Consider the following 144,179-nt stretch of genomic DNA (forward strand, 5'->3'; position numbering starts at 1 on the left):
ATGGCATCATTGAGGTGCTCAAGCTCCAGCACAACGACAAGGTAACGATCCTTTGCTGAAGATGGAACACCATACTTTGTGTAATCTGAAGCATAAAGCATACTATTTCCTTATCCTAAAGTACTTACGATTTATCATCAAGCATGCAAATCCTGAGGGTTCTTCCCACGGCTCAGTCAAAGTGCTATCCTCCATCCTCCATCTCTCTGAGACAGCAAAAACCTAAACCATGTAGATTTTGTTGTCCTTATTGCCAATGCCATTTGTCTCTATCTGCAACTGGACAATGTCTTCATTTTCCATGCACAGAAACCTCCCCTCTGTGCGTCTGCTGAACTTCCCCAGCCAATGGCTTTGATGAATGGGTAGACCTGTAGAACTTTGTCATAAGTTGACCCCACTTCACCTGCCAGCTCTCTCAGCCTGGGCATCAGCTGCAAGGGCTGGGAGAGGTGGCAGGGCTTGAAGAATGTTCACAGTCACCTGAACCAACAATGGCAGAGTTCTGGCTTATGTGCTAGATCCAGCGTAAAATGAATTAAAAAGTCAAGAAAAAAAGTAATAAAATGACCCAGAAACAACATATATGAACCCTCTTACAGTATGAATGCTAAGACACACTCCCCCATGTAAAAATATTGGTTTACTCTCAATTGGATTCAGCCTTCCTGGTCCTTTTCTCTTTCTGTTCACTGATTCTTCTTCCTCCATATTGGGTCATCAGAATGTTAAAGTTCCCCATGGTACCTGAACATTGCTAAGGATCATTTGTTCAGGCTGAATGAATAAGAAGAAAAGCAATTAAAATTTCCCTAATTTTCCCTCCCTTGATCAGTTATACAGAACATCCGTTATAGTTAGAAGACATGTTGCTACCAATAAACAATTTTGTGGTTTTGGCAGAATGAAAAAAAAAGGGGGATGGGGGGTAGAGAATAGCTTCTGAACAGGATGCAGAAGAAATTATAGAACATCCATACAATCTTTTTTTTCCTTTCCTCAAGTGATTCTATTGAAATATCTCACATGATCATAAGTTCAAATGAATAAATATGTTGTTTTTAAATCCCAATACTGTTGCCTAGTTAAAAATAGAAGGCCTCCATATAACCATAGTCTGAGCATATCAAACCATAGTCTGTATATAAATATAAATATATAAAAATACATAGCTGCAAAGTATAATGTTTCTATTTTAAACCTTTAGCTAATTCTAAAGGTTTAGTTCATACCCACAACCTTCTCTATATGCAATAGCACAATCACAAATCAATTATTTTGCTGAGGATTGATATGGGAAAATAAGATTTTTTTACACTGTCCTTACACAGGACTGACAATTCTAGTCTGTAAGGAAGATAATAGGAACATTTAGGGGAAAGTAAAGGTAAAGGTAAAGGTTTCCCTTGACATAAAGTCCAGTCGAGTCCGACTCTAGGGGGCGGTGCTCATCTCCGTTTCTAAGCCTTAGAGCCGGCGTTGTCCCTAGGGACACTTCCGGGTCATGTGGCCAGCATGACTCACGGAACGCCGTTACCTTCTCGCCGAAGCGGTACCTATTGATCTACTCACATTTGCATGTTTTCGAACTGCTAGGTGAGCAGGAGCTGGGATTAACAACGGGAGCTCACCCCGCCACGCGGTCTCGAACTGCCGACCCTCTGATCGACAGCTCAGCGGTTTAACCCGCAGGCGCCTATAAAAAAAAACAATGTCAAGAACACTCTAGAAAAACTTCTAGCTTTCTCAGTGGAATTTTTCCTCCAAGTTTACGAAAACATCAATAAAACAAATGGCAAATTTTGTTTAGATTTTTTTTCCCTGACTTGTCCACGGGCTAACCAAAAATTACATTTGCCTGCATTCTTATCTTAGCTTGATTTCACAAGCTTACTGTAAGATGATACGGTTAGTCACCCTCTATTGTTAACGGCTATAATCTAGTGACTGGAACCAAGGACTCATTCAACATACGTCACCTTTGTTTTCTTCAGAGAGATGTGTGGTGGGAGGAAAAGCCATAGGCTTTGACTATTGTGATGGATGTGGCGTATGGTGTTACAAATGAACGGTCTCCTATAAACAGAATAAATTTGATTGATAAGTGGACTCAGTTTAAGATACAGATTCAACCTAGAGTCCACTATTAAAGGCTTTGAGTCCTGGGGCATGAAGAAATAATAGGGGCTGGCTTGCATACGTGTGCATTGCTTCCTTTCTCAAGGCCTGGTCTAGAAATGCTGCAGGAGTACATAGCATAGTTAAAATAGATTGTACCATTATTGGAGGTGCAAGGACCAAGTTTTACAACTAGAAAACAAGTACAAGGAAACAAAACAGGCTGGGTTAGAATGGTTTCCTCTTGTACACTAGTTATGCTTATTTTTTCCTGCATTCAGTGATGATAAAGATGATAAAGAAAGAACACCAAGGCCATAAGCACAATCCAACGCATAAAGAATGACATTAATCTGTATCAGTGTTTCTCAACCTTGGCAGCTTGAAGATGTGTGGACTTCAACTGCTAGAATTCTGAGAATTGAAGTCCACACATCTTCAAGTTGCCACGGTTGAGAAACATTAATCTGTGTTAACCAGCAGAGGTCACCTAACTACAAAGCCCAAATGCCTGGGGAACAGTCAAGTTTTTAATGCCTCATGAAAGGCTAACAGGATTGGGTCTATCCTAATCTCCAGAGGGATGTTGTTCCATAGGGCAGGCACTGACACAGAGAAGGTACTATGGCAATGACATTATTGTATTTTTGTCCAGGCTCCATAAGCAGCTCTCTCGGTATTTTATTATTGACTTATGCCAAACTTTCCATTCTGTTTTCAAGGAAAGAATGACAACACCATACCTTAGTTATGGTCATCCTTAGAACCACAAAAATAAATGCTTATGCAGTTAGTATGAATATTGCTTTATTTAGTGTACAGAAATGGCCCAAAAATCAGGAATCAGTAATGCACAATCCCTTTGCTAGCATTACATAGAAAATGGAATAGGAAGCAGGTATAGTAATGGATCTATTCTGGATTTCTCAGCTTAAAAAAAGAATGAAAGGACAAAAGGAGATTTCTACAAAGATGCAAGCATTGCAACTTGGTTTCTTGGTTCATTAGAGAATCAAGAAACAATAGCATAATGTTTTTAAGGCAGTGTTTCTCAGCCTCAGCAACTATAAGGAGTGTGGACTTCAACTCCCAGAATTCCCCAGCCAGCATCCCGGCTGGGGTATTCTGGGAGTTGAAGTCCATACTTCTTAAATTTGCTGAGGCTGAGAAACACTGAATTAAACTATTAAATAGTTTTACATTAATAGTAAACAGTCATTTTAGTATATGTGCTTCAGGCTGGATATTAAAGAAGAGAAAAGAATGAGAAAAAACTGTTTCAAAACTAACGCCAAAAAATGGAAAGGGAAGAAAAAACTGAGAATATGATGAAGTGCAAGAAACGTTACAAAGCCTTCATGAAATTGCAGAAGGTATGTTCTAGATTAACTGAAAGAGATATGTTTTTCTGGCACACCAAGGGACTGGAGGAATTTGTGAATCCACAAAAACATGATGTGACTGAAGTTTTTGTCTCTCCCACGTGCCAATTTGTTTTATCATTCTGGTTTTTCTTTTTTTACCATATGGGTTTTTAACCCTCTTTGCAACTGGGCAGCCTTAGAAATTATTTAAATAAACAAACAAACAAATAAATAATCAAGCAAGCAAGCAAGCTAATTCATTTGCACTATAATGGTTGAGACCAAATCTCAGGTAGTACAAGCAATCTAACAATGGAGTATAACAATGAACTTTCAGTCATTTCCGATATGACTATTTCAGACAGATAGCAGCGATTTTGCTATGATGGGCTTGTGCTTCTACCAAGCCTATCACAGAGTAGATTAAAAGTTGAACATGAAGCAATCATTTTTGAACTGGGTGGCAGGTTTACATATTGTGAGGTGCCATATTCCAGAATGTATAGCTGTATGCTCAAAGAAAATATATTGATACATTGATATATACTGATAGACCAGTTGATATTGCAAACTATCATTTAGATTTGTGAAAAGGTACATTTTGGCAGTTACGATCATCTCTAAATGTTACCCTGGACAGCATTAGACCAATTTCACAAGAGGCTAGACTCATGATTTTGAATATTCAGAACTTCCACTTCTCCTTTCCATGGAATCCCTCCACACAAATGCAGTAGTTCAAAGTTTTGATGAAACTCAAAAGTTACGTAATTAACCAGATAGGTACTGCTACAAAAATGAATGAGGAATGAGAAGTTTTATTGTTGCAATTAAAAGGACAGACAAAATGTGTTTTATTGTGTTTTCCTGCAGGAAAAGCATTTCCTCAAAAGCATTTTGGTGGAGTTAGTCCCCACAGTTTCTTTTTGTTACTAAAAATAAAAGTTCTTGAACTTTAGAGTTGAAGAGATGGCTGCTGCTAACATTAATAATCTGGCAGTGGTGATGAAACCATTTGGGTGTGAGATAAAAATCTCCACCAGTTTCTGGGTGTGGAGGGGTCCACTTCATGAAAAAGTGGAATTTTTCCCCCACTCTGAAGATCTCTACGGAAATTTATCTTCTAGAACAGTGTTTCTCAACCTCAGCAAGTTTGAGATGTGTGGACTTCAACTCCCAGAATTCCCCATGCCAGGTGGGGAATTCTGGGAATTGAAGTCCACACATCTCAAAGTTGCCGAGGTTGAGAAGCACTGTTCTAGATTACAAAAAGGAGAATCACCTTTAAAGTGCCCTGAAGGGTTACAATAATGGGCCTGCAAAAACCAGAGACTATTTAGGATTTTTTCAACCCCCATCTGGGACCCCTGGCCAAAATCACTTGGTGAAAAACTCCCTGGGCTGGTCATTGAGGGCTTATCAAATTGGATCCACCTCCTGCTTCATCCCACACCCCTTCTCGCCTGTCACTTGTCAGCAAGGTTATTTCTGAGGCCAGGTTTAGCACACTTGCAGAGCACTGTATCCATGTTCAGAAAGGACGGGTTTTGAGGAGCATCATGAGAACTTCCTCCCGCCTCACCCCAAGCCTGTCCTCGGCTCCTGCTTCCTCTTACTTGCGCAAAGCGACAAGAGGGCTAACCCTGCCCTTCTAAGCGTCCACCAAAACTCACTCCTACGTTGGGGAGAGTGATTAATGGCTGCTGTCCTCCTTGAGGGGAGGGGAGTCCACCAATCCCTTTCCTTAATTTGGCCACCAGCCTCTGGTGGACAGCGCTTTAACTTGGCTGTGAGGATGAGCTCTAAACGCCCCTAACGGGGATACGTCTCTCTCTCAGTGTTTGAATTCAGGCAAAACACTAAAGTCGCAACGTGGTTGGCTTGTGCTTTGGCGTGTTGTGCAAATCCAGCCACCCATGATGCACAGCCCAGAACCTTGTGCACTCCCAAGCAGGGTGCTCGATCCTAGTTAAACAAATTACTGTTTAGCGGAGCACAGCATCAGAGAATCGCGGCTTGCGGCGCGCCTCTTTCCAGACAAATTCTCTCGCGCAAAAGTTCGCGGCGCAATGGGAAGAGCAGCTTGATTTTACAAGCTGGAGTCCTAATCAGGAAGCACCGTCGGGTTCCAGTAATCCCAGACTTCAGACGACGATCCTCTCCGCCTGGGAGCGGCAACCCGCGCCCTAAACTCCAAAATTCGGTTCCGGACGAAGAAATCCACAACTTGCGCGTCGGATCCTCCACTGCGGGCGCGGGGCCGCAACGGGCCTCGCGTCCCTCGTGAGGGCACAGCTGAAGGAACCGGCCGCTCCCGCAGGAGGACCCTGGCAGTTCCGGGGCGGGCGGGGAAAGCCCCGCCGCGCTCCGATGTGCCCGAGGTTTCAACGCAGCGCCTGCCACGCTCCGCCCCGCTTGACGGCAGCAGCGAGGAATGCGCTTCCGGAGGCGCAGAGGGAGCAGCAGCGGCGCTGGCAGGCCTGGCCGTCCCTTTCCCGGGCCTGCCACACGAGGGAAGGCGCGGTAGCGTGAAGGAAGCGCCGGACGTCGCCCCGGAGAGACCAGGCCCGGTTGACGAGAGCGAGGGAGGGGGTTCGCCGCGCCGCCAGCCAGCCATCCTCTTCTGAGGGCCAGACGCAGCAGAGGCGAGCCTGGCCATGGCACCGGTAGGGCCGTGAGTTCGTGCAGGGGAAGCGGCGAGCAAAGCAGTCCTGAATTTGGGCCTCTCCCTCCCCCCCTCCCTCTTTGTTCGTCCGGGTGGGCCGAGGGTGCGGGGGAAGAAGCTACGGGACCCGCCCTCTTTCTCCCCTTTTCCGAAGGAGCGCCCGGGGTCCCTTTTTGGAGCCCCCCCCCCGACTCAGGGTCGCGTCTTTGGTGTGGGCGGGTGGGGAGGGGGCTGCCGGGGAAGGAAGGGAGCGGACCCCGAGGTCCTGGAGCGAAATCCGAACCGGGCCGAGAAGTAATGAAAGCCCTTCGCCGCCTCCCGAAGCCTTTTGTTCTGGCGCGGGGGGCGTTGATTCCCCCCTCCCCGCCGGCCCCCGTGAATCGACCCCGAAGGCGACCTGCGCTGACCTAGTGGGGATGGAAATGCTCGTCGCTACACGTAAGGTTTCACACGCTTCTTCTGTGAGTTGCCGATCTATGATTTTGCCATGTCGTTTATGGATTTTGATCTCGTGGTGTAATGACCGAAGGGCTGCTTGCCTGGGAATAAGCTCGCGAACTAAGCTGAGTAAGCGTGCGTGGAAAGGGCTCGAGAGCTTGACCGTTTGCAACTTCCAGACCCTAAAGCCACCCCTAGTATTTTTATAAAATGTTACTTCAGAATAAATAGATTCGGCAGAGGTTACAACCAGTATAGTTTTCTTCCAGCTATATTTACCTACAGCTGAACTCACAGGATATCTTTGTACATTCTGTTTCCTGAAGATACTGCATTTCATTCCCCTAATATTTTTGGTAGTGATGTTTTTTCATTTGTTCTTACTTGCATGCTTTCAGTCTGAGACAATTACAGCACTTGCAGCTTTCAGCAATATATTTATATTTGTATATTAACATCCACTTATAAGAACTTCCTACTGTCTCCTCTTTCCTTTTCTTTCTGTCTCTGGGGATTGTTTAACATTGCATTTCCATACTTAATAATTTTCTGTGTGATTTCATATTTTTCTGACAAGTTAAACTACCTTGATTAAAGCACTAAGAGAATTTTTGAGCATAGAACCCTCCCCACCACCCCTTGAAGTAGGCATTGACTAAGCAAGATTTTTCTCTATCCAGACCCTTAAGTGCTGCACTGCTGTTTATTTTTGAAGTCATATTGGAAATGTCACTTTGGCATTGCTTGCCACTGTTGTTCTAATAACAGTGCAGTGGAAGGCACACTTGGTTGCCTAATTTGGCTTAAACTGGTTTTATCTTGGACACCAATTCAAATTATATTTGCCTCTGTTAATGCAAGAACTATCCAATTCCTTCTGTTGTACTTTGGTTTTCCATTTATTAAAGATCTATGTTTTACCTAAAGTCAGAGAATTCTAACAGCTCCTGGACTCTGTTTGTAAAAAACAGAAGATTCATCATTATTCACCTCAGCAAAAGAATGGCTTAAAAGTAGCTTATTAGAGTGGGGGTACACAGTGTTTTGGAGACTGAAGCTTCTCTTGACATGGTGTGGGCCCTAATTCAAGAAGTAGGTCATACCAATGTGAGAAAGGGTGGGCTAGTAAAAAAGGTAAATTTGATTTAATTTCAGTTTCAGCTTAATTAATTTGAATTAATTACATATTGTTAATGATTATTCCCACATGGTTAGTAATTTCTTTCCTCTGTCATATCAAATATTATAATTTGGTGGGGGCCCTAAGAGCCACAGGATATATCTTTCTCTGACAGAGCCCAGCGAGAATGTCCCCTGCATTTCATCAAAATGCCAATTTCATTTGTTATTCCTTCCTCCCCCTTTTTTGTTTTGCTCTGTTTACCATCTTGCCTGATGGGAAGTACTTGGAAGATTGTGTGCTATTTTGTGAACTTTAGTAGCACCAGGTTTTACATGAAAATCTACCCAGTCTGGATAGCGTTGCGATCCAGAACGATTGTCCCTTTCAGGTACAAAAGAATTGTTTTACTTGATTCATATCCTACTGTGACATGAAGCTCACTGTATTAATTTGGGCCTTTATCTTATATGGTTGGGTAGCTTTATTGATGCTTCTGTTGTTCTGCCTTGATAATATTGAAAGACAGGTGATAAACTTCTCTAAGACCCTGATCCTATAGTCCTTAGGAGGATGTGCTAGGGGCTAATGCATAGGATGGCTGACTGAAGGTGAGGGCAAAGTCAGCCCCCCGCCCCCCCTCAGGAAAAGATCCAGTCTTGCAAACATCTCAGGCCCTTGCTTCCCCTGCATTGGAAGTCTGAATCAGAAGCAAAATGGGGAGTACTTACATGTAGAGGGAAGCATTAATCTTTTTTTTTTCCAGTCTGTTCAATCGTGTCCGATTCTCGGATACTGCCTAGACAAGTCCCTGCAGTTTTCTTAGCAAGGTTTTTCAGAAGTGGTTTGCCATTGCCTCTTTCCTAGGGCTGAGAGAAAGTGACTGGCTCAAGGCCACCCAGCTGGCTTTGTGCCTAAGGCAGGACTGGAACTCACCGTCTCCTGGTTTCTAGCCTGATGCCTTTACCACCAAAATGGCTCTGGCATGGGCATGGGGGTGGGGATAGGGGGAGTCAGTCTTGCTTTCTGATATACGTCCACAAGGACCTTAGATTTGTCCTGCCTTTCTTTGTAACAGTTGGATTCATTATTGAATGTAAGTTCCTTTAATCAGGGGTAATTATTGGGGGGGGAAACTTCATTTTCCTATTGGGCAAATACAGTGTTTGTGATAGAACTGTTTGTCAAGTGACATTTAACTTGTTTTGTCTACCACTGTACTTTGATTTTTCTCAATACTGTAGAAGGCTTAAATGTTATACATCTTTTCAACTCCTGCTAAGCAGTTTTGTGAGCATATATAAGTGTAAGGCAAGACAGGGTTATTCAAATAGAGGGTTTTTTTGGCATTGACTTTCCTGAATGTGTCTTCTGCCGTCGGCCTTTAATCTATCCAGACATTGTAGTTGGTTAAATAAAGCTACCCAAGGCCTCTTTGTAAGTTGAAGAGTAACTTTGTGATGGGTCTCAGGCTTCCATTTGGCTTGTTAATTATTATGCTATAAATTGTATTGCACTCTTATAAAGGGACATCTTAGTCTTTTCAGTTTTTTTTAATGTTACAGCTGATATAAATCACATGAAATGTATAGTGATATACTGCATGTTGGATAACCTTACCTCAGTCCCTTCACTTCTTTGGACCATGATTAAAACTTGAAATCTAATTAACAGGACCAAATGGAAGAACTGTAGTTAACCAGGAAGATTTCCTGCCTTGGGCACCAAACTACAGTATAAAAATCAAATAATAATAAGGCAGATTACTCATTACGGTATCACAAAAAAAATTATCCTAAGGAAATGAGTAAGCAGACTTACGTATCATAAAAAATGAGTAGTCAGCTCTATAGACAATAGTTTCTTTGTAATTAGTACTGATGGGTCTTGGACTCATGCACTCCCATTCCCTACGTTTTACCCCACAGAATAAATTAAAAGCAAAAATATCTGAATAAATACAGTTTTTGTGACACCTGAACCTGTAACTGTGATTTGTTCTTCCATTTCTGAGAACATAGAAGGATTAAAATGTGGCTTCTGACTGGTTCATTAAAGTTTAAACAGAGTAAATTCTTCTTTGAACATACTTTATTTCTAAGTGGAAGTCCAGTGCTCACTGGTAAATCAGGGTACATTGACAGTAGGATCCCGTTGTTTAGAGGAGAGGACTTGTTTCAGTAATAAATGTGTATATTTTCCATTAAGGACATTCAATCTTAAATTTGTGTTATCTGCAGGTGGGACTGGAAAAATTCCTGCCTGAATGTGTCTTCTGCCATCAGCTTTTAAAATTAGTAGACCCTGTAGATGAATAACTAGAAGAGAGCTAAGTAATCCGTGTTCCAGTAGTGGGCTAGTTAGGTCAGAATTCTGACCCAAGGAAAGACAATTTCCTGTGCTTCCTTAGTATTCATTAGAAACACCAGCTCTAGGAGAATTCTGTCAAGAATAAATCTAACCCAGAATTTTTAAAAAACCAAAATATTTCTCAGACTTAATCAGCTTCAGCAATCGGGGGTGACAGGTCATTGTGACAGAGAACAGATCATGGCATTTATTTTTGCACCCTTTCAGGTATATAATTATCTTATATGCCCTTTAATCAATTCCTTCATTCTTTCCCAATGATACTTTCCAGTCACTGCCTTCTTTGCACCTGTTCCATTTTGCCTGAATCTGCCTTAAAATGTATTCACGAGTGGACGCTATGCATATTTTTACATGAGTTAAGTTTGAGGCCATTTTAGGTTTCAGTCGTATGTAAAAGGATATGTGCATTAGTCCATTGCACTGAAAACAGCATACAGTAGTTGTATATGCAGATTCTATGGCATTGTATGTTGCATGAAATGTTTGTCTCTTTCAAAACTCAGCCACTGATTTGATGCATTTTTGTGTCAGTCTTTTGACTGCAGGTAGGGAAGAGCTTTTGAGTTGTTTCTTCATGTGGTTATAGATGGATTTTTTATTCAGAGCTTCGATATAATAGCTATAGTAACTTTTGTTTTCAAAATAAAACTGCACTATTCTGCAGTTGAGAGCTGATCAGTAATTAAAGGTTGTCAAATGTTTTTAAATATTTTTATATCCAGTTTTTATCTGCAACTGTTTTCATTCTTAGGTGAACTATTTAAAAAGTCATAATGCTAAAGGAAATGACAAACTTCCTTCTCCTGAAGAGAGAGAAATTGCCCTATGTCTGTTCTGATAAACAGTGTGTTATTTTCATTTACTCACTTATTTTGTTTTCTGTTGATTTCTGTCATCCCCTCACTCCACAAGGACTCCAAAGACCTTACCTTGATTTTTAATGAATACAGGATGCTTCCGTTAGAACAGATGTTGTACCCTATAAAAAGTCAATCAATATTCCAGCTAAAGTGGCTTCTGTATGGCCCGGCTGATGTCAGTAACAGCTTATTATAGGATCCTTCTCTGCCACAAATGAAGGTGCATATTTTGAGTCCTTTTCTCTCTCTTCAGTTAGAATGTAACTTTCATTCTAGAGCAGTGGTCCTTAGCACATCCAAAAGGCACATCCAAGTTTTAAAAGCACTAAGGTACATTACAGAATCAGTGCTGTGTTTAAGACCTACAGTAGCATATAAGAACATGTTCTAAAATTTAGGTAGCTAAATATGAGGTTCTTCAGCAAAGGATCGTTACCTTGTCGTGGTGCTGGAGCTTGAGCACCTCAGTGATGCCATGAGCTAAACCGTGAAGGGACACCCAAGACGGGAAGGTCATGACAGAGAGGTCAGACTAAATGCGATCCATGGGGAAGGTAATGGCAACCCACCCCAGTATTCTTGCCATGAAAACTAAATGGATCAGTACAACCAGAGATATGTTGGTATACCATTGGAAGATGAGACCCCCAGGTCGGAAGATGGTCAAAATGCTACTGGGGAGGAACAGAGGATGAGTTCAACTAGCCCCAGACGAGATGACACAGCTAGCTCAAAGCCGAAAGGACGGCTAGCGGCCGACGGTGCTGGTGGTGAACGGCGAATCCGATGTTCTAAGGATCAACACACCATTGCAACCTGGAATGTAAGATCTATGAGCCAGGGCAACTTGGATGTGGTTATTGGTGAGATGTCAAGATTAAAAATAGACATTCTGGGCGTCAGTGAACTGAAATGGACTGGAATGGGCCACTTCACATCAAATGACCACCAGATCTACTACTGTGGACAAGAGGACCACAGAAGAAATGGAGTAGCCTTCATAATTAATAGTCAAGTGGCTAAAGCAGTGCTTGGATACAATCCAAAAAACGATAGAATGATCTCAATTCGAATTCAGGGCAAGCCATCTAACATCACAGTGATCCAAATATACGCCCCAACCACAGATGCTGAAGAAGCTGAAGTAGAGCAGTTCTATGAGGATCTGCAGCACCTACTGGACAACAAGCCTAAAAGAGATGTTATTTTCATCACGGGAGACTGGAATGGTAAGGTGGGCAGTCAAATGAGGAACTGAGGAGCCTTATGATGAAGGTGAAAGAAGAAAGTGCAAAAGCTGGCTTGCAGCTAAACCTCAAAAAAACCAAGATTATGGCAACCAGCTTGATTGATAACTGGCAAATAGAGGGAGAAAATGTAGAAGCAGTGAAAGACTTTGTATTTCTAGGTGCAAAGATTACTGCAGATGCTGACTGCAGTCAGGAAATCAGAAGACACTTCATCCTTGGGAGAAGAGCAATGACAAATCTCGATAAAATAGTTAAGAGCAGAGACATCACACTGACAACAAAGGTCCGCATAGTTAAAGCAATGGTGTTCCCCGTAGTAACATATGGCTGCGAGAGCTGGACCATAAGGAAGGCTGAGAGAAGGAAGATCGATGCTTTTGAACTGTGATGTTGGAGGAAAATTCTGAGAGTGCCTTGGACTGCAAGAAGATCAAACCAGTTCATCCTCCAGGAAATAAAGCCAGACTGTTCACTTGAGGGAATGATATTAAAGGCAAAACTGAAATACTTTGGCCACATAATGAGAAGACAGGACACCCTGGAGAAGATGCTGATGCTAGGGAGTGGAGGGCAAAAGGAAGAGGGGCCGACCAAGGGCAAGGTGGATGGATGATATTCTAGAGGTGACGGACTCGTCCCTGGGGGAGCTGGGGGTGGTGATGACCGACAGGAAGCTCTGGCGTGGGCTGGTCCATGAAGTCATGAGGAGTCGGAAGCGACTAAACAAATAAACAACAAGATATGAGGTTTAAAATTACATACATTTGAATATAGTTTTGGGGAATTGCTATAGGAAGAAAACATTTATGGTACGTGCTCAGGGTTTAAGACAATAAAGTATGCTTTTCACTAGAAATTGCAAAAATATTTTTTTCCTTACTGCTGTAACTTGTTTCCTGGAGTATGGGAGTGAGAATTCATTGGTGGAGGAGATAAGCTAACAAGTTTTTAAGCTAAATGATCCAAGATGGTGACAAAGTAATGTTGAAGAATATTAACATCTGCAGCTATATTAAAAATATTTTTTCTAGTCAACAGAGGAGCAGGGCATTCATACAACTAGAGGTTTCATCAGAATGAAAAACATGTGTCATGATGTTGTGTCACAAGCCCCACCCCTTATGTATTTGTGTGTGGTGTCACAGTGCAAGTACAAAAGGGGCAGAGTTTGTATCTCACGTCATCATCTCATTACCCCTTTGCAGATACCCATGCAGAAGAGTACGTAGAGTGTTAATCTTTTGCAGGAAAAATAACAGTCTGGTGGCAATTTAAATTTGTAATTGCATGAGTTTTTGTGAATCACAGTCCACTTCATCAAATGCGTGGAGCATGATCCTGAAAACATGTTGGTTAAATGTCTTGATTGGGGGGATTAATACTGCTAGTTGTTAGAAAAGAAGATTTGATCCATGTCACTGATGGATTATAAATTGATGGCTCAGCTTTTGTCTTGGTAAAAGGGAGAATCATGGAGGAGTTTTTGCAGTCCGTCCCCATTTCCAAGCATAATGCACTTTGGAGAGCCCACCTCTGCTTTCTCTTTACTTAGGAGTAGTCATAAAATCGTTTTCTTTGGTTGGAGGAGAAAGTCTATCCTTGAAGCCTCTTTTCTTGGAGGGAAATCTGTTACCTTCGTAATCTATAAATGGTTCTGAAGTTTTTCCTTTCCCTGACAGTTGCTTGGAATAGAGAAAATAATATGGCAGTTCTACTTCTTACAGTTTTAGAAACTAAAGAAAATGCAAAACAGTAATGAAACATGCACAGTTAAGAAAATAATAAGCATGTGTGTCCACACATTATACCATTCCTTGCTCCTGATGCCCATTTATGATATATAGATGTAACCTTTCAGAAAAGTCTTAGGAAAAAATGGTGATTTGGCTAATTAGTGCTCCATTAATCTAAGGTTTTTCTTTAAAAATATAGAAATATGTGATTTTTGCAGTGCAGTTGTCAAAATTGTGTGCTGTATGCATAATGCCTGAAACATATTTATAAAAGGTGTGGACTTAAACCAGCTAATTTAATTGTTTCCATTTTATCCAACAGACACATTTCAATTTTCTTCTGTCGGTTGGATTATTAAATTACCTCATAATTTATGGATTTGCCCAACAAGGTAAGTGGAATAATTTCAAAATCTTAATGTGTACAACTTTTAAGGATTACATCCATTCTGAATTCATCTAGAAAGCACTGCATTCTTTATTTAACAGCTGAAACTGTGGCTTTGTTGATATGGGAGAAAGAAATCAGCATTGATTTCTTTCCTGCAAAGGGACTGAGCTGTATCTTCTAAATAATGCTCTAGGCCATCTGGAGGATTTTAAATTCTTTAAGAAACCTTGGAACTGTTCTGTCACATGGGACTCATACAAAATTCTGTGCACCTTCCATACTTCCAGCAAGGTAAACTATTATACTTTTAACCTTCTGGACATATAATAAAACACAAGGAAGTGCAGTCATAAAACTTCCTATCTGGTTTGACTATTTACACATAAAAGATTAAACCTGAATTTATTCTGCTGCATGTTGAGTTCCACTGTGCATGAAGCTAAATAAATGTCATATTGCAGTCAGTTACACACACGAATATTTACATGATTTCTCTAGATGGAGCTGCCTTCCATAAAAGAAATATATGACTTTTGCAGTAGCATTAATAATGCTATATAATGAATAGTTTAAATTATCAACTGAATGTATAGAAAGACATGTACTAATTACAACTTAAATTAGCTCTTTGATTGCATTTTTTAAAAATCTGATCATACGTTTCTTATAGGTGGGAGCATTTGTATAAATGCTAATGCAAAATCATGTGCTGATTGTATACAAGCTGGGCCAAATTGTGGATGGTGCAAAAATATAGTACGTATTTTTAACTATTTCAAGACAGTATTTGTATTTATATTTTACATAAATTATAAATGTATAATTAATTCAAATTACATATTGTGAATTTACATGGTACATTTTTGATATACAGGTAGTCCTCAACTTACAGTCACAATTGGGACTGAAATTTCCATCATAAGTCATTGCAGTCCTAAGTCAAGTCACCATGTGACCGGACCCAATTTTATGACCATTTTTAAAGTGATTGTTAAGCGAATCCAGCTTCCCCAATGGGCATTTTTTGCTGGAAAATGGCAAAAAACATTGCAAAACATGACCACGGGATGCTGTAACCAGTTGTAAATGCAAGCTGGTTGCCAAGCGCCCAAAATGTGATCATGTGACCGCAGGGGTGTGTGACATTTTGCAACACTCAGGAGTGCTTTACAGGCCGTAAAGCACCCATTCCAAGGCCATCATAACTTCAGACCGTCTTTAAACAGTTGTAAGTCAAAGACTACCTGTGTTTGTATGTGTGTGTGTGTGTGTGTGTGTGTGTGTGTGTGTGTGTAAAAATAATTGATAACTAGATATAATCTAGGGTGGTTCTGGAGATCGCTTGGAGGAGCCCCTTGTTAAAATGGGTTATCAGGGCCCCTTGTTAATAAAAAGATAGCATGATAAAAGTTAAGATTGCAATCCTATAGGCTGCTGAGATAACATAGAGAGAAGAACCAAAGAAGGATCTGCTCACAGCAGCCTGCTAGCAAGAGGAGACAAGCAGGTGCCCCACGGACTGCAGTTCAATCCCATGTAAGGGATATCAGGTGGGAGAGTGCCTTGAGAAAGACCTGATTAATGTTTGGCAGCATTAATCACGCTTGTCTTTTTCAAGCAACCTAGTTCCAGATGAACAGCGGGGAAGTGGAAGCAAGAGGAACAGTATGCCTTTGTTTTTCTGGGCCATCAAGTAAAACATTTTCTGTCCCTTCCTGCAGTCATCTGTGACTGGAGTGCCCCTTGAGAATACTTTGACAGCCTACCCCTGGCTGTGGCTATCTGAAGATAACACTTACAGGGTTCTGAAGTCTAGGAAACAAGAAGCAGATAAGAACAATAATTTTCTGCTCAAAATCTTTGTGGAATTGTCCTAATCTGGCCATAGAGTAGGCTTGCGCTGGGCTGCCATAGGCTAAGAAGCAATGGCAGTTCTGGATGACTCCTTCCTTCCCAATATTAAATGAATAAACAGTCCTAACTTTCCAGACCACTTGACAGGCAAGGAGAGAAAGATTCACTTTTCACAGTGTCAGGGAATTTAAAGTTATAGTGTTAGAGAAGAGTCTTCTCCTGGCACCTTAGCATTTTGCTTCCTATGACCCAGCCATAATGGAAGAAAGATCAGTCTCTCCCCTCAAGCTGGAGAGCACATGGAAGGAGAAAGGACTTTTTTTCCCCTCAGACCTTTATGTCCCAGTCTTTTCCTTCCTTTCATTCACCAACTGCATGTCAGAGAATTTGAAGAGAGATGTGTCTGTCCTGGTTTGATAAGTGAGCTAAACCCTTGTCCATTCGAAGGCAGAGGAGTTTCTTGCCTTGGGCTTTGTGTATTCAGGTGGCAGGGAAGTGATTCCACTCGGTTTGGTTCAAGAGTGTGAAGCTGTTTAGCTTGTACAAATGGCGCATCCTGTAACTGTTGTAAAGAGATCCATTTTTAGCTACTCAGTTTTCTTGAATTTTCACAGACACACAGAGTAGTGGCGACCTAGGCAGGTTTTCAGAGGGAAAAACTTTCCTTTTTTTTTTAACCATCCATTAGTTACTGTTCATAACTGGAGAGAAGTCTATTTTTAAAAATCAGGACTTGAGTTGATACGGTGAAGAATATACTGTTTAAGCATTCTCCTTTGGCTTTGTCCTTTTCACTGGGCAATGGTACAGGCCTTCTCTGTCTCCCCTATGTCACAGTGCTGCCTCATGATTATTTAAAAACCACGCTTCTCTGGAGTCACACTGTCTGGATTTAATTATAGTCTCCTTGTCACATTAGAAGGGCAGCGGCTTTAGATACAGATAATGCAGGTGGACAAGGATACTGAGGTTTTACACTCATTTAAAATATAATTTGAATTCTGAAATGTCCTACATTCTGATTCTTCGCTTGTAGGCCTAATTTCCCAGTTTGGGTAAAGTTTTGCTTGCTGTATATCTCAGGCTGCATCTCAGGCTCCTTGCTTTTTGCTTTTAGTTTGGGCAAACAATCTGTCATGTGAACCCTGACTTATTATCTGAAATGGTACAGCCCAGCTTTGTATTTCTATACCTCAAGTGATAACTTGATGTAGAGTTTAATTTGATTGAATTGTTTTTCCACATGGAATTTTTTCCCCATAGCTCTGCAAATGTGTGTGGCTGGTTCATGCAGTACTTTTCGAATTAAAAATTTGTCTATTGGAGATTTTCCACTATTTTTTATATAAACCTAGAAGATAAGTATGTATGAGCTGGTCTATTTCACAGAATGGGGACAGAAACTGTCAGCTACAGTGTCAGCAATGATGTCTGCTTCTGTGGATAGACTTTGTCCAAAAGATTTTAAAGAATGACAGATGTGAAAGACAATACCTTGGAAGATCTACACAACAAAGAGCTGAAACAAACTTCATCAGATGCAGAAATAGAATATAAAAACATTGTTGAAGTACTGGGAAATAAAAAAAATGTGGATTATAAAACAGAGATGACAGTTAAAGTGGAAATAGAAATGACAAGCCAGGATAATGGACAAGACCTGGACAATGACTACTTACTGGATTTACAAAAGAGGTTTGCTAAAGCCTTGAAGAAGCCTTTGAGATGGGAAAAATAAAAACTGAAGAGAGATCAAATCCTACAACAACTTCAGAATGAATTAAAGATCCAGATTGCTAGAAACAAAAGGAAGGACTACAAAGTTGGTTTGTTTGACCAAAGTTAAACTAAGACATATTTCTATAAAATTCTAGGAATCCTTATGGACTCTTTGCTGATACCAGGACTGAAATGTTAATGATTTATGGATTTGGGTATGGATAAGGGATGGGTATGGGGAGAAGAGATACTTGTATGTAACCTTATGGGGGGGTGAAGAGTTACTAAATTTGTACTTTTGGTGGTGAAGATTAGAAATCACTTTTTAAAATATTTTTCTCTTTTTCTTATTTTTTCCTTTTTTTCCTTTTTTCTTACACTTTCTATCATCTTTCATTATTTCTCTTTTCCCTTCTGAGTTTAGTTTGTATTGGTTTTTTTTTAATTCAATAAAATTATGAGAGAATGAGTGAGAATGGTGGTATAGCGCCTCCTAAGGGTCAGTGGTGAACATAACCAGAAGCCAATTGCTGATTTTTGAGCTGAACTCTCTAAATCAAATATAAGGTGCTTTCCATTCTGCTCTTGGAAAAATACTTCATGTAGTTGTTTTCTGCTAGTTTGTGTGAAGAGGAGAGTAAGACCTGAAATGTTAGTAAAGAAGCACTCCTTGTTGGAAGAAGTTACGTTTTGTATGTAGAAGGTCTTAGCTCCCGTCTCTTGTCACCTCAGGCTGAAAAGGATCAGAAGCAGGTAATGAGAAACATCTCTGTACCTGGAACTCCAGAAGGAAGCTGTCTAGCCAAAATAGAGAACAGCTGGATTAGACTGTGGTTTCATTCTTAGTAAAACCTAATTTAACAGTGTGACTTGATTGCAAGATTTTAAAGTCATGAATTTCATTTTATTTCTTTCACAGGGAAAAGCAGCACACTTTTGTACTTGTAGAGCAGTGTTTCTCAGCCTTGACAACTTGAAGATGCGTGGACTTCAACTCCCAGAATTCCCCAACCAACCATGCTGGCTGGGGAATTCTGGGAGTTGAAATCCACACATCTTAAAGTTGTCAAGGTTGAGAAACACTGTTGTAGAGGCAGGGTACTACATCAAGAGATTCCATGTACTTTCCCATTCTCTTAGAAGAGATCACAGTTTCACATTATGGGATGCTAGACAAAACTACTTTTTATTGTTTATAGTTGCATACATTTGCTCTTGTATGATTCAGCTTCACGGCCAACACCTTGAGTATCGGGCCAAAAAGTTGTTCATGAACCGTCACATCTGGTCACTAGTAGCTGTGGTTTCTGCTTGTCTTGTCTATGTGGTCTAGTTCTGGCCACATTCTCTTAGTGCTGGAGGGAAATGTATTCCTGGCACAAGCCCAGCTGGCTTACACTTCAGTGTTTCTCCTCCGTGTGCCCTTCCCTTAGGAGCATGAAGTCATTCTTTGGCCTCCACTTCTTGTAGCCTGAAGTCTCTCCCTTTTGATAGTGTGGCTTCTTGCCTGAAGCCATAACTTTACAGCCATCATTAATTTATTGTGCCTTTTTTCAATTACATGTTGCATTTTTGTTACTTTGTTTCATACTATTTTTCAAGCAACTTTTCAAAGCACCTAAGACTATTAAACTGAAAATGTATGATATAGTCCAACAATTATCCACAGCTGAGGGAGATCTCATTAAATTAGCATTGACTGTATCAAAGTAACAATATGCATTTTAAAAGCTTAACTCACATTTGGCTTTTAAAAGCGAAAAATGTTATGGCATCTTGGGTTCTTGGAAACAAGATTGTGTTATAGCTAAATACAAACGTACCACAAGTAATTTTGTACTAATCTTGTTCATGTTTGTTAGACCTTTTTACAAGAGGGAGAATCTACTGCAGCACGATGTGATGTCTTGGAAACTTTAAAAAATAAAGGCTGCCCTCCAGAAGAAATTGAAAATCCCAGAGGCACCCATATATTGCTAAAAAACAAAGAAGTAACAAATCGTGTCAAAGGGACTGCTGAGAGCCTCAGGCCAGAAGATATTACCCAGATTCAACCACAGCAAGTGTTGTTAAAGCTGCGGAAAGGTAAAAATATTTGTGAACGTTTGTTTTCAAAGTGGGGAGATTGGGACCGATCCATAATATACATAATGAACCTATCTCACATATCTTTTAATACTCATTTATTCATGAACCTTTCGTTTATACTTACTCAAGAAATAACTTACTAATTTAAATAAGCACCCTTCATGAAACAAGGCATAATGTAATTTCTAGAGCATTTGCTTTTCATGAACGATTTTGAAATAAATGCAAAAAACTAAATATTAATTTGAGATTTGAAAGGTCTTAAAACGTTTAACTTTTTTTTTCCTAGACTCTGGAATTGCTTAAAGGAAACTTATATATGCCTCCAGTTAATAGACATTGTAGTAGTTTCTGAGTGCCAAGGGAATAGAAGGAAGAGGTGATCTAATGAAGTCTGAAACATAAATTATTTGCTTTCCACTGCTGCTACTGTAGCAAATTTAATGTTGGTCTGGCTTTAGAGCCAGAAAAGATTTTGCTAGCAGTGGGTTACAGCTGTGTTCCAGTACCTGCAGCTGTTGGCTCCTTCTCACAGGTCCATTCAGGATGTAATTCATGATCTGTAAGGACTAGTTGTTCCAGACTGCTATGCTTCTCCACCATTGTTCAGTCAAAATTTATACAAAAGTAAGAATTCTTTGTATCATTTCCATAAATTTATCATAGCCAGCATGAGCAGACCTCCCACAAATTGAATTTTACTTACAGAATAAAATAACATTTCAGTTATTTATTTATTTCAGGTTTTTATCCAAATCATAGAATGGTCTCCCTTGGAAATTGTATTTGACCTCCGTGTTTCATTACACTGATCTTTTTTTAAAAGGTTTAAAATCTGTTTAAAATTTTAAAAACCATTTTAATGATTTTGATATGTTTTATTCATGTTAACTCAGCATCATTCTGTGTTTTAATATTTTGTTTTATTTATTTTTTGTTAGCTGCCTTTAGCACCCTTTTAAGGGTAGAAAAGTGAGAGAAACATCCAAAAATAGTTTTAAAAAAACAGAGAGAGTTCTCAGTAGAATTTTGCAATATAGCTAATTGCTAAGGAAGCAAATGGGGCAGTAGATATTACTTGTTTATAATAAATCATATGTACATTATGATGTATAGGTGCATGCAGTAGTTACTGAGTGTTGATATCAATTCTGTTAATACCTCTTAATGTTGCTTTTCTAGCGAAAGCATTCTCAGTGATGCATTGCATACCTAAGTTAGCTTCACTTACTTGCAACTTCTAATATGAGGCTATGGGAATCCAAATTAGGGCCTCCAGTTTCATAATAAGCAGTTTTTATTTATGACTTCATGTCCGAATGGCTTTCTGAAATAAGTAACATTCAAACTGACCAAAGACTCTAATATTGAGAAACTGTAATAACTAGATAATATTTTTGCTTCAAGCTTATTGTTAGATACGTATCTTTCATAATGAAGGTATTTGTATTTTTGCTTTCTGCCATTTGGAATCTCAGCTTAACGTTGCTTTTCTGTGATTAGGGGAACCACAGACATTTTCATTAAAATTCAAGAGAGCTGAAGATTATCCAATTGACCTTTATTACCTTATGGATCTCTCCTACTCTATGAAAGATGACTTGGAAAATGTCAAAAGTCTTGGAACTTCTCTGATGAGTAAAATGAAGAATATAACTTCGGATTTTCGAATTGGTATGGAGTTTGCTTATGCATAGGATTATACTTTTCTTTTCTTTTTCAGTCTTGGTATAGCATATAATATAAATTGTCTGCAAATGTAAACATGATTTAGGAAGCCTGTTTCAGGGTACTATGAATTCTGCATCAGGAGGGGAGTGCATACTACATGTGACATAAATATTCCTAGAATGTCAAGCTAACAATAAATTTGGTCATCACAAAGGTGAGAATCTGGAGGTGGTTGTCCTAGCTGAACCCTTAAACAGGAGAAAAATAGATGCAAATTACAACACAGCATCTTCTGCTGGTTCCATTCTAATTACTGTGTAGATTCTCTATAAATGTGGAGTTTGGTTCTGAGCATTGAATTTAACCTCTTAAAAATTCCTGCAAAGGGAAATAGAAGTATATAAAATTAGCAGAAACTGTCTTTTAATAAAGAATTAAGGTTTATTTTGTTCAATAATACTGATTTCCTTAACCACAGATTTTACCCATTCCTGGTATGATGAAGTACGGTGTTCTTTCTAGTTAATAGTCTCTACTTTTTAGATAAAGCACGTAGACCAGAAACTTGTACAATATTAATTCTCGGGGTCTTTTAGAGAGCAACGACTAGAAGATGCTCCTATAGAATTGCCAATGACCGCAGCCTTGCAGGTCATGAACTGTCCAGCCGTTTGCCTGCTTTCACGTAGAGCTTTCAGTTGTATTGAAAAACGACAACACTAGAAGATACTTCCTTTTTTCTTTCAGGCTTTGGTTCTTTTGTTGAAAAAACAGTAATGCCTTATATCAGTACCACGCCTGCCAAACTCAGGAATCCCTGCACCGGTGACCTAAACTGTACAAGCCCCTTTAGCTACCGGAACGTACTCAACTTTACCAGCAATGGAAGCTGGTTCAATACACTTGTAGGTGAACAGCAAATCTCAGGCAATTTGGATTCTCCAGAAGGGGGATTTGATGCAATAATGCAGGTTGCTGTTTGTGGTGTAAGTGGCACTGCCTTTTCCTCTCATACTTTTATTATTACTGTAATAATTGACTTGTGTAAAAATGGTTGTCAACCAGGTTAAATGAATTGGCATTTGAAGGTGATTTCTTGGATACAGTTGTTGAGGGGGGAAAAACTTATATTTTATTTGTGTTTATCCCTTCATAACTCATAACACAATTTATGTTCTTGACAATTTCTAACTTACAGAGAAGGTATAATCCATAATATAAAAGAGTAGAAAAATGATTAAATAATTAAAACCAACTGACTTACTCATATGGTTTTATGGGCTTGTTGCAACTCTTGTGGCAGGAATATATATAAATGCAAGCATAATGTAACATAAATACAGATACAGTAAGGAGATAGAGAAGTACAAATGTATTTGGCATGGAAATAGGAAGCTGCTTATACGCATAGTGTGTAAGTTAGGTAGCATATCTTTTGCGTAGTGGCCCTCATAGTCTCACTCCCCCCAGATTTACAGCAGCAACCACAGGCTCTTACTGCTTTTATAAGAATAGCTGTAATCCTTTTTTTATAAATGCCACCCATAATAAACCTTGAGAATATTCAGCTTTGTTCCCGTGAAAGGACGAAGATTATCTCCTCCAGAAGATCTGCTGTATTTAAAATAAAAAGATATTTCTTTTCATATTTTACAACAATGACTTATTGCTAGTGAAGTTCATTTTCATATGAGTTTGAAATTCCCATTTCATTAGCATAGGTTTCCATGAACTATTTATATAAACTAATAAATCTACTCTTAAGCGCCTTCTTACTGTTTAAGCCTGCTTAGTTAAGTTGATTCAAACTAACTTCTGATATACTTCTGAGTAAACACACAAAGGATAAAGGTTTTTTTCTATCCAGTGTACGTAAAAGTGAACACAGCTTATTTATTCGTATTTATTTAGTTATGTATTCTCAGTAAATTAAAAAAGGACTAGAGATCAGGTTGTGACTTGTGTGCTTAGTATTGTGCAAGTCTTATTCCCATAAATATTGGCAACTGATTTTTCAAGTCCACAGCCTATTATTTCATGATATTTGCAATATATTACAAAATTGTAAAGTTTGAGTGTGATTTTGGATGATAAGTAACATAAAAATCTATGCTAGAATAAAATTGCTAGAAGAGCAATTTTTTATTTTGTTTTGTTCAGTAAAGTGAAATGTGGAAAGCACAAATTGTATTTTTGTTCAGAAGGTCCAGTTTTAATAGCCATTTCTCTTATCCCATGGCCTCTTTGAATCGTGCTGGCAACAGCTGCCTCAGAGGGCCAGCACATCCAGTAAAAAATTCAGAATACTTGCACAGTCGCTTCTTCTTAAATTATTGTTTAAAATAAGATACCGCCTTGTCTACAGATTGGATCATTAGGTTTCCTTATGTGTTGCAATACATGGATATGTGGATCCCTTCTTTCCTTTGTTTTCTTTGCTGCTGAATTTTTAATTGTATATGTTCTATCAAATTCCTTTTTCTCTCCCAGTCAAAAATTGGATGGAGAAGAAATGTCACTCGACTACTGGTTTTTTCCACGGATGCTGGCTTCCATTTTGCTGGAGACGGGAAACTTGGAGGAATTGTTTTACCAAATGATGGACGATGTCATTTAGAAAATAATATGTACACAATGAGCCATTACTATGTAAGTATGTTTGGTAGAATTCAAAAGAGACAATAAAAAAAGCTAAGAAGGAAACACAAAGACCAGAACACATCCTGTCCAGCAAGCAACACCCAGATAAGCAGGGATTAACACCAGGCAAACAGTCAAGCAGAAAATAATGCCCTAATCAAGGAACTACCAAGGAGAAAACCACACCCCACCAACTCTGGCAAGGCAAGCTACTGTATATAAACAGGGAGCAAACCCCACCCTCCCTCTCACTGATCATGTTACCTAGTTGGGTAATGAAACATCTGCAAGCAAACAACCAAGCTCAGAGAGCACCAAGGACTCCGCAGTTCAACCCTGAGCTGCATATACGCTCTTCTATCGTTTCTTCCCTGCATTTTTAAAAAAAAAGGAGTGGAGAGTGATGGTCACCACCATTATGACCCCTCCTCTTCCCTCCACTTTGGTTTATAGCAATGAGATTCTTTCTGTGAATTCATGAGAATTTGTGCTTATATTAGGAGGTGAAGTAATGTTGTTCTGCTTTGGTAAATTGCTTTGTAGATTTGACTGTTCATCAGAGTTGGTAGATAAATCCAGTTCAAAAAGCATCAGAAATATATTTTATTTTTGCAGACATTGTATAATCTGAATGTTACAAGATTTCTTTAAAATGCTGGGGTGATGGGAGAATAACTATAATTCTTACAGAAAAACACTTTTTATCTGCATATGTTTTTAAAAATAAAAGTATCATGTATAGAGAATGCATTGTCCGTTATACTCAAATATGTATTGAATACTTTGTCTCATGAACCTAAATTTCATTTTTCAGGATTATCCCTCCATTGCTCATCTTGTTCAGAAGCTAAGTGACAATAATATTCAGATAATATTTGCAGTTACAGAGGAATTTCAGCCAGTGTACAAGGTAATGATCAAATGATATATGTTTCTGTAGCTTAAAGAAACTCTTAGATCCCTGTTTAAACCCCTAGTAAAAAGCCCCAGGTAGTATAAAGCCCTAGGTAGGAAAGTGAAGGAGCTTGGGGTCAAGTAGTGTTTCCATCCATCTTTTCTATGATAGAATCTTTTGGAGGATTCTCAGGATGTGATAGAAACCTTTCCTGTTCTTCCCAGAGTTGTTCTAGTAATTTAAGAATCCCACTTCTAATACCAAGCATCTGCCATTCGTCTCTGCCTGATGAGAATGTTTCCTGTGAGAAACAAAACTATGCTTTGCACTGGCATGAAGCATTTCTCAGTGGATATACAAACAGCCAGTAGGAAGACATGGCTGAATTTAGGCTATTGCATTCCACGCTGATGGAAGGATGAGAAGGAAATGGAGTATCCTGGAAGTCACAACTGATTAAGATGATCCTGTCAAGAAAGATTTGGATTCCTAGACAATGGTTTGCATCACTTGTGTGAGGGACTGTTAGGCAAGGATGAACTGCACTTTGCAAAGAGAAGGGAAAGTGTCTTTGCAAAAAGTCATGTGATACTTCATACATTACTTGACACTAAAGTTTAGTAAGACTTTAAGCTAAATTGGGAGAGGGAGGGAGACTGAGGCACAGACGTAAGTAGAGGAATGCTGATTATTAGAAATGTGGCTGCACATGATAATGGAGAAAATAGAAGACAGGAAAGAGCAATTGGAAAACTTCATCACATAGTGGGGAGACCAGTAAATGGTGGTATCCCTAGCATCCGTGTATGTTGGTTAAAATGGTAACAAGTGTGGTAATTAAAATATTTTCATTCCTTGTCTGTAAAGGAGTTGAAGAATTTGATTCCTAAGTCTGCAGTGGGAATGCTGTCTTCAAACTCCAGTAATGTGATTCAGCTGATTATTGATGCTTATAATGTAAGTCCACCTAAATGGATAATTCTTGTTTTAATTCAGTATGATTTTTTAATGAAGAGGAAACCTGCATTTTCATTCCCATTGACTTCAGAATTGCCATCAGGTACAACAGACTACGTTAAATTAAATTGTATATTAAATCCACATATATTTTTAGTTTCCAGTTTGAAGGCAAAGTGCTTTATTTAACACTAAGTTGCTGCTGAATCCCATAATTATAATAAATTGGAACAGTTATTTTATAACACAGACAGTCATTTAAATTGAATGTACATATTTCTAGAAAATATCTGCTTGCTATCTGATTTCTGTGCTGTTGAATATTCTTTTGCTTTCAACAAACATTGCCTTCACTTTAGTTGCATTTCTATCCTTCCAATGCAAATTGTTATGCAAGTGTAATAGAACCATAAAATGTATGAGTTGGAAGGGGCCATGTATGTCATCTAATTCAGTTACCTGTTCAGCAAAGGAATCCTCTAAACTAGTGCTTCTCAATCTTGGCAACTTCAAGATGTGTGGACTTCAACTCCCAGAATTCCCCAGCCAGCCTTGCTTGGGAGTTGAAGTCCACACATCTTAAAGATGCCAAGGTTGAGAAACACTACTCTAAACTCTCCCAGCAGTCCCTGAATGAAAAGTCTAGGGAGGGCTCCACCCATTTAAGTCGGGACTGTTGCACTGTTTAACAGCTCGTATTGTCCTGCCAGTCAGCCAGAATTTCCTTTCTTTCAACCCATTGATCCTCAACTTCCCTGACTCTCAACAGAACAAGACTTGCCCCTTCATGCATGTGACAGCCTTTTAGGTATTTGTAGATCACTGTCTCAGCTGCTTTCTTTTGTCTTTTGATGTGCAGAAATAGAAATACATTTCTTTCAGTCCTTTTTTAAGCTAAACATGCCTAGTTCCCTTAACCATTCTTTGTAGGACTTAAGAAGTTGAGATCATAGCCTTTACACTGCTCTGCAGGAAACTATTTAAGAATGAAAGAAAATGGAGTTTTTTCCCTCCAGAATAGTTTTCATTTTATTTAAATTTTATTTATTTTTTATATAAAGGAAGTTGATATACATTTTATTTATATATGCATGTGTGTTTCTGGAGAGATGAAAGGGTTGTGAAGACTTAGCAGAAGTAATAAGTGATCCATCTCTGATTCAGGTTTCTAAAACATTGACTGTATGACTGTATTGTAGTATTAATTAAAAGGTTCCTTTATGGAAGCCAAGATCTATAGATAATAGTTCCCTTGAGAGAATCCAGTTTGGTGTAGTGGTTAAGGCACCATGCTAGAAACTGGGAAACTGAGTTCTAGTCCCATCTTAAGCACAAAGCCAGCTGGGTGACCTTGGGCCAGTCGCACACACACACACAGCCTGAGGAGGATGGAGGTAATGGCAAACCACTTCCGAAATCTTGCCAAGAAAAGGCAGTCACCAGGAGTCACTGACTTGAAGGTGTGCGTGCACACACACACACAAAATAGTTTCCTTGAAAGAGCTTTGTTAAAATGTCTTTTGCAGGAGTTGCACATTCATTTAGATTCTGTTGATATAACTAAATGTTCAACTTCTATTTTAGTCGTTGTCTTCAGAAGTTATTTTGGAAAACAACAAACTACCTAAGGAGATAGCAATAGAATATAAATCTTTCTGTAAGAATGGAGTGAATGGAACAGGAGATGAAGGAAGAAAATGCTCCAACATTTCAATTGGAGATGAGGTAAGGTTTGGTGTGCAGGAGTCATGAGGGACTTCTTATGTACCCATTGTCACATTATAGCATTGTCCTATATAAACTTAGTACTTGTTTCTTTTAATCAGTTTGAACAAATTGCCTTTTTATTGTTTACATCATCTATTGACAGGTTAGGTTTGAGATTAAAATAACAGCTAACCAGTGTCCAGAAAAAGGGCAAAATGAAACAATTAAAATCAAGCCGCTTGGTTTCACCGAAGAAGTAGAAATTAATCTGGAGTTCATTTGCGAATGTGATTGCCATAATGAAGGAATTGATGACAGCCCTCTGTGCCATTTTGGAAATGGAACATTTGAGTGTGGTGCTTGCAGGTATATAAATAGTACTTTATTGTGTTTTCATGAAAGAAATCTGTAACTTTAGTCTCTTACATAAGTTTATATCCCCAAGTTCTGAAAAGGCCAGCTTATTAGGCAGCCAGCTGAGGTGATCAGAAGGCTAAAAGAGATCCCTAAAAGAACAACTCTGTGCCTTTAAGCCTAGAATGAAGGGAGAGGAAGGCCAGCTATGATAGCTATGTAGAAAATGTGGGCAGAGATAATTTTTCTTATCTCACCTTGGGGTCATTTTTTGAAAGTAAATGTGAGATTCAAGACTAATTATAAATGAACATGTTTTTTAGACAACACATAGTTAATCTATGGAATTTGATATATTTGTGGTTGCCACCAATTTGTTGGCACCGGTCTTGATGGCAGCATATCATCTCTTGAATTCTAGACAGCTGTTGGGGAACCACAGTGGAAGGGGGCGATCGCCCTCCTGTCCAGCCTTGTCCAGCTCCCCAGTGCCACTCTTTGGCCGCGATAAAGTGCATCATGCTGGGCTAAATACATTTTTAGCCAGATCCAGCCAGTCTCTTGTCTTCCTTTTCTGTTTAAGAGAGCATAAAGGAAGGAAACCGGCTGCTTGATTTCTATTCCTAACAATGATCCATTTTCCCTTTTAGGTGCAAACCTGGGCGTATTGGAAAGCATTGCGAATGCAGCATGGAAGAAGTAAATAGTGAAGACATGTCAGGCACCTGTAGGCAGGCTAACAGCTCTGAAATATGTAGCAACAATGGTGACTGTATTTGCGGACAGTGCGTGTGCAGAAAGCGAGAGAATCCAAATGAAATCTATTCTGGCCCCTACTGCCAGTGCGATAACTTCAATTGTGATCGATCCGATGGTTTAATTTGTGGAGGTAATGAAGTCCTCTTCTGTCAAGGGAGCTTTAGAAGCAGGACAAGAGCTTGAAACTAGTATGATAAAGTAGAATTTAGTGAACGAGAGAAACAGGGATCAGATTAGGAATAACATCTCTGACACAGTTCCATTTCTTTAATTGATTGAAAATGTTCAGAAAATGGAATCAAAATAAAGCTCTTATATCTAGCCGTGGTACACAGAAGATGACTTAGGGATAAAGTGATCCCTTATAATAAGCCCAGAAATAAAAGGGTCTGTTAAAGAAGAAAACCTTTGCATGCTGTCCCATGTACATCTTGTTGAGGATAATTTCATGTGCAGTACAGTATGTACCTATGTTTTGTTGTACAGTACAGTATAGAGCAGTGTTTCTCAAGCTTGGCAACTTTAAGATGAGTGGGCTTCAACTCCCAGAATTCCCCAGCCAGCATAGAGCTGCCAAGGTTGAGAAACACTGGTATAGAGTGATATAATTTGGCAGAGAAAACTGAGCACCACTGACATGCAAATTTCAAATAATATCGAAGTAGCCAGATGTTGCATGCTTTGTTTATCAGAACCTTTTATCATCCATGTTTCTTGCTTTGGAATCTCTTTAATTAGTAAAAAGGAGAACTATTTCTCTAAAAATAAACAGGCTTAGTTGTGATCTTCCTGCATGCTTTCTTGAGACATCAGAACTGGGTTTTAGTTCTGTGCAAATGCAATGAGGCATTTTATTCACGAGAGAAATACCCTTCTGAATCTGCCATCAAAAGTAGCCCTGCGGCCTGAAGGCTCAGTGCAGTGCCCTTAATCCCACCCAAGGACTTCTAATCTTTTGCCCTCTGCAGACACAACCCAGATAATTTCAGGAGGGCCTCAAAACAGCCATGCAAAGTCTTCCAGCTGTGGCCACTTCGTGGCTTCAAGTAGCAGCTCCTCAGGATAGCTTTGATCATAAAGTATCTTACCAAATCCAGCCCCACTTGACAGAAATTGAAAAGAAAGTGTGAAGGTGTGGTGGATTTCAGCAGTGCCACTGGTTCTCAGGAAGGAGGGAGAACATTTCAAGAAGTGGGAAAAGATAAGAGGAAACATAGTCCAGGGGGCAGTTGTGGGAAAACCGAGAGGTTCAGAATAGCCCCGCGCTAGAGCTTTCCCAGGTTATTTCCCCTTAGGTTAAGTAGAGTAGCTTTAGTCTGGCAAGATTCGGTCTACGTGGTGTTAGCAAATAAAGAACTGAAGTTTGGCTGGACTGATTCTTTTTTGTTCTTGGGCTGGGCCCGACAGAAGTTTGTAATATGTATATTTTTTATGTTGAAACTAAGATAAAATATCCTTTTTTTTTCTGGTTTTAAATGTAGGACATGGTGAATGTAAATGTCGTGAATGTGAATGCTGGGCAAATTACTCTGGCTCTGCTTGTGAGTGCCCCCTGGATACAACTCAATGTGAAGCTGCAAATGGGCAGATCTGCAATGGCAGAGGAATATGTGAATGTGGGATATGCAACTGTACCGATTCCAAATTTCAGGGACCAACATGTGAGCTATGTCAGACTTGTCTTGGCGTCTGTGCAGAGCACAAGTAAGATTCTTGATTTTATAGTAAAAATAACTGGTTCCTATGAGATTGCAAACTGCTGCAGGAGGTATTTTTTCAGTGCCATTCTAGAATTCAGTTATCCAGAAATTAAATCTGAGAGTAATCCCCATAACAGAAATAAAGGTCTCCTGTTAGTGGAGGCTAGAACCTCACAGGTTCTACTAGAGGCACTTCCATGCAGAAGATAACCATCCTCCTGGTTATGGTCTGGGGAAGGGAGGGGTGAGCATATTTGTGTTAAAGTAGCATTAGATTGCCATCTCATCAGAAAGAAAATTTGCTGGAGTAGTACATCACCAGAATAAAAGTATTGCTCAGGCACTATATGAATGTCTTAGATTCAAAGCCGTTTGTTTTCCCCAAAGTGAAGTGGGGCCCGGTGCTGCAACAGTCATTCATTCATTCATTCATTTTCTATCCTGCCTTTGTTGGTTTGTTTTCTATCCTGCCATTTATTTATTTATTTATTTATTTTCTATCCCGCCTTTATTATTTTTATAAATAACTCAAGACAGCTAACATACCCAATACTCCCTTCTCCTATTTTCCCCCCAACCCTGTGAGGTAAGTCAGTTGGGCTGAGAGAGGGTGACTGGCCCAAGGAAAAGTTCCAAAATACAATCCTTGGGAACAATGGCAAATGGATCTGTGCCCCCTCCCTCCAAAAATCCTGTGCAGCATAAGCTGGTAGATTTTGAGGAGAACTCTCTACACGTCTCTCTCTCCCCACCCCCCTTTCCTTTCAAATGTTGCTTTAATTAGTAGTCTTACAGGCTAAAAATGTACTTAGGCTAATGTCTATTGAGTGCAGGATTGTATGGTAATATTGATACCAGTTTGTTTCAGAATCTTCTTTAAGAGATGATGTGGTCAAGGCCAAAAGGAAAAACGCATAATGTTTAAATAACCTGAGATTTAAGCCTTTATTTAACTTTATGGTTGCCCCTTTTGTCAAACCTTCCTAATGAAATGGGTATTATTCTAGTACTGTTATACTAACTTGTGGTTTGTCTGCTTTGCAAATAGAGATTGTGTCCAGTGCAAAGCCTTTAACAAAGGAGAAAAGAAAGAACGGTGTGAAAAGGAATGTTCACACTTTACTTTGGAGTTGGTAGACCGCAGAGAAAAGTTGCCACAGCCTGGACAATATGATGCACTGACTCACTGCAAGGAGAAGGATATTGATGACTGTTGGTTTTATTTTACATACTCTGTTGATTCAAACAACAAGGCCATTGTCCATGTGGTGAAGACACCCGGTATGTTTTGCTCTTCAGATACAGTTTTGATACAGGTTTTTTTAGGGATTTCTTGAGCACAATTCCATTTATCTATCCCCATTTTTAATCTAATAATATCCAGAATTTCACTTATCTGTGTTGTTACCATCCTCCCTAAAAATGACACATTTAAAATGAAACTCTTAGCAATTAATCTTTATTAAAAATCAAGAGAATATGTTTGCTCCTTATTTATAGAAGTTTTTGCCTTTTTGAGCACCCACAGAAGGCATAGATGTTGTGTTCAACCAAAGGACTTTTGGAGGTATTAGTGACAGTAGCCTATTTGTGGCTATTGTGGCTGCAAGATGGACAGGCCACTTCCTTCATTGGTTCCTTCAACCAACTATATTGATTATAGTAAACAAAGTTTTTTTTTTATGCCTGATTGTCCAGTTCTCACTCAACAGTTAATCCATGCAGGTACTTTTAAATTGGAAACAACCCAAAGTATTGGTGAACCTGATCAAAATCCCACCTTGGTCTTTACACATTCCTCAGATCAGATTAGATCAGATCACTCTGATATCCTCAGATACCAGATTTCATTCTATCAAGTGGTATTGCTATAGATTGTTATGGCACAGTTAACTTACTATACCAAAAGCTAAGCTTTGGTATGGTTTTATTCTTGTATCAAAACTGCACTTAGACAACCTGAAGCTGTGGTGCATCTATTTGTCCTGTGTGCATGCCACATCTCTAGAAAAGAATTTCTCTTGCTTTCATTTATGCAAATACCAGTTGGGCAGCATATATTGTAATTGAATGAATGAATGAATATCTAAGAACAGCAGAAATTATTCAGGTGTTTGAGTTGCTATTTCATGTTCCCACTGTGTTAATATTATGCTTCATTTATTTTGTTTGCTAGAATGTCCAACTGGTCCTGACATAATTCCAATTGTTGCTGGTGTGGTAGCTGGAATTGTTCTTATTGGTCTAGCTTTATTGCTGATTTGGAAGTTACTTATGATCATTCATGATAGAAGAGAGTTTGCAAAATTTGAGAAAGAAAAGATGAATGCAAAATGGGATACCGTGAGTCATTACATTAATTACCTTCATTGGGCATACATGTCTGGAGATAATTTGCATGCTTCGGAGATTTCAGGCATCAGTTTATAAAAATGTACAGCGTATGTTAGCCAGACTTGCTTTCTGTGTATTTCCAGCTCATTTCAAGTTGAAGTATTATCTCATGGATAGTTCTTTAATTCTCTTAAAAGTGTTAATTTTTTAAAATAATTAACACCTAGATTTCTAGTTGTAGGCCACAATATTTTGTTCTCTTTGAGGATATTAGTAGGATTCTATTCATTTGAAAGTCATTGAATACCACTATGAATCTTAAAGGAACTAACAGTTTTATGTCAATACAGCATGACTTTTCTTTAGAATGTTCTCTCTCGTATTCCACATTGATGATTTTTCTACCTTCAGCAAGAAAATCCAATATACAAGAGTCCTATTAATAATTTCAAGAATCCAAACTATGGACGTAAAGCTGGTCTCTAAGTTTCCGTTCGTATTTTCTATTTCTTTCTCTCTGCACGTGCTTTTCTTCAGACTCGCTGAATGCAACTTTAATTAACCATTGCTTGGTTCCTAACAGATTTTTATAACTGTTGTGTTATATTCTGAATTAAGTAATAGAATTTAGAGAGCCAGTTTAGTGTAGTTACACTTCTGGGCTGTGGCCCTTTTCCAGTCTTAGGGCTTGGCAAATGTTGAAATTGGATACTCTCCAAATCTGGTAAAATAAACTGGGCAAGATGTAGCTAAATTTAAAATAGTTTAAATTGTTAATGGAAGAATAACTTATTTAGTGCACTGTCACTGAAATTGCTTCTTTTAGCTGGCTAGTTAAGTTGCTTGAGAATGCTGGTAGTGTTTGCATGCACTGTCCCCAAATGGCTGTTGTGACAATGGCCACTAACTAAACACATGTTTTAGAGAGAAAAGCATCAATGCCAGGAGATGGAGTACAAGGCAGGTATCAGTCTTAGCCCCAACATAAAAAATAATTCCTTTTGAAGCCCGCTTTCTGTTCCAGCTGGACACAAAGGCAGTGTGATGAGGTAGAAAAAGTTAAGTTGAACTTCGTTGTTAATGTATATAAAACATGCATACTTAAATTGTTGCACGTTTGGCCTGCCCTCGTTGCTTTCTGTCCCTCCATCCCGACCCCTCATTCAGTGCCAGGATATGTGACCTTCTTTAACTACCCTCTCCTTCTCAGTTATATCAGGATGTGGGGCATAAAGCCCCTGCAGCCTTTGCATTGATGAGTGCACTTTTAAACAACCAGAATATTAGTAGTGTAGGTAAATATCCTGCATTCTTGACATAAATGTCCTCCTTTTCTTCTTTTTTATCCTTGCTTCTTTTAGAATATCACCATTACATCTCTTGTTATTTGACATTGTTTTTTTTTTTACTTTACAACTGAACAATCTGGTGCTATATGAATCTGCTTATATGACTGTAAGTGATAGTCCTGAAAAAAAGACAAACACTTTCCCTACTGCAGCCCATAATGGGAGTCCATAATTCTTGGATGCAATAACTTTTGAAGTCTGGTAACCACTTGAACATTATGCATTTCAAGATAGAGAATTTGTTCGTTGCAAATCATTTTGCCATTTCAACATCTGTGTAATCTGGAACACATTCATCCATGCTTAAACAACTTGATTATACAGGGTTTGTGTGTGAGTCGCAAGTCCTCTCTTCTGTTTGCTGTTTGTGAGCTTTGTTCCTCAATATTGAAGGATGGATTTGCTGTGTTCACATTGAGACTAATTTTGTGGCTGATCTTAGTTAGATCATTAAATATTTGTGAGTAATAAAGGAGCAATCGGTCTGTGAGTTTTCCTGATACAGAAATGTCAGTGTAAGTTTTGCACTGCCAAAAATGTATCCAGAGTTTCTGATTTAATGATGTATACACTGGAGGGAATATAGAATCAATAGAGGCATGTAAACACTTCAAATATTCGTTCCTAAAATTGTTTGTTTTAATATTTATTTATTTCAATTTATATGGCCACCCATCTCATCATCATGAATTAAAGTGTTGTAGTCAAAGTCCTATCAATAGAATATTTGCAGTTCCTTTCCTTTAGCCCCCTTGCATATTCTAAAGAATAATTTGTGATAGGCATGATGCTTAGTAAAAATTAAAAGCGCTAGATAACGTATAGTATTTCCACTACCACCCCCAAAAAAACATTTACTTGCTTGTTTTAATCCTGTGGTCCTTTGCAGGAGCTGTGGGGTCCTATGTGTACATGGATCTCTAGATTGGCTTGACAATATGTGAAAATACCTTTTCAGTAACTTGTCAGATTTTTATTCTATAATCTTTTTTTTTCTTTCTTCTAGGGTGAAAATCCTATATACAAGAGTGCAGTGACGACTGTAGTGAATCCTAAGTATGAGGGGAAATGAAAACTGCTTTATAACTTTACAGCACTGTGTGTAATGTACCAGTTTTGTACTCATAGTAACCTAGCTTTGGGCAATACTAGTTCCTTACTTACACAATTGTTTCCTATGCAATTTTTTTATGTACAGTATTTTTGTTTTTGAATTTTTTTTTGTTTTTGCAAATAAACAAAGGACTGATAGAAAACTTGAGATTGCATATCCTATTCAGCTAAGATCATAGCTTACTCAATTAAGGTGCTTTTTTTATTCTACCCTGTCTTTTGTATGGAATGAAACAATAAACAAACAATTTGCCTATGCATTAAGTATTAAAATTAGAACAGTTTTTAGCCTTATAAGTATATCAAGGTTTGGCTTGCACAAGTAGTACAAGCCAAATACTAATAAACTATACAAAATTTACTTTAGCTTGTGAATAATGTGAGACTTAACTTTCAACTTTCTGTATTCAGTAATGTAGAAATCATAATGTAATTTTATTTGCAAATTTCATATGTGCATATACATTTTAAATTGTCACAAGGTCTGTATAAGAATAAAAAGAAAAAATAGATCCAAAATAAGAGCTTTAATATTCTTAAAACAGGGATGGTGATAATATTAAGAACCCCCTTTTATAAATTCAAGTTCTGGTTGTAGTACTGACAACTACACTGCCAAGACCCCCTTTTAAATCAGCTGCCCTAATCTGGTGCCACCCAGAGGTCTTGGACTTAAAAAAAATAAATCATACTTGAAGTTGAAAGTCCCACACATACAGGGCACTGAGTTGGAGAAAGCTCTTGTTAGCGACTCAGTTCCTTCGGTTTCTTTTTAAATTTCTTGCTTGGTTTAAAGCCTGGTGCTTTAGCAACTTTAATGTATTTGGTTTCATTTTGTGTAAGATAATTGTCAAGCCAGTTTATTTTTGCAATCTTGGTTGTAATTTATCTTTATCCTATAGCTAAGATTGCATGACTCTGGGTCAGGAAATACTGTGGCATGTATATTTGCTGCTGGCCGTTCTGTTAACTGTTCAATACTAGCCACATTAAGTGCCTTTTATTTTAACAAATGTTCACTTTTTACAATGTTACCAAGGAAACTATTTATTAAATTTAAAAAATCTTTTAAAAAACCTTACTGGTATTTCTTTGTCTGTTGTATGTGTTGGTAAAGCTGAACATTCTTAAAATGTATTAGAGCAAGGCTATTCCTTGGGTAAGAATTTGGTATCTCCCCAGCAGAACTGGATTTAGGGGAGTGTTGTGGGCCTTTTAGGGTCAGCAAACCAGCAGAAAAGGACAAAGAACTGAACTGCCACCAGACAGACTGAGTGAGGATTGGTGAAACCTGCCAGATTGGCCTTGAGAGAAGGAATGGGGGGGATGGATATGAACAGTGTCATGCCTTTGTGAGGGTCTGTGCACTCTTCTCCCCACCCTTGTGTGGGAATACTTTCAGGTGAGAGCTGGGAGTATCTCCAAGGGATGTACTAAGTTAATGGACAGTGGTACTAGAGTGCGAGATTTTAACTATTTCTGTTTTCTTGGGGTGAAAGAATAGTTCTGAGGGAAGTTCAGAATCCCAGCTCTAGAAAAGACTCCATCCATCAGGCAGGTTTATGAATACTTATTTAGTGCCAGGGAAAAGAAAGTGTTTGGAAGCCTGCCATTGGAAACCTGAAAGTAAATATAACAGGAAATTGTGGAAAGATTTTGATTTTTCTGAACAGTTTAGCTAGAACTTAAAGATAGTAAGACATGTTTCAACTTCTATAGGACTGTGAAAAGATCTGGAGCTCAGCATTTATAATTAGTGTTTCCTACCCTCATCCCGCCCCATACATCCTATGAAACTATTATAGATTCTAACTTTTGGTGCATAGCAGGAAATCTTATTTTGAGTTTAACATGGTCTGCTCTTACTATTTAGGAAGATTTTGCTAGATAGCTTCAACAATACCACCCTTGCTTGTAGCACTGAAATCTCAAATAAGTTTTCCTCTGTAGGACCAACTAGGAAAATACATACCTTACTGTTCCTTTGTTATGTATAGACCAACTTAATGCATTTAATATGTTAACCAGGATTCTATTTCAATCAACTATCTACATTGCATTAGAATCATGAGTAGATTTTGTCTTTGGGAGGATGAGGACAGTCCTAGATCCAAAGAATCGTCCATGTATTTGCTTTGTACCCAGTTATTTCACATTTCCCACTGAGAAATGCTTTTGCAAGTTAGAAGGAACTACAATGAATGCATTTTCTATTATTCTCAATATTCATCCACATCATCATGATTTCCGAGTCATCATCATCATCATAAGCCCATCTAATTTTTCTGGACTTGCTATTATGATCTCTGTTTCAAACAAGACAAGGAAGATCTTTACTTTTCTTATAAGACAACATTTGCTAGCTACTTAATTATGGTGCAGAGCAAATGAAGAGAGCTTGGAAATTCTATAAGGAAATAAATTATATTATGGCTTAACATGAAGATGTACTCAATTGTATTAGCTGGTTCCATGTCAATTTTAAACATCTGGTTGGTTAGGACCAAAGATCTGTTTTTTAAATAACTGAATCCCAGACAGTTCCATCAACCATTCCACACACCCTGGGAAAAAAAAAAAATTCAGAGAGGCACAAATGTACTTTTATCAAATGTAGTAAAAGTTATTACTCTTACTTGAGTTCTGGTAGTTCAGCTTTCTTTTATTTTAACTGCCATTCCAATGCAGATTACAGTTTTCACAGGTCTCAAAACAGATTCATCAAGTATGTCTTAATTTTTCCTTATCACAATTCAGCAAAGTTGAATGTTATAAGTTAGCTGCAGACAGTACTGAATTAATCCAAAAAAAGACTAAAATTAGATCAGTTGTTTCTTAGATTTTGCCATATACCTGGAGAAGTTCCAAGTTTTCTCTGAGGATGGTATCCCTTTCCAGAAATAGCGATTGAATCCTAAAATTCAAACATAAGTATTCTGTGTAGACTATTTAAATAATGCACGTATATAAAACACATTTCAGATTATTAGTTGAAAATACTATTCTGTCCATTTCCTTTAGCAATTGCAAGCTTGGTTAGTCTGACCACTAATTAATTAATTTAAAAACTTCAAATGCATGCTATACTGTAGCTTAATACCAGAAAACATTTTTTTATTTTGCTTGAAAAAGATCCCAAGTTCACCTCCAGCACCTCCAGTTTAGCAGGCTCAGCAAATGCTGCTTCATATAACCAGATGTTCTTAGCATGAAAACTATTTGGAAGGAACCTGGTGTGGTAGGGACCAGTGGCTTACTTAAATAAAAACCATTTCCAAAAGTAAGTCAAAGAAAGCATGACAAGAACAGCTTGAAAATACTTTTGGTGAAAAATGAAACAGTGGAAGTCTAGCAAATAGGTTCATAACATGGCACCTGTCTCTTTTATTTGCCATTTATCTGTTCTTGTGGCCCTGTCATTATCAACTCTGCTAGGTAGACCAGACCAGAAATCAGCTCCAAAGGAAAACTAGAACTCTACTTTATTGAGATAAATAACAATTATTGTGCTTTACCTCCCCTTTCTCTAATATCCCAGTGAGTCAGGGAGGAGTCTGCTTGAGTTGCTTTCAAATACTCTCTTGCTTCCCAGAACTCAAAAGAATGTTTCAGCCCTTTTTCTTATGTAACGCCTCTTGCGTATTTCTGTCAGGGACATCTTCTCCCATACACTCTACAGTCATGAAAACAGAATAAAGGGGCAAGGGGGCTGTTCTGAGTATGCAGAATTTCCTACAACACTTGAAACTCTTTGAATTTGTTCTAATGGACCATGGAACATGAGTTATTTTGTATTTTGTTCCTTTGGAATGTAGCCAACTTGAAAAGTTTTGTACTGCTTAAACGGTAAAACATTTTCCATTTTACACACGGCTGTAATGATAAGCACCACTACTTCCAATCCATTTTGAAGTCCATTGTTCCTAAACAGACTCCCTTTGTTTGAACATGGTTAAATGTGGAGTTTAGCTTTTAATTAGTGAATTACTCTTTGCAACTAGTGATGGGCATTATTAAAGTCAACTTATCTCTTTTCCTGGAAGAAAGCACAATTCTGTGGGTCCTAGGCATCATTGGTTTGTGTTTATCAATTTAGAAAAAAGAAATATTCATGAAATAGCATGTCAGACATTGAAACTTTAAAGGTGATTTAAAGGTGTAATAGATTCCTCAGATTCTGATTTCGAGGTAACCAGCAGACCTGATGGGTTGTCATCCTAGCAAGCCGCCTAGTAATGTGAATGAATGAATGGATAAATAAATAAATCAGATTTATTTATTTATTTAATTTGTAGGCACATACACACACACACCCTTGTTTTCTTTCACTGAATATCCAGATAAGAGTGCAGCACACACATACAAACACACAAGCTAAACCTTCAGATAGAAAAGTAGTTTTGCGACCACCAACTCATTCCCTTTTGACGTGTCACTGTGTCAAGATCTTAGGTTAGTAGTCCCTTCAAGATATTAACTACAGAGCTATTTTACCACTTTCTAGACGAGCAACAGTTACTTACCAAATGTTGAACTTGATTAGCCAGAGGAGTTAGTCCCTGAAAGGGTGAAGAGCAAGTGCCCCCTAATCATAAACATAAAAATCTATTATTGTATTATAACAATTCAAAGTTCACCTGATATTTCTTGATTTTATTTTTTGCTAGGTGAAGTATTAGTCAAATTTATGGTATTGACTCTATAATATTAACATCAATGTAAATATTTCTATGGTAGGTCAATCACTATGTTGCCATTTTAAAATGCAAACTATGCAACTTTGTTGCAGTGCAGATTCAACTCATGTAGAAATTGCCTTGAAACTACTATGAAGTATGATTTGCCTTTATTATTTCTATTTCTCCCCTCTATTATTCATGTTCTTGAAGGATTAGTTGTACAGCTGTGCCACTGTATTCATGTTGAAAGCAAGAATGTTTATGAGTTCACTGTGGTGTGTTTCCACATACTGCTAAACTTAGTATTACAGGTCTGTGCCCATATAAGCCTGAATAAAGCCTTGAGGTTACTCTCTCCCTTCTCTTCCTCCTATGCAACCAGAAGGAAAAATGGATTTGGATTCAGTTTGGCTTTCTGAATTCTTGGCAAGGGGCAGCACTTATCCAAACTTGAAAATGAGTTCAAAAATGCTTAGCAAACCTGGACTGCCTTAGTACTTGAATATATCTGATTTATAGCCACCTGTCTACTATGCCCAGCCCTCAAAACAGCTAAGAAAATTCAAGCATAAAAATAAGATAAAAACCCAGATTGAAGTGTGTGAACAGGAGAGTTCTTGAGAATGGAAATCTAACCTGAGCAATGATTAATGAAAACAGATTTTATAATTATAACAGAAAGGAGATTTAATTACAAGAAATATAATCAAAACTTAGTACTTAGCTCACTACATTCTACTTAAAGAATGTAGTGAGCTACATTCAGAATATTTGCTTTGAGTGTACACCTGGGACCAAAGGCAGAAAGAAATGACCTGAGAAAAGCAGACACAATAATAGACAAAGAGAAGATGCAGAGGAAATCCTTAAGCCTTGTGTGTATGTCATTGCCCTTTTGTTGTCAATTAAGTCGCGAGATGCTGAAGAGTCATTAAATTGGATTCACATCCCCAACAAGGGAAAAAAAATACTATTTCAATAAAATAATAATAAATAAATGCTAATTCAAAGCTTGAGGTAAGAGATGTGTCTCTGCATATTTTCCAAATGCTGAGAGTTAGGATCAAATGCAACTCTCAAGGTAGCATGTTCCATAGCCAAGAGACAATACAGAAGAGGCCCTTCAACAGTCGGGACACATTAAAAAGGCTTCTCCTGCAGACAAGTTCATAAAGGGACAAATGGTTCTGTTAAACAGCCATGCCCAACTCCCTTCAAAGTAAAAAGTCAATACATCTTAAATTCTGCCTGGTAAGCAACTGGAAACCAGTGATAGATAGATCGATAGATCGATACAGACAGACAGACAGACAGACAGGCCTCCCCTCCCCCTCCCCTCCCCTCCCCTCCTTGGAAACCAGTGTAGCTCTTTTAGTACAGGGATTATATGATACGATCATATGATCCCTGTACCTTGCATCAATTAGCAACCTATCTGCCTTTTGCCTAGGTTAACAGTTCTTGCATATTTCCATCGAGGTCATCTTTACTTTCTACAGCTACCTACAGGGCAAACATTAGCCACTGCAGACACCCCTTTTTCCTGCAGTCTGGCTATGGGGCTCTCTGACTCCAAGCCTATTTTTGTTTCGGTTGCCTGAGAGACTAGAACCACCTTGGCAAGTTTTTTCTTGGCCCAGGGACTGAGTGGAAACTTCCCACAAGGTTGCTATTCCTAGCAGTAACCTCCAAGGCTTTCTCCTGCCTTTCTCCTCCACTGCCAAGCCACTGCTGTCGGAATCAGGGCTGCTTCACTCTTCCATCCTTGCCAACTCAGGGTAATGCTCTCCAGCAATGGCAAGGAAGAGGAAAACAAAGGAATCATGCTGGCTCTGGGGAAAGATGGAGGGAGGCAGCAGAGAAGGCAAAGAATCACCTCCCCCTTATCTGCTCCTTGCTTTCTGACACCAGCAGCAGAGGGTAACTACTGTCCCTGGGCAAGGAGAGTGACTCTACAGGCCTTGCTCTTCAGGTGTAGTAAAAGAATCATTGGGGAGGCAGCAATTTTGGTATCCTCATACCTTCTTCCTGTCTCCAGGACAGTAAAAAAAGGACATTTTCTGGGGCTGTGTGGATGAGCATTTCAAAAGACTTCATTCTGAAGACAAAGATAATAGCCTGCCTGCTTGGCAAGTCTGAGAGGAGTAGAAGACAAGGAATTCAATGGAAAAAGTGGTTCAAATAAATTACTGGATTGTCCCTGGAAGAACTGCAAGTTATTACTGCCCAGAGTTATATGCTGAATGGGCAGCCATTAAAATTGAAGAAACAAATCAAGATGGCAAGCATTTGTCCAAAAGTCACCAGCAGTCAAACCCAACTTGATGCCACTTGACCAACTAATTAAAAAGATTTATATTTTCAGTTTGGTGGTATTTTTTTAGATTTAGATGTAAAGTATTTGGCATGCCACATCCAGAAAGACAGCAATTGCTCTTCTTTCCAAATTGTGCAGTTCTGATTATGCTACCTAACAAAGAGAAGCATGCTTCTTTCTCCAATATCTTTTAAAGACAATCTCTTGAATACTCTTTTACTTTTTCCCCTCTCAAAATCCATAGAGAAGATAGAATTGACATTTGAGTTATTACCTTTTATATTGCTTTTTATCTCTGGTCCCAATAGTCTTCTCTTTAACAAATTCAGCTTTTGGGAATAGCACTTCTGTGTTAACTGGTTTGCTTCCCATACTGCATGGAAATATATAAAGATGATCAGTGTAAGATTACTTGGACTCCTATCGTACTGTTATCTTGAATTCAGGAATGCTGAATTTTTTTTCACTGTAACGACTAGTAATTCTTTACATTTCTTGGTATCCAAAGGATAAAAGACACAATGAAGATATAAAATCTGCCATTCCTAATGAATTTAAAGCAGGAAAAAATTAATTTACTCATTCAGAATTTGTCTCGGTATATTTCTGAATCAACATGAATTTAAAAATGTGCACTTTACTATCACAGGATATTAAGGGAAAAAAACCCCTCAATGTATTAAGTATTATAAGCATCTGGTAACTTTTAATGATCAAATCAACTCAAATGTTTAAAGAGGTTCAGTCAGATTTGTATATGCTGCAAAATCTAAAACCAAACAAAATTTGGCATTTAAAACTATTATTATGAAAAGTTTTTTTAAGTGATAATATCTACTCCCTGAGCCCTAGGAGGAAGGCTATGGCAAACCACTTCCAAAAACGTTGCCCAGATATCTACATGGACTTTTCCATGTAGTCTCCAGGAGTCAACACTGGCTCAAAGGCTAAAATAATAAAATCTAAAATATATAAAATTATAAAATATAAAATAAACATACTAACCCAATACCTGCTATTCCATTGTACATATATCTAGGCTTTGGAGGATGTTATTACATACAATGCACTCCATATTTTTAAAGAACTGGGATGTGGGTTGGAATTTACAGATTGTTCAAATATGAGGTGGTATTCTAGAAGATCTCTACAGTTAAAAGTGTCTTGCGAGGCTTTTTGCTGACCCAAATTCCAGGTGTTTATAATACTATGGTCAATGAAATGACTTTGGGCCAGTCCCTCTCTCTCAGCCCAACTCACCTCACAAGGTGGTGGTTGTGAGGAAAATAGGAGGAGGAAGGAGTATTATTAGGTATGTTCCCCACCTTGAGTTATTTGTAAAAATAATAAAGGTGGGATAAAAAAATAAAAAAATCAAATACATCTGGAGGTCACTAAGTTCATCTATCTCAGAGAATTTCAAATTTTTTCAGGTCAAGGAGCCTGTTAGTTCTTTTAAAAAAGAATCCTGGAACCCCTGATCAAGAGACAAAACTCCATTGATAAAAATTAGTTCCATATGGAACTGTTTTAACTATTTTTTTTAAAAATTGCTCTTAGTCTTTTGTGGAACCCCATCAAGTTCTCCTGGAACCATAGGGTTCCAGGGAATGCTATTTTAAAAACACTGATCTATCTGAAGTACTAGAAATGACTTTATGTACAATAAAATAAATCTATACTCTTTCATTAATCATCTATTAAGCAAAGCTGTCTTTAAAATAAATGCACCCACAATTTCTAGAACTATAGTATGAATCTGATAATTCCATTCATTTTTAAGAAAAGAAATTTCAGAACTATTTTCATTAAGTCAACTGTATAGATTACCTGGTTTTGAAGGTTGCAGACTAAACACTTGGAACCTACTAGTGCCAGCTGGTTGGGGCAAAAATAATGACATACCTTTTAACCTTTCAGCTGCAAATTAAAACACAACAGAGAGCAAACAGGAAAAATGTGAGTAATTCTAATGACAAATAAGGCTAATAAAATCAGATTTTTAAAATAACAAAATGCAAGATACTTTTCTCCATATTCTGGTTAAAATTTCAGACTCCAACTAGAATAGTAATCAAAATAATGGGCAAAATATTTGTAAATATATAGTACCATATTTTTAAAAGGAATGTTTTGTGTAGTATTGGCTTCCAATTAGTTTCCTTACAACAAATTATCCTCAGAATATTGTAGAATAAAGTTTGAGGTAACTTGAATTCTAAAAAAATAAAAACATACAGAAGATTTTAAGCTTCTCATGCTGTTTTTAAATTTGATTGTTCTTCATTGCCTCTGGACTATGTGTATATCAGCCCAGAGCCTGCAGAGAGCTTTATTTGGCAATCTTCTATTGTTTTGCCTTCTTTCTTGCTGAACCTTCCACTGCTTTAGCATGCTATCTTCATAACTTACAGTAGGTATTCACAGAGATCTCACCTTTTATACTGAGCATGATGCTCTTTTTCAAATTTCTCCATTTGGCTGGCCCTAATTTCTATCCAGTCTCTCTCCAAGTCAGTTTACCCAAACAAGTGGCCTTTCCTATCAAATTGCAGGACCACCAGACAATGGCCATGGTAATCACTGCCACTGCTTATCTTTGGATATTCCTGCAGTCTCTCTCTTCAGGAACATTACAGAACAATGACATGATTATGGCAATCAATTTTTGTGTAACATCATTGCCTAGACGTAGGAAATGCCTGACATTTCCTTTGGTGTAGTGGTTTTGTCTTCCATGCTTCTTTAGGTACCTAACCAACCTCCTGCAAGTAAACATGTCGATCACCCATATGTGTGATATGCAGAGATCATGAAAAAGATCTAGTTTGTACTGCCTCTAGATCACATTGTCTTTGGGCAAGCATTCCTGGTTCCTTGGGAATGATGAGTAGAAGTTGCTCATGGAATGGATGATCCAAGTCTTTATTAAATTATCATCTCATGGTATGTATCAAAATGATTAGGAGTAGCCCACTTAAACCCTTACGAGATGGAGATGTGGTTGGTAGCTCTGGTAATTAGGGAAACCATTATTTTATTTTATTTATTTATGAAGCAGATTTATAAGGCCTTGTTGTTCCACGGTGGCTATGATTACTGTATTTCCCATATAGAAATAAGTCCTTTGGAAGTCTTTCTTGATACAAAGCTATTACTAAACATGCAGACAATATCAGTAGCAAGCACTGCCTATGTTTAGCTCTAATTGGTTTGTAAGCTATAGCTATTCTTTAGTTAGTTATTTGATAGACTGATAACCTGCCTTTTCTTCAAGAGCTCAAGCAGCATACAGTATATACAGCATAGTACTCATCCTCCATGTTTTCCTCACAGCAAAATTCTATGAGGAAAACAGAACTATTTGTTAGATTTATATCCTGCCTTGTATCCTGCTCAAGCCTTTGTAGAGAGCATTCCCTCTTCCATCTTTCCCCCACAGCAATACTGTAAGGGTAAGAAAATGTGACTCACCCAAATGTGAGCGTCTTTGGTTGAGGGTAAACTTAAGCCTCAATCTCCCCGCTCCTAGTCTAACATCTTAACCACTACACTATATCAATTATTACTGGACTGAATTGCCTGACCACAGTTACCTGTGCTCTAATAATCTCACAATTAGATTACTGCCATACATTTTATGTATGTTTAGCCTTGCAGATAATCCAAAAACTAGTTAGTGTAGAACACAGCAGCCAGTGGGGAAGATAAGTTCAATCTTGTACCACTCAACTGAAAGAAATACATTGGCTATTTATGAGCTACTGGACCTTGTTTGTTTGTTTGATGTCATTCGGTCAATTCTGACTCTTCATGACCCAGTGGACATCATTTCACCAAGAATGTTCATTACTACCTGCTTCTTTGAGTTCTTGTAAACCATACTTGTGTCATCACTGATAGTTATCTAGTTATCTAGCTACCTAGTCTTCTGTTAATCTCTTTTTGATTGCCTTCAATTTTTCCAATCATCAAAACCTTCTCCAATTATTCTTGCCTTAACATTATGTGTCCAAAATAGCTACATTTTAGGTTTATTATCGGTGCTTTTATGAACGATCTGGTCTCTTTATTCTTCTTGCAATCCAAAGTATTCTCAGCAACCTTCTCCTGCACCATAGTTCAAAGCATAATTTTTTTCTTTCTTCTTCATTCAGTCTTTTTGAATAAAAAAACTGCAGGCATAACAAAAAAATGTACACACTCCCTCTCAAAAAAAGAATAACACTATTATAAAACAGATTTTATAAATAAGTAGAGGTCTATAGTCAGTCAGATAGACCTCCAAATAGAAAAAGTTGATGTTTCAATTTTTGAAATCAACTAGGCAATAAATAAAAATATACTCAAAATGCAAAAGAAACAGTTGAACATTCAAAATATCTGACTACTCAAACATTCAACAAACTTTGTATGTTTTTAAACTGAATTATTCACAATAGGAAAGAAAAAGTCATTTGGTTTCCTGGAAATGTAATAATGAATTTGAATGTATATTTGTATATATCATCAAACCAATTACCTACCAAGAAGATTAGTCTGTTGCTGTAGTAACCGTTGCTGTGCAAATTGAAATGCTTGCCTAAGATTTGTTTTATGGCCTGGAAGCAGAGTCCTGTTATATTCTAGAATTTCTTGAAATGCAATGACTGCTGAAACAACAAGGTGAACTTAAGTTTAAAAAAGGTATTATTCATCCAAAATTCTTGCACTTCCTATTATACAGACTCTATGAGCTCTATCTTCTGCAATGTTCTGACCTGATTCTATCCTTTCTTATAACATTAGGAAAAGATGTATCTCTCTTTGTTTAGATGCATTTGGCAATAATACTTAAGTTTTCATTATTAAATTCTTCTGCCTATAATGTGTGAATTAATGCAAATTCAGCATTTTGTCCTAGTAACAGAAATCTGAAGCAGGAATAATGCTATAATTAATTATGTTGCTTCAGGCAGTAGTTTAACTACACTTCTTATAAGTTTGATTTACCTTACTGTATTATTTATCTGCATTTGCTTGTATATACTCGCTCATTCATATTTTAGATGTAACTGAAGAATTTTAGGTTTGAATGAACTGTAACATTTATGACTTATGATTGAACTGCTAAGAACAATATACTGTCAGGCTAAAAAATAATATTTAAAAAGTTGTCTTTGATTTTTACATGTTCTTGTGTTTTCATCTTCTTGCTCTTTATCTCTTTATCTCTTATCTCTACCCTACATTTACTGCTTATAATAAGGCTCAACCCTTTAACAAAAAAGAAGATATTTTTGCTTGCTCATTTGCAGTTCTTCTGCTTTGCTACTGCCACATTTTATATCCTCAAGCACTTAGCTCTATGAATGAAATACAGATAGTCCTCATCTAAAGAAATGTTGACAGTTAGGTAATAAGGTGCCATTCTTTTACAGGTAGAATGGAACTCTACCTTTATTTTTTTTAAAGAAACTTAAACTTATTATTTCCTCTAACATACATACTTACGTCTCAAGATTCGTTTTGCTCCTTTATTCCAAGTCTAAATCAGAACTTTTTTTAATGCCCATCTCCAATTTCCCTCAAGATACTTATCTATATACTTACCAGGTTGCTTGCTGAGTTCACTTGGTAAAAGACCAGGTGGTCTGTGCAAAGACTGTGTGGCAAGTTTACATTTAGATGGCAAGTCTACTTCCCTCCCTGGAAGATAAAAAGGTTATACTCAGTTTATTACAGAGAAACCAAAATGTTCTTCATGAATTTAAAGTGTCCTTTTTATATATAAACAAATGGCACAAAGCAATTTAGCATTTATATTCTGCAGTATATCTAAACCTATTTTGAAAATCAGCAATCTAACAAGTTATAGATGCCTTACATACTAATTCTATGAACATTTAATTAGGTTCAAATAAAAGGTATATCCAGGTCATTACTTACTTAGAATTTCGCTGTGCTGCTGTATGATAGAACTGGTGGGTCTTCCATCTGATTTTGTACTATCTAGGGTGGTCTCTTCATATCTGAGATTTCTAATCACTAAATTAAGAGAAAACATCTATATATAAAAATCTCTAGTGAGTATGGAGGATGGCCTTGAAAGACAGAGGGAAGATCTGTAGCCAAAGATCCAGACCAAGAAAGTGGTTTATGAGAACAACTCAGATGCCTCCCCTCCTAATCCTCAAGAAGATAAAAGATTAAAGAGCGAAGAAGAGAGGGACATTCAGACTTGCAAGATTCTGCTACTATAGTTGTTCTGATAAAAATAGTGTTAGGTCTACACAGTATCAGTTTCTTAGTCTGGTCTACCTTATAGGGCTGACATAATCACTGTTAATGTAAAAAAAAATCATACATTAATATCTGAGGAATGATTTTCTAGAATGACCAGCTGCAGCCTTATCTGTGAGTTGTACTTTGCAGTTAATTAGGTGCTTCTGAGTTGGGCTTGATTCCTGGTCACTGTATGGACATATCTTTTGTCCTCTGACCTGTTTCCAGTAATAGCTCACAGCTTATCCAAGGACATTCCAACGATCTGACCACAACATTCCACCACATCTATTGTCTTTCCCTTCTCCTTCCCTCAATCTTGAAAAGCATAATCTGCTTCAGCAATTTCAAGTTTTCTTGATTCACGCTTCTCACATTCTGTATTCTGACTGGATCCTTCTCTCTCAGTGACTAGTCTTCATTATGATCTTGGTCCAGCCATATTATCACTTCAAGTCCTATTCATAAAAGTTCTACACTCTTCCCCAATATGAGGTGTCTTCTTCGTGGGAGTCTAATAACTTAGTACTCAAACTCATCAAAATGTTACAGCCATGTCCATAGTTTTCTTGCCAAAAATACAGAAGTGGTTTGCCACTGCCTTCTTCCAGTTCCTTTTTCTAGGTAAGTTGGCTTCCCTCACACTTGCAAAGCCTCTTTTTCTCACCTCTACTATGAGTTACTTTTAGCCCTCCCTTCCTCTTTATCAGCAAGGGTGATAAGGGTGAATTTTCCTAGGGTTCCTTCAGGTATCTCTTTCAGAATCATTGTACCTGAGCCATCCCACCATAACAAGGTGGTTATCTAGTGCCACTCCAAAATCACTGAACTGTATAACACTGCTCATTGTAATTGGTTGATTTGTAGCTTCTATCACCCACTCAGCTAAGAATTCTCAAAGCAGAAATGACAAGAACCCCTTAAATGAAGGGGCACCACACTTTAATAAACTTTATGTAACTTCAAAAAGCAAAAAAGATACAGAAAGTATCACTAATTTATTCCAAGGAATCTACCACTTTATACATACAGTAGTACTTAAACGTTTGTGAATCCTTTTGAATTTTCAATTATTCTGCATAAATATGACCTAAAACATGCTCTGTTCTCCATACAAGTCCATAAACTAGATAAAGAGAACCCAATTACACAAATGAATCAAAAATGTTATACTTGTTCATAGATTTATTGAAGAAAATGATCCAAAGCTACATATTTGAGTCTGGCAAAAGTATGTGAACCTCAAGGATTATCAATTCATTTGAAGGGGAAATTAGAATCAGGTGTTTCAATAAATGGGAGATAATCAGGTGCAAGTGTGGGAGGCCCTGTCTTATTTAAAGAACAGAATTCTTGGTATGATCTTCACAACACAGGTATGTGGACATATGTCATGGCTCGAATAAAGGAGATTTCTGAGGACCTCTGAAAGACAGTTGTTGATGCTCACCAGGCTGGAAAAGGTTACAAAACTATTTCCAAAGTGTTTGGACTCTACCAGTCCACTGTCAGGCAGACCATGTACAAATGGAGGCAATTCAACACCATTGTTACCCTTCCCAGGAGTGGTCGACCAACCAAGATCGCACCAAGAGCACAGTATGTAATACTCTGAGAGGTCTCAAAGATCCCCAGGGTAACATCTAAGGAACTAAAGGCCTCTCTCGCATTGGCAAATGTCAATATTCAGGAGAACACTGAACAACAATGATATGCATGGCAAGGTTGCAAGAAGAAAGCCACTACTCTCCAAAAAGAACATGGCTGCCTGTCTACAGTCTGTGAAAGACCACGTGGACAAGCCAGAAGGCTATTCAAAGAATGTTCTGTGGATGGATGATACCAAACTAGAACTTTCTGGCTTGAATGAAAAAGCATTATGTTTGGCGAAGGCAAACACTGCATTCCAACGTAAGAATGTTACCCCATCTGTGAAGTATGGTGGTGACAGTATCAATGGTTTGGGCCTGCTTTGCTGCCTCTGGACCAGGATGGCTTGCCATCATTGATGCAACTATAAATTCTGAATTGTACCAACAAATTCTATAGGAAAATGTCAGGTTATCTGTCTGTGAACTGAAGCTCACGAGAAGATGGGTCATGTAGCAACACAATGACCCAAAACATACAAGTTTCATGACCAAAGAATGGTTCAAGCAGAAGAAAATGTTTTGGAATGGCCAAGTCAAAGTCCTGACCTTAATCCTATAGATATGTTGGGGAAGGACCTGAAGCAGGCAGTTCCTATGAGGAAGCCCACCAACATCCCTCAGCTGAAGCTGTTCTGTAAGGAGGAATGGGCTAAAATAGCTCCAAGCCAATGTGCAGGACTGATTAAGAGTTATCGAAAGTGTTTAGATACAGTTATCACTGCTCACAGGGGCACAACAGTTACTGAAAGCAGAAGTTCACATACTTTTGCCACTTACAAATATATAGCTTTGGATCATGTTTGTTTGTCCGTTTATTGCCTTTAAATCAGTCCCTGCAGTTTTCCTGCCAACATTCCTCAGAAGTGGTTTGCCATTACCTTCTTCCTAAGGTTGAGAGAGAGTATGACATGACCAAAGTCCAAAGGTTGTGTGTCTAAGGCAGGACTAGAATTCACAGTACCTTTAACCACTACACCAAACTGGCTTTCTAAATTCTATTACTTAATTCAAAATGTGACACAATAGATGTAAAATTTGTTAGGAATAAAGCAATGGTTAGTTAAAGCTGCATTCAGCAAGTCTGAATGCACATGCAGAGAGAAAGAAATAAAAAATATGAACGGAAACTTAGAGACCAGCTTTAAATCCATAGTTTGGATTCTTGAAATTATTAATAGCACTCCTGTGTATTGGATTTTTTTGCTGAAGGTAGAAAAATCATCAGTGTGGAATACAAGAGACAACACACCAAAGAAAAAAGGTCATGCTGTACTGACATAAAAGTGTGGAGTCCGTGGTGCTCTCTGAGCTTGGTAGTTTGCTTGCAGACATTGAGTTTCCCGACTAGGCAACATCTTCTGTGCTAGAAGGGAGTGGGGTTTGATCTCTGTTTATATACAGTAGTTTGCCAAATTACTTATATACAGTGGTTTGCCAAACTAGGCAAACTACTGTATATAAACAGAGAGCAAACCCCACTCCCTTCTAGCACTGATGTTGCCTAGTTGGATAATGAAACGTCTGCAAGCAAACAACCAAGCTCAAAGAGCACCAAGGACTCCACAGTCCAACCCTGAGTTACAGATATTCTCTTCTATTGGTATGACATATAGGAACTAATAAAACTGTTAGTTCCTTTAAGATTCATAGTTGTATTCAATGACATTCAAATGAACAGAATCCTACTAATATCCTCAAAGAGAACAAAATAAACCAGGGGCTGGAAGGTATGACACCTTACAAGCCTGTACCCACAGCAGTGCCCTCAAGCATGAAGATCTTCCCAACATGTTTGTTTGATGAAGGCCTGGCAGTGAACACAGACCTCAACAACATGCCCCTTCCCCAAAACTAAGAGAAATGCTTTTCTGAGGGAGATACTCACATATTTTCAGAAAGGTACTTTTGATCTATAAGATGAAGGATACATTGCTCCAATGAAGATCAAAAGCCAGGATGGAAAATATTTGACAATATTTTGTTAGAGAAAAGTTGTTAGAGAAACTAGACAATATTACTACTGTGGGAATCAAAAGGAACTAAAGAGATGGCAGGCATCACCTTCTTGAGTACATGCACTTTAATGGACAGGGACCCTTTCGTGCTGAAAAATTTAAACTAGAGATGTCCAATTAATGCTCTGAGCACGAGTAGAACCTGTTTCTATGAAGCAGAGAGAAAATGACCAAGAACTGTACTTGCTTGTGGAAACTTGCAAATGGAGCTTTCAAAATGGAAAACTTCAACAATATGGCTTGTTACTAGAAATGACATTTATGAAAGTTGCAATATGAGTGTTACACAAGTTATCTTGAAGATTTTCATGTTACAACTGACTGAAGCACCTAATATAATGGTACAGTCATGCATTATTGATCTTTAAATTAGCCTTTAGTAACTGTGGAATCCTTGCTGCTCTCTGAGCTTGATTATTTGCTTGCAAACATTTCATTACCCAACTAGGTAACATCATCAGTGCCCTAGTTGGGTAATGAAATGTCTGCAAGCAAACAACAAAGCTCAGAGAGCATCAAGGACTCCACAGTTCATCCCTGAACTACCTATATTCTCTTCCACTTTAGTAACTGCATGAGAGCAGCAAATTTGTGTAATTTCATTGGGAAAAAATCTTCTAGTTTTATTTGCATCATTTCCCAGATATTATGTAACTTTTTGTACTTACTAGGAGGTCTGGTTATTTGTAGTGCTGAAAGTGACGCCTTGAACAGTTGGTGATCTGATGGTTGAGTTATACTAGTCTTCCATCTAATTATTGGTTGTAAGTGATCTCTTGATTCTGACATTATTCATATATATCAAGAAGAAAATAAAAATCCCAGTATGTTTTCAAATAGAATAATCCAACAATAGAAGCTTGCAGCAATTATTTGCCAATTCACTTTGCTCTGAGTAATAAGATAGCTTTTTTAAAAAGGCTACATAGATACACAACAGTGACCTATAGTGGCCAGAAGGTATTATATCGGTGTTTTTCCAGTTGAGTTGTTTCAGGTGCCTGGCAGGTAGTTTAAGTGCATCTCTCAAGATATTAGTTTATCTATTTCACTGAGGAGGAATCCTTCTTGCAATGATCTTCTGCCCCACTCTAATTTTATTTTGAATTTTCATTGATTTTGCTACTCTTCTTTCCCCAAAATATATCAAGCCATCAAATACAAGGCAATGTAGAAGGAAAGCCTTGTCAGTATATGGTGGCCAAAAAATCATGAATCTGGTAGCACTTTTTTCCAACTAACTAATTATATTAAAAGGCATGAGCTGCAGCTCACTAAAAGTCTGCTACCAGACTCCTGATTTCAATATCAGGCCAGAAATGTGTATGTGGTAAGACAATTAAGGTAACTTCCAATGAATTTATATTCACTGTGTCTTCTGAAGGGCATCTGAGAACATTCAGGCAGCAGGCAAGACTGAATAATTTGCATTTTCTCCTATGCTCTCACCCTAGATTAAAACAGAAAAACAATCCCAAAATCGTAAAACCAAAAATAAAATAGTTATAAAATATATAAATTAATATCCTCCTCAGAGAAACATGAATAATAATTGCATAATCTTGGAAAACAGTGGCAGAACATTATTGTAGGTATGCAGCTGGCTCTCGTTGAAAATCCACAGTATTGGCAGTGATAGAAATTTGAAATATAAATAAATTAAAATAAATAAATAAATTTAAAAAACAAGGAACACATGAATAATAAAGACATGTTTCTGGATGTATGATCTCCTTTATTATTTTATATTTAATTGTATACAAGGAGGTACTGCCCCCAATTAAATATTCTGCAAGAGGGTTTTCTAAAGTAACATTATTTTCAGGAATTACCAAGAGCTCCATTGTTTATTGCAGGGTTTCTAGCCTCCTAAATTTACTTTTCTCAACTCTGGACTGCTCGAGATATAAACTCATGTAATCCTGTGCTTGTTGAACTGGGCTTGCTTTGTCTTTGTTTTCTCTGACTCTGTGCATATTAACCTCTCTTATTTTGTTACAACTTAGTTTAACAGTTCCCTATGTTTTATTGCTGGTCATAGGTCATAAAATCTGCCAACACACAAGGATTCTTACAGTCTCCTCATCTTTCTTACGCTGCTCTCCTCACCCAAACTGCCAAGCCATAGCAAGAATTGTCTCCTTCATTTTCTTTTTCCTAATTTTTCTGTTGTCATTAAAAATGTTTCCAAAGAGACAGGAGCCTTATAGCATTGATGCAGTGGGTATTCAGCGTCTCTGAGTACCATGCTGGGGTAAAAAAACCTAAACAAAACAGTTCCCAAACAGATGTCACAGAAAATGGTAATTAATTCAAAACTAAAAGCCGCTTCTCCTCCTGGTTGTGAAAGAGCACACAAAGAAGAGACTTGCCGCAGATCATTTTTGTGATTAAGAAGCTGGGCCTTCCTATTATACCTGAAGTGAGATTTGACTTCCTAAAGTCAAATTAGGACAATTGCTTATATTTTGTTTTCAGAAACGAAAGGAAAATCTAATGAATTTAATAAAAATACTTTTGTGGGATATTGCTTTTGCGGTGTTCTTACCCTCTCTGGATTTTTCTATTTTCTCTTTTTCAAAAGCAACTTGTAAATCTCTTACATTTGCTTCTAGTTTTGCAGTCAAAGCTCTTCGTTTTGCTGTCTTCTCATCTATAAAGATCAGATAAATATACAAATGCATATATACATACATTTGTTTGTGTGTGTGTGTGTTTGTATTAGCAAAACAATGTAACACTACAGCTTTTTTTCTGAATTTGTGAAAAGTACAGATAGATGATAGTAGAGTTAATGGGGATTATATGAGTCAAAAAGAGGTCCTTTATAGATCCAGCCAGCCTTCAAATTTATTGCCCAGTCTCCAACCTTCCTTTTTAAAGGAAAGTTGTTGAGAGGATAGTGGGAGGCAACTACAGACCACCATAGACAGAGGGGCCTTTTCAGTCAGGATTCACTTGGGCCTGGGATGGAAATGGCATTGGTTGCAATGCAGCATGTTATTTGTTAGGATATAGATGGAGGAAATGTGCCCTTTGTGATCTTATTAGACCTATCAGCAACCTTAGATGTTATCAATCATATCTTTCTGAACTATCTTCAGTGGTTGGGAATTTGTGGCAGTATTTTACTGTGGTCTTACTCCTTCCTTAGTGGATGGTTCCAGTTAATACTTGAGGGAGAGGAGAGGCTAGCCAGGTGGCCATTCCTGCTACTTTTTTACATCTATATGAAGCCACTGAGGGAGGTCATCTGTCAATTCAAGGTGTGGCATAAACAGTATACTGATGATACCCAATTGTACATTGTCACACCAGGCTGAGCTGCTGATGCTTGTGAAGTCTTGTCTCTGTATCTGGACACTGATGGAGGCTGGATGGGAAAAAAACAGGCTGCAGCTGAATTCAAGTTAGGCGTAGTTGCTATTTGTTTATTGAGGTTCTCTCGTTTGTTCCAGTATTGGAACAAAGGAAGGGAATAAGACTGGGACTGGGAGTCCCCCTGGAGTCAAAGATTCCTGCTGGATTGACAGATGGAGCTTGTCATTTAGAGTCTAGCTCTAAACAGTATGTCAACTAGAGTCCTACCTAGGGCAGAATTTTAACTCATGTTCTCATCACCACCTGACTGGACTGCTGTAGTAAGCTCTACTTGGCCTTCAAAGACCACTTGAAAACTACAGTGCAAAATGCAGTGACTTGTGTGAATAGACATTAGACAACAGAAGCATATTACATTTGTGCTACAGGCTTTACAGTGATTGTCACTAAGTTCCCAGGTGTAATTTACAGTAGTATGTTTTACCAATAAATCATCCTATGGCTTGGCAGCAAGGTACCTGCAGGTCCACCTTCTCCAACTAGAATTGGCCCATATCTATCTATCCTGGCAAGAAATGTTGGTGGTTCCCTATTTTCATGACACTGAGGGACTGAGGTCAGGAAATGATGCTTCTCTGTCATGGCCCCAGTATTATGGAATAGCTAAGAATAGACTTACCCCAATGTTGATTGCAATAGGTTGATTGAATTTGTATGTTGCTCTGTTTTTTATGATTGTTGATTGTTTTGTTATTACCTATTACTTTTCACCATAGATGGTTTACTATTCAACATAGATGTTTTACATTTTGATGATGTTGCTTATTACTGGGAGTCTTGTGATTGCAGTGGCAAAGAAATTTAATAAATATATAAACAGACAATTTAAGATTTTCTAGAAATGCGTGCTACTGATTTTTACATGCTACTTCAAGAAGGCCTGATTGAAGGCCTAGTTATCCCATTATGATTTGCATTCTACTTCTTGATATAGAGGGTCTATTACCCAGTAATGGGTATTATTTGTCATTAATAGATCTATACACTATACATTTGTTTAATACCTTAAGATGGCAGATTAGGACTTGGGGGACCAAAGTTCAAGTTCATTCACAGCCACTAAGTTAATTGCAGACTTTGGTCCTGTCATACTTTCAGTCCAACATATCTCAGAAGGTTGTTGTAAGGATAAAATAAATACAGTGGGGCCTTTGAGCTCCAGGAAAAAAGGCAGGATATAAATATAATATGCAAATAAATATAATATGCAAATAAACATAATTCACTTAAATTTATTTATTTAAGCAAATTATATTTATATGAATTACAATAATAATAAATTATATTTATTATCGCTTAAATAAAATTTGCATAAATAAATATGCAAATAAATATACTATGCATAATTCGCTTCGATTGGTAAATAAATTTAAGTCAGTAGACCATTACCAGATCATATTTCTGCTCTGATCTGTGGAAATTGTTAAATAAGTCTATTATATCTGTTAATCTTACAGCATTATAATATTCATACTCACCATCAGGTTTGAATTTTGCACTAAAAGCAGCAACCTCTGATTGTAGTATATCTATTGGAAATACCATGAGATAGTCATTCAAATCCATTTCTTTTTCTGCTCTGTCCTGAATATCTTTTTCTAGGAAAAGGGTTTTAAATTAATTGCATTTAAATAAATAAATTAAACTTAATAAATGAATAAATTCTGTTTAATTATTCCTTCTACAAGGAAATTTTATAACCACTGAAAAACATAAAGAATGAATGAAATTATAAAAATGGAACTATCAAATTTCAGTCAGTCTTATATGACAACCATTTGAGATAGTATATAATGGTAGCTCCTGGCTTATAATCAAGACTCTTGAGGCAGAAAGGAATTATGCATAGTAACTGTTAAGGTTCCTTCCTGTTTGTGTGACACATACATTGGCAGAAATGGTTAACTGCCCCCCCACCCACAACAGGTAGAGAATACACAACCAAGCTTTGGAAATATTTGGTCTTATAAGTTCCCCCTGTAATTTCTTCCATAGTAAATTCATAGAAAGACCAGTAATATGAAAATCATCCAAGAGTAACAATACAGTGAAAAGTAATACTATAGAAAAAAAAATCCATATCACATTTCATTTCATTTCATTTCATTTCAACAATCACAATGATGATGGATGCCTTCAATACAACAATAGGAAGAAACTTCCACAACAGTGCTCCTCGCACACATGCTTAACCTAGCCATTTACTAAACTGGTCAAAGACTTTTACCAGTAATGTTGGGAGAACACTAACAGATTAACTGGGTAAAAACCAACATTTGGGGAGATGTAAAGTTCCTAGCTACTTCCTATGGAAAATGCCTACAGGTAGTCCTCAGCTTACAACCATTCATTTAGCGACTGTTCAAAGTTACAATGGTGCTGAAAAAAGTTACTTATGACCAGTTCTCGCACTTTTGCCCATTGCCATGTTCTTGTGGTACCATGATCAAAATTCACTTGGCAACCAGCATATATTTACAATGGTTGCAGTGTCCCAGGCTCACTTGATCATCATTTGTGACCTTCCCAGCTGGCTTCCAACAAGCAAAATCAATGGGGAACTGTGTGATTCACTTAATGACCATGGTGATTTGCTTAACAATCACTGCAAAAAATGTCGTAAAATTGGGTGCGGTCATGTGATGCCTCACTTAATGACTGCACCACTTAATTATGAGTTTTCCAGTCCCTATTGTGGTTGTAAGTTGAGGATTACCTATACAGTAGTACTCCAGCCCCAAGTCCTGCTGGGCTGCCTCATCATGGTAGGGGAGGGGGGCTGTTCCCAGGAGGGATGAGCGAAGAACATCAGAAGTGTTTGCCAAGAGTATATATTCCCAGCAGGGTACCCAAGGCATGAAGGTCATCCCAGCTGCCCAGCTAAAGCAAGCAGCCACTTATACTGGACAGCAGCAATTTAGAAAGATGCCAGAGGCAGATGATCAGTTTAGTGACAATGGCAGCATCAATTCATACTGCGCAGGAAAATCCAATGATAAACCACTCTTGTATTTTTACCAAGAAAACCACATGAATAGAAAACAAAATTATTGACGATATAGAGCTGGATGATGGGTCTCTCAGGTCGGATGGCAATCAACATGCTACTTAGGAAGAGCTGAGGATCTTTTGGAGTACTAATGGTGTTTATGACATGGCTAGATTAAAGTCTTCAGGACATCTAGTTGCATACAGGAAAAGAAAATCTGAAGCTGCAAAGATAGAATTAGAGTAGGAACATGGAACTTAAGAAACATGAACATAGGAAAGCTCAACACAGTGAAAGATGAAATGAAACAACTATAAACTGACATCTTAGGCATCAGTGAATTGAGATGGACTGGGATGGGACGCTTTCAGTCAGAAGATCACACCATTTATTACTCAGGACATGAAAAACAAAGCACTGTTGCTTTTATAGTTAGGAAGGGTATAGCAATAACAGTACTTGGCTACAATGCAATCAGTGACCAAATAATATTGATTAGGCTTTGTGGACAAGATGTGCTGCTTGTGATTGGAGACTGGAATGCCAAAGTTGGAATCATAAAAGAAAATGTAGTTGGACTGTATGGCTTAAGAAACCAAAATGAAGGAGACCAACTTACCAATTTCTGCCATTCCAATAATTTCTTCATAGTTAACACTGTCTTCAAACAACCAAAATGATGGCTCTATACATGGACATCACCAGATAGCATATATAGAAATCAAATTGACTATATTATTGCTAAAAGGAGATTTGTTGTTGTTTGTTGTTGTTTATTCGTTTAGTCGCTTCCGACTCTTCGTGACTTCATGGACCAGCCCACGCCAGAGCTTCCTGTCGGTCGTCAACATCCCCAGCTCCCCCAGGGACAAGTCCGTCACCTCTAGAATATCATCCATCCATCTTGCCCTTGGTCGGCCCCTCTTCCTTTTGCCTTCCACTCTCCCTAGCATCAGCATCTTCTCCAGGGTGTCCTGTCTTCTCATTATGTGGCCAAAGTATTTCAGTTTTGCCTTTAATATCATTCCCTCAAGTGAGCAGTCTGGCTTTATTTCCTGGAGGATGGACTGGTTGGATCTTCTTGCAGTCCAAGGCACTCTCAGAATTTTCCTCCAACACCACAGTTCAAAAGCATCGATCTTCCTTCGCTCAGCCTTCCTTATGGTCCAGCTCTCGCAGCCATATGTTACTACAGGGAACACCATTGCTTTAACTATGCGGGCCTTTGTTGTCAGTGTGATGTCTCTGCTCTTAACTATTTTATCGAGATTTGTCATTGCTCTTCTCCCAAGGATTAAGCGTCTTCTGATTTCCTGACTGCAGTCAGCATCTGCAGTAATCTTTGCACCTAGGAATACAAAGTCTTTCACTGCTTCTACATTTTCTCCCTCTATTTGCCAGTTATCAATCAAGCTGGTTGCCATAATCTTGGTTTTTTTGAGGTTTAGCTGCAAGCCAGCTTTTGCACTTTCTTCTTTCACCTTCATCATAAGGCTCCTCAGTTCCTCTTCACTTTCAGCCATCAAAGTGGTATCATCTGCATATCTGAGATTGTTAATGTTTCTTCCAGAGATTTTAACTCCAGCCTTGGATTCCTCAAGACCAGCTTGTCGCATGATGTGTTCTGCATACAAGTTGAATAGGTAGGGTGAGAGTATACAGCCCTGCCGTACTCCTTTCCCAATCTTAAACCAGTCCGTTGTTCCGTGGTCTGTTCTTACTGTTGCTACTTGGTCGTTATACAGATTCTTCAGGAGGCATACAAGATGACTTGGTATCCCCATACCACTAAGAACTTGCCACAATTTGTTATGGTCCACACAGTCAAAGGCTTTAGAATAGTCAATAAAACAGAAATAGATCTTTTTCTGAAACTCCCTGGCTTTTTCCATTATCCAGCGGATATTGGCAATTTGGTCTCTAGTTCCTCTGCCTTTTCTAAACCCAGCCTGTACATCTGGCAATTCTCGCTCCATGAACTGCTGAAGTCTACCTTACAGGATCTTGAGCATTACCTTACTGGCATGTGAAATGAGTGCCACTGTTCGATAGTTTGAACATTCTTTAGTGTTTCCCTTTTTTGGTATGGGGATATAAGTTGATTTTTTCCAATCTGATGGCCATTCTTGTGTTTTCCAAATTTGCTGGCATATAGCATGCATTACCTTGACAGCATCATCTTGCAAGATTTTGAACAGTTCAGCTGGGATGCCGTCTTCTCCTGCTGCCTTGTTATTAGCAATGCTTCTTAAGGCCCACTCAACCTCACTCTTCAGGATGTCTGGCTCTAGCTCACTGACCACACTGTCAAAGCTATCCCCGATATTGTTATCCTTCCTATACAGGTCTTCTGTATATTCTTGCCACCTTTTCTTGATCTCTTCTTCTTCTGTTAGGTCCTTGCCATCTTTGTTTTTGATCATACCCATTTTTGCCTGGAATTTACCTCCAATGTTTCTAATTTTCTGGAAGAGGTCTCTTGTCCTTCCTATTCTATTGTCTTCTTCCACTTCCGCGCATTGCTTGTTTAAAAATAATTCCTTATCTCTTCTGGCTAACCTCTGGAATTTTGCATTTAATTGGGCATATCTCCCCCTATCACTGTTGCCTTTTGCTTTCCTTCTTTCTTGGGCTACTTCTAGTGTCTCAGCAGACAGCCATTTTGCCTTCTTGGTTTTCTCTTTCTTTGGGATGTATTTTGTTGCCGCCTCCTGAACAATGCTGCCAACTTCTGTCCAGAGTCCTTCCGGGACCCTATCTACTAAGTCCAGTCCCTTAAATCTATTCTTCACCTCCACTGCATATTCCTGAGGAATATTCGTGAGCTCATATCTAGCTGATCTGTGGGTCTTCCCTAATCTCTTTAGTCTGATCCTAAATTGTGCAAGAAGAAGTTCATGGTCTGAACTACAGTCAGCTCCAGGCCTAGTTTTTACCGACTGTACAGATGTCCGCCACCTTTGGCTGCAAAGGATGTAATCAATCTGATTTCGGTGTTGTCCATCTGGTGAAGTCCATGTGTAAAGCCGTCTCTTAGGTTGTTGGAAGAGAGTGTTTGTTATGCAGAGTGAATTGTCTTGGCAAAATTCTATCAGCCTATGTCCTGCTTCGTTTTGTTCTCCCAGGCCATACTTACCTGTAATTCGAGGTGTCATTTGACTGCCCACCTTAGCATTCCAGTCTCCTGTGATGAAAATAACATCTCTTTTAGGCGTGTTGTCCAGTAGGTGCTGCAGATCCTCATAGAACTGCTCTACTTCAGCTTCTTCAGCATTTGTGGTTGGGGCGTATATTTGGATCACTGTGATGTTAGATGGCTTGCCCTGAATTCGAATTGAGATCATTCTGTCGTTTTTGGGGTTGTATCCAAGCACTGCTTTAGCCACTTTACTATTAATTATGAAGGCTACTCCATTTCTTCTGTGGTCCTCTTGTCCACAGTAGTAGATCTGGTGGTCATTTGATGTGAAGTGGCCCATTCCAGTCCATTTCAGTTCACTGACGCCCAGAATGTCTATCTTTAATCTTGACATCTCACCAATAACTACATCCAATTTGCCCTGGCTCATAGATCTTACATTCCAGGTTCCAATGGTGTGTTGATCCTTAGAACATCGGATTCGCCGTTCACCACCAGCACCGTCGGCCGCTAACCGTCCTTTCGGCTTTGAGCTAGCTGCGTCATCACGACTGGGGCTAGTTGAGCTCATCCTCTGTTCCTCCCCAGTAGCATTTTGACCATCTTCCGACCTGGGGGTCTCATCTTCCGATGGTATACCGACATATCTCTGGTTGTACTGATCCATTTAGTTTTCACGGCAAGAATACTGGGGTGGGTTGCCATTACCTTCCCCAGGGATCGCATTTAGTCTGACCTCTCTGTCATGACCTTCCCGTCTTGGGTGGCCCTTCACGGTTTAGCTCATGGCATCATTGAGGTGCTCAAGCTCCAGCACCACGACAAGGTAACGATCCTTTGCGGAGAAAAGGAGATAGAGGAGCTCAATTATAGCATGAAAGACATGGCCAGGTGCTGACTCCAGAACAGATCAAAAACTGCTCATGTGCAAGCTCCAAGTTAAGCTGAAGAAAAAGCAAGCCAGTCAGTTTCCACAATATGATCTTGAACATATATGCACCATTTCCAAGGAGAATATCATGAATCACTTTGAAGTCCTAAACTTGATTGATAGAGAACCAGAGGAATTATGGAATGAACTTAAAGAAGTAATCAAGCATGAATGAGAAAAGAGACTGCCAAATATGAAGAAAGCAAATTGGATATCAGACCAAACTGTGGAAATTGCCAAGAGGAGAAGAGAAGCCAAGAAAGACAACCTCTCAGAAAGGAACTTAACAAAGAGTTTCAAAGAGCTGTTAGAAGAGACAAGAAGCAGTATTACAACAACATCTGTAAAGACATTGAAGATGGAAACAGACATGGAAAAACAAGGAAAGTCTTCCAAAAGATCTCTGAATTCAGAAGGTTCCAACCTCGAATTGGTATGCTAAAGGGTGCCAATGGATAGATAGTAACCGATTCAAAGGAGATTAAAGGAAGATGGAAGGAGTATACTGAAACGCTGTACAGTAGAGATGTCAACATCCAAGATGTTGCAACATGTTTTAATTCTTTTACTGTATGCCACCCAGAGTCACTTCAGGTGAGATGAGCAGTCAAAATTTTGAAATATAAATAAATTTGACAAATAAATAAAACCCAAGATACTTTAGAAGATATTCCCTACTTACAAGAACCTCTACTACTAGAAGATGAAGTTAGATCAGCATTACTGGTCATTACCAAGTTGGAAGGCTACAAGAACTGATGGAATGCCCACTGAAATATGGCAAGCAACAGAAGAAGAATTAGTCAAGGTTCTAACCAAGCTATGCCAGCAATTCTGGAGAACCACACAGTGGTCAACTGATTGGAAGAGGTCAATCTACATTCCAATACCAAAAAAAGGAGACTTAACAGTGTGCAAACTATCGTACAATATCCTTAATTTCACATGCTAGCAAAATAATGCTTAGGATCATCCAACACAGATTAAAGTCCTACATGGAAAAAGGGATGCCAGATGTTCAAACTAGTTTTAGGCTGAGGAACACAAGACCTTGTGGCTGATAAACACTGAATAACTGAGAAAGCGAAAGAATACCAAAAAGAAGTCACTATGTGCTTTATTGATTATAGAAAGGCCTTCGATTGTATCAATCACATCAAGCTGTGGAATGTGTTGAGAAAAATGAGTATCCAAGAACATCTCATTGTCCTCATGAGAAACATATACAGCTCAGGAAGCCACAGTACGAACAGAACATGGTGAAAAAGACAGACTCCAAGTCGGTAAAAGAGTGTGACAAGGCTGTATACTCTCCCCTTGTTTATTCAACCTATATCCTGAATTAAGGGAAGCTAGATTGGAAGAAGATAAGCATGGTTTTAAAACTGGTGATACTACTCTGCTAGTCAAAAATGTAAAGAATCTGTAAGCTCTACTAATAAAAGGAGGAAAGTGAAAAAATGGGCAGGGGTAAGTCTCCCCCACTTGCACACCCTCCCTGACCTGCTCAGCACCTCTCACACACCCTCCCTGACCCACGTGGCGCCTCTCACGCACCCCTTGCAACCTCCCCATGCTGCACTTCTTGGTCACCCTCCCTGACCCTCTCCCACCCACTCACTCCCTCCCGCCCTCCTCCACCAGCAGCAGCCACTTACCTGTGGGCCTTGGACTTGCAACTTCCTGCTGGGTTCCCCACTGACTCTGGTTGTGGGAAGCCAGTAAGAAGTTGCCTTGCTTAATAACCGTGGGATTCAGTTAACAATGGCAATCAGGACAGCTGTGAGGTTTGAGTCTGAGTCAGACTCCGAAAACGAAACTTATCTTGAACAGTCAGAGAGAAACGAAACTTATCTGGTAAGAATCGAGGAAACAGATACCAAGAATGACTCAGCAGAGCAGGAGAAATCACAGGTGCTGATTGGGCAAAATTCAGAAGGGGATTTGAAACCTCCAATCGGTGCTCAGGACAGGAGAGCAGAGAAGTGCACGAATCAAAAGGCAGTCCGATTGGCTGTAGAAGAGAAAAGGCGTGGAAAGGATCTCTTTAAAAGGCATGTGCACGCTGAGCAAGCTGCTGGAGACAACCAATCCTTCGATATCACAGCCTCAGCGGAAGAGTCCTTGCCAGAGTCAGAAGCCTCGTCTGTAGCCGTTGCGGAATCAGAGCCAACTTCTCCACCGTCATGGGACCGCTCCCTTTGCACATCGCTCTAATCGAGTCCAGGCTTGCCAGTCCAGCGGATCTCAGCCTCACATCCAGTTCCAAGCCTCACCTTGTTGTTTCAGCCAAGTGTAATCCAGCATCAAGACTCGCTGAGCTGCTCCAGTTAAATCCAGTCAGGTTTCCAGCTTCAAGTCTTGTCTTGCTGCTCCTGTCCAGTCCAGTCTTGCTTCCAGTTCCAAGCCTAGTTTCGCTGCTCCAGTCACATCCAGTCTTGCCTCTGTTTCCAAGCCCAGTATTGTCGTTTTAGCCAAGCCCAGCTCCACTTCAAATCCCTCGCCTTGTCCTGTCGTTCCAGTCAAGTCCTCCCTTGCCTCTGGGTCTGAGCCTTGCCTTGTCATTCCAGACAAGCCTAGCTCAGCTTCGAGTTCCACATCTTGCCTTGCCACTCCAGTCAAGTCTTGCATCGTCTCCAGAACTGAGTCTTGCCTTGAGGAACCAGTCAAGTCTTGCCTAACCTCCATGCCCAGCATGAGCTATGCATCTCCAGTCTCCTTCTTGCCACGTGTAACCACCACACTGGGTCTTGCCGCCTCATTGAGGGGTCTAGCTGAGTTCTGCCTAGCTGTTTTGCCTCAGCTTCCAGCGGTTCCTGATACTGCAGTCTTGCCTTGTTCTCCCCCACTGCCTGGATAGACCTGATTGATCTGTATTGCTTAGCCCATCAAGGACTTCTTTATTGTAAGTAGTTATTTGTAATAAACGAGTTAAAAGTAATCCTGCCCGGCCATCTCATAATCTGAACAGGACAATGGCAGAGATTGCCGTTGCTAAGCAATGTGATCTTGCTTTATGACCACATCACTTAGCAACGGAAATTCCAGTTCCAATTGTTGTCGTAAGTCAAGGACTACCTGTAAAATTAAATATAAAGAAGACCAAACTAATGATAACAGGTAGAACAACCAGCCTTAGAATTGGCAATGAAGATATTGAAGTGGTGGATCAATTCTGCCTTTTAGGATCAACCACCAACAGTAAAGGAACAAGCAGTGAGGAAATATACCACAGACTAGCACTTAGTAGAGCAGCCATGAAGGCCTTGGAAAAGATATTCAAATACTGTGATGTGTCTATACCTACAAAGATCAGAATTGTGCAAGCCATGGTATTCCTTGTGATATTTTATGGAAGTGAAAGTTGGACTTTGAACAAGCAGGATAGGAAGAGTATTGATGGTTTTGAACTCTGGTGTTGAAGTAGACTCCTGAGAATACTGTGGACAGCCAAAAACAAACAAACCAATGAATTATCAAACAAATCACCCAGAATTCTCACTCAAAGCCAAATAACCAGGCTCAAGTTATCCTACTTTGGACACATTATGCAAAGGCCTAACTTCTTGGAAAAGGCTGTAATGCTGGGAAAGGTAGAAGGAAAGAGAAGAAAAGGACAACCATCAGCAAGGCAGACAGACTCAGTTACTGTAGTGACTAGTACACTGTTGGGAGACCTGAAATGACAGGTTAGGGAGAGATCTTCATGCAGAAAATTTATCTATGCAGTCACTAGGAATTGAAAACGACTTGATGGCACATAATCAATCAATCAATCAGTACTCCAGGAGTCCTTTTGCTATGAGGGTACTGGTAAGTATTGGCCAACTAGGCAACTATAGGCTTGGTTTGTGCCCTATAGTCAGTCAGTCTTAGAAGTATGATTACCAGGATTTTGCAAGTGACTTTGATAATTGAGAACCTTGCTTCTTCAACTATACTAACCAGGCAGGGATTTGACTAGGGAGCACTCTACCGTTTACTGAGTTATAGAGTTCATACAACATGCTTAAAATGTGATTGCCTAATATATAGCATGAACTCAGCTAATAAGTATTCAGTACTTCTTTCCCAATTTATGTGTGGAAGAGTTTGCAGAATGAGTTAAGCACAAATGTATTAGATAATATGAATAGCCAATTTGGGGATAACATGTCTAGGAAAGAGCACTGACCTTCCAAACCAGCCTCAATAGAAGTCAGGGTATCAATTTAATAATGTGTAGCTAATATACACATAGAAGACCATATTCTCAGTCAGATGAATGAAGGTTGAGAAAACAGCAAATGTTGATGCTGCCCAAATAGTGTGAACACTTACTCCTGCAGATTTAGTTAATTTTTGGAATGCATAACTTGTAAAGATACAGGTTTGAAAACAACATGTCAAGGTAGAATTAGAGACTCTAGGTAGAATTACAGACTCTATCAGGAATGTCAGGAAACAACAACAAAAATTACCTGACTTTCCAAACATTATTGTGTACATAATGTGTATTTTCAGAGCTATTCAGACATCAACTTGCATCTAGCTCTCTCAATCAGGATATTTAGATACACTAGGTATAGAATAATACCATGGGAGTTATAAAATAAATTTCTGGAAGGACTGTGCTTGGCTGGGTTTGTCTCCCATAATTCTCCCATCAGTTTGAAGATATCCCATCAGATATCACCCATATCTTCTCCATAGTTGAGCAGTGATAGTAGACACCACCAATAATACTGCTTTTATTTGTTCCTCTATCCATTTCCTCTCTATAGCATTCCCAAGTTCATTCAGCTGGAGTTCTGAGCAGAAATCAAATAACGTGATTCCTTTACAAACCCTCCAATAGCAATGCTCTGAGGGATGTTACAGTATTTAAAGGATTTTGTCAAGATTCTGGAACAGCTTTTGCAAGTCCTCTCCCAAGATTGAGAATGGAAGATAGAAGTTTTGGTGAATTCTGCAAGATCTAGGAGATGTAGCACTGTATTTTTGCCTGAAAAATGCTGGACATCTTCAGGTCTTTTGCCTTTATTGCTTTGTGTTCCATATCTGTTACTCTCATATCCTATTTCAGTTTTTGTGATTTTGTAACAACTGGGATCACAAAAAAAGCTTTAAGTGTTTTTTCATTAATTGAAAAAAAAAGCTTTCTAGCTCCTACTCTTGAACTTGATGAAATATGAAGGCTTTTCTCAGTATGGCCATTTATTATTTTGGAGGTATGTGTCATTTTCATAAGTGCTCACAAAATACATATAGGATTATTCATTATTGATTATTCTTTAATAGAAATATCTACGGTAAACTTGTGATGAAAATTATTGGAAACTTCCAAGTGGAAATACTGTTCTTGATTACCCTCCCCCCACCCTCCTTCACTGTAATCTGTTTATGGAAAAACAAATGTGGAAAAACAAGTTTTAAGAATGGGTTAGCTACAAGAGAAGTAAATAAATACAAACTTTTGTCTATCTGAATGAAGCTTTTTTTGAAAGACATAATCATTTATTTGTGGGGCCTTATATTTTAAAAAAGCTCTAAAAGAAATCCAAAAAGATCATAACCAGAAATAATGACATGATATTTACCAGATACATCTTTCCGAATAATGCCTTTTTGTTGCAGATTTTTGATACTTGCTTGCAGATATGAAAACAAATGTTTTTTTCGTTCAAGAAATTCTTGTATTGCATCTTTTTGTCCTAAAAAGAAAAGAACCATCTTCACTGAAGTATTAAATTCACATGAGATGTGTTTATAACAATATCATCTCCCACCAGCGATCTGAAGTATTTCACAGTAGCTCACTGGAAAAAGTAGGCATACAAGAAGAACCGTGTTTAGCATGAAGTGTTTTACTCTTAGACAGTTGAAACTGATTCTACTTGTCTTCCTCTGTTGCTCTGTATGGAACTCCCCCAACAAAGCTAATCTCTTTTAGATGTAAAAGATGTAATCTCTCCCCCACACCACCATTTTCACATCAATCCTCAAGGCCCATCTTTTCTACAGAACATATGCACAATTTTCTACTTTAATTATATGGCTATAACTAAGCCTATAACTAGCTTGCCTCCAATTTCCTCCTCCTCCTTTGCTTTTTCCCATGGTGACTTTTTGACTGTAAGCATCTTGGATTAGGTATCTGTTCTCAGCAAGCTTTAATGCACATTTACAAAGCAATATTGACAAGGAATAAACAAATAAACAAGGAAGATCTAGGTGTGAAAAATATAGTATTATTATAATGACAGTGCAAGCTATAGAAGAGAACTGGGATAAATATGGGTGCATTATCATCTGAGAATAAGTCACTATAAAATGATGAAAGGTCAGGTAGTGGAGAAAGATCTGAAATTTAACAGGAAGATACAATTTTACTATGGATTATAAGTAGCAGAGGCATTGGTTTTAGGGTAGAAAAGTTATTATAGTTATTTACCCTGTATATCATGAATGTTTTGCCTTCTTCCACCACAGGATTTTGGCATCATGATTACAAAGACAGTAGTAGAGAAATAACTGTTGATTTAATTCAAATCTTAAGACTATTGATAATTTTTATTCAAACAAAAAGGGAGCCTAAAATTAGTTAAAACACAAAAATTAATTTGGACATAGGTCAATGGAGTGATATAGTTTAAGACCTTAAACTTTACAAAGACCACTTAATAATACTCCAAATTATCAGCATTAGCAGAATGAAAAAGATAAAACTATTTTCAATGAGCCACTATTTCACCACATGATACCAATACAAAATTAGTATATAAAAGGAGAAAAAACTAAATAAAGTTTCAAATTATGGACATGGTCTAAGCTAATTCAAGTATATGTCCATGCACACATTCTAAAAAGCAGCAGAATTTGATTTATTGGTTGAACTTGATGGATACTGGATTCATTTTTATACATTAATTCCAAATAACCTAATATTATACAACTGTTTGTACTTACTATCAAGTATATTGTCTTTTAAATGTTCTCTGGAATAAATTATGTTATGTCTTTGAACTGAACTCTTACTTCGTTCGTTTATATTGTGCATTCTTCTTTCTAGAAAAACAATCAGATTGTAATAAATAATAAAGAAATAATGTATTTAAGATATTTTTCCTCAACAATTTTATATTTGTTCACTAAATAAATTGTCCTTGTACAGGTTATCTGCCAAAGAGCTTTTTCTTTCACCATGAAATACATGCTTCAAAACCTAATTTTGTACTTACTCATAACATCCAGCTGATTATCTGAAAGAGCCCCTATTTCTTCCAGTTCATACAAGTTTGATTCTAGTGTTGAAAGCACCAGCAGCTCATGTATTTTTCTCTCTAGAAATTTAGAAATAGACATAGTCAACAACTGAAAACTTTTAAAATATTATATTTAAAACGAAGACCAGGTACTAATGACTTACATTTGAAATGGAAGACAATCTCTGTATCTGCATTTATCAACATAGTAAAAAAAGTAACCTTTAACTTAGAAAATACTGTACTGCATGAATATATGTCATGAATTGTTGCTGAAATAAGAAAAAAGCTCTATTTATCAGAGCAATCATTAAAAAAAATGTTTTGCATATATGGGTGCAGGTAAGGAAGGTGCCCTATTACATAAGAATGGAAGAGAGTATACTTTTGCCCTTCTAGTCCAAGAAGTTCTGCAGTGTTGAACAAACTTTGAGGACTGTGAGCATGTTGCTGTTCTACACAGATAAAAAATGGAAACAACTGCCAAAAAGGCTACAGAAGAGATTACAGCGTGTGTTGAATGAGAACAAATTAGAAGGGACTGTTTTTGCAATGAAATCATTGCCAATCCAAACTCATTTTGCCAATCTTTAAAACCGGACTGTAAGGCCTTAACTTTTTCCTTGAAAGCAAATTTATAAACTGTTAGTTCTATAGAATGTTGACGACCAACAGGAAGCTCTGGCGTGGGCTGGTCCATGAAGTCACGAAGAGTTGGAAGCGACTAAACGAATAAACAACAACAACAGTTCTATAGAAGATTATGGTAAATAGAAGTCTCATGCATTGGAGATAGTCAAGTGAAAAGATTGTTCTAATAGGGAATCTGGTGACAAAGTAAGCAATTCAGATGAGATTGTAAAACTATATTTGGTAAGAAAGTAATGACTGGTCATATAATGACTTCTTTGTTATGGTACCAAACAAAAGAATGATCATAGCTCAGAACGAAAAGCTCACTAGCCCTTTGGACAGAAGTAACTGGTATTAAAAATGCCATCTTAAAGAAATGTAATAGCTAGAGTTCAAAAAGTTGAACTCAATGCAAGAAAGAGAGACATGTGGTTGCCCTCTATTTGGAGAAATGGAGAAAACCCTGCCTATGTGGGATCTAGATCTAGATACATGCTGATCATATCCACAGAGAGTACAAGGATCCTGGTGAGGAGGAGGAAAGCTAGGAACAGATACAAGAGAGTTTCAGTCCAACGTAAAAGGAATGTATCCCTAAGAAAACCTGGACTCCTGCTGTTCTGCAGCAGAAGTGGTGTCAGTGAGCACTGTCCTTCAAAGCAAACAGATCTATGGTTGGGCAACCTCACTTTATGAAGAATACTGAACCACTGAAGACTGTAGCATTCACTTATGGAATGTCAGAATGCTATTCTGTTCAGGATATTTGTTACATTGTTTTCTATTCCTGTAACATGAATAGCAAGCCTTGTGTGGTGCAGAGTGGTAGGCGGCAGAATTGCAACTGAAACTCTCCCCACGACCCGAGTTCGATCCCAGCGGAAGCTGATTCTCGGGTAGCCGGCTCATGTCAACTCAGCCTTCCATCCTTCCAAGGTCGGTAAAATGGGTACCCAGCTTGCTGAGGAAGGTGACGACTGGGGAAGGCAATGCCAAACCACCCTGCTATAGTCTGCCAAGAAGACGTCGCAAAAGCGGCATCCCCCCAAAGGGTCAGACATGACTTGGTGCTTGCACAGGGAACCTTTCACCTTTAACATGAACAGCAGAAAGCATTACACTGTGAAGGCTGTGCCAGTCCAAGCGTTGCAGCTTTGCTATCATGGCGCTGTCAATGGTAATATTTTTTTATTCCAAAGAATAGGCCTGAAGAGTTAGGCTAATAAAGATGGAGGAACCTGACATGAATGGATGAATGAAACCTAACAGTTATCTTGGAAAGGAATAGGGTTTGCTGAACTGCCTTTACAGAGTTCCAAATCCAGTAATACTCCAATAAAAATAATAGACTGGATAAGATATAGTTGAGACTACTTAAGAGGGACTCTGAACTTAAGAGTTTCAAGAACTGTTAGTCTTGTATCTGGTCCAAGAAAACAGAACATGACTATACCAATTCTCAATACATGGACAGATGTGAATTCCACTGAGGCAAAGCACAACCGTGACCATAAGTATGCTTTTTATAAAGACTGTCATTCTGGTAGAAAGGCCAAGGGCGAGATATGCTGGTCCATCAACTAAGAAATGTGGATAATAATAATAATGTTACAGTTTAATGCAGCTATGGAAGCATCATGTAGATTGATGGCTCAGAAGCAGCAGAAACAATATGCTGAACAAAGCCACTATCTGTATGGTGGAAGTTAAGTCAAGTCTCAAAGATTTAAATGGGACTCAGTTCTCCATCCTTCTTCTCTACCAGGAAGAATCCTAAAAAAAATTCACAAGGAAGATTAGACTTGTGAACAGGTTTGATTGCTCCTTCTGCAGGAGCTGTGCAAGTCTAGAGCAAGAGTGGAAGGAGACTGCTGAAGAAATTGGATATAATGGCATAAGCTGAAAAATGATGGATAAAACTGAATAATCCAAAATAATGGCTTTTTCCATTGAAGGCTGGTAAGGCTTTTAGTCAGAAGCAATGATTTTGTATACCATCCTATCATTTCACTGCTTGCCCTGGGGGACTGCCTGAAGATGTGGTGAATCTTCAGATAGTTGGTGAATTAGGACAAATCAAAATCAAGAAGAAAAGGGATCAAAAGTGTTGGCAGAGTGCTAGAAAGCATTTGGCCCAGGAGAGATCAGAAAAGTCACGCACCAGGCATTTTTATTAAAATACATTTATTTACAGAAAGCACAAAAACATATTTACAGGCTTCTGCATTCTCACAGGTTTTCTGAGAGCTGCTTACTCTCTACATGCCTAAAGAGAAGGAACTGAAAACTAACAAGCGAACTGCTCTCGCTTCAGGCAATTGCTGTCCTAACAGTCAGGAATCACACTGAGACGAGGAATAGGTCTCTAGTGTTTATTACTGCTACATAAGACAGAAAATCCTAACAAACTGAAGAAGCGTGGGAAAAAACCAGACAGATAAAACCCAAAACTTAAGGCGGGTCTGATCTGTGTCTCTTTGAATGGCTGCTTAATTCCTCAGTACTACGCATGTGTTTTCCCCCCTCCTGCTCGCCATCAGTACTCATGACATCACCCTCCCCTCCAGATTCACATTCCATTTCAGCCCCCCCCCTTCCAGAGGTCTGATAAGAGTCCATCTCTCCCTCCAAGCTCCCATGGGAACTGGGCAACGATGGAAATTCTTCAAAGGAAAACTCCTCCAAGGACGAATCAGTGCTGCTCTCCAGGTCTGATAACGCTTCTGGCCCAGGTGGCTGCTGCTGGAAAATAGCTAGATAATTAGAAGATTCTTCCCCCCTCCCCCTTGGGAAATGCAAGCCTGAGGTGGAGGGCTGCAGCTCTCCCTCCTCCTCTGTTTCTGGTCTCAAGGCTTCAGGCAGGGGTGGAGGGTGCAAACTTACAAACTCCTCTGCTTGGGATTCCTCTGCTTGCTCAGCCAAGTGAGGAATCTCTGGTAGAGTGCGAGGCTTGAGTTTGTGAGGGAAAAGCTGATGGAATCGATGAACCAGCGTTGGTGCATGTACATCTCTGGCATTCTCTCACGTGCGCTCTTCCTCAGGGTACCCTTTCCAGTGTATGAAATATTGGATGCCCCTTCCCCTCCTCCTAGAGTCCAGAATTTCCTCGACTTGGTATTCCTCCTCCCCCTCCACAATTACTGGAGGTGGGGGGGCAGTTGCGATCGTAAGGCACTTGGGGGAGGGTCCTTGGCTAGCAAGGCTCTGTGAAAGACTGGATGGATTTTCATGGATGCTGGCAGCTTTAAGCAATAAGCCACTGGATTTATCTGCTGTACCACAGTGAAAGGGCCCACAAACTTAGAGTCCAACTTCTTGGAGGGCCTGGTAGAGGTCAAAAACTTGGTAGAGAGCCACACTCTGTCTCCTACCGCAATCACTGGCCCCTCTTGTCTGTGAGCATCTGCAGCTCTCTTGTAAGCACTCTTTGCCCTGTTCAGCTGCTCCTTTAACAACTCCTGTGCGGCTTGTTGCTCTTTAAGAAAATCAGCTGTGGCTGGAACAGCTCCCTGCTGGGAGGAGGTGGGCAACACCTGAGGGTTAACCCCATAGAGTGCTTGGAAAGGAGACATCTTGGTAGAGGATTGCACAGAGTTGTTATAAGTAAATTCTGCCATGGGGAGCAGGTCTGGCCAATTGTCTTGCTGATAAGTGGTGTAACACCTGAGATACTGCTGTAACCATTGGTTAATTTTCTCAGCTTGCCCATTACTAGCAGGATGATGCGATGATGATAGGTGGATCTGGACCCCTAATGACTGGAAAAGGGCCCTCCAGAACCTGGAAGTGAACTGAGGGCCTCTGTCACTCACCAAGTGATTTACCATGCCTCTATACCTAAAAACATGGTCCATGAACAACTGCGCTGTGGCTTGCGCAGATGGGAGGCCCTTGCAAGGAATAAAATGAGCCATTTTAGTGAAAAGGTCCACCACCACTAGTATGGAAGTCAGCCCCTGGACCGGGGGTAAATCAATGATGAAATCCATGGAAATTGTATCCCAAGGCCTACTGGGGGTGGGTAGGGGTTGCAAGAGTCCTGTGGGCTTCCCTGGGAGAGGCTTGGCTCGTCTGCAGGTATGACAAGAAGCAACGTAACCCTTTATGTCTGCAGTCATCTTAGGCCACCAGTAGTCTCTCAGAGCTCTATGGAGAGTTTTGAAAACACCTCCGTGGCCTGCCGTTTGATGGTCATGGCAAAGCCTCAGTACTTCTTCCCTCAATGAGGGGGAATGTATAATCGCCCGCTATGCCAGAGGATTCCTGCCTCCACATTAAAGGGGGAGGCAGTGTCTTGTGGGCCCCTCTGGAGGTCATCCATCCTGGCCCTGGCATACGGGTCCTGTTGCTGCTGAGCTCTGACTCTTGTAAATAGGTCCTCTGCTTGTCTGCCTGCTGCTAAAATCTCTGTCTGGTTCCCCCTCATAGACTGCTGAAAGTTGTGAGGTTGTAATATAGTAGCCTGTACCTCCTGGTGAGTAGCGGGGGTTGCCTGAATGGATCGAGACAGGGCATCTGCCAAACAGTTCTGTGCCCCGGGAACGTAAGAAATAACAAAATTGAAACGGGAGCAAAACTGGCTCCATCTGATTTGGTGTGGGGTGAAGGATCTGGTGTTTTGTAGAAGCTGTAAATTCTTGTGATCAGTGCAAACTTTCACAGGAAAGGTTGCACCTTCTAGCCAGTGCCTCCACTCTTGAAATGCTGCTTTAATTGCTAGCAACGCCTTGTTAAAAACATCGTAGTTTCTCTCTGCTGGTGAGAGCATGCGTGAAAAAAAGGCACACGGAAGCAATGTATTCTCGGTTTTGTTTGTATATTGCAATAACACCGCCCCAGTGGCAATATTGGAAGCATCTGAATGCATTATGAATTGCTTCGTGGGATCAGGGTGCTTTAAAAGTGGCTGGGATGCAAAGAGTTGCTTAAATTCTTGGAAGGCTGCTTGCTCTCTCTCCCCTCAAATGAATTTTGACCCTTTCTTCAAAAGTTGTGTGAGGGGTTTAGCCCTGTCACTAAATTTATTTATGAATCTCCTGTAAAAATTGCAAAACCCTAGAAATCTTTGTACCTCTTTCACATTTCGGGGGGGTTGCCAAGAGAGAATTGCCTGGACCTTAGAAGGATCCACGGATATGCCTTCTGTTGATATTTTATAGCCCAGGAAATGTAATTCAGTTAAATCAAAGGCACACTTCTCTAGCTTGGCGAACAGCTTGTTCTCTCTCAATCTTTGTAAGACATTACGTACATGGGTTACATGAGTTGTAGCATCGTCAGAGAATATTAATATGTCATCTAGATAAATGACTAGATACTTATCTAGTAAATCAGAGAAAATTTGATTCATAAATCGGGAAAATATGGCTCCTGCATTAGACAAGCCAAAGGGCAAAACAAGGTACTCAAATTTACTAAACCTGGTATCGAAGGCAGTCAGATATTCATGCCCCTCTTTCATCTGGATCAGATTGTATGCATTCCTGAGGTCCAACCTAGTAAAAATGCATGCTTTCTGTAAGTGATCCAGCAGATCAGATATTAGCGGGAGGGGATAATTTTCTTTTATCGTGAGTTTATTGAGGGAACTGAAATCGTGGACCACTCTCATGGGTACCTCCTGGTTTGCCGGTGCCAACGGGTCAGGCTTCTTTGGTATGAAGAAGGTAGGAGCAGATGCTGGGGAAGTAGATGGTCGGATGAAACCCTTTTGGAGATTAGAATCCAAGTAATCCTTTAAGGTGGCTAGTTCCTTGGGGGACATGGGATATTGTTTCCTTGCTGGAATCCTGGCTCCTGGTATCAACTCAATGATGCAATCGCAGTCCCTATGGGGGGGTAGTGCTGTGGCCTCTTGTTCGCTGAAAACATCTGCAAAATCTGCATACTTGGCTAGCAACTGGACCCCCCCTGCTTCCGTGACTGCGTTGGTTGCTGGAGAGAGGAGAGTGGCTTGAATCTTGTGGTGCTGGCATTCCTTAGCTGGGAAGGAGATTGCTCCCGTAGTTCAGTTCAACAATGGGTTGTGGATCTTCAGCCAAGGTGTGCCCAGGACTATAGGCACATTAAGTGATGCCATAACATAAAGTTGGATCTACTCAGTGTGATCTCCCGTTGTTAGTTGCAAAGGTTCTGTGAACCTTCTAATCGGCCCTGCCTTGAGGGGCTGGCCATCAATGGTCTCCACTTCTATGGGACGTGGCAATTCTATGGTCGGGATGTTGAAATCTTGTACAGTCTGTACATCAATAAAATTGGTGGAAGCTCCAGAATCCACGAGGGCCTCTAGCTTGACCTGGTGCTCTGGGTTTATGTGCGTTATGACTGGTAAGTAGTAAAAGGATTGCCAGGAATCCTCGGAATGAGCCCTTCTTAATTGATTGATGGTCTCCCTGCTGAGCTCTGTGGAGGGAGACCAATGGAGTTTCCCTGGTTGGAAGTAGAGGCGGAGGTGGCTCTTGGTTCAGCTGCTTGCCCTGGGGGTCTTACGGAATTTGCTTGGCTTCTCGCTGGGCAAGCTCTCATCATGTGCCCCTGGACTCCGCAGTAGAAACAGAGGGTTCTCTCTCTCCTTCTCTGTCTCTCAGCCTCAGAAATAAGCCTCCTGCTCACCCCGATCTGCATCGGCTCCTCTGGTCCTGAATAAGGAGATGCTGCGGAGAGAGCTGGAAATCCTGGAAGTGCCCTGAGGCCCCTGCCTCTCCCCGGCTGAATCTGTCTGAGCTCTTCTAGCCTGGCATCTATGACCACAGACAACTGATATAAACCTTCTAGGGTAGCTGGTGTTCCCTGGCGCACTAATTCATTTTTAATTTCTTCATCCAGCCCGTTTGAATTGGTCTTTCAAGGCACTCTCATTCCAGTCCAGATCTCCTGCTAAAAGCTTGAAATCAGCAATGTAGATTCCCACTCTCTTGTTGCCTTGCTTGAGCTTCCGAATTTCCCGGCTGGCAGTGACCTCTCTGATTGGGTCGTCAAAGTGTGCTCGGAACCCTGCCAGAAAATTCTGGTAGTCGTTGAGAATTGAGTCATTGTTCTCCACCATGGGAATAGCCCATTTGGCTGCTAGGCCCTTTAGCAGACTTAAAATGAAGGTGACTCTGGTTCTGTCTGTGGGAAACTCTGCCGGTCTGGTGTCGAAAAACAGTGTGCACTCTGTAAGTTCTCAACTGTCCTGCTTCTCCTCCAAACCTCTCTGGTAGACTGCCCTGGGATCTCAAGACTACTGCCGGAGCTGCTGCTGCTGCTGCTGCTGGCACTGGTTGTGGGTTAACCGGAGCTGGTTGTTGTAACTGCTGTAGCATAGCTGCTTGTAATGTGTTGATCTGGAGATCTACTTGTTGGTGTTGTTGCAGGGCTGCTGCCAATTGTTGGATGGCTTGCTGAATTTCCTGGTTTTCCGAAGACATTTTCCCAAATGTCTCTCCTTTATTTTTCTTTGTTCCTCCCTCTTTCAATGGGAGTAGGAGTTTGTTAGGATTGATGTCCTAACAGTCAGGAATCATGCTGAGACGAGGAATAGGTCTCTAGTGTTTATTACTGCTACATAAGACAGAAAATCCTAACAAACTGAAGAAGCGTGGGAAAAACCCAGACAGATAAAACCCAAAAGTTAAGGCAGGTCTGATCTGTGTCTCTTTGAATGGCTGCTTAATTCCTCAGTACTACGCATGCGTTTTCCCCCCCGGATAGAGGCCCCCTCCTGCTCGCCATCAGTACTCATGACAATTGCAACTATTAACACCTGAAAAGAGAACAATTAAATTCAAACTCTTCACCTGGCCAAAATGATTAGTTACCATAGTAACCTTAATCTGTAGCAGAAAATAATATACCAATAAAAAGTCCAAAGATAAACAAAAATTCAACAGAGGAAATTCAACAGAGGAAGAACCAGATATTGCTGCAATGCCAGTGCTTGAAAGAAAACTTGGGGGACAACTGAGAGCCAAGCCCAAGAACATGTGCACTGAGGTACAGAGAAAAAAATCCTCTGCAGCTACAGAAAAGTTCCAACAGAGGCTCTGCACAGAAGCATCACCATAAATGTACAGAGATCACAAAGAAGAACGATTTGATTTAAAAAATGAAATAAAAATTACACTTAGATACTAATATTTGCACCCCAGGGGTTTATAATGTTTCTTCCCCCCACCCCCCCCAAACAACATCAAATAACAAGAGTTACCCTTTAAAAAGAGCTGCAAAGAATGTATTAGATGATGGCAATGTTCTTTCTGGGACAGATGATGTTAATAGATTGTCCTACAATTTTATTTTAAACACTTACCATCAGATATTTTCATCAAACCATTTTCTAAATCAAAGTTTTGTGCTTGTTCCATATCTTGAATAATTCCATGCAGACTGTCCACCAAAGCTCTTTTTTTCTCAGCTAGCTGTTGAACTATCTGCTCTGCATAAAAGGAATATCCATGTTACTATTACAATTTTAGAAATGTACCCTACAGAATTAGACAGCAAGGCAGTATCTAGAGCTAGGATATAACACATTAAAAAAGACTGAAATAAAACACATTAAACACACACAAAAAAAGCAAAAACTCAATAGCAGCAATGACACATCACTAAAATGCTGATTCAGCAGGAATTGGGGGGAAATGTAAGTTTTTTTTTTACCATGGCTGTAATAAGCATCACTAGTAGCACAAAAGGTTCTAATTAGATCAGAAGCATACCAAGAGTTGACCTATGGGCTGGTCCCCTCTACTTCTAGTAAGATGCCTATATTTTATTTATCATATGGCACATTCACATCACAGTTCAATATAATAAAAACACAGGAGATAAAATACAAGATATAAAATATAGAGTATAAAATTATAGACATATCTCTAGGTTACAAATATAATTTTTACTTCATTTGTCATAGCCAGGAAATCGGCGAAATCTCCATTATAGGCTCTATTTTGGCACTCTGTCACTATACGTTGTGTTGTCAAGATGCCTATCTCTTTGAGAGATTAAAAATCAAGGGAAGAGTATGCTTTTGTTTTTCATATCTTCCTGAGCAATACAGGGATGGAAGAAAGTTAGAACCTCAAATGGGAAGATTTGAAATACAAGTTCTAATTCTAGCTACATTACGTCTAGTGAGGGACAAAAACCTTCCATCAGAGAAAGTCCATTTTTATCAATTCCTCATTCTCCCTGCAGGTGCCACTGTTTGCTGAAAAACTGCACCAGAACAATTGGTGGGCCCTTATGAGTTAGGAACAGATTAATCCTATCTCATCAAGCCTAGATTAAAAACATTTAAGTCATATGATCCCTGCTTTCCTGGGCTATAGGGGGAATTAACCATCGCCGGATGCTTCCCCACACCAAACTAAGAATTATTTTTGTCACCATCAGTACTATCTCGTGGACCAAAAATGCGCTTTAAGATTTTACATGTATCCTGTGCCCTTGCACTTTGTCTTTTCACCAATGTTATATCCCTCCCACTTTTGTGTAATCCTGCTTTACTAGACTAAAACAAAATATTGCTGAGAAAACAGGAAAGTACCTAGCATATTAACATACTAAAAATTAATTACTTACCATTATCTGGCTGAATAAATGCAGTGGTCTGCAAATCTTTCAAATCTTTCATATTTAATTCCATATTATCCAAATACAACCTTCTCTTCTCAGATAATTCCTCTATTTCTATAAATGGAAATATTTTAGAATTAGCCTAAAGGATTGAAAATATTGTTATGATCTTACCAGGAAGTTTACCTCCTGTTTGATGTGAAGAAGGAATCCCACAGGAAGAAAAGATTTTATTCTACTTAGCTCTTATTTCTGATACTTTCAATTCCTTCCACAGCAAGCCTAAAACTACTGTTGCTTAAGGGGCATTAAACTGGATGATCTCAATAATACCTCTGACTGTGGCATCTAAAAAATACTTCTTTCAATAGTGAGGAAATACAGACAAAACAAACACAAGATTTCAGTTCTGGTAGAATAGTGTATATGGATGTTATTCTTTCAGACATGAGATAAATAAAAAGGTTTATTTGTGAAGCACTGTGCATCTGATAACAACTTTAATTCTGTACTTACCACTGGGTGTTAGTATTTCAGCTTTGCTTGATTCAAGTTTCTGTATATTTTGAATATTTTGTACAATTCCCTCTAAGGCTAGAGACAAAAGCTTTCTTTCTTCAATGAGTTCTTGTACATTTTGCTCTAAAATTGAAATATACTTCATGTTAAGCATAAAAGATGAAAGTAATTTTTTTTGGCCTTTTAGAAAAAAATATTATAAATAATGTTACAGCTTTGGGGAAAAATGAGCATTTCAGTGTACATTTGGCTATGAGGAAACTAAAAAATTATTAGCTATGTTCTTTCCCTTCAGATATACCAGGAGGAATACAGTAAACTATACTACCAACAATATCTATGATTCACATAGAAATAGGCTTCTTGGGCTGTAACCAGGGCAGTTGGATATATTTAGAATAAATGTGATCGTATCTTACAATTAACTGTTTTTGACTTTTAAGCATTCATGCAGGCATGCTAACTTCTACCAGCTTAATAGCCTCACTAGGCTTTACATGGCATGGCAAGGGCATATTTCAAAAGAGAGCAGGGACAGGAACCATTTTTAGAGGAAGGTTCAAGGTTTTTAAGGGTCTTCAGAATTTGCAAGGCTTTAGACATCCATTTTGGCATTGAAACTCCCTCCAGCCTCAAGAAACACCTAATAAGAGCCCACATTTTTAGTCTTGTCTACTCCTGGGTGAGGAGTACAAGGGAGATGGGGGCCACTTGCAGCTCCTGGGCTGCACTGTCTCAAGCAAGGAGACAAGATCCTTTGAGTTGTGAGTGCAGACTAGATCCATATCCCTCTTGGCTGATCAGGCCACCCAGGAGATGAACTGTGGTTGGGGTTAGGCAGTGGTGAATTCATCCTTGAGTAAGTGGGTTGTCCCTCCTGTCTTGAAAGAGGCAATAGCATACCTCTTCCTCAAGAAACTACCAAAGGGCCCTGGAGGAAACAGATTATCTGGATCCTTTTCAGTTGGATTTCAGACCAGGATATAGCACTGTGACAGCATTGATCATGCTTGTAGATTACTACGAACTATGAGTCTGGTGGGACTAGGATGGGGTGGTACAAATCTTTTGACCTTCCTTGATCTATTGGTGGCTTTCAATCATGCTATTCTTCTCGACTGACCAGGACTTGGGACTGGGGAGCACTGTTTCTTTGGCACAGGTTCATCTTGTGAGTCAACTGCACCCTGTCCTGGACTGGCAGAACCTGCTCACAGTCACTTATGTCTTAGTCACTTCTCATCTGGATTACTGTAACGTGCTCTGCATGGAGCTGTCCTTAAAGACCATTTTAGTACAGCTAGTTCAGAATGCAGCTAGATGAGCACTAACGGGCACACTTCAGTATACCTATGAAACTCCTCTATTCCTCAAGCTGCATTGGTTACCAATGGGCTTCTAGGTACAATTCAAGGTGCTGGGAGTCACTGATAAAGACTTACATGGACATGTGCCTAGTTATTTACAGGACTGCCTTATCCCAATTATCTCTGCTTGTCCTGTAAGATGAGGCAAGGTGGTCATGCTCCAGGTCCCACCAAATTGGTATTTAAGTGCATTTTCCCGCAATGCTCTATATCTAACATCCATCCATCCATCCATCCATCCATCCATCCATCCATCCATCCATATGGGTAGGTATCTTTATTCTGTACACCGTCTAGAATCTTTGAGTTTGCAGCTTATAAAGCTGAATAAATAAATTCCTCCTATAATTTATATATGATACTACTTTAATAATAATACTAGAAAAAACACACTTTCACAGTTTAATAAAGTTAAAGGCCTGCTGAACGGAGTTAAAATTGGGAATAAGAATGACCTGGGAGCAGACTGGTGGTGACCTGACATCCACAGTTTCCTTGTTGACACTGCAAAGTTCTATATTGGCCTAGCTAATCTTAAGATGGCCATTATTTCCCTTTCTTTTTCTAGTGAATACAAAAAGACAGGAGCAGCTATGGAATAGGAGGGAAAAACAACATAGATCCCCTAAAAAATTAGTTTTAAAGGTCAAGACCCATTGAAAAGTAACAGGAGAAAAATTACAATTCTCCATTTTCCAGATCAAGGAGAGACAACAAAGCACTAGAAGTAGCATGATCATCTGTCTAAAGTTTTTTTTTTTTAATCTTAGTATTGATCTGGAAAACTTGCTTTTTCAATTACAAAGAAATGCATCCAAGGATGATAGTAAATGTGTGTGTGTGTATGCCTCCTAGTCAGTCCCTGCAGTTTTCATGGCAACATTTTTGGGAGTGGTTTGCCATTGCCTGCTTCCTAGGGCTGAGTGTGTGTGACTGGCCCAAGGTCACCCAGCTGGCTTTGTGCCTAAGGCAGGACTAGAACTCACAGTCTCCTGGTTTCTAGCCTGATGCCTTAACCACTACACCAGACTGGTCTCAATAGTAAATATAAGGATAAATTAATTAACATAGTAACATTTTTATCCCTTTTTAATAATTAAAATAATTTTGAGATTGTTACATTGGTTGTTTATAGCTGTACATAATTACTGTAACCATTTATTTATTTATTTATTTATTTATCAATCAATCAATCAATCAATCAATCAAACTTTATCACTGCGCATCTCCCTCCCAAGGAGGGACTCTAGGCAGTTTACAATAAAATGGAATTAAAACCAGAACAGTTATAAATACAGTAAATACAATAAAAGTAAGAATGAGATGGAATCTAGATGGCTGAGAGTTCATTATCAGACTATGAGTACAGCAGGTCCATCAGAAGTCACTCTAGGGCGCTAGCCATCCCCAGGTATGGCTATTCCCCCTCCCGTTCCAAGCCTGCTGGCAAAACCAGGTCTTTAATATTTTTCGAAAGTTCAGGAGCAAGGGGGCCTGTCTCACCTCTGGGGTAAGGATGTTTCAAAGGGCAGGAGCTACTGCAGAGAAGGCACGGTTCCGAGACCCCACTAGATGGAATTCTTTTATAGATGGGGTCCATAACATGCCCTCCCTGCATGACCGGGTTGGGGCAGATCAATGTAACAGGGACGAGACAGTCCCTCAGATATCCTGGTCCCATGCCATGTAGGGCTTTAAAGGTAACCCACACATTTTGAATTGGACCCAGAAGCAGACTGGGACCCACTGCAGCTCATACAACTAAGGTGTTATATGTGCAAACCTTGGAACACCCAGGATTGCCTGTGCGGCTGCATTCTGGATCAGTTGTAGCTTCCAGATACTCTTCAAGGGTAGCCCCATGTAGAGCACGTTACAGTAGTCTATATGGGAGATGACCAGGGCATGAGTGACTGTTTGAAAGGCCTCTTGGTCCAGGAAAGGGTGTAACTGGCGCACAACACAAAGTTGCACAAAGGCCCTCCTAGCCACGACTGCCACCTGCTGCTTGAGCAGGAGTCATGAGTCCAGGAGGACCCCCGAGTTACGCACCGGGTCTGTCTGGGGCAGTGCAACCCCATCCAGCACTAAAGATGACAATTTCCCAGAACCCAAGGTGCCATTAATCCACAGCCACTCCATCTTACTAGGGTTCAGTTGAAGCCTGTTGTTCCCCATCCAGACCCCCACAGCCCCCAGGCACCTGGAGAGGGTGGTCATGCCATCACTTACTTCACTTGAGATGGAGATACATAATTGAGTACCATCCACATATTGATGATACCTCATCCTATGGTGATGGATGATCTTGCCCAGAGGTTTCATGTAGATGTTAAATAGGAAAGGAGAGAGAACCGAACCCTGCGGCACCCCACAAAGAAGGGGCCGCGGGCTGGATCTCTTGCTCCCTATCAACACCAATTGGGACCGGCCCTGGAGGAAGGAGGTGAACCAGTGCAAGACTACGCCACCCACCCCCAACTCCCTGAGCCGACCCAGAAGGATACCATGGTCGATGGTATCGAAAGCCACTGAGACGTCAAGAAGAGCCAGGATGGATGCACTGCCTCCATCCCGCTCCCACCAGAGATCATCCATAAGTGCGACCAATGCCGTTTCCGTCCCATAACTGGGCCTGAAACCTGATTGAAAGGGGTCTAGATAATCCATTTCATCCAGGTTCCTCTGGAGCTGCAACACCACCACTTTCTCGACCACCTTTCCCAAAAAGGGGAGGTGGGAGTCTGGACGAAAATTGTCTAGTATAGTAGGGTCCAGTGATGGTTTCTTGAGGAGGGCGCACAACAGCTCCTCCTTAAAGACTGCCGGAAATATCCCCTCTCTCAAGGATGCATTTACCATTGCCTGGACCCGACCACATGTCCCCTCCCGAGCTGCCTTCACCAGCCAGGAGGGGCATGGATCTAATTGGCAGGTGGTGGCGTTTACAGTCGGGAGGATCCTGTCCACTTCCTCGGGTTCAACAGGATCAAACTGTTCCCAGATAACTGGGTAAGAATGTTCCCCAGGCATCTCCACAGACCCCGACTCACGCTCAGAGTCCAACTTGGAACAGATCTGAGCAATTTTATCCTGCGGATGCCCAGAAAACTCCTCAGCTCGGCCCTGCAGATGTATCTCCGAATCCCTTTTCCCCAAAAGGGATCGGGTAATCTTAAACAGGGCCACCGAGTGGCATTTTGAGGATGCAGTAAGAGCGGAGAAATACTGACATTTCGCCACTCTTACCACCACAAGGTAGGCCTTAATAGGGGCTCTAGCTTGTGTTTGGTCAGGTTTGGTCTTTGTCTTCCTCCAGCGGTGCTCTAGGCATCTCTTAATCCTCTCCAGAACACTCAACTCCTCTGTAAACCACAGGGAGTGTCAGGTTCGACGGGATAAGAGAGGCTGCATATGTGCGATCCTGTCCAAGGCCCCGGCCACCTCCCTATTCCAGGCAGCGGCCAGGACCTCTGCTGGACCATGCAGCAGATCCTTGGGTATAATCGCCAGCCCCCTCTGAAACTCTGTTGGGTCCATTAGTCGCTGAGGGCAGACCAGTCAAATGGATCCTGCCTCCCTGCAGAGAATCTCAGGCTCACCAGGGCATGATCTGACCATGACAATGGGGAAAGATATACTTCTCCCCTCAGATCACATTGCCACTGCTTCAACAAGAAAACTAAATCCAGGGTGAGGCCACTGTCCCGAGTTGGGTCCCAAATAATCTGAATCAAGTCCATGGCCGCCATGGTGGTCATGAACTCCCGAGCTGCCTCCGAGGCCCGTCCCAGGGACGGCAAATAAGTCTGGGGAACTCCACCACCAACCCTGAGACAGCCTCCAGCAGCTTAAGCAGGAAGGTTGCTACGCAGCAGGGAGGCTGGTACAGTAGCAACACCCCTAACTGTTCCTGGGAATCCAACTTGAAAAACAGGGTCTCACACCCGGTCACTCATGGAGCATGGCCCCTGAAGGCCACTGGAGATACCCAGATGACAACAGCCACACCTCCTCCCCTGCCCTGATGTCTCAGCTGGTGCCACACTCGAAACCCGGCCAGACACAGCTCTACAAGAGGGACATCTCCTTCCGGGCCCAGCCAGGTTTCAGTAATGCACGTATTTATATCTTATAAAACACTTACCATTAGTACTGTCTGGTTGAGCAGCTGCAAGAGACTGTGTTTGTTTCAAGTATTTCAGATTTGATGCCAAATTTTCTAAGAGAAATCCTTTTTGTTCACATAGTTCCTCCAAAACCTGTTCTGAAAAAAAAGATGAATAATCATTTAAGAATAAAAGATTTAGCTCTTCAAAAAATACTTTGGCTTTAGCTATAGACGTTCTCTACTTCAGAAAAGATTTCTTTTCAAATAACCTTTCTCTATATCAGAGAATAAATTTTTGATGAATTATCTACTAGCAAGATAAGATAGGTGCAATTTTCACCCTTCCCTCCTTGGTAGGTGTTAATATGTCACTCACACAAACAAAAACATCAACTTAGCATATTTGTCAGATTCAAATCTGATTGGAAGACTCCCATCTATCTATAAAGTGTTTTGAGACAGTATGTTCCTAGCTACCATTAAAAAATTTCATGTAGATACTCTGTTTTTCCCTTTTTAACAGATTAATTTACCATTAAAACTAGAAGCATATTACTAACAGGTTTTAATGAGAAAGAAGATGGAAGATACAGAGCATGTGGAGGATTATTACATGGATTTCCTATAAAAACACATGAAATTTATTCTATACTTACTTTTAGATTTAACTTTTTCTTTAGTAATACCCAGCATATCTTGCAAATCTTGAATAAGTGCTTCAAGACCAGCAATCAAAAGCCTTCTTTCATTTGTGAGATCACTAACCTTTTGTTCTGCAGAAAATATTTTATTAAAAATAGAAATATACTATTAAACACAGCTTCAAAGTGCTAGAGAATTAACAGTGAAAGGTACCGTTTGCTTTCTGGATTAACTATAATAATAAATTCATCCTCATTCCACAAATTCTTTGTGTAAGTTTTTCATTTTATAACTCAAATTTATGTTTGTAACTTTGATACATTAAGGGTCAATTTCCTTTTTATGACTTAAAAATATACTAGTGAGGTTCACTCAGAATAGAGCTGATTAGGAGTTCTCCACCAAAATTGCTAAGTGATCAGATGGAAGTATAAAATCTTCTATACCGGGGGTCTCCAACCCCTGGGCTGCGGACTGGTACCGGTCCGTGGCCTGTTAGGAACCAGGCCACAAGCAGGAGGTGAGAGGTGGGCAAGGGAGTGAATTTACAGCCTGAGTATTTACAGCCGCTCCCCATTGCTCGCGTTACCGCCTGAACTCCACCTCCTGTCAGAGAAAGCAAGCCCATTGGCTGCTAGCTGCAAATGGCACAAAGAAAAATGAATAAAAGGTCGGGAAAAAGAGGAAGCACTTGAATCATCCCGAAACCATCCCCCTCCCCTGGTCTGTGGAAAAATTATCTTCCACGAAACCAGTCCCTGATGCCAAAAAGGTTGGGAACTGCTGTTCTATACTAGTATCAGGAGTTCCTGTGGTAGCAGGATCTGAATGTAATTTTGGAAGGCCCAGGGAGTGCAGTAAGTGGGATATTGATGCACAATGAATAAAGATTTGTGACATATATGGTTGGGACCAGGATTTTCCCTGCATTTTGGGATGTAATTTAGATATATTCAGTTTTTCCATTTTCCTTCATCAACATGCAGAAACCTACAGAATTAATTTTCAGAAATCATGAATTAGTAGGTTCCAGAAACTGCAAAAGACTAATTTATCAACAGCATCCAGTCCAAACCAGGAGCCATGGGTTGTTCAGCTCTACTCTATACCAACCATTGATGCTGCTTGGATGAGTAGTAGCAACAGTCTGAGCTTCTTGAAGGTTCTTTAAATTTGTCTCCAAATGTTCCAAAAACAATTGTTTCGTCTGATAGAGTGTACTTACATCCTTTTCTAAAAATGAAGGTTAAAAAAAATTAAGCCTTTTTAAATATGAACTTTATTGCTATGATCACAATAAGCTTAAATACTATGTACTGTGAAAAATAGTTTATAAGACCTCTATGTATATGAACAATGCTCCCAAGATAGGACTTGGACAAAAGTCCAGAAATTCACACCAAAGGATTATCACCATGGATTCCTCAAATGCAACATACACAGCCCTAAAGAAAATCTCACATGACTAATTGATATATCACTTGGAGGTTGCAACTGGTCCAGAATGCAGCAGCACCAAGTCATGGGTGCACCATGGTATGCCCAAGTAATACCCTTACAGTGTGAGTTGCACTGATTACCAGGTGGGCTTCCAGGTGCAATTCAAGCTGCTGATATTCACCTATAAAGCCCTTAATGGCATTGGGCCTGGTTATCTGTGGAACCACTTGTCTCTAGTTATCATTGCCAGTCCTATACAATTTGACAGTGCTGGGATAGTTTGGGCCCCCTCAATCAAGCAATGCTATCTTATGGAACTAATGAAGCATACCTTCCTTTGTCATGGTGCCTGCTCTATGGAAACCCTCATTGGACCCATCCCTGCCAGCCCCTAAGAAGGCCCTGAAGACTTTATTCTTTCACCAGGAGCAGGTCCAGGTAGTTAGATGAGCCAGTTGTATCATATGAATTATGTGTTTGCTTCCTGATGTAGCATATTTTATTCTTCTTATAATTTTTTTCTATTCAATGTTTTTAACCTTTGTTAGCCCCTTAAAATTGATCGGCAAATGGCTGACCATTATTTATTATTATTCATTTAATCAATTTATTTGGTCATTTTCAGCTTCCGGTGGGAATGGCAGACTGAACGGCTGTGTTCAGCAGGTGGAGCTGACATCAAGGTAATTTTTTTCGGGCTCAGGAAGGTTTTCCTGAAGCCCAGAAACATTCTCCGGATCAAGGAGAATACCTGGAATCATCCCATCTGTCCTCCAGACGGCTGCTTGCAGCCAGAAGACCACAAACAACATTTTGCATTTGACTGGTAAAAGCCAGCTGGGAGGCAGGGACGTCATCATTTTCCAAACCGTGCTATGCCCTTAAAGGGAATCTAAGACTGGCCACCCCATTTCTAAATCATCAATTTGTATTTTTTTAAGTATGCGTACCCCAAGAGAGGCTTTCTACAGTGAGAAGCTGGTTCTCTTGGTGCTTAACGTTATTTTTGGGATTATTTTTTGATTTTTTTTTTAAGTTTTGGATTTCATTTTCCTTCCAAATATAAAGGAGGATTGACAGTAAACAATTGTCTTCCAGTTATTATTTCTGAATTAAATTTGAAGATATTAGCATTTTCCTACACGTTGAATTGGCTGATTTGAACCTTCAGCATTCTATTTTCACTAACTGTCTGCTATCTCACTTTTACTTTATGTAAACACACTTCGGAACTCTTCCATATCTTTGACTTTTTCTGGTTAAGCTCCTAGGGGGTGCCATAATCTACTGCGTGAGACATGGAGGATTTCAAACATTCTTTCTAACTGACACCAAGATTTTAAACAGATTTCTTCTGACTTCTATCAAGCTTTTATGCAAGATATCCAGGATATTGTGGAAAATATGAGATCTAAAATGTGGCATCAGGTTAGGGATGTGTTGGATAAAATTGGGAATTTAAGAGCAATAGAAAGGTCTTTTTTAAGAGTGAGATTGGGATTTTTATCAAGATGCTGGATGAAGATTGGATAGTGAAGTTGGAGAAATCTAAGGGAGAAAGTGATCTGCCAGCCATAAACAAAATTGATCTTCTGGTAGAATGCAATGAAAACAACCTAGAATCCTTGAGTGGGGCAGTTTGGCTGTTTGATTCTTTCAAGAGAAAAGCTCTGTGCACATTGTGGGGATATGTAACTGCTCTAGTTTATTTTGAAGTGGGATAAAGTGGAAGAATGTTTATCCAGTTTGCTTTAAGGATTTGATTGTTGCTATTTGCTTTTAAAGATTTGGATTTACTGTTTTGAATTGTCTTTGTTTTTTGGATTTATTAAGATTAAAATTATAATTGTTGTATTAGGGTTAAAGAATGTTTATCTGATTTGCTTTAAGGATTTGTTTGATGTTATTCGCTTTTAATGATACGGGATTACTGTTTTGAATTGTCTTTGTTTTTGGGGTTTATTAAGGTTGGGATTATTAAAATTATTGTATTATTAAGTATAATAGCAGACAACTTACGTGCTTTTTAATTTCTTATTATAATAGACAGAAAGGTATAGAATAGTGGTAGGAAGGGAATAATTAAATAGGTGTTATCTTTTGATGGGGAGAAAGATATTTAGGAGGTTTACATGAACTATTTTTTCTTTATTTTAATATAAGTGGGAGGAGTAACTGTACTTAGTGATTTTTATTATGTGTTGAAGTGGAATGATTTATAGAAATAATGTGATGTTTTGGTTTAATATAGAGTAAGAGATTGATTACGGAAATTTGTGTATATCCTTGCTGTGAAAAATTGGAAGGCACATCTTTTTGTAAATTTGAAGTTTTTCTCTTGTGTTTCCACACCTTTTTAGTTTTTTTTCTTTCTTTGTAGTTTTTTGTTTTTCTGTAGTTTTTATTTTTTTCTTGAAAGTTAATAAAATTTACTATTAAAAAAATTATATGATCATTTTCAGGTATCTGAAAATAATGTAGAATATATATTTAAAAATGATCATCTTAATCATCACAATAAAAATCAAAGGAATTTAAGGAGAGGAAGGTGTCATCAGAATTTAAGGAGAGGAAGGTGTCATCAGAATGACAGACCACATGTTGTGACATTACATCACATGTTCTGCCCTTTACATACATGCATGGGACATCAAGATGCACAAACAAAAGGAATGGAGTTTAAGTCATGATACAGGTTGCGTTATTCACCCCCAAGGATTACGATGGATTTAAGGATTTTATTATATTCCTTTTTTTACTCACCAAGGTATTTGATAATTCCTCCTGTTTCTGAAATATAATCTTTCATTTCTTCTACATCTTCCACAACTGCCTCCAGGTTTTCAGTTAAGAGTTTTCTTTGCTCATTTGTTTCCTGTATCTTTTTTTCTAGATTAAAAATGTAAAGCACATGAAAGAAATATATTTATAGAAAATGCTAGAATGTTCTTTAATATTAGCCAATATTAACTAATATTAAGATAAATTTCAAAACCTTCAAAGGAAGGTATCTTTCTGAAGTGACTGAATAAATAATTCTATAGGATTGGATCCAGATGAACTTTTATGCCCACCTATATGGGAGCAAGCAATATTGAACACAATGGGACTTTTTAAGTAGGTATATATAAGAATGTTTTCAGACAATGATTTCAATTGTTCCATCTCTTAACAATAAATTTTATATGGGCTGCAGGTCATGTAGTTTTTCCTGCCCAAGTTTTTCATGGTTTCCTCTGGCTTTTTTTTTAATCACAAAAAAAACTATTAAGGAAGGGAAGACTGAAGCATGATGTCTTTGATGTATAGTGTTAGAAGCAGCCAATCTTAAAGGACTATACAATTCTGATGAAGTTAGTAATTCTTTAGTTCCCATTAAATCAGTGGAATATTACTCACTGATTTCAAGGGAACTAAAATATGGCTAATCCATTTTATGTTTTACTCTTGGTTCTTCTAGTTACTTCCTCCAGATATCACCATCAATCCTGTTCTATATCATGGTCAGGACTGGTCATAATTTGCTCTTACCAGTATGTTCACAGTGCCATCTTGCCTACCCTTCCATAACCTCATTAGCACTGACATTTGGTGTTACTATATTCCATGCCAACTGTCAGCTTCAGGATGCAGTCTTCTTTGCTAACCTGCATGTTCAATGTCTTCCATAGAAGCTAAGGTTACTGACTCGGACCAACTTCATTTTCAGAGGTCATGAAAAGTTATGTAGAATAGATAAAATGGAATGTTTTTGAGCTTAGTGAAAAAGCAGATAGTGCAACCAATCCAAGATCTGATTTTTCAAGATTTTGTGGCAATGCCGCTGACGCTTCCAGTGTTATTTACAATGCCTAAGGACTCCTGGTTAAAGCTATATTTAATACTTCCTTTTTTATTTTTTAATAATTTTTATTGAAAGTTTTAATAACAACAGTAAAAGAAAATACAAACTAAACTCAAAGAGAAGAGAAAGTAAATAAAAAAGAATAAAATGCGTACAGAACGAAAAAGAAAAGAATAAGAGAAAGAAAAAAGGAATATTTAAAGAAGTAACTTTTGATCTTCATCATAAGTAAAAACAAACTTAATAATTCATCACCCCCTATAAAGTTACATGCAAGTATCTCTTCTTTCCCTAAGCTATCCCTTAACCATATGCAAATCCATAAACAATTAACATTTGAGTCCTGGTGTCAGCAAAAAGTCCATAAAGGGGTCCCAGATTTATACAAACATGTCTTATTTTAACCTTGATCAAACAAACCAACTTCGTACTCCTTCATTTTGCTTCTAGCAATCTTAATCTTTAGTTCATTCAGATGCTGTTGTAGGATTTGATCTCCTTCCAATTTTGCTTTTTCCCATCTTGAAGGTTTCTTTAAGGCTTTAACCAACTTCCTTTGTAAGTCCAGGCCTTATCCAGGTCAGTCTCTTGGCTTGTCATTTGTATTTCCACTTTTTTTCTCTATCTTATAGTCCATAATTTGTTTATTTTCCAGTATTTCTGAAAATTCTTTATGTTCTGATATTTCTGTATCAGGCAAAGTTTGTTTCATCTCTTTATCTTGTAAATCTTTCAAAATGTTCTCTTTCACATCAGTGATTTCTTCTTCAGTATCTTTTGAACATAATCTATTCATGGAAGCCAGCATCACTGCTGGAACTGAAGCTATTTTTTGACCCCATTCCTCAAAGATCTCCTGAAGTATTTCAAATGTCATAGCATTTTCTACCATATTGCAGCTTCCAATGCTGACCAAGACAAGATACAGGTTTTTCCACTTTTTTTCTTCTCTTTCTGCCTGGAATCTTTAATCCCCTCTAGTGTTCAGTTTCTGAAATCATAAAGTCTCAAATTTCTGTTTTGACTTAGGATAGGATAGACTAAACAAATTAGTTCCCACAAAGGTTCTGTTTATTTATATAATTATTTCCAAAAACTTTAGACAAAACTCCTAATATTCCATATTTCCATGTTTGTCTGGTCCCTTAATTTGTTTATAACTTCCGTAAAATCAAATTCTTATATAGTTTTTTGCCATTTATTTCTAGTTCTTTAAGTTTTTAAGCTTACAGTTAATTTTTCTTTCATTTAAGAATGAAGGTAAACTCACCAGATGGCTCTTCAAACTTGTCATTTTGAAGGTCTCTAATATCTTTAAGGTAGTTAAATAGGTAATTTCCAAAAGTGACGAAAAAGTGAGGTTAGCTAACTCGGTGTCCTTTAAAAGGCTCCACTACAGTTGAGAGCATGATCATTCCCTTCATCTCCTGGTGCTCAAACCCGCAGGAAACTGCTGTTCTGCAGTCTCCTCATGATGAGCTGTCATTTAGAGCACAGCTGGGTGATCTCCAGTTCTCTCCTTGTCCAGAGAGGTTTCATGGGACCGGTCTACTCACCGGTCCTTTCGTGTTTGCTGCATCATCTCCGCTTAAGCGGAGACATGCTAGTTTGCCATTTCTCACCAGAAGTTACTGTACTTCATACTTCCAATATCTAAGGCTTGTGAATTACTATTGGGTATAGGCAATCACTGATCTCTGGATGATGATCATTCTGATTGGCTGGCGAAGGGTCGATGGACCAAGAAGAATTCCCCCTTATGACATTTATAAACTGGAACTTAATTTGGTTTGCAAGACCCTGCGGACTTAGGTTGTTGCAAGGATTCTATAAGACAGAATGAGCTTTGTTGTCACTATGCGTTGATGGGCACACTAGGCATGGTTCACTCCCCTTCTTAGAGAGGGTCAACATCTGGCTCCTGCATCAACCAGACCTCTTTACTATAAATCATGGCAATGTTTGTCATTTAGATACATTAATGCTCAAACGTACAAATTAGGGATATGTCCATAAATGACTTCTTTCAATATTATGGGCTTTGAGAAGATCATTGGTACAGAAAGAATATGCTGCAAAGTAGAAATTACTGTCTGTTTCTCAGTACTTGTAATATGAATCCTGCAATTTATTAAATAATGCCAGTCATATTTTCTCTTGGAGCTGAGATTAAATGTTTTGTTTTTCTCTACACTGAATGCAAATTTGACTGCAGTTTCAGCATGCTGGGTTCATTTGACATTTTCTCTTTGCCTCCTCATCTAGCAGTTAAGCAGTTCTTCAAATGATTTTCAATTTCCTTTCTGATTTTTCTGTCTCCTAACCCCTACACAGAATCTCTCCATGATTCTTTCTACATTGGTATAAAGGCTGCTTGAGCCTCTGGCTATGTCCTGAGTGTACCTCCTCTCCTAGAAAATGACTTTTCTGACTGCAATCACATTAGCACAATAGGTCATGCATTTGGGCAGTCCTTACCTGTTCTTTTATAATAATAAGTTCATCCTGTATCTGGATGTCTCTTTTTGCCAGCTGTCTTCAGGTTTCACCTAGACCAAGAGCTGATTTTTTTTTTTTGGTCTCTAATTAGTCCTGATTCTCAATTAAGTCTGGAGAATGCTCTGCATATTCTGAATTCTAAAGAATGGTGGTATTTTATCTCCAAGAACCACTCCAATTCCAGAGGGACATGCACCTCTTTGTTCCTTATGCTGGATAATGAAAAGTTTTTCTGGTTTCTTCTCAATCTTGTGCTAGCTGAAATGCACCTCCTTTCAAATTGTACTATGAAGCAGTCAAGTTTCTGTAACTGTTGGACTTATGGTGCTATTCTACTCCAACAGTGGCATCTTCTGCAGCCTTTTTTTATGAGGGATATCTCTGAAAGATTCCCCTCTGTTGAGCCATTACTTGGTCTCAGCCCTTGACCATCATGTGTCACTAACACTTGGATCTTTAATCCTGAAAGGATACATTTTGCAGAGCCTGCTACTGGACAGGCACAAGAATTGTATGTCTGAATCAGTGAAAATAATTTAATATTAGCTGGAATCATGCTTCTTCTCATTTCGTTATATCAAAGTAGCAGTCGTGTTTTTTTAGTAGTAGACCAAAGTAGACCCTCAATGTACTGCTTAGTTTGCTGAGTAGTCTGGCTCCTGAGCAGAGCTGTTTCAGCTCTCTTCAGAGTCTGGATGAAGGGAAAAACTTTTCTGGTTTCCTGTAGAAGGATAGCACTGAATGCCGCACCAAATGCCTCCTCTTACTTAAACCAGTTGTAACCACAAGGAATTGAACAAGAAGAGGCTAAAGGAGAAAGGAAGAGTTCCTGGAAGGTATATTCTTTCTTCTCATTTTACAAAAAACTTTGAACTGATTACTTAGCTAAAGAGGTAGAACCTTCTTTGATTACACTCTGATTTAGTCAACTGACCTCTTAAGGGGTATTAAAAGAAAGCCAAATGCTTATCCTCAACAGAGAAAAAGCTTACAAGATGTCACACCGAATCATCTTTATGAGTAGAGAAGTAATGAGGGAACAGTTCTCCTGCAGGCTAAAGAATTACCAATGGTGTGAAAATGTCAAATTCCTTGGTTCTGATTTACCATTTCCTTCAGTAATCCTATAGTTGCTGATGGCTTCACTCCTCTACCCCTCAAACAAAAGCCCCTATTTCAATAATCCACTCAAATAGTCTAGCAGATATACAAACAAGATCACAAGATTGCTAACTCCCTTTCCTAGCAAGCAGCATGAGCTGTAGAGTAGTACTGGCATACATATGCTACCTCAAGGTTAGCTGGATAGTCCTGCAGTGCTATCAATCTTTTTTATTAAATATTTTGATGGCAACATCTACATACAGAGGTACACAAGCTCTGACATTTTTCTGTTCCTAGCTACAAGTTACCAAAAGTGACAAAAAGAATTCTCTAAGAAATATTATTTCTAGGGTTTGCTAAGGGATTCAGAGTAACCCTGTACTTCAATGCAAGACACAACAAAAATTGGAAGGGGATCCTTCCCTTTTCAGATTGGTACGAGTTTTCTTAAAGTTTTATCCTGATTTTCAGTGAAGAGGGAATTAAACTTTTTTTGTCTTCATCCCATTTCTACTGATTGCGAGGGTTTCATTAATCTATCTCTACAGGAAAATGTATTAATTATATTTATAAATATGTGAAAATTCAAATTATAGCTGTTCTGTTTGCTGTCTAAGATGATTAAGTTAATTATCACTTCAGAAATTTAAAATATAGATTAACTGAAAGATGAAACATAAGAAAAGTTTTAACTAAGTTTTGAATTATATTAAATTGCACTGATAACAACCTAGGAAATTTTAAAGCAAATATGCAGCAACAATATTAACTGTTATTGCATTTACAAAACTGATCCACACAAAACTATATGAAATAGCATGCAACTTGACAAATCCTCTATCCAGAGAACAGGAATTTTATACACTGTGATAACTGCATCAATTTTATTTAATTTGCAGACTGCCAAATAATATTAACAGAAGCAAACAGAATAATTTGCAATGATTTCAAAAAGAATGACCATGTTGCAGATATAAGTATTTTACACTGTAAATAAAACAAGCATCAAGAATTATCATATACATACCAGTGGTATTATCTGGTTGCATAGTCTGGACTTCTTCATGCAGTTTCAGATTTGATTCCAAATGTTCCAATAAAAGTTTTTTCCATGCAAATAATTTATGCAATTTTATTTCTACAAACAGCAATGTTTTAGAATTATTTTTGGAAAATTGTTTCATATGTTTGCATTCACAATCTCCAATTAAAAACTTGGTTTCTCACATATTGGTCTAGTGGTTAAGGCAATGGGCTAGAATCCAGGAGACTGAGAGTTCTAGTCCCGCCTCAGACATGAAAGCGGCTGGGTGACCTTGGGCCAGTCCCTCTCTCTCAGCCCAAGAGCCAATCAGTCGTGGTATGAGAGTTCTAGTCCCGCCTTAGGCATGAAAGCTGGCTGGGTGACCTTGGGCCAGTCCCTCTCTCTCAGCCCAAGAGCCAATCAGTCGTGGTATGAGAGTTCTAGTCCCGCCTTAGGCATGAAAGCCAGCTGAGTGACCTTGGGCCAGTCCCTCTCTCTCAGCCCAAGAGCCAATCAGGCGTGGTATGAGAGTTCTAGTCCCGCCTTAGGCATGAAAGCCAGCTGCGTGGCCTTGGGCCAGTCACTCTCTCTCAGCCCAACTCAACTCACAGGGTTGCTGTTGTGGGGAAAATAGGAGGAGGAAGGAGTATTGGGTATGTTCGCTGCCTTGAGTTATTTATAAAAATAATAAAAGTGGGATGAAAATAAAATAAAATAAATATTTATTATACCTACTTAGCACTATCTGATCAAATCAACTCAAGGCTGTTTACAAGAAATAAAAAATCGAAATAATACAATCTCAAAACACTGTCCTCTGCAACCACCAACCTTCACAGCCAAAACATTAAAACAATACCTACATTTAGAAAGAAGATTAAAAAAGAAACCTCAAAAGGAAGCTCAACACCACTAGTACCGACATGTTTTTTTTGTAATAATATAACTCTTTTCAAAACCTTCCAAAAATTCCATGATGAGAAGGCTAACCAAACCTCAGTGGGCAAGCTGTTTCACAGTGGTGATGTCAAGATATATTTCTTACATCACATTAACCTCTTGTATGTTGGGACTCTAAGCACCCCCTCCTCAGAAGATCTTACAGGATGGGCTGAATTTAGTCCAGAGAAATAATGTGGAAGGTTAAGTGAAACTGAACCATAGGGAGCTTTATAAGTAAGCACTTCAAACTGGGCCAGGAAAGCTATTGGTAAACAAAGGAGTGAACTCAGCACAAGTGTTACACTGCTGAAGTGGTCTGCTCCCATCAGCAATTGAGGTAACAAATTCTGGACGAAGTGCAGTTTGAATCACCTTCCAAAGCAACTCCACATAGTTGGCATTACAGTACTGTACTCCAATCATGTGGTAATAAGGGCATGAATCTCTGAGTAGGGCTTTCCAATCTCACAGAGCTGCAATCGGTACACTAACAAAGCTGGGCAAAGGCTTTCTGGGCTAGAGTCTCCATCTGCTGCTCAAGAAGGAGCCATGAGCCCAGGAGAACAACCCCCCATGTCAGAGATCTCTTGCTTCAGAGGGAATATGACCCAATTCAGAATGAATGTAAAAACCACAAAAACATCAGATGTCTCTATTGGGGAAGAGGAAGAATTTGAGATCAAACTTATTCTGAATTCCAGGCACAAAAGAGGTAGATCAGAATATTTTATTCATTTGAAAGATTACCCTTATACTGACTGATGCTGGAAAGTTTCAGGCAATGTTCATGCACTCTGGCTTCTGCAATGATTTCATTTGCAACACCCACACAAGCCAAAGCTCTGCAACTACAGTACTAGAGATATCTTTCGATTTATCAGATTCAGATGAGATAATTTATGAAAGGCTCCAGCCTACTATCTTAGGAAATATATTAGTTCTATTACGGAGTAGTTTAGTTGCTGAAATTCTTGTAACCCTTTCACTTCAATACATCTGGTTTAGAGGATTCTACATTATTTGTGTCAGGGAAAAAGATTACATTTGGTTTGAGTCAACTAAAACTCATGCTACCAAGAATTCTATTGACTGTTTGAGATGTAGAATCCCATGTGACCTTGCAAGATGTAGCCCTTGTTATCTTATCAGGCTCTATCCAACAGACATCCAACAAATGTGAGCAATTTTATCTGCAAAGTATCTTGCAACCATGCAGCAACGGCCTATAGGAGGATCTTCCTGCCTACTCCTCTTCAAAAGGGAGCAAACCTGCTGAATGAGAATCTGAGGACACAATAAGAGTAGTATACAGAACTGTAGTGATACCCTGCCACATACTTTATTCCATTTAATTAGGGCTCCTACTATTGAAAAACTATTCAGGTGCCGATATATAGGCATTTATTTCCCACTTACCCTCAGATCTTCTCATTAAGGCTTCTTCTGAAGCACAATGTTCTATTTTTTGTATATCCTGTATAGTTGTCTCTAGCTCTACAGTTAAACATCTTCTTTGCTCATTTAGCTCCTGTAGTTTATGTGCTAAAAATAATTTCAGGCCAAATCAAAACAATACATTAATATATATTCTGCAAAAACAACCTTGAATATAAATGCATAATTAGTAAACAGTTTTATCTAGTTATTTGAATATGAATGTATTTATATACAGTAATGCTTTCTGAATCCATATCTGATTTATACATTTTTAACTAATCTGTTCAGCAGCCTTAAAAAGTGGTTCAGTAATTTATTACACATCTGTGGGAGCTTTTCTCTTAAATACTAATATTCAAATTTTATAAAAGTATTATTACAAACAGAAAACATATCCTGATAAACAGAGATACCTTTTCAAAAATCTGGCTTCCAAACTAATTAACTTCATCTTTTGAACTCTCCAAAAACAAGCAAGAATCTTTGCAAGAATCCATGTAAATAGATGAAGATATTATCAGAAAAGATGTGAGATCTGTTTCTTTACTAGCCCCTATCCAATTATGTTTCTTGGATAAGAAGCAGATGATTCCGCTACTATCTTACTAAGTTTAAAATTATGCTTTTGATTCATCTGTACCTAACATTTTTATACTGCAATTAATAAGAAATTTCCTGCATTTTTGAGAAACCAGGTGCTGATTTTATTATTCTGCAATATTTTGAATGATAGAATGTAAGGGTTGCAAGGGTCCTTGCAGATTATGTAATCTAACACATTAGATTAGGAATCCACTATGACAGCATCCCACACAGATGACTAAGGCAGTGTGTTCCACTGTAGAGCAGCTGTTATCATCAGCATTTTTTCCTGCTATTTAACTGAAATCTAATTCCTTGTTATTTAAACCCTTGTTTCTTATGCTGTCTTCTGAAAAACTCTGAACAACTTTCCTTCACTTTCTTTGGCTACTTGAAGACAGCTATCATGCTTTTCTGCATTCTTATCTTTCCCAAACTAAACATATCCAACACATCCCAATATTTCTAATTATTTTTTCCTTCCAGTTCCCTTTTCATCTTGGTTGCTAGGTAATCTACATGTATTAGGAAATATAGGAGTGAACTAATCTCAGGATTCACTGTAAAAGATTTGGGGTAATTTTTTTCCCAATCTCTTCAAAATGTTTGACGAAAGCAATGACTAATTGGGCACTGCCACTAAAGATAAGACTTAGCAATTTTTTTATACCCCACAATCTAAAGGAATTGCCATAGTCTTAGCTGAGTGAAATACCACCTTTGGACTATTTTTATGATACATTCTTAATGGATTATTGAAATAGATTTAATATTTCAAAAATTCCAGTGAAATGCCTCAATCAGCCATCCAAAGGTTTTTAAAACTTTAAAGAGAACCAGTTATAAGAAGTTATATAATAACTTGTGTAAGAAGTTATATAAAAGTCATGATACTTCCATACTATTAAATGAAGTATACATAAACCATCCTTCAGATAGTGTTAATCGTCTTGATTAATACAATTTATACAATCTACAAAAATATATTTACATATTTTATTGAAATTGACTCATCTGCAACATCTCACTTTGATATTTGAGCCATTTCTTTTGCAAAATATATTTACCACAAAGGAACCACAAGTTTGCCATCTGCGATTAGAACTTTAATTCTAAAAATGCTCTATTCCCATTCCTTAAAACAAACAAATGTATTCTGATGCATAAAATGTGAATGATCAAGAAATGGGAGAAGGAGATGGGCTGGAAATAAAAGCTAATTCCACCTTCTTCTGATTTCTAACAAGGGTTAAATATGGACTTGAAATAAAAGCTATTAATATCTTATTTTCGAAATAATAACTGCTGTAACCAAATTCTAATGTTAATTCAATTTGCACTCATTGAATGTTATTTCAGTTTCTAATAATATGAATTAATTGTCTTACTTTAAAAAAACATCAAAATTGTCTTTCAAGTTTGGTACGCCTAGATTTCCATTATACGTCTGTTTATAATGTATAATGCAATCTAATGTAACTTTTCTAATCCTATGTTTTTATTTACAAACACCAAAAGCATGGAAAACACTATATTCATACCACTGATACTGTCTGGTTGGCTAGTTTCAAGAGTTTCAGCTTCTTGCAATTCTTTCTGCTTGGATTCCAGTTCTTTTAACAAGTGTTGTTTCTTCTCAGAGAGTGCATATAATTCTTCTTCTGAAAAAAAAATGACCAAAAATAGTTTCAAATATCCTAACTGCTCATAGGATTGTATCACAATAAAACCAATAAATTTTATTTTTCTCTTTAAGGAAATAATAGAAATAAAAAAACCAAACAAACCATAGAATGTGGAATGTTTCATCACCTGTTCCATAAGATCCATAAGAGATTACATATTACCTTATAAATGTAAATTCCATGGAAAGCAATCCTAGTTGATAATAATATAGTTATTCAAAAATAGATTACAGAAAAACAACAATCTCTAGTTCTGAAAGGAAAACAGATCTAAATATAATCTTTATGTCTTTATAGGTATTACCAGAATTAGCATTTTGGTGACCAAATGATCTACAGTTCTCAAAGGCAGAGCCTGCTTTATTAAGACTCCAACAATTCACAGTTTGGAAATTCTTTTACTTAGAATGTAAGTAAAGTCATGGCCATCATTGTTCTAATTTCACAAGTGTCAGGTAAGACTGTGAAGTAGGATTGTCAGTGGAGAGTATGCATGAAAAGAAATGGGACAGAAGGAATTTCCTCCAGGTGCAACCACATCATGTAACAAAGAAACTGCAAAATGACAGTGCCACTGCCACTGCCACTCTTAGACTAACCATCTTTTGCTTACTTAAATTTTTTGGAACATCTAGATAACCAGGTTTCTAAAACACTGCAGCTTTTCCCCCAAATTCTCTTTTTTTCAGTCCTAATCTGTATTTACAGTTTTGCGGTAAATATCGTTGCAGCTTGTCAAATGGAACAGAGTGTTCATAAAGCGTTTTTCCCCCCAGCTTTCTGCACATTTAAATCAAACCTGTTTTTCTTTGCAGAAAAATTAAAGAACATTTTCCTCTGAACAGCCTCTATATGATTGTTCTGCATCTTTTCCCCACATGGGCTGTATTTTTCAGTCTTCTACCACAGGTTATCGTAGTGGATATTATGACTGCAAGTAAACTTATCATCACTGGCATGAGTAAAAGCAGCATTGGTTTGGAATTGAATAAAGAAAAGCAAATAGCTCTGAATGGATGATAAGTATATTCTCAATGGGTAGTCACATGTAGAGGAACATTTCTTTGGGAAAACTGTTAGAGGGTGATTCTTAATGCGGAACTTCATTACACATTCCAAGATGTGAAAGCCACCAGTTTAGGACGGTGACTAAAGAGTGGGACTATTAGAATACAAGGTCAGTGTCAGGAAGGCACCCCCCAGTGCCGACTTGTTTGCACAAGGTGCCAGGAGAGGAAAGGCCTATCAGCCCATCAATGCAAATCGATGAGCAGACGGGAGGAAAGCAGCAGACAGGGGAGTGTGGATTACCAGCGATCAGCGCCCTGGATGGATCAGAGCGGGCAGCTGCGCAATCAGTGGATTCACACCAAAAGTGAGAGACAGAAAGAGACAGAATTCTTCAATGGGGGGGGATGTACTTATACAATTACTTGTAACTCAATGAATTACTCAGATCTTTGATCCATCTTGTGTCACCTGCCAATAAAGACTCTGGTAACCGACTCTGACTGTACGAGAGTGCTGTTTATCTGGGACAGGACTGTGACAGAAAGATCCGAGTCATCGATGGCAGAATTACCTGAGAGTAACCAGCTGTTTGAGGGGAGTCTGCAGATGGGAGAACCAGACCCCAAAGGTGAGCCCATGACCCTGAACGGGATGAGTGGCGACGCAGGAGCCCGGCCTCCACTGAACCACTTCACAACATCGACAAAGGGACGGGTGGAGGAACAAACCACCTGGGTGGCAACCCCCACTGCCTGGGTTGGCACACCCCAAATGTTTCTGACGACAGAATATGATCGTGGATGGACCCAGCACATTGGAGGCAAATCCACGGGGGGAATGATTCTAGGCACCCCTGCCTGTGAAGAAAACCTCGGACCTAGAGGGCCAGTAACAACCCAGGAAATGGACTGGAGGGTCAGGCAGATGGAAGAACACATGGACCGCCTGCAAGGAATGCTCGAGGAGGTGTTGCGGAGACTAGAGCCACCAACAACGAGCGGACCAGAGACAAGTTACCAACAATCACCAGGCGGGACCACTGAAAGCCACAAAATGGGAGGGGGACAGCAGGTAATAGGAAGGACTCTGACCCACCCCCCTCCCGCAAGAGCCCCTGAAGGGACACTAAGCTGACCACAAAGGGCCAGTGGGTCCATTGGAACTAATGAAATAAAAGCAAAGTTTACAGGGGATCCAAAAACGCCAGCCTGCTTTCTGACTCAAGTTAGGGGCTTCATCAGAGAGCACAGGAACTCATTTGCCTCTGAAGAGTCTAGGGTTAACTGTGTGTCAGCATGCCTGGAAGGGGAAGCAGACAAATGGTTAGTAGGGCTCCACAATACTGGAGTCATGGAACTGGGGAGATTTGATGAGTTCATGAGCACCCTAAGAGAGAGGTTTGAAGACCCCCTGATGAAAGTGAAGGCCGAAGCGAACCTACACTGCCTCAAGCAAGGAACCAGGTCAGTCTCCAACTATTCACTGGAGTTCAGGAGACTGGCTGGGAGATTAATAGACTGGCTGGAGTCACTAAAGGTGCAGTGCTTCCAGGCGGGTCTGCAATCAGAAATCTTACAATGGACACTGATGCAGGGCAATCCCAAGACTGTGAAGGAATAGATTTGCCTCACTGGGGAAATAGCCTCCAGACCTGTGTGAAGGAGCAGCAGCAAGAGAAGGTAAGAGGGAAATGACCCACCACAACAGCAGTAATGACAGAGAGAAAGGGAACCCGCCAGTCATGGGAGGGGCAGAAGGAATACAGGATGCGCAAAAGACTGTGCTTTAGATGCTGCAAGGAAGGACACCACGTCATGGACTGCCCCCAACTCGCCAACCAAGAGGAAACCTCAATAAGGAAGAAGAAACCCAGGATACCAGACCACAAATCAGCAGGGGCCCTGGCCATCGCAAAAAAGGGGCAACCCAGAGACACCACCTCAGAGGAGGGGGAATCAACTGAAGAAGAATGTCCACTGGCGGGAAATGACGGGTGCCTGTTCTAAACCGCGCCAAAGGACAGGCAAACGCGAAAGGGCATGCAGAGTGGATGGTAAGTGGGGATTGCCCAGCAATGCTGGTGAAAATAAGATTAGAAGCAACAAGGGGTGATGGGAAGAACTTTACAGGGCTCTTGGACTCAGGATGCACCCAATCCCTCAAACAATCTGAGCTGGTGACTGAGTTAAACTTAAAAACGAGGAAGCTAAAAAGACCCATTAATTTTGTGTAGCTCGACGGTTCAGAGATGACGGAAGGCCCGGCAAGGTACTGTACCAAGCTAGTACAGATGTGGGTGGGAGATCATGAGGAAACTCTATAGTTCACAGTAGCACCCATCTCTGAACCCCCAGTAGTTCTGGGACTCGCATGGCTGCGATCCCGAAACCCACAACTGCAGGGATTCTAACTTTTGGGGCACAGCGATCTGAGGGGCCACAACCACAGAGGCAGCTGGCTGAGCGCGAGCTAACAGGCAGCGTGCCTACTGAAAGGAGGTTCACTGCAGGGGAAGGGGATGAACTCAAACCCGAGCCATATCGGGACCTCAAGGACGTATTTGGGGAAGAGGAATTCAACCATCTCCCACCCCACTATAAATCAGATTGTGCCACTGAAATTGAACCGGGTGCAACACACCCCAAAGCGCGGTTGTACCCGATGACCCAGAAGGAATCAGAAGCACTAAGAGTTTACTGACTCATCCACATGGCTGCCCTGTTCTATTCAGAACAAAAAAGGATGGGTCATTGCGATTATGCACCAACTATCGGGGGCTAAACACCATCTGCACATCCAAAGAATATCCACTACCCCTGATGAAAGACATGATGACACACCTCGCAAAGGGGAAGATTTTTACCAAACTGGATTTGAGGGAAGCATACTATCGGGTGAGAATCCGGGAGGGGGATGAGTGGAAGACAGCATTCAACTGCCAATTGGGGTCATTTCAATATTTGGTGATGCCGTTCAGATTGAGGGGAGGACCCGGTGTATTCATGCATTTAATTAATGAGGTATTGCACAATTTACTGTACCGGGGAGTCTTAGTGTACATCGATGATATATTGGTCTACACAGAGAGAATGGAAGAGCATGTGCAGTTGGTGAGGGAAGTACTGACAAGATTGTTAAAAACAACCGTATATTAAACTGTCAAAGTGTGAATTTCACAAAGCACAACTAGACTATTTGGGGTAACAGGTCTCCAGTAGGGGGATAGAGATGGATCCAGGGAAGGTACGGGATGTGATAAATTGGGAACCACCCCAAACCAGGAGGCAGCTACGAAGTTTTCTAGGATTCACGAATTTCTACAGGCAATTTATACCGTATTTTGCCCAAGTAGCCTTGCCCCTAACCAATTTACTAAAGACCAAGGGAAAAGGGGGTGACAAGAAGACAAAGAGACCAGAAGCACCATTGCAGTGGGATACTTAGTGCCAAGGAGTGTTTGAGCAATTGAAAGCTCTCTTTACCTCAGAACTGGTACTCAGGCACCCCAACTCAGACAAACCCGTGGTTGTGCCGGTTGATGCATCAGATATAGCGATTGGGGGGGGGGGTCCTTTTGCAAAGGGATGAGGAAGGGAAACTCAGGCCATGTGCATACCTCTCCTGTAAATTTAATGACACAGAACGCCGCTGGCATGTGTGGGAGAAAGTAAGTGTTTGCAGTGCAATGGACACTGATGCACTGGAGACACTTATTAGAATGGGCAACCCAACCATTTGAGGTCTGGACTGACCATAAAAACTTGGAGGCACTATGCTTCCCAAAAAAACTAAATCCCAAACAGATCAGATGGGCTCAGTTCTTCAGCCAGTTCAATTTCACTCTCAAGTTTTCACTTTCACTCTGGGGGGGTGGGGGGGCTTCCTGGTGGATGCATTATCCAGAATGCCCCCAGCACAACAGCCACAGAGAAGAAGTAGCGAGCTTGGTCATTCTGACATGGCAGGGGGGGGGCAGCAGTAACCCGAGGCCAAAAAGCAAAAGCCACCCCAGAGATGGAGGAGGGAGTATGGAAGGAATTAATTGAGGCACTGAAAGCTGACACGTGGCTGCAAAGCCACCAAGCTCAACTGAAGGAGGAGCGGGGACTATGGTGGAGCAGGGGGAGACTTTACATTCCTGACCCCCTAAGAAAGAGAATCCTAGAGAGGTGCCACGATGCAAAATTAGCCAGGCATTTCAGGTTTCTAAAAACCATGCACCCGGTGAAGAGACAGTTCTGGTGGCCAATGCTCCGAAGAGATGTAGAAGAGTATGTAAGCAGTTGCCCAAGTTGTGCAATGGCTAAGAGAAGAGGAGGCAAACCCAGGGGACTACTACAGAATGTAGCCAACCCTACAGAACCATGGAAGCAAATATCCATGGATTTCATAGTAGACCTACCAGAGAGTCATAAAAAGACAGTATCTGGATGGTAACAGACCTATTTTCAAAGCAGGCACACTTCATCCCCTGTACCAGCATCCCAACAGCCAGACAATTAGCAAAGCTATTCGTACAGCACATCTACCATTTACACAGAACCCCTGTAAGAATACTTTTGGATTGTGGGGTCCAGTTCACCTCCAAATTCTGGAGGGCTAAACAGATCAACTGAATGGGCTAACCAAACATTAGAACAATACCTTAGATGCTTTATTAATTATCAACAGGATGACTGGGTAGAACGCCTCCCATTCGCAGAGGTAGCTTACAATAATTCGGTACATCAGAGCACAGGATTCACACCATTCAGGGTAGTAAATGGGTAGGAATTCACAGCATTCCCAGAGCTGCCAGCAGAGGAACCCCAAACGCAAACATTAGATGGGTAAAAAAATGGGTAAAAAAATAACAGAAGGGTGGCCGATAATACAGCAGGTACTAAAACACATGAAGGACACAAAGAGTATGCTGACTGGAAAAGAACATCAGAAGTGCAGCTAAAGGTGGGGGAGGAGGTATATCTATCAACTAAATTTCTGAAATCCACCCAACCGTCTAAGAAACTAGGGCCAAAATACATAGGACCTTTCCCTATTACAGGAGTGATTAAAGAGGTCACAGTACAACTGCAGTTGCCAAAAAATTTAAGAAGAATCCACCATCTTCCACTGCAGTCTGCTAAAACTAGCGAAGAGCTCAGAACGCTGGCACCCAGAGAGAAAAGCACCTGCACCCATAGTTCTCAATGGGGAGGAACACTTTGAGATACAAAAAATATTAGACTCAGGACTACACAGGGGAAAACTACAATACCTATTACAGTGGAAACACTTCTCCAAATCACAACACGAGCAGGTCAAGAGCTGAGATGTACACGCACCCAGGCTGACAAAGGAATTTCACAAAAAATTCCCAACAAAACCAAGAGGAGAGGGAACACAGACACTACTGACAACAAAGGAATATAACCCAGAAACACGGTGGAGAGGTGGGCACCAACCTGACACCAACCTCATCACTGACTTGTTTGCAAAAGACGCCAGGAAATTCACATCAGCCAATCAGTGCACATCAATGGGCAGATGGGAGGGAAGTGGCAGACAGGGGAGTGTGAATTACCAGCAATCAGCACCCACGACAGATCAGAGCAGGCAGCCATGCGATTAGTGGATTCGCACCAAAAGTGAGAGACAGAAAGAGACAGAATTCTTCAATGGGGGGGGGGGAACGTACTTATACAATTGCTTGTAACTCAATGAATTACTCGGATCTTTGATCTGTCTTGTGTCACCTGCCAATAAAGACTCTGGTAACCAACTCTGACTGTACAAGAGTGCTATTTATTTGGGACAGGACCGTGACAGTCAGTCTTTAACAGATAGTAAGTTTTGAAATTGATGTAGATTAGAAGGTATCTTTGGATGTAGTTACCTCTGTGGAAATCCATTACAAATTATGCCCTTTTCCAACAGGAGGAAACAGTACAATACAAATTGAACACAGAATAAAATGAGAAAATAATGGTAGAAACATGATTACCATAATCACTATTATCTCATTTTATTATGTATGCAGTTTGCAAGAGTGAATGAAAACTGTTAAGTGTGCTTGGAAAGATGTTCAATAGAATTCTAACTGAAAGGGTATGAGAGGTGATAGTGTTCAAAATTTGAAAATTGCAAATTTCTGCTGGATATAGGCTGTACCAGCCAGATTCTTGCTCTACTAAGAAATGTATGAATGTTAGTTTATTGTACATTTGTTGATTTAGAGAAAGCATATAATAAAGTGAAGAATCATGGAATCTTTGTACAAGTTTGTAGTTGAAGATTGGATGTTGAATGCAGTATGAGTGGTATAATTTGGAAGAAAAGGATTAATGAAAATAATCAGAATACTTAGCAAATACAGTAGTTCTACACTGAGCAGGGGTTAAGACAAGGATGTGAAATATCTCCTTGGCTGTTTAATGTATTTGTGGATAAATGTATAAGGAATGTCTTCTGACATACATTAACTGTCACTTTCATATAATAAAGTGGGCAAAGCACACTTTTATTGAGATGTTTGCTTCATCTGACAAATGTTCAGTCCTTGCTACAGATCATATGCTACCCACTATCGTTCTACCAACATTGGTAGATCTTAAAATTTCTCCATCCCTTTACCTTTAGCAAACATTTTACTAATTAAATTGAACATATTTTTTAAGAAATCTAAAAAATCTGTTCTCTACTTGCCACTGGCTCTTGAAACATGAACTCTTTCTGAGGAATCTTTTGGTATTTCGTGTATTTCTTGTATATCTTGTACAGTTGCTTTTAGATCCTCAGCCAAATGCCTTCTTTTCACAATAAGCTCCTGCAGTTTATAATCTACAAAATTAAAACCAAAACAATAAAATTACAACAATCCACACAACAAATCTTTGATGTTGAAAAAAAAACTTTCCCAATTTATACCAGGGAAAAAATGGCAATAGAAATATTGCATGCATGCACAAACAACACACACACACACACACTTAATCCCTCCCTTTAAGACTACAACTAAAACAAATTGTTATATACATTTTTATTGCTCCTGTGTAGTTTTCATTTTTTTTATCTCTGTTCAGGTGTTTTTCCTTTTATTATTAAAGAAATTATGTTTTGCAGTGGTATTGGCTTAACTATTAATTCTCCTTATCATCTTGATACTGCAATCTCAATGTGCCACTTTCATTGATCTGCTTGCTAATTTTATTTTTTATTACCAAGGTTTTTTTAACTTTTTTAATTAATCTGTTCATATGTCCAATTTTGCTGTTTACTGTTGATTATTTAATTTTTAATGTTGATTTTTAATTACAATTATTTATTCTTAATTACTGTTAACTATTTTGAATAATTTAAAAGCAGCATTATATGAATACAAACATTAAATAATGACGTGGTTTAGTGCAACTAAGCTATGTAAAGAATAATGTAAAAAAAATCTACAAAGGTTGCCTAGTACCAATCATGTGAACAAAGCCCAACTATAAATTTAAGATTATACTTATAATGGATAGAAAAACACAGAAAACATACCACTGGTACTATCTGGGTGGGCAGCTACAAGAGCTTGAACTTCCTGCAGCTCTGTTTGATTGGATGCCATATCTTCCAATAATTCAAATTTCTTTTCTAACAGTTCATATAGATTCCTACCTGTAAAATTAAGGGATTTTACAGAAGACCTCACTGCTTACACAAAAAACAAAGAAGCTTGTTCAAAAATAACTTAATAGAAATTTCAAATACCACATTTTTGAATGCAAAGTAAAACAATTAACAAGACAAATGAAAATATAACAAAGTGAGATTCTATTATACTCTTTTAATGCAAACACATTTGCATTAGAGAGGTTTATATTAAATAAAATCATAGTATTCTCAGAAGGTAATAGAGTAGAAATATGAAGAACAGATTTAAAAAGCAGATAAGCAGGAATCTGCTAAAACAAAAGTACTGATTAACCTGCAGAAGATAGAAATGTATTTTTTTTTAACCTCATGAGGAAAAACATTCACAGAATGTCCTAATCAGACATGTAACCATCATTATTGAATACAGTCAACCTGTACAACAAATCCTAGGCAGTAACAATCCTTTAGGTGTTTTGAATTTTGCCAGGAAACCAATCGGTATCCAGTATAAAATTCTAGTTACCCATTTTGCCCAGTGACACACAAAGAAGTACTATTCACAACCCAAGATTCTTTCTGACATTATTCAGTGAAGTTTTGATTAGGACAGCAAAGAGTATCAATCTCTCATGCTCCCAGTCAGTATGATCTATAATTGCATTGCAAATCCTTTAGGAAGGGCAAGACAGTGTTTTGTTAAATGGGGTTGCGTACATACAAATAAGATAATACTGTACCAGTAATCAGTATAAAGGGGGCAGTAAAATCACTTTCTTCTTTTTTGCAAGAATTATGCTTTTTTTCAGCAGTATAAAGTTCGAATAAAATTACTGCTAGGTAAATAATAGGTCAGGAGACTTATTATATCATGATAAGATTTGAAAAGATTTGACCTAGGTCCAATACAAATTTTTGCTAAGGGCTTCAAGCATAATTAAAATTAAATACAGTCAAGCACGACTCAAATATGGGGGAAAGGGCAGAGAGATGAAATCTCATTCACTTCCTACTGCGTTGCATTATTTGTCTAGAGCTGATCTTGAATTCTGTTTTACTGAATTCCTGGTTCAATGGTGGGAAAAGTATGTAGCCCAGGCAAATCTTTAAAGCCCCAAGAAAGAATTACCCACAAAGCTGCTACTGGGGAAGGGGATGGTCTTGAATTAGTATTAATCTTCATCTTCCCCCAAACTTCCTTTTCTTCCTGTTGAGATAGCTTTGAATATAAATACACCATTTTATTTACTTACCACTGGGTCTTACACCTAGAAGCATTTCTGAAGTATGATGTTCCACTCTTTGAATATTCTTTACTGTTGCCTCTAACTCTGCAGTTAAATGTTCCCTTTGCTCAGCTAGCTGCTTTTGTTTATCCTCTAAAAAAAATTTCAGATCAATTCATAACAAAATATTAAAATGAATTATACTGTACAATATTGCAATCAGTATTCAATATCATCTCAATTATTCACATTTTAATTAGCATTTCTACATAGCTTCTTAAATTAACCAAGTTAAAATTTATAATCAAAGCATTCTTTGTCTTAATATCCAAGTTGACACCATTAAGCAAATTACAGCTTAGAAACCAGGATCTTAACCATATTTTGAAATCATAATTTGGCAAACTATGTTTGTCATTAAGTCTGTACATACAAATACAAACCATTTTGCTATGCAATATCAGGAACTCTTAGATGACTTTTGGTTTCTAAATATATTTCAAACACGTTTTAAGACTGGTTTATGACCTATTCCAAAGGAAGACACGTGTACGCAGTCCATGATTCTCCTTGACCATTTAGCTGCTTATTTATAATCGGTTATGGATCTTTCAATCCAGAGTCATTAGAGTGATAAGTGGAGGCACTGTATTACACTGGAAGGCAGGTTTCAGGAAGTTCATCTAGGGGTTAACTGCTTTACTGCCTGACATTTCTATTATGGGATCTCTCAGAGTTCTACTTTTCTCTAAGCTATTTAAGGTCTACATGAAAGGGTATTCAGAGTTGTTGAGGAAAGTATTATCATTAAATACAGGAAACCAAACTACTATATACTGTATATTCTTTTCATCAAATTCAGGCGAGTGCTTCTTGAAAAAGTATTACTACAGTACATGACTAAAGAGTGATGTAAAAATAACTGCAGAAAATAAATAACAAAATATTGTTTGGATCCCAGCCAGCACAAGTACAGTATATTAAATAAGGTGAAATGGCATACTGTCAATGATTAAGGGTTGTTTGCTACTGCTTTTATAAAGTATTTCATCCTCCCAATACCTTGAAATAACATGTAGTTAGCCAGCTAAAACACTGGGCAGGTAACTCCAAACTCTAACAGTTTGCTGCATGTTCTACTTATATGAATATTAAAGCAAGAACAGTTTTTCTATAGCCATGCCCATTTTCCCTGGCAAATAAAGCACCCTAATTCCAGGCGCACATGGTTAATATGATAGCTGAAAGAATGAGAAATCACCACAAACATACTAGCCAGACTGCCAGGTTGGGCAGCTGCAAGAGCCTGAACTTCTTGTAGCTCCTTTAAATTTTCCAATAACAGTTGTTTCTTCTCAGATAGTGCATATAATTCCTTTTCTGCAAAAAAAGAGAAAGGTTTTAAATAATCTCTTAAAATTTATTTAAGAGGCTTCTTATCGCTCAGAAAATTATAATGAACAAACATATTTTAACATGGATAACTTCATATAATACATAAATACTTTCTCTAAGTCTTAAGTGCAAAGAAACAAAATAGAAGAAATGCACCACAAAGTCTTTAGGATTTTCTGTGAAGTTTTGAAATACGTTCCTGCAGAAACCCACAGAAAACTTTCTGACAAGATACAAAATTATTTGATAGAGTAGGAAAAACAGTGCCTGTTCTGACCTCCTAATCTGTATGAAATAAAAAGTAAAATTTAAAATCTCACATATTGAATAACAATGGGGACCTAATATTGCAAAATAAATGTTTGAGAAACACCTACCAGATTCCATTACAGCTTTGCAATCTTTTTGTCATTTGCCAGTTTGGTCTAGTGGTTAAGGCAACAGGCTAGAAACCAGGAGACTGAGAGTTCTAGTCCCGCCTGAGGCCTGAAAGCTGGCTGGGTGACCCTGGGCCAGTCACTCTCTTTATAAAAATAATAAAGATGGGATAGAATAGAAATAAAATAAATAAGCAAATTCTTCTTCTGGATCTTAATCAACAGCATAATTTAGCCTATATCTTTCTATACCTTTCTGGAAATACAAATGTTTTAAGCATCACTTCAGACAAGCTCCAACCAAATCTGATACCAATCCTTCTGATGCCTTCCTATTTGTTTTCCCCTTATTTTCTATGGCACATCTGAAAGTTTTAGAAAAGTTTTTAACCTGAGAATATTCTGTGTCACCAGACCTTACTGGTCTAGTGACAAAGAATTAGAAGTAAAAGAATTAGAAGTAAAAGAAAGGGCAATTAACTTTACTAAAGCTTGGATAAACAGATTTATTTATTTTCTATCCCACCTTTATTATTTTTATAAATAACTCAAGGTGGCAAACATACCTAATACTCCTTCCTCCTCCTATTTTCCCCACAACAACAACCCTGTGAGGTGAGCTGGGCTGAGAGAGAGGGACTGGCCCAAGGTCACCCAGGCGGCTTTCATGCCTAAGGCAGGACTAGAACTCACAGACTCCTGGTTTCTAGCCCAGAACCTTAACCGCTAGACCAAACTGGCTCTCTAGCTGGCTGGGTGACCTTGGGCCAGTCCCTCTCTCAGCCCAACTCACAGGGTTGTTGTGGGGAAAATAGGAGGAGGAAGGAGTATTAGGTATGTTCACCACCTTGAGTTATTTATAAAAATAAAAAAGGCGGGGTAAACTAAATAAAAATAAATAAATAAATAAATGATGGCATTTTATTTAATTTTAAGACAAAAATAGGAATTAACATGTTTTTTCAGGGATAATTGAGTTCATTCTGTTTCCAATGATGGATGCCATTCTGATGGTATTTATAACTCCTTTGCTGAGGACATACATCTGTTCAAGGTTATTTATTGCTGACTTACCACCAGATCGTCTAGCTGGAAATTTTTCGGAAGCACCTTGCTGTAATACTAGTATTTCCTGAAAAACGTTCTTTAGCTCTTTAGACAACCTTCTTCGTTCCTTAGATAATTCTTGTAGTTTATGCTCTGCAAAAATAATTAGGCCAGTTCGTTAAAAAAATGCTGATATATTTGCCATATATACAATACACACATATAACTGGTATGTAACATAATCTAGAAATTGTGAAGGTTAATGCTTAAAATTTACATACTGCTTTTAGCACTCTATTGACAGCTATATAAAATTATCATAATTATATATTGAATTATAAACTTTGACAAAGTCCTGTAGAATAAAGGCCATCAAAAGTTTTTCAAAAGCACTGGCTTCCAGTTTGAGTAAATTGTATTTTTTAGCTGTGATATTCTTGTAAAAAAATCAGACCTATTATTGGCTGCATTTATTCATCATTTAGTTTAGGAGAACAGATATCAGTGAGTCTCTGGTTAAAAATTAAGCTGTTTACCATGTCATAAATCATAATCTGTTGTAAACTTTAACTAGAGGTGACACAAACACGCCTCTTTATTAAATATGAATTGACGTTGGCCTGTTTTCACTAACCACATATATGATTAAAAATTATTTTAACAATACAGCAAGCTATTTAATTTGAAGCTGGAATGAAGTCTTTTAAATATTTCCCTGCAGCCAAGTCACAGGAGAGCTGGAAAGATATAAGCTTCAGACTTGTTGAACCATCTACTATGAATAAAGTCTAAAGTAAAAACCAAATATCTAGTGTACTATACAAATGTGGGTACTGAAGAACAACAATTTTACATAATACTGTAGTGTTTCTCAAGTTGTGGCTCTAAAACTTTAATGGATCACCTCTTTATTGCTCCCCTCTTTTCCCCCGCGTCAGAAAGTTTGAGAAGTCTTGCTTACAGCTTTGCAAATACTGTTTCATCTTAATTGAACAATCAACTGAGGCTTAATCAATTGAGGCTGAAGATTCTTACTTGAAACTTTATATATCTAAGATTATAATTGCGAATATCAGAAATCACAGTTCACTTACCATTGATATATCCTTGTTGCGTAGCTGCAAAAACCTGAATTTCTTCTAATTCTGTCCAATTGGAATCCAAACGTTTCTGCAGCAGGTCCTTCTTTTCAATTAGGTGATTCAATATACTTTCTTTTTGAATTACCTCTTTAAAAATATTTTAAAATGACCTCATTACTTATAAAAATCACATAACATGAATAATTATATTTAAAAACTAGATTATTTCACATAATGTTAAATACTATTGTAGATCCCGTTTGATAAAACAAAACAAATTAAACAAAATTATTCTGGATGAGCAATAAACCTGATCAATAATTTGGACTCAATACACTATAATAGCCAGTAGCTTTGTCAAGGTGGATTTAGAACACATTGTGGGGATCTCTTTTTAACACAATAAAAACCCCTTTGCCCAAGCCTAACTAGGCAGCACTTAGGTAAATAAGGATGGCAGCACAATGGTGTTAAATGAGAATTCTCACCATAACCAGAGCAATGACTAAAATCTGCTTGAATTTGTTTTCACTGTGTTTTGTGTGAGTAAAAAGTATTGTTTTGAGGAAAGAGAAATACCCATTATATTTTCCATAAAAATCTTCTGAAATTTTTGTTTTTAATTTTGAGAAATTCAGATTGGTTGAACTTTGTATGTAGTTGGTGTACACAACAATGGCTGCTTCAGTTGGCACCTATGGCAGTTGGTCGTCTACATGAAAAAAAAAAAACTTTTGTGCACAGGTCAGGCTCATTCCTCCAGCAGTTTATTTTCTGTCAGAGTTGCAGTTTTTAGTATCTTTCCAAAGAAAAATTGGGAACTGAAACATGCTTGTTAAAAATAGAATAAAGTTGTTATTCTTTGAAGTCTTGTTCTTCAGCACAAACTACTATTAAGTAAGATTTATTTTAAATAAAGAACGGGGACTCAGATTGGCTGTCAAAATTTCCTTCTGCAAAACTGAGTATTGCTGATCATATCGATTAATTATGTTAAGTGTTATCATGAATAGACCCCCTGGGGTAGCCTGGAGGACTCCGTTTGTAAAGTGGAGGGCGGCCCAGTGAGCCCAGTTGGAGCCCCACGGAGCACCCCACAATGGTGGAGCAACAGAGTAGTGGAGATGCGACATGGCGGCCAAGTGGCACAGGCAGCTGTGGAGAGGCTGAGAGGTGCACAGCAGCTAAGCGCCATGAAGACCCACTGGGGTGGCCCAGAGGACCCAGTGCAGAGGGCAGCCCAGCAAGCCCGGACAAACCCCCACAGAGCTCCTGAGAGTGGTGGAGCAGCAGAGCAGTGGAGGTGCGGCGCAGTGGCTGGGCAGTGTAGACGGCTGTGACGAGGCTGGGAGGTGCGGCACAGCAGCCAGACGCTACAAAGATCTCTTGGGGTGACCTGGCAGACTCAGAGCCCCTCAGAGCAGCAGAGGCATGGCACAATCCCCCAGCCCTTCAGAACAGGGAGTTAAGCATTACTGCAGACAAGACCCCAAAGCGAAGACGCGAGTGGGCAAGTGAGCCCCCTGGAGTGAAGAGCAGAGCCTGGTGTGAGAGACAGGGAGGGAGCCGAGAGCAAAGGAGGTATGCATGTGGGGATCTTCTCTCCATGAGTGAGAGTCAGAGGGGAGGAGAAGAGAGTGAGGCACCCCTGCCAGCTAGTGAGAGAAGCCGGCAAAGGGGCCCAATAGATGTGGTGGATCTGTGGGTGATGGCTGGGTACATGTAGCACTGAGAGAAGCTGAAGTGCTGGAGAGCACACCACCACCCTGTGATTGTTTGAGGTGTGTCTGTTGTATGACTGGATGGAAGGATCCCTAACCAGGGAACCAGGAGGGCCGGGATCTGGGGAAAATAGTAATAGGAGCTCTGGGGGATTTAGGGCGGGTTGTTCCATTCTGGTGGTGACAGGACGGGGGTGTCATGGCAGGAGTCAGAGGGAGGGCCATCTTCAGGGAAGACACCCCCTATGTTTAGTACTGATGGCATCTTCTGGCCCTCTGTACTCAGACCTGGGCCCTGGACAGCAGATCCATGGAGGCCCCAGCTTTTGGCTGCTGCTTAATGCCAGGTCAGTTAACAACAAGGCCCCCCTTTTACATGACCTGATCATCGAGGAGGGGGAAGACCTGGCATGTATTGAGATCTGGCTGGGCACTGAAGGGGGCTCCCCCTTTCAGAAATGTGCCTGGCTGGGTTTATGGTTAAGCACCAGCTGAGACTCCAGGGCAGGGAAGAAGAGGTGGCTGTTGTCATCCAGGAATCTCTAGTGGCCTTCAGGGGTACTGCTCTACAAGTGGCCGGTTGTGAGACCCTGTTCCTGAAGTTGGGCTCCCAAGAACAGTTGGGCTTGCTGTGTAGCAACCTCCCAGCCTGAGCTGCTGGAGGCCATCTCGGGGTTGGCAGTGAAGTTCCCCAGACTTATGGTTCTGGGGACTTCAACCTGCTGTCCCTGGGGCATGCCTTGGAGGTGGCTCAGGAGTTCATGGCCATCATGGTGGCCATGGGCCTGTCTCAGATTATTTGGGACCCAACTCGGGATAGTGGCCTCACACCGAGCTTGGTTTTCTTGTCAGAGCAGTGGCAATGTAATCTGAAGGGAGAGCTACTCTGTCTCCCTTGTCATGGTAAGATCATGCTCTGGTGACCTTGAGATTCTCCTATACTGCCCGCCTCCGCAGGGAGGCAGGACCCATTCGATTGTTCCGCCCCCGGCAACAGATGGACCCAACAGGGTTTCAGAGGGAGCTGGGGGTTATACCCAAGGATCTGCTGCACGGTCCAGCGGAGGCCCTGGCTTCTGCCTGGAATAGGGAGATAGCAGGGGCCTTGGACAGGATCGCGCCTATGCGACCTCTCTTATCCCATCAAATCTGATACTCACTGTGGTTTATGGAGGAGTTGACAGTTCTGAAGAGGATCAAGAAATGTCTAGAGTGCAGCTTGAGGAACACAAGGACTAAACCCAACCAAATTCAAGCTAGAGCCACTATTAAGGCCTACCTTGTGGCGGTAAGAGCAGTGAAGCATCATTATTTCTCCGTTCTTATTGCATCCACAGAATGCCATCCGACAGCCCTGTTTAAGATCACCTGATCCCTTCCGGGGAAGGCGGATCTAGTAATTCATCTACAGGGCTGTGCAGAGGAGTTTTCTGGGCATTTGAAGGATAAAATCGCTTGGATCTGCTCCAAATTGGATGCCAAGCATGTGTGGTTGGTGTGGTCTGTGGAGATGCCTGGGGAACGTACTTACCTGGTTATCTGGGAACAGTTTGATCCTGTTGGGCCCGAGAAAGTGGACAGGGTTCTCCAGACTGTAAATGCCACCATTTGTCAATTACTGTAGATCCTTATCCATATGCGCTGGTGAAGGCAGCTCAGGAGGTGACGTGTGGGTGGGTCCAGGCGATGGTGAATTCATCCTTGAGGAAGGGAGTGTTTCTGGCTACCTTTAAAGAGGCACTGGTGCACCCCCGTCCTCAAGAAATCGTCACTGGATCCCACCGTGCTAGACAATTTTCTTCCAGTCTTCCATCTCCCCTTTTTAGGGAAGGTGGTTTAGAAAGTGGTGGCGCTGCAGTTCCAGAGGATCCTGGATGAAACAGATTATCTGGACCCTTTTCAGTTGGGTTTCAGGCCCAGATATGGGATGGAAACAGCTTTGGTCGCTCTTATGGATGATCTCTGGCAGGAGTGGGATGGGGCAGTGTATCCATCCTTGCTCTTCTTGAACTCTCAGTGGCTTTTGATACCATCAACCATGGTATCCTTTTGGGTCAGCTCAGGGAGTTGGGGGTGGGTGGCACAGTTTTGTGCTGGCTCACCTCCTTCCTCCAGGGCTGGTCCCAATCGGTGTTGATAGGGAGTGAGAAATCCAGCCCGCAGCCCCTGCTTTGTGGGGTGGCGCAGGGTTCAGTACTCTCTCCACTCCTTTTTAACATCTACATGAAACCACTGGGTGAGATCATCCATCGCCACGGGATGAGGTATCATCAATATGCTGATGATACTCAATTTATATCTCCCTCCCAGGTGACTTAAGTAAAGCTGTGACCACCCTTTCTTGGTGCCTGGAGGCTATAGGGGTCTGGATGGGGAACAACAGGCTTCAGCTGAGCCCTGGTAAGACAGAATGGCTGTGGGTTGGGGATTCCACAGCATCCAGGAATTTACCATCTTTGGTCCTGGATGGGGTTGCACTGCCCCAGACAGATTTGGTGCAGAACCTGGGGGTTCTCCTACACTCACGACTCTTGGTTGAAGGGAAGGTGGCAGTCGTGGCCAGGGGAGCCTTTGCACAACTTCATGTTGTGCGCCAGCTATGCCCCTTCCTGGATCGGGAGGCCCTCTGAACAGTCACTCATGCCCTAGTCATCTCCTGCATAGACTACTGCAACGCACGCTACATGGGGATACCCTTGAAGTGTATCTGGAAGCTACAGCTGGTTCAGAATGTGGCCACGTGAGCAGTTTTAGGAGCCCCAAAGAGGGCACATATAACACCTTTGCTGCTTGCGCTACACTGGGTGCCAGTCTGCTTCTGCGTCCAATTCAAAGTATTGGTTATCGCCTTTAAACCCTACATGGCATGGGGCCAGGTTACCTGTGGGACCATCTCACCCCCATTACATTGACCCATCCCACCGGTCCAGCAGAGAGGGCATGTTATGGACCATGTCCATGAGAGATTGTCGATTGGCAGGGTCCAGGAAGAGGGTCTTCTCTGCCGTGGCCCCCACCCTTTATAATAATTTACCCGCAGAGGTGAGGCAGGCCACCATACTCCTGTCCTTCAGAAAGGGAGTTAAGATGTGGCTATGCCACCTCACTTGGGGCATGAGAGGGGATAGTCAATCATGGGGGTGGTTGGTACCTTGATGTGGCCCCAGAAAATTTTACCAAGACTGTCTTGGATTTTATATTTTATATTTTATATTCTTATATTTATATATATTTATATTTTATAATGAAACTTTTATTCTTTTAGTTACTTGTAAACCACCCAGAGTCATCATAACATGAGATGGGTGGTAAAGAAATATGATAAATAAATAAAATAAATAATGGAAATGTATCAGAAGAATCCCAAGAGGATTTAAGACATATGCATCAGCTATGATGCTTAAAGGAAGAACAATATGCCCACATCTCTTTCTACCCAGAAGAGGTCTTTGGAACAGCAGGACAAAGTAAACAACCTCTCAGTGAGTCAGGCTTCCTTTTGAATTACAGAAACTAAAGCAAAGAGGAAAATAATGTTTTAAAAAGACTTTAAAACAACAGCAAAGAGCTTAACAAGATTTTGACTAAGAAAGTTATAAATGGATAAAGGGGACTGTACAAATTTGAAATATTAATATTTTAGCAGAAGTGCTTTTGATGCTATTTGGAATTAATTAAATAAATAGCCCAGATCTTCATGGGAGTGTTGATTGTTTGACATCATTGTTTGACATCAAAGGAAAAATATAATTGGTGGAATTTACAAAACAAGGAATAAGTATAACATGAGATTGACTGTGTCATTAAAACTATGGAAAGATAGATTGAACTTAATTGTACAGAAAAGGCGAAAGAAGGGGAAAAAAGGAGAAGCTTGCCTTTTACTTTCATCTTCATTAATTGATTTACTTTTACTTTTGGATTATAAATAAAAGAATGGTGACCATCAGAAAAGCTGCAAGTGTCTGTCAAATCGATTAAAAAAGAATGGGTTGCTTTTGAAGTGAGAATGGAAGAAAGGTTTGTAAAGATGAAAGAGGAGATGAAAGAAGAGGTTTAAAAAATTGAAGAATCTATAGGACTACTTATGGGAGAAGTTAAAGAAATTAATGACAAAGTAGAAATTTTAAGGAAAAAAAACAAATAAGAAACAGAGAGATGGAAAAGGACTCAGACAATCTGGCATTACTGGAATTGAGAGAAAAAGAGTTTTGCTTGAGACGTAGAGCAGTCCAGAGGATCCTGAAGAAGACACCAGAGAAAAGGTTGTTCAAGCTTTAACAAACTTTTTGGAATGGGATGAAGATGATATGGAAGCAGAAACTGACAAAGTGTATGGAATCAACAAGCAATTTGCAAAATTAAGAAATGTATCAAGGGAAACAGGAAGAAACTAGAGACCAAGTTTTACAGCAGCATTTTACTACCAGACTGAAGATTAATAATACAGATGTGATCGTAATTAAATAAATCCTGATCAGAATACTGTGCAAATGAAAAGAGTATTTTTTTTTTGACTGACAAGCTCAAACAGAAAATGATACCATTTCAATGGGATACATTGGAAGGAGTGATTTTCACTTTTAAACAATAGAAATTTAGGTTGAATTCAGTCCAAAAAGCAAGAAAATTCCTAGAAAAATTTAAATTGGAAGAAATGCAAATGGAAATAACAGAGGGCTCTAAGCAACAGCCACAACAAGAAATTGAGGGAGACCACCATGTTAGGTGCTACAAGTCTTGACTTTTCTAAATGTTCTGCATAAATATGGATTTTAAATACCTAATGTGAAATATAAATGGAGCAAATGCTCCTAAACAAAAAAATAAATAAAACTATTTCAGTACTTTAAAAAATTGAAACAAGATGTAGTTTGTTTACGAGAAACATATATTAGAAAAAAGGATATAAAATATTTGATTTGCAAAAATTTGGGTGAAGAATTCATTTCAGTAGGAGCCAAAAAGAGAAATGGTGTTGTTTTGTATATAAACCCCCAATTACAACCAGAACTAATATTGACTGATGATTATGGCAGATATGTGAGGGCTGAAGTTACTTGGCATAGGACCAAGACTCTGATAATGGGAATAATGCTCCAAATGAGGATAAAGTAACATTTTACAAAGGACTTGTGGATAAATGAATGGACTTACCATATGAAAATTGGTGTTTAATGGGAGATTGGAATGGACTAATTTGTCCACAAAAAGATAGAATTTCTGAAAAAAATATTAAAATGCCACGAGGTAAATTACCAAAGTATTTTTTTATATGATGGACAATTTAGAGCTTGTAGATGCATGGAGATACAAAAATGGTGATGCAAAAATATACACTTATTTTTCTGAAAGACACAGATCTTTTTCAAGAAGTGATATATTTTGGATATCTAAGAATTTGTTTACTAGTGTTCACAAAGTGGAGACACTGCCAAAGACCTTTTCAGGTCACAACCCAATGATTTTAGCATTTAAAAGAAAGAAGAAGAATTAAAGAAATCCCCATATAAATTGAGGAATGAAAAAGAGACAAAAATGATATTAAAATTACAAGATGGAAATATCATAACAACATATAATTCAAAGATGCAAAAATATTTCATCAATATTATTTTAAATTATATATAAAGGAGAAGAAGTTTCCCTGGCAAAGGTTGATGAATATTTAAAGAAACAAAAGTTACCAAAGATTATAGAAAAACAGAAACAATTAATGAATGGACCTATAACAATAAGGGAAGTTTGTGAAGCCATAAAAAAGGGAAAAATAGGGAAACTGCATGAACTAGATGGTTTACCAGCCTCTTATTATAAACATTTTGAAGATGAATTATTATAACCATTGCAAAAAAAGATGAATTCTATTTTACACACTGGAAGGATACTGGACAGTTGGATAGAGGCTAATAAAGCATTAATATCTAAAGAAGATCAAGATTTGCCTTCACCAAAAACTTACTGCCCAATATCATTTTTGAATAATGATTAAAAGTTATTTACAATGATTTTAGCTGAGAGAATGAAAATGGTCTTACAGGGCTTTGTTCATGAAGATCAATATGGGTTTTTACTCAAAAGACAGTTGAGAGATAATATTAGAATCATATTGGATATTTTGGAATGCTTAGAACAGCATAATGAAAAACAAGCTGCATTGATATTTCTAGATGCAAAAAAGGCCTTTGACAATTTGAACTGGACTTTCTCGTTTAAAATTTTGGAAGATCGGGACTTTGGTGAGAATTTTATTAAATGGGTAAAATCAATTTATACCTCACAAAAGGACAGATAATTGTAAATGGAGAATTAACAAAACCTTGTGAGATACAGAAAGGGACAAGTAAGCATGCCCCTTGCCACCACTGTTATTCATCATAGCTCTGGAAGTATTGAACAGAGACACAAGACAAGATGAAAGAATTGCTGGAATGAGGATTAAAATGGAAACTTATAAATTACAGTGTCTGCCAATAATTTGGTGATAATTCTGGAAAATCCTTTAGAAAGAATATAAATATTATTGAGAAAATTAAAGGATTTTGGTACCTTAAAAAGTACCTTAGCGGGATTTAAAATTAATAATGAGAAAAGAAGATGTTAACAAAAAGCACAAGGATGGAACAGCAAAAAAAATTGATTGAAAAAGTGGTTATAAGATTGAGAAAAAAGTTAACTACTTGGGTATTACTATGACTAATATGAATTGTATGTTATTTCAGACAAATTATGTTAAGACATGGAATGAAATTAAGAAGGATATGCTAAGATGAGGAAAATTACAATTATCATTGTTGGGGAGAATTTCTGTGATAAAAATGAATATATTTTTCACTTTTACTTTTCTCTCAAACTTTCTATTGTTTTTATTCTTTTAAAAACTTCTTTAATAAAAATTATATTGATATAGATAGATATAGATATAGATATAGATATAAAAGAAAGATAGTTACTACAACATGTACAAAAAAAAAGCTTAAGTCCAGGAAACAAAGAAAACATTAAGAAATTCAGACTGGTTCCACTCTAATTCCCTGGGGTTTAAGGGGGAGTGGGGAATCAGAGTCAGGCTTTCAATATTCTGTTACTGTAGCCTATATTGATAAATATACCAGTCAAACTTATGGAGTCGGTTTCCTGGTTTGACCTACCCTGAAAGGCTGACACCATGGCAGCTTGATGGAAGGATGCTTTCTTCATGCTTCTCTCCTCCATCCCAATGCTCACAATTATGCTGTGACCATCATAATTGGGTTTACAACTGAAAAATATACGTATTAGGTAAAAACTATATTTCTTTAATTCATTATGTACCTGTGAGTTGAAGTTGAGGTTGTATTGAGGCATGATGGTATGCTTTTTCTAAGTTTTCCTCAACTGCATTTACTTCTGCAGTCAACTTTCTTCTTTGTTCAGCAAGCTCCTGTAGTTTCTGCTCTACAAAGTAAATTTCAAGCCATTCTAGATATTAATACATATTGAAAAAACAATACTGAATGAAAACATGTATTTGATATATAATATTTTAAAATATAACTATGTCCATTTATGCCCCCAAAAGTCCTGCTGAGAGGGATAAGCATAGAACATTGGGAATATATGCCAAGAGTATATATTCCCAGCAGGGTCACCCAAGGTGTGAAGGTTATCACAGCTGCCCAGCTAAAGCAAGCAGGCACCTGTATTAGGCAGCAGCAATATAGGAAGACGCTGTAGGTGGATGATCACTTTAGTGACAATGGCAAAGGTATCAATTCATACTGCATGGGGGAAGCCAATGGTAAACTACTTCTATATTTTTACCAAGAAAATTTACTACATGAATAGAAAATGTAATTATGTTGTTTATTCGTTCAGTCACTTCCGACTCTTCGTGACTTCATGGACCAGCCCACATCAGAGCTTCCTGTCGGGTCATCACCACCCCCTGCTCCCCCAAGGTCAAGTCCATCATCTCTAGAATATCATCCATCCATCTTGCCCTTGGTCGGCCCCTCTTCCTTTTGCCTTCCACTTTCCATAGCATCAGCAACTTCTCCAGGGTATCCTGTCTTCTCATTGTGTGGCCAAAGTACTTTAGTTTTGCCTTTAATATCATTCCCTCAAGTGAGCAGTCTGGCTTTATTTCCTGGAGGATGGACTGGTTGGATCTTCTTGCAGTCCAAGGCACTCTCAGAATTTTCCTCCAACACCACAGTTCAAAAGCATCGATCTTCCTTCGCTTAGCCTTCCCTATGGTCCAGCTCTCGCAGCCATATGTTACTATGGAGAATACCACTGCTTTAACTATGAGGACCTTTGTTGTCAGTGTGATGTCTCTGTTCTTACTATTTTATCGAGATTCCTCATTGCTCTCCTCCCAAGAATTAAATGTCTTCTGGCTGCAGTCAGTGTCTGCAGTAATCTTTGTGCCAAGAAATACAAAGTATGTCACTGCCTCTATGTTTTCTCCCTCTATTTGCCAGTTATCAAAATGTAATATTGAGGCACAAATGACCAAGCTCAAATTATCCTACTTCAGAGCCTCTGAAAAAGGCTGATGCTGGGAAAGATGGAAGGATAGAGAAGACCAGCAACAAGGTAGATAGACCCAGTTACAGTGGCAATGGGTGCACAGTAGGAAGACCAAATGACCAAGTTAGGACAGATCATCAGGGAGAAAACCTATCTGTGTGGTCGCTAAGAGTCAACATCAACTTGATGGCACATAATCAATCAGTCAATCAATGTGTATTTATAGTGCTGGTTGAATGTTCATATTAGTTTTTATACATTATCACAGTAATCAATACCTAGTTTTCACAGCAGGAAGATTAATTATTTTCTCCAAATAATTGCCTATAAATTAGAGGAGCAAAAGATTTACATTAGCTGAAAATAGGTGTTTTTGAAAATAAGGGTACTGGCAAAAAGTACAAATAGCTGCAGACATAGCTGCTAAAAGCTATGATTAGCAGCCATCAATAATTTGGCAGGGCATGCTCATCTGGTGAATTTTTCATAATGTCTAAACAAATCTTCTCTCTCTTTTCTTTCCTTCCTTATACAGTAACCTTTTCCATTCTTGTTTTCCCATCTCCACCCTGTATTTTTTTTTCTACATGCAATGGAAAGACAAAGGAAAATGTTGGTGTGGTATGTGTCGGTATGTCTTATTATGCAAAAGAGATGACATGGATTTCTCTATGTGAAAGTGGTTTGTGTGCATAAGAGAGAAAGCCTTGCATGTGCATAAAAGGTATCAATTAATTTTTGTCACAGTTTTCTCACTACCAGTCTCCCAATTATTGAATTCTCTGCCAAAAGATCTGTTGGCATCCATGTTATATAGTTTCTAAATCTCAGCTGAAGATATACTTATTCACCGTGGCATTTGCAGGCTCACAGTTGTTGTAGGAACAAGGTGTGTTTTAATTATTGCACTCCCATTGTTACAGGAGTTTGTTTTATTTTCACTGCAATTAACAAAATGCTTTTTATAGAAGGTAGTTTTTATTTAGTTAGTTTTTGTACACTGCTCTGACTTCCTTTGGAAGGAAGAACAGTATAAGAATGAATGAATGAATGAAATAATAGTATACAGTATAAATAATATACTATTATACTAGAAATAATAACAGTCATACTTCCTGTTCAAGGCTTTAGTTCGAAGCATGAGGAAATACAGTAATCTTACCACTGATACCATCTGGCTGAATGGAGGCAAGAGCCTGAGCTTCATCTATCTCCTTCTGGTTGGATTGCAACTTTTCTTGTAATTCTTTCTTCTTCACTGATAGGTCATATAATTCCCTTTCTTCAGATAAAAATGGTGTTAAAGTTATTCCATAAAAACAGTTCAAAGTACAATTATATCTTATATCATTTACCACATTTGGTAAAATGCATTAATAATCATATACGGATCATTTCATTAAAATGGCAAATATCTTCTTTGTTAAAACAAACTGAAAGACAAGAAATAGTGACACTATAGTGAAGGTATCTGAAAATATTATACAACTCCATTATACAAATCCATTTAGATTAAAAAACCAAAAACTAAAAAACAAAAACAATGGATTTCAGAGAAGAGAACTCCAGGGAAAGTCAAATGGGTTTTTTTCCCTCTCAGTTATCTCTTTGGAAGGACAATGGAAAAGTCCCAATCCTCCATGTTTTTCAATCTGTAGGAAAATAGCATCTTCATGTACATTCATCAGTATTGGAAGGTGAATATATTTATTTTAAAAACTGTGAGAGGCTATAATGAGAATATTTATGTAATAATGGACTAAAGAAGTAGATAATTTCTGAGTGATCAGGAGTTGTAACTACTTTCCCCATCTTTAAGGCCTTAGGCAAAGGCCTACGATATCAAAAGAGGCATGGCTTTTTTTACCTTGTTTTCCCAATGCCTCTGAGAAGCAAACCATTGCCTTTAACACTCTTAATTACCTAAAGCACAAAAATACAGCTCAAAATTGGGAGGGGGGGCATTTTGGGGGGTTCTGAAGTTGCAAAATGCAGAAGACCCTCCAATGAAACAATGAAGCGGCAAGGACATTTTTCAGCATGATCTATTGTATTGTTGGGAGGAGCACTCAGAATGAGAATGGGAATAGGAAACATCTGGGAGGCATACTGCTACCATTCCTACCCTTAAACAGCATCCAATCTCAAAATATTCTCAAGTCACACAAGTGAGAAAATAGTGTCACCATTGAAGTTCGGCATTATGGGTTCAAGATGCTGGGGTTTAGTCATCTTGGTCTAGGGATCAAACACAATTGTATTGTACATCCTAGGTGGCACTGTTTCCTCCTGTTTCTGGTCCTATAATTATGGATATAAATTCCCACAGAACCAGTGCCAAGTATTTAAGTATTGGGATACTGTTCCTTTAAAATGCTGCTTTTCATAAAGAGCCCATAGTTCACTGAGTACATTCTCTCTACCATCTTCAACCAAAGGATCAAGTAACAGGTTGTGCAGAAGATAGCTGTCCAAGTGACCCGCGTAAGCCGCTTACGTTCAGATTAACAATGGGCAAGATAGACAACTAATCTGGGCTGGTTCCCCTGTTTCATAGTTTTGCGAAAAGTTTATTCAGCTTAAACAATGCATTAATCTTATTTGGAAGCCAAACATTAAAAAGCTGTTAACAGAAACCTAACACATTCTCCCCCACCTACAGCTTAAATGTGCTCATTTTTGTATTTTTATCATGCTTATTTCCAGGTGAGCCAACAACCTAAGCAGAATATAAATGCCCATAAAAGCTGTTTACTGTAATCCAGGAAAGATGCCTTATCCTTTGCCTCTGATAGGTTCAACAGTGGTTCATGTTAAGTAGATGAAAGGGATTTTCATGATCTACACACAATCATAAGGTGACTGACTTACGTCAGCTCTCAACAATATCAATGTGGCACAATATGTGAAAGTGAAGAAATACCTAAATTTAACGCTTTCTTTAAACATACATTCACTTAATCTGTACTTACCAGTAGGTGTTCCAATTACAGCTCTTTCTGAAGCAGCACCCTCTTGTTTTAGTAGATTAACTGTAGTTTGCCCTAGTTCTTCAATCAAATGTCTTTTTTCCTCAGCAAGTTTATATAATGTATGCTCTACAAAAATCAGATCAATAACAACATGTAAGTTGAAATAGCTACACTATATGTTATAGTTGATTGGTTTAATAGTGTTATCTAGGAATTTACATATTAGTATTTGTATTTATAATATTTATTGGTCAATCTACAGTTCTCACTCAAGGCACAAATGGCCAGGTTCAAATTATCCTACTTTGGACACATTATGCAAAATCCTAGCTCTCTGGAGAAGGCTCTAATGCTGGGAACGGTGGAAGGCAAGAGAAGAAGAGGACAACCAGCAGCAAGGTGGATGGACTGAGTTACAGTGGCAATGAGCACACTCCTGGAAGACCTGAAAGACCACGTTAGGGATAGACTGTCATGGAGAAAATATATATATATGGTCACTAAGAGTCAACAACAACTTGATGGCACATAATCGTTATCAGTATTAGAAATTGATCATGATGACCATGTACAAATAAATCATAGTTTAGTTCCAGTAAAAACCAGTTCTAATCTCTTTAGGTGGAAAATCCTTCTTGGCAAATGACTTCACCACTTTTTCCTGTTATGGTAATATTTGGCTGTGCAAATGATCTATGTGGTCGCTAAGAGTTGAAAATGACTTGATGGCACATAATCAATCAATCATAATCAATATTCCTTGGATGTTAACTGTATTTCAAAAAACCTTTCACACTTATTCAATTATTGTGCTGCAAAAGAACTTCATTAGGAAAAGGCAATGAAGGTCCTCTAGGGCCAGCCTCCAAAGTGTGGTTCAGAAATGATCATATGAATCAATACAGGACAGTCAAACTAGTCAATTAAAATACAGTCTCAGGTATTATTTCGGGATATGGGATTTTCCTATACACACCCATTTATCACATGCTGACTTCAAAGGACAAAGCAAGGTGGGTGGGTAGTGGGGATTATACTGATATAACACAAAATGAGAAGTAAGGGAGTAGATGCAAATAAACCTTCTACCCCCAGGCCTTACAGTATCTTAAAAACATCCTGGAACTATAACATCCCCGGACAAATCCTTTTTCACAGTAATGTAGAATATTAGACCAAAGAAAAACTACTACCAAATAGTCATTTACAGACTTATTGTCATGAGTAAGGATGGCGAGCAGGGGGCTCCCATCCAGGCTGTAAAGTGCATGCGTAGTACTGAGGAATTAGGTATCCATTCAAAGAGACACAGATTGGGCCCGCCTTAGCCTTTGGGGTTTATATGTCTGGGTTTTTCCCACGCTTCTTCAGTTTGTTAGGATTTTCTGTTATGTAGCAGTAATAAAACACTAGAGACCTATTCCTTGTTTCAGCATGGTTCCTGGCTGTTAGGACACTTATTCTTCATTCATATTTTCCAATCCCCTTTCAAGCTGCTTATGTTCTTCCTTTTATCTGCCCTGTATCTCCCACTTTCAGCTTCAAATGAGTACCTAACTATTAATTTCTACCACACTATGTGTGGTATAGTGGTTAAGGCGCTGACCTAGAAACCAGGAAACTGTGACTTCTAGTCACAATTCATATAGGCATGAAAGCTGGCTGGGTGACTTTGGGCCAGTGACTTTGGGCCAGTGACTTTGGGCCAGCCACTCTCTCTCAGCCCAACTCACCTCACAGGGTTGTTGGTGTGAGAAAATAAAAGGCAGGAATAATAGGTATATTCGCTGCCTTGAGTTCACTATACACACACACACGCGCATGCGCACATGAAGGTGGGAAAAAAATGCAATAATAATAATAATGCCCCACATTATTCAATTTTTACAGAACGAAACAAACCAAATATTATAACCCTTCCTCATAGGAGAGATGTACTGACCCCACTGTTTAAAAGTGCAACACGCAATTCTTTTGCATTAGCCCTACATGAGCTTCCATCTGGATTTAACTTCTTCAAACCTCCAATTGCTGAAAAATGATCCATGATCCTATACTTAAATCTCCTTGAATCTGGAATACAACCTAAATTCTTAGTCTTCTCTATATATTGCCTTGTATTAAAAGAAAGAAATGTTCTTCTATTGAATAGTGGGATACAATTAACAAGAAGGGAGCTATGGGGATTTTTTTTTAAAAGACACAACATTTGAAATTGATTAATACATACCACTGACACTGCCTGGCTGGGCAGCTGCAAAAGCTGATGCTTCATCTAGTTCTTTCTGAACAGATTCCAGTTTTCCCAATATTTCTTGCCTTTTTACAGATAACTCATATAATTCTCTTTCTGTAACACATTAATATTTTAAAAAATACATCAAAATTGTTATTACTTTTGAAGTTGTATTAAATATTAAAGCAGCTCTTAGACTTCTGGGAGATGTGGAAGATGAGACAGTAAGAGTTTACATGAGTTTTCAAATCGTAAATTATATTATATTTACCCTCTTTTGGAGCATAATCTCTAAAGCTAATTATTTATGAAACTCCATCTTGGGTTGCTCAGAGGGAGGACAGAGTAAAAGAAATAGAAAGCCTTGAAAATTATCTGAAACCCCTAGAAATAAACCTAGTTATGGTAGTATATTAAGGAATTATTTTTAAACAAGCAATGCGTGGAAGTGGAAGAAGACAATAGAATAGGAAGGACAAGAGACCTCTTCCAGAAAATTAGAAACATCGGAGGTAAATTCCAGGCAAAAATGGGTATGATCAAAAACAAAGATGGCAAGGACCTAACAGAAGAAGAAGAGATCAAGAAAAGGTGGCAAGAATATACAGAAGACCTGTATAGGAAGGATAACAATATCGGGGATAGCTTTGACGGTGTGATCAGTGAGCTAGAGCCAGACATCCCGAAGAGTGAGGTTGAATGGGCCTTAAGAAGCATTGCTAATAACAAGGCAGCAGGAGACGACGGCATCCCAGCTGAACTGTTCAAAATCTTGCAAGATGATGCTGTCAAGGTAATGCATGCTATATGCCAGCAAATTTGGAAAACACAAGAATGGCCATCAGACTGGAAAAAATCAACTTATATCCCCATACCAAAAAAGGGGAACACTAAAGAGTGTTCAAACTATCGAACAGTGGAACTCATTTCACATGCCAGTAAGGTAATGCTCAAGATCCTGCAAGGTAGACTTCAGCAGTTCATGGAGCGAGAATTGCCAGATGTACAAGCTGGGCTTAGAAAAGGCAGAGGAACTAGAGACCAAATTGCCAATATCCAATGGATAATGGAAAAAGCCAGGGAGTTTCAGAAAAACATCTATTTCTGTTTTATTGACTATTCTAAAGCCTTTGACTGTGTGGACCATAACAAATTGTGGCAAGTTCTTAGTGGTATGGGGATACCAAGTCATCTTGTATGCCTCCTGAAGAATTTGTATAACAACCAAGTAGCAACAGTAAGGACAGACCACGGAACAACGGACTGGTTTAAGATTGGGAAAGGAGTACGGCAGGGCTGTATACTCTCACCCTACCTATTCAACTTGTATGCAGAACACATCATGCGACAAGCTGGGCTTGAGGAATCCAAGGCTGGAGTTAAAATCGCTGGAAGAAACATTAACAATCTCAGATATGCAGATGATACCACTTTGATGGCTGAAAGTGAAGAGGAACTGAGGAGCCTTATGATGAAGGTGAAAGAAGAAAGTGCAAAAGCTGGCTTGCAGCTAAACCTCAAAAAAACCAAGATTATGGCAACCAGCTTGATTGATAACTGGCAAATAGAGGAAGAAAATGTAGAAGCACTGAAAGACTTTGTATTCCTAGGTGCAAAGATTACTGCAGATGCTGACTGCAGTCAGGAAATCAGAAGGCGCTTCATCCTTGGAAGAAGAGCAATGACAAATCTCGATAAAATAGTTAAGAGCAGACATCACACTGACAACAAAGGTCCGCATAGTTAAAGCAATGGTGTTCCCCGTAGTAACATATGGCTGCGAGAGCTGGACCATGAGGAAGGCTGAGAGAAGGAAGATAGCTGCTTTGGAACTGTGGTGTTGGAGGAAAATTCTGAGAGTGCCTTGGACTGCAAGAAGATCAAACCAGTCCATCCTCCAGGAAACAAAGCCAGACTGCTCATTTGAGGGAATGATATTAAAGGCAAAACTGAAATACTTTGGCCACATAATGAGAAGACAGGACACCCTGGAGAAGGTGCTAGGGAGAGTGGAAGGCAAAAGGAAGAGGGGCCGACCAAGGGCAAGATGGATGGATGATATTCTAGAGGTAACGGACTCGTCCCTGGGGGAGCTGGGGGTGTTGACAACCGACAGGAAGCTCTGGCGTGGGCTGGTCCATGAAGTCACGAAGAGTCGGAAGCGACTAAACGAATAAACAACAACATGGTAGTATATTGGGCACACTAGAAGATTATACCACAATGTGTGGGCTTTAACACAACATTTGAAGATTACAGCTGAACATAAAGAAATTGGAAGGTTGTGAAATTTGCAATCTAAACTAGATAGTGTTCCAGGAATATTACAAAGAGAAAATTTTCAATTTCCAAGTATGGTTTTAAAGAAACAGCCCCCTCTTTGTAGAGCTTCTGTAAGCACTTACTAAATGCTGTTTACAAACTGAGCTGATGAAGGAAAGGCTCAGGTACTAAAACAATGGTCCTCACAAGGGGTTGTGCCCAGTAACTGAAGATGCTGATGTGTACATTAAATCTCAAAAACAATCAAGAATTACTGACTTTTTCTCCAGGGGTGTAACTACAATAAACTCTGGTGACAGGGCACTGACACAAAAGAAAATGGAAAGGAATGGTTTTTTGGTCCTTATTGTTCTTGAACAGATATTACCAACATCACGGATAAGAGGACCTCCAATATTCCAATAAGGCTGAGGAAATAGCTATTGCTGAGAGACAGCTAAACTCTGAGACTACGGAAAACCACACAGACAATAGCATACTCACGGTAAAACCATGTACAATAAGAACTCAGTCTATTGCAACAAGCTCTTTACCAAGGAACCTTCAACCCCTTCCAGCTACATGGCTTGGAAATCCTTATTGGCAAATGAGGCAAATCATTTGAGGGATGCACAAGATTACTGTTTGCAAAAGATTATAAAAGCCTTGGGAGAACGTGAGGCTTTTAACAAATTTGCCATGATATTACTACTGAAATAATTTCTATCTAGTTCAAATGATCTACTGATGACCCTTATCAAATTAGTCTCAAATGAGACTGGACCACAGAAAAACACAGTGTTTGATGATAATTCACTAATGTACAACCATTCCCAAACCCAGACTCATTTTATAAATAAGGAAAGAAAAAATGAAGTAAAGCCCCAGGTGAAAACCAAGAAAAGGAAGCAGAAGGCACAAGTGGAAAATCAAGTAAGGAAAAGTAAGAACTGGAAGAGCACTGCTATTCCCAACAAACTTCTAAACTGAAGTATAATAATCTATTTAAACTTTTGGGAACAGCTGACAGATGAAACAACAGACCAACCAAAAAGCCACCCAGGAAGAAGATGGAAGCAAAATAAAGTACCCAGTGAAGGAAACAAGGCCTCTAACAAGGTTGAAATGACCAATACAGGTCTTCTATGTCACGGTCCCTGTTCAGTGTTCCTGGAAAACGTCGTAACGGGTTCCCATGCCATGGTGCTGACACGAGTTGCTGTACAGGAGGGGTCTGCTCCTGTTCCTTGTACCAGGCTGCGATGCGAGGAGTGAAGAATGAGGAATGCATGTTTGGGTTATCTCGCCTTGTCAAGGACTTTTCCCACAGACTGGCAGGAACTGTTAGGGGCACCTGTGGGGTATGGAATTGTGTTGACTTTGGGGGGAGGGACTGGGAGTTGCTTGGGGTTTTATTGGGAGACATCCCACGCTTTTACTACTCTCAGCTTTGCTTGTGATCCTGCATACTATTCATTATTAAATCAGATATCCATGAAAGCCTTGTGTGAGTCTGATAGTGATTTTGAATAGGCAATCATTACATTCTAATTCAGCAATGTCCAATACCCGCTGAGGACTTCATTACTGAACAAAATCATCTAGCAAGTAACTCAGCAAACTCCATTCTTCTACTAAGAGAAAAGTTCCATGCAGAAGGTGGTACTTGCAATTAATGAATGCTAAGCTGGCATTTATCAACTTCCCAAAACTGAGAGACTTCCTCTCACAGATAAATGAAGATAGTTCAAACATTTACCCCCTTAGATTTGCTTCAGATGATATTTTAAAGGTGGAATACTTGTATTACAGTGGTGTGACAGCATGAGCACTGATAACTTTTGACCCTGTTAATGAGGCACAAACGGTTTATCAATTTAAATACCTCCTTCAGGCAAGAGGGCTTGGAGTAACTAGATGTTTTAAGAATATTTCTGTAATCCCTCTAGATAAACCTAACTTATACAATCCAATAGTAGACAGGAGTTTCTTGAAGAAATAGAGCTTATAAATACTTTTAAAGATTTGCCCCCTATGGAATAAATTATATCATAGTTAAATTGTTCTGGTTAACAGAAGAGTTGATTAATAAACAGATACAGTCACCATCTACAACTTTACCCCCTCATAACATGAAAAGCTCTGAAAAGGAGAGATCAATCCATGAGACAGTGGCAAATGTAAAAGAAGAGGAGAATGAAAGTAAGACCTGCAACATGGGACAATGCAGCCAAAAACATAATGAACATCCTCTTCAGAAAGATAATACAGACTTTACAATCTCAACATGGAAACAGATTCAGGTAATTGTGGAGATTAACTCCCTATATGAAAACAACGTATATGCCTCCCCTTCCCAAGGGACAGCAAATCACATACATGTAGTCCTTGACTTACGACTACAACTGGGACCGGAATTTCCATCACTAAGCAATGCAGTCATAGAGCAAGATGTCACGTAACTGCATTGCTTAGCAACTGCAATCCCAGCACTCCCTGCTGCCATAATTAATTCAGAATCGCAGGTCATTATGTGAGTACACACCCCAATCCAAGCCATTCCGGGCTTGGTTCCTCCCAGCCCCAAGCCTCAGTAAGGTAAAGTGGGTGATTTTAATACAAGAATAGGGGGTGATAAGCACAAAATAGCAAAAAGGTTTAAACTTGACATTGATGAACTTTATCTTACTTTTCCTTATACTTTGAAGGACTCTCAAGTAAACCTGACAGGACTTCTAAATTTACTTTACTGATGGAATTTTCAAATTTTGAATGGCTCTTGCCCCAGAGATTCTCCTGGTAATTTCACATATTTATCAACAAATGGAACAACAAAAATTGACTATGTATGTATCCCCTCCCCCCAAACAGGAAAATTTCAAAACATGGAGGTTATTCCATAAGGCTGTAGTGTCCACCAACCTATCACATACTGGCTTTGAAAACAGTGGAATGCTGAAAATACATAATGATCACATGCCTGCACTAAAACTTTCAGGCCAAAAAAGAATTAAATGGCCTGTTAATTTAGCTGATAAAATCACTGCAATACTTCACTCAAACCATCTGGCAGATATTCAACTCAAATTGATTAACGCTGATCCAACTTCTCCAGTGATCCTGAGCCACTATCAACGAACAGTTGACCATTTAAAACCAGAATTAAGGCGAGGTACCTCTAAATTAAGTTCAGTTAATAAACAACATAGCCACTAGTTTGATATGGAAAGTAGAACAGCATGTTGTATTGTTAGGAATTAGGCAAGGAGAGCAAAAGATAGTTGTTCCCCATGGGTAATTACGGAACTGCTTAGGAAGAAAAGCGAATATAAACTCCTAAAGCACAAGAAGACATTATATCAAACAACTCTTTGGCATTCAGTCTTCACTGCCATAGGTTCTAAAGACACAACATTATTCTGGAAACTGGTAAATGCCAATTTGGGCAAAGATAAGAACATCTTAGAGGCTAGAGTGTCCAAAGAGCAATGGGAGAACCATTATACAAGATTGTTTGCTCCCCATCCCGCTCCAGTTAATTCTCCAATTAATCTAAAACTTTGTGATGCTACACCCTGGCCCTCTATCTCTTTAAAAGAAATTGAATCTCTGATCCTGGCATTGCCTTCAGGCAAAGCCCCAGGAGAAGACTATATGCCTGGTGATTTATTAAAAGCCAATATTGTCTGATGGAAGCCTATTTTGGCAAAACTCTTGAATAACATTAATTCCTCTGGCCAACTTCTCCAGAGTTTGAATACAAGCACAGTGATCCCAATATAAAAAAGGTGATTGTAGTCACTCAGAGAACTATAGACTGATTAGTCTGATTAACATCACAGCTAAAATTTATGCAAAACATCTAGCTAAATAAATTAGAAGACTGGATCATCAATAACAATGTGCTCGCAGAGAAACAGGCAGGGTTTAGAGCAGGATACTCAACAATTGATCATGGTTTTGTATTGGATCATCTGATAAATAAGTATGTAAAACAGGCCCACAGGAAACTGTATATTGCCTTTGTGGATTTTTGTGCGGCTTTTGATTCTATTGATAGAAACAAACTATAGATTAAGCTAGATCAGTTGAATTTGGATAGAACGTCATTAATTTTGATCATGGCTTTTTATACAAATCCTCAAATTCAGATTAGGTTCACCCAGTAGGGCATCTGACAGATAATATCAAGACTTTTAAAGGAGTGAAACAAGGATGTGTGCTTGCACCTTTACTATTTATTTATTAATGATATTGTTCCAGCCCCGACTGGAGATTTTTTTTTTCAGTAAAGGTGGGAAATAGGAACTTGTCTGTATTACTTTATGCATATGATTCATTGCTTATATCCCATTCTCAGGTAGACTTGCGCAGACAGTTAAGAGCTTCGGATAGCTATTGCTCCTTAAATTGTCTAACTGTGAATGCAGAAAAACCAAAGGTGGTGGTAGCATTTGAGGAGAAAATGAAAGCCATGTTTCTCTACTTTCAGATGGATGACTAAAGTTGCATGTCATATGGGGAGAGGGGGGCAGGGGAAGGAGCATTTTCCAGAGGATTGGGACAGCACTACAGAAGTGTTTACCACTCTCTGGGATGGCTTGTTTTCTGCAAAAATTACAGCAACATTTATATGAGGCTGGATAGTCTTTTGTACCTATTGCTGTGGATTTTGAATGCAAAACTTTTGGAACAAAGAAGTAATCTTCATAATGAAACAACCTGAAAGACTTAATTCTTTCAATATCAAAATCCTAGTCAGACCATTGCCTTTCACCAGTTATTTATTGAGCACACAAGTTAGTTCTTACTCTAGCATCCCATGCATTTTATAGATAATGTATTCAGTTTAGATTGGTGTGAATACGGATAATTTGGGGAGTAATTTGTATAAGTAAATAGGTTATACACTGATGGTTAGACGAAGCTCTTTCTTAAACAGATATATACTGGATGATGAACCTGAAACTATTCTTAAACTGGTTCAAAACATCTTCTGAAAAAAATATAGAGGAATGGTGCCTCTTAAATTTTGATTTAGTGTTTTTTAGTCTCTTCTGTTATCTTCTGTTTCTTTTAGCATATTAAACATTCCTTACTATGAAGAAGAGACCTAGATGAAGATGATAAAGGGAGAAAAAAGTGACTGCTTTTCCGTTTAGATAAACTGTGGGGCTCGTATATGCTTTAATTATAATATTGTAATGCCATATCAATTTGAATAAATCTGTTCTCTGGCACTGGAAAAAGCAACAGTTCATCACTGAAAGTCCCAGAAAGCACAATTACAAAAGGCAAAGGTGAAGAAGAGACTGACTGTTCTGTATTTGACTTTGAGAAAGCAATTGTTATGCTTTGCTGACGCCTGGTGGCTTGACATGGTCTTACCACCACAAACGGTAGTCCATGAGTTCCTAGTCTGATAGATCAGGGAGGTGGTGGCTGGCAGAGAAGAACTGGCCATTGGATAGCTTATGTTCAGGAAGACTTCACTGTGTTAGTCTAGTGATAGAGAGAAGGATTGGGAATAGGGTTTATCTTACTTTGCTCTTACTGTGCATGTAAGTCTTAAGATTTTTCACACTGCTCATTGGGAAAAGCCCTCATGCAGGAGGTCACATAACTCTCTGAGTCAATAACTTTCACAGAGTTTTTGCTGGCTTGTCAAGCTTGTTTCCTGCCTTCTTCCTAATTTCTGCCATTGTTAAACAGAGCAAAAGCAAGAGAGAAAGAAAGTGGGAAGGTAAGCAATAGTTTTTTTAACGGTAACATTTACAGAATGACCATTAGAAGCAAGTTAAATGGTGAGGAGAAAAAGGAGAAAATGTTTCCCGTTACTATCTGTTTTAATGAGAAAATGCTCTTGAACATAGTTAAGAAACTAAATCAGTGAGTTTCATCAGGAGAGGGGAGGAACAATTCTATGTCATTTGATTTTCTGCCTCCAGAGTCGAGATAGAATGACGAAGCCTGGTCTGAACGTTATCCCCAAATCATCAGAGTTTTAATTCAGATGCTTAATAAATCTTTGTAAAATTCACAACTTAATTTATTTTCCACTTACCAGCAGGTTGCACAATAACAACACCTTCAGAAGTAACTTCCTGTGCTTTTTTTATTTCATGCATAGTTGTCTCTAGATTTGCAGTGAGAGACCTTCTTTTCTTGGTTAGTTCCTGAAGCTTATGATCTAGAAATGCTATATATAACTTCATAAAAATAATTATAATATTTTATTTCAGTCAGTCTACTAACAGGCTACAATTTGTATCAAATATCATATGTAAATGATATTTGCTTTAAGCAGTCCAGTGGTTATTTCATCTGTGACTGATGCTTTCCTGTTTGACAGCAAGTCTATTGCTTTTTGTACCTCCCTTACTAGTGAGGTTAGTTCCTGAATATATTTTCTTTCTAAAATGTTTCTGTCATTCTAGAATCTCATTTGTAAAGGTTTGTTATTTCTGCTTTTAAAAACTGGCTACTTTAATTTGGAGTAATAAGCCAGAACATGTTACTGATCCATACTACTTTCTGCTAAAAATCTCTCCATCTGTCACTGTTGCTATTTGCCTGAAAAAGTACTGTTTATTGTAAGTAGCGCTTTCAGGATTCATTAGCTGCAAGAGAATGGGCAATTTTAAGACAAAATCCAGATCAATAATGCATTATTTTAAACATTCTGTTAAAAGTATGAATGATGTAGGAATGGGTTGTTTACAGTCGTTGTTATGAGATGGGGAGTAAAAAAATACAACAAATAATTTTTATTTTATTTATTTATTAAATTTTGCCACTGCCCATCTCCCCCAAAGGGGGGACTCTGGGCGGTTTACAAGGATAAAAGCATTAAAATACCATAAATAAATATAAAGACAAATGTAAAATTAAAGATAAATCCTGTATACAATCCAGATGATGATACTAATTGGAATCACTCATGTACATCTAAGAGGCCATTTCAGGGCACTAACCATCTCCAGGGGTGATTACTCCCCCTCCCACCCCAAGCAAGGTGGTAGAACCAGGTTTTTAGTTGTTAGTTTTTAGATGGGATCTGTCTTCTCTGGGGGAAGGATGTTCCAGAGGACGGGTGCCACTGCAGACAAAGCACACTTCCTGGACACTGCCAGATAGAATTCTCGTATAGACAGGGCCCGTAACATGCCCTCTCTGCATGATTGGGTGGAACGGGTAGATGTAATGGGGATGAGACAGTCCCTCGGGTACCCTGGCACCATGCCATGAAGGGCTTTAAAGGTAATAATCAACACCTTGAATTGCACCCGGAAGCAGACTAGTATCCAATGCAGCTCGCGAAGCAATGGTGTAATATGCACAAATCTAGGGGCACCAAAAATTGCTCGCACGGCTGCATTTTGGACCAGCTGTAGCTTCCGGATACTCTTCAAGGGTAGTCCCATGTAGAGCGCATTGCAGTAGTCTATATGGGAGATGACCAGGGCATGAGTGACCGTGCGAAGGGCCTCCTGGTCCAGAAAAAGGCGCAACTGGCACACAGCATGAAGTAATAATAAATAACTGAGGTTTTCTGGATGGTCATATGTACAGCCACAAGTAGTAGAATCTGCACCTATACCAATATGGTATAGTATTTTCTAGAGTAAGACTAGCATTTTGATAGATTACCAAACTCAGCCTTCCCACTTACTTCCTAAAATCATTTTGATAGATTACCCAACCCAGCCTTCCCACTTACTTCCTTCATGGCACAATTAACAGCCATTCAGGTGTAGGGACAATCCAGCCACCCCGGAAGACATATATGGGGTACCCTTACCAACCTTTGCCCAGACTGAAGAAGCTGCTTGGATAAGCAGCAAAACGTTTCAGCCAAAAAGAAAGCAATCCAGTTGCCATGACTCAACCTACATTCATTTTTGTTTGCCTATTGCCTAAATATTGAAAATGTAGTTAGAAACAGTGAGGTACAAACGTTGTCCGTGCACAAGCAGAATTATGAAACCCAATGTTTTCCTCCTCAGTGTAGCTCTTCGCATTCCCTCACCCAGAGTTTCTTTTGATTCCATCCCCAGTTACCAAATGAATGAGATATAACTGAATTGTGAAATGCCTCTGTTCAGTTTTATGTATCTCCATGGACAAAAAAAGCCTCCTGGAATGATGCCATTGTAATCAATATCTATAATGCTGAGACAGATAGACAAATGTATTACTGCTCCAACTAATATAAAGCAGATTCCTATATTCCTAACTTATATTCTTTAATAGTTTAATATTGTTGTTCACATCATGAGAAAACCCAGATACATACCACTGATGCTGCCTGGCTGGGCAGCTACAAGAGCCTGAGCATCTTGTAGCTCTTTTTTATTTGATTCCAACTTTTCCAGTAACTGTTGCTTCTTCATCAACAGCTCATGTAATTCTCTTTCTGCAAGCAGAAATGTTTTTCACTCATCTCTTGAAAAACAGTTTCAGAAATCATGAGTTTATGTATTATTTTTAAACTGTTGTTGTTTATTCGTTTAGTCGCTTCCGACTCTTTGTGACTTCATGGACCAGCCCATGCCAGAGCTTCCTGTCGGTCATCACCACCCCCAGCTCCCCCAGGGATGAGTCCGTCATCTCTAGAATATCATCCATCCATCTTGCCCTTGGTCGGCCCCTCTTCCTTTTGCCTCCCACTCTCCCTAGCATCAGCATCTTCTCCAGGGTGTCCTGTCTTCTCATTATGTGGCCAAACTATTTCAGTTTTGCCTTTAATATCGTTCCCTCAAGTGAGCAGTCTGGCTTTATTTCCTGGAGGATGGACTGGTTTGATCTTCTTGCAGTCCAAGGCACTCTCAGAATTTTCCTCCAACACCACAGTTCCAAAGCAGCTATCTTCCTTCTCTCAGCCTTCCTCATGGTCCAGCTCTCGCAGCCATATGTTACTACGGGGAACACCATTGCTTTAACTATGCGGACCTTTGTTGTCAGTGTGATGTCTCTGCTCTTAACTATTTTATCGAGATTGGTCATTGCTCTTCTCCCAAGGATTAAGCGTCTTCTGATTTCCTGACTGCAGTCAGCATCTGCAGTAATCTTTGCACCTAGAAATACAAAGTCTTTCACTGCTTCTACATTTTCTTCCTCTATTTGCCAGTTATCAATCAAGCTGGTTGCCATAATCTTGGTTTTTTTCAGGTTTAGCTGCAAGCCAGCTTTTGCACTTTCTTCTTTCACCTTCATCATAAGGCTCCTCAGTTCCTCTTCGCTTTCAGCCATCAAAGTGGTATCATCTCCATATCTGAGATTGTTAATGTTGCCTCCAGTGATTTTAACTCCAGCCTTGGATTCCTCAAGCCCAGCATGTCGCATGATGTGTTCTGCATACAAGTTGAATAGGTAGGGTGAGAGTATACAGCCCTGCCGTACTCCTTTCCCAATCTTAAACCAGTCCGTTGTTCCGTGGTCTGTTCTTACTGTTGCTACTTGGTCGTTATACAGATTCTTCAGGAGGCATACAAGATGACTTGGTATCCCCATACCATTCAGAACTTGCCACAATTTGTTATGGTCCACACAGTCAAAGGCTTTAGAATAGTCAATAAAACATAAATAGATCTTTTTCTGAAACTCCCTGGCTTTTTCCATTATCCATCGGATATTGGCAATTTGGTCTCTAGTTCCTCTGCCTTTTCTAAGCCCAGCTTGTACATCTGGCAATTCTCGCTTCATGAACTGCTGAAGTCTACCTTGCAGGATCTTGAGCATTACCTTACTGGCATGTGAAATGAGTGCCACTGTTCGATAGTTTGAACATTCTTTAGTGTTCCCCTTTTTTGGTATGGGGATATAAGTTGATTTTTTCCAATCTGATGGCCATTCTTGTGTTTTCCAAATTTGCTGGCATATAGCATGCATTACCTTGACAGCATCATCTTGCAAGATTTTGAACAGTTCAGCTGGGATGCCGTCGTCTCCTGCTGCCTTGTTATTAGCAATGCTTCTTAAGGCCCATTCAACCTCACTCTTCAGGATGTCTGGCTCTAGCTCACTGATCACACCGTCAAAGCTATCCCCGATATTGTTATCCTTCCTATACAGGTCTTCCGTATATTCTTGCCACCTTTTCTTGATCTCACTTCTTCTGTTAGGTCCTTGCCATCTTTGTTTTTGATCATACCCATTTTTGCCTGGAATTTACCTCCAATGTTTCTAATTTTCTGGAAGAGGTCTCTTGTCCTTCTTATTCTATTGTCTTCTTCCACTTCCACGCATTGCTTGTTTAAAAATAATTCCTTATCTCTTCTAGCTAACCTCTGGAATTCTGCATTTAATTGGGCATATCTCCCCCTATCACTGTTGCCTTTTGCTTTCCTTCTTTCTTGGGCTACTTCTAGTGTCTCAGCAGACAGCCATTTTGCCTTCTTGGTTTTCTCTTTCTTTGGGATGTATTTTGTCACCTCCTCCTGAACAATGTTGCGAACTTCAGTCCATAGTTCTTCCGGGACCCTATCTACTAAGTCCAGTCCCTTAAATAGATTCTTCACCTCCACTGCATATTCCTTAGGAATATTAGTGAGCTGTCAGGCTCTGCCTGCTGCCCAGTAAAAACACAGACGCTAGCGCAGGCTTAGGTTCTGGATTTATTTGAGTAACAGTATGCGTGCCCTTTAAGAAAGCTGAGAGTGAGTGGAGCGCGCCGGAACGGGATTTAAATAGCCCGCGCCGTTCAACTCTCCACCCCTCCTTACTTCAGGTGCGCCCCCGAGCCCCGCCGGTTCCGTCGTCGGTAGGTCGTGGAGCCCCTCCTGTGCTCCGGGCGTTTCCTCGATTGCTTCCCTGGCCGGTGATGGTTCATTGCCGGGTGATCAGGTTCGTAATCTCTTTGACAGCTCGGGCGTGCCTGTTGGTCTGGTCTTGTCAATTGCTTTCTTTGCAACATTGTATCTTTCTCTTCCGAGCCACCGCTAGAGTTGATACTTTGTTGCCAGCACCTGTTGCTCTCTTTTGTTACCTAGTTGCCTTTTCCCTTAATCCGCCAGGGACCCATTTCCCTGCATTGTCATGCGAGCCGTTGCGAAATCACAAGCATCGCAACGGTGATCATGACATGAGCTCATATCTAGCTGATCTCTGGGTCTTCCCTAATCTCTTTAGTCTGATCCTAAATTGTACAATAAGAAGTTCATGATCGGAACTACAGTCAGCTCCAGGTCTTGTTTTTACCGACTGTATTGATGACCGCCACCTTTGGCTGCAAAGGATGTAGTCAATCTGATTTCGGTGTTGTCCATCTGGTGAA

At 39.2% G+C, this 144,179-nt stretch overlaps 2 protein-coding genes across 2 annotated transcripts; one reads left to right on the forward strand and one right to left on the reverse strand.

Annotated features, from left to right (window-relative positions):
- Positions 1–5,925: 5,925 nt before the first annotated feature.
- On the forward strand, positions 5,926–36,527 carry ITGB1 (integrin subunit beta 1). The gene is made up of 16 exons (XM_063303450.1): positions 5,926–6,148; positions 14,244–14,313; positions 14,983–15,068; positions 19,748–19,970; positions 21,477–21,647; positions 22,392–22,630; positions 24,135–24,293; positions 25,099–25,194; positions 26,047–26,136; positions 27,721–27,861; positions 28,007–28,209; positions 28,848–29,086; positions 30,438–30,660; positions 31,705–31,937; positions 32,833–32,999; positions 35,346–36,527. The coding sequence occupies exons 1-16, from the start codon at positions 6,140–6,142 to the stop codon at positions 35,409–35,411; spliced, it is 2,415 nt and encodes an 804-aa protein (XP_063159520.1). The 5' UTR covers positions 5,926–6,139; the 3' UTR covers positions 35,412–36,527.
- Positions 36,528–38,093: 1,566 nt separating this feature from the next.
- On the reverse strand, positions 38,094–101,432 carry LOC134496145 (nuclear anchorage protein 1-like). The gene is made up of 23 exons (XM_063301901.1): positions 101,307–101,432; positions 99,163–99,288; positions 96,808–96,918; positions 91,097–91,222; positions 88,007–88,126; positions 86,908–87,024; positions 86,288–86,407; positions 80,771–80,896; positions 80,261–80,368; positions 78,987–79,112; positions 70,040–70,141; positions 69,768–69,866; positions 68,399–68,512; positions 57,239–57,358; positions 54,928–55,032; positions 53,048–53,161; positions 48,377–48,475; positions 48,041–48,136; positions 46,975–47,100; positions 44,279–44,368; positions 42,723–42,821; positions 39,976–40,037; positions 38,094–38,366 (listed from the first exon to the last, which is right to left on the reverse strand). The coding sequence occupies exons 2-23, from the start codon at positions 99,176–99,178 to the stop codon at positions 38,277–38,279; spliced, it is 2,286 nt and encodes a 761-aa protein (XP_063157971.1). The 5' UTR covers positions 99,179–99,288; positions 101,307–101,432; the 3' UTR covers positions 38,094–38,276.
- Positions 101,433–144,179: the final 42,747 nt, after the last annotated feature.

This window comes from Candoia aspera, chromosome 4 (assembly GCF_035149785.1).
Source record: "Candoia aspera isolate rCanAsp1 chromosome 4, rCanAsp1.hap2, whole genome shotgun sequence".
NCBI classification, from domain to species: Eukaryota; Metazoa; Chordata; class Lepidosauria; order Squamata; family Boidae; genus Candoia; species Candoia aspera.

Bases quoted from the DNA above. Each gene is read 5' to 3' on its own strand.
- ITGB1 (XM_063303450.1), top strand. The intron at 14,314-14,982 runs GTAAGTGGAATA...CGTTTCTTATAG, and splicing joins TTATGGATTTGCCCAACAAG to GTGGGAGCATTTGTATAAAT. The intron at 27,862-28,006 runs GTAAGGTTTGGT...ATCTATTGACAG, and splicing joins ACATTTCAATTGGAGATGAG to GTTAGGTTTGAGATTAAAAT.
- LOC134496145 (XM_063301901.1), bottom strand. The intron at 80,897-86,287 runs GTAAGTGTTTTA...TTTCAATTTTAG, and splicing joins TCAACCAGACAGTACTAATG to AGCAAAATGTACAAGAACTC. The intron at 48,476-53,047 runs GTAAGTACAAAA...CTCTTAATTTAG, and splicing joins ACAAATAACCAGACCTCCTA to TGATTAGAAATCTCAGATAT.